The sequence below is a fragment of the Diadema setosum genome, chromosome 4, assembly GCF_964275005.1.
Source record: "Diadema setosum chromosome 4, eeDiaSeto1, whole genome shotgun sequence".
Classification (NCBI taxonomy): Eukaryota; Metazoa; Echinodermata; class Echinoidea; order Diadematoida; family Diadematidae; genus Diadema; species Diadema setosum.
Window position 1 is genome coordinate 36,712,462 of NC_092688.1, and position 144,179 is coordinate 36,856,640.

General features: G+C 39.4%; 3 protein-coding genes across 3 annotated transcripts; all 3 read right to left on the bottom strand.

Moving 5' to 3' along the window:
* Nucleotides 1–2,936: 2,936 nt before the first annotated feature.
* Nucleotides 2,937–23,401, bottom strand: LOC140227832 (uncharacterized). Its single transcript, XM_072308226.1, has 5 exons — nucleotides 23,190–23,401; nucleotides 15,115–15,220; nucleotides 14,060–14,170; nucleotides 12,201–12,263; nucleotides 2,937–3,506 (listed from the first exon to the last, which is right to left on the bottom strand). Exons 1-5 carry the CDS (start codon nucleotides 23,291–23,293, stop codon nucleotides 2,937–2,939), a joined length of 954 nt encoding a protein of 317 aa, XP_072164327.1. The 5' UTR covers nucleotides 23,294–23,401.
* Nucleotides 23,402–27,671: 4,270 nt separating this feature from the next.
* Nucleotides 27,672–51,175, bottom strand: LOC140227219 (tRNA (uracil-5-)-methyltransferase homolog A-like). The gene is made up of 16 exons (XM_072307648.1): nucleotides 50,803–51,175; nucleotides 50,416–50,504; nucleotides 49,703–49,778; nucleotides 48,468–48,610; nucleotides 47,158–47,307; nucleotides 45,921–45,969; nucleotides 44,724–44,787; nucleotides 43,687–43,722; nucleotides 40,365–40,582; nucleotides 38,601–38,698; nucleotides 37,846–37,955; nucleotides 36,745–36,866; nucleotides 32,277–32,352; nucleotides 29,578–29,697; nucleotides 28,873–28,969; nucleotides 27,672–28,206 (listed from the first exon to the last, which is right to left on the bottom strand). Exons 1-16 carry the CDS (start codon nucleotides 51,064–51,066, stop codon nucleotides 27,984–27,986), a joined length of 1,935 nt encoding a protein of 644 aa, XP_072163749.1. The 5' UTR covers nucleotides 51,067–51,175; the 3' UTR covers nucleotides 27,672–27,983.
* Nucleotides 51,176–66,002: 14,827 nt separating this feature from the next.
* On the bottom strand, nucleotides 66,003–72,032 carry LOC140227220 (nuclear hormone receptor E75-like). Its single transcript, XM_072307649.1, has 6 exons — nucleotides 71,919–72,032; nucleotides 70,867–71,011; nucleotides 69,936–70,117; nucleotides 68,574–68,813; nucleotides 67,952–68,204; nucleotides 66,003–66,250 (listed from the first exon to the last, which is right to left on the bottom strand). Exons 1-6 carry the CDS (start codon nucleotides 72,030–72,032, stop codon nucleotides 66,003–66,005), a joined length of 1,182 nt encoding a protein of 393 aa, XP_072163750.1.
* Nucleotides 72,033–144,179: the final 72,147 nt, after the last annotated feature.

Genomic DNA, 144,179 nt, shown 5'->3' on the forward strand with positions numbered 1-144,179 from the left:
CCTAGAATGTTGTAATTCTCCACATGGTAAATGTATGTCATACAGTCTCTGTGAGCGATGGGTTAATGGAATCAACACCCCTCCTTCAGCGCACCAACTCCACTTCCTAGGGACACTCCCAACAAGGTGACCATTTTTTTTTTTCCAGCATGCATTCCACGCTACATTCTGCCACATTAAAGGTCATTTATCCCTTTTGCTAATGTCGCAAAATTTTGCATGGTTGAAGAATAATTTCTCTCAATCTTCCGTACGAAATCTTACGGTAATACACCTCAAGAAAACAGAAATGGAAAACTAATCCTGTGTCTCTTGATAATGCACTTCCCTTTTTGTACCACGAATAACAGTCAGCATTTTTTTTCTTTTTTTTTGTCAAAATAAATTCACTGGAAATCTACAGCATTTTTTCCCCTTCAATCATGACAAATTTTCCAGTTTTATTGTTCTGAGGAAAGGTCTGAATTACCTATCTCTACAGAATACCAGTTTATGAAAGGAATCTAATTCGCAGAGTTGCAAAAGAGACATACACACTTTAAAGAACCCATCTTAATACTGAGCACCCTGCCCATACACCTGGGATACAGAAGGGGCTTTCAGGATAAAGTGACTCAACTTGCACATGGACAGAAGTGCCACTTATACGGGTGCCGGAAACCCTGAACCCTCCCATTGCGAGAGCAGGCAGTGAACAACACCACTACACCATGACATTGGCTAATATGCCTCCACCTGCCTCCCTTCACCAATTCTGTGCCAGGAATTTTGGACAGTGTGTACAATGCTATGTTGTTTTCTTTGACAATCAGCACTCAAAGCACAAAGGGTTAATATCAATGGCCTCATTTTCACCTGTTTGAATTGCCTAATTGCCCTTCCCCCTAGGTTTGACCCTTGACCTCACACAAATCAAGCTCCACACCCAACCGATGGAACATTCTTTCCTAGTACAAAATCTACATCAAACTGGTCTTGAGTTGTCCCACTGCTTAGAGTGAAATCTCAACTCAGACCACAACCTCTTAACGCACTGAGGACGAACTGATTTTGCTACGACACATATTTTTCCATAGATACCTGCTCAAGTACACTCGGGACTAGACTTCAACAGGTTAACTTTAAACTCTTGACTTTTGACCTATAGCACCGTCAATTTGCAAGGTTACTGTGTGATCATACATACATGTACTTTAACTCTTAACGTGCCATTGTCGCCGAACGGCGACCTTAGTCCTGACGTGCCATGGTCGCCGATCGGCGACTAAGAAGAGTGAGAAAAACATTGATCATTTAAGTTCTTGTGGTACCGTAATGTGTTACACCAAGAAACTGCCAATGATATGTACTGGTAGCTGATTAGCATAGTCATCGTTTCCACTAAATATATGAGCATGCTTACATTGGAAAATTTTGAGTAAATACATGATTTTTCAGCTAGATGTATTTCTTTCGCGTCGGGAAAATCCGCAGAGAGCGCACCCTCTGCAAGATGTGTATGGATCAAAATCTCATTGGTAAACCACGCGTGTGTGTGCTATTGAATCTGCGTGTATTGTCTGTGCGGTTCCACTCGCATTGTTCCGCTCGGATGCTGTCCTGCTTTGATTTTGTCCCTCAAAGAGGGTCAGCTTTCGTTCGTCAGTCAAGTCTTTCATCCTTTTGTTTTGGTGAACGTCACTAATCGTCCCCACGCCAGCATAGGAATTGCGTGTGGACAAAGGCCTGCCGATTTCAATAGAGTACCCCCCTCCCCCGTCCGCGGTCCTCTTAGACAAAATGAGGATTAGTAGGTTCTTCCTTCTCAAGTGGACAAAAGACACTCTTCCAGGGCCCGGGACAATTACTTGAGTTTCAAATACAGGATCTGGGACTAAAGGACTGAGATTTGGGAATGAATTACTGAGGCAGAAAGAGAAATTGATAAGACAAAATAATCTGCTAGTATCTTTGGAATCATACAATTCTTGAAGGCAATTTTGTTATCATTTGAAAGAAGAGATGTTGCTCTGAAACTTTCTCACAGAGTCAAGGGAGCGTTCTATTGAAGAAAAAACACGACTGACTCTTTTTTTTCCATACTACACAAAAATTTCTAATAATATTTTTGATGTTTCAATTATTTCTGCAATATATCAGGTTCAGATATATGTTATGGTAAACTGACTACATGACACAAAAGAACAAACATTTCTTGATATATGTTGTGTAGAACTCAATTCAAAAGAGTCAATAGTTTCAGAGATATGGCGGTTTTAAATTTCATTGTCAGTCCAGTTTCGAAACGTTCTGGCGTTAGGTAAAAACCTCTGGCACGTTAGGGGTTTTGGGCCTGGCACATTAAGAGTTAACTATGCATAGTACAATCACCTCATAGCAGGATACCTAGAATTTTTTCCTTTCGAAGAGAGGATCTCAAATTGCACAATAACAAGAACAACAGTAAGAAGTAGTGCATGGGGGTGGACAGATGAATACAGAGTGGACAGACAGCCAGGTTGTAATCATTAAGGGGCAGTTTGTGGTGGGGGCATAAAGATTGATAAATTGTAGGAAAGGTGAATAAATAATAAAAATAAGCTTAATGTTGAACTGTGTGGCAGTGGATTTACTCAAAACATGATACACAAAGTCTGGACCTTGCCCGATGCATACACCATTGGACAAGATGTTTTACCTATGAAGTTCCTCAATACCTAAGAGTGAATATGTGAACCTGTCAATGCAGGGGTTATAGCTCAGGGAAACCTGGCTACGAGATCGCTGGGACCACTGACTGAATCGCGTTATAACTGGCACCTTGTTGCAAATGTAATAGAGACAGAAATGGAAAACCCAGACTTCCAAATTACCATTGTTTAAAGCAGCACCTTATTGAAAGTGAGTTCGTTACAATGGGATTTTCCCATATAAGGACATGACAGAAAAACCAGAGTTCAAGCAATCACTGGCTCCGTGCTGTGCATCGGATCTGAGGAGTCTTTGTTATCTGTAGAAAGATCGGGGGGTGACTGAGTCCGGTCTTGTTGGATGTGGTTGTCATCTCCAGACACATGAACATCATCTGCAGAAGCATCTCTGTGAATGTCTTCACTCGAGATTACTTGGCCTTCGTCTTTTGCAGAATCAGATGCGAGAGATTCCGGTGGGATATTCTCTGAAGGCGAACTTGTTGGAAGAGGTGCATGGGAATCTGACCTGGAGGGCATGGTGGTGGGGTGGGAATCTGCAACCTTGAGGGTGGCATCCTGGTACCGCCCTGTTTCTGTGGCGACGGGGACGCCTCCGAAGCTGGCATCGGTGGGCTCCCCGTTGCCGCCCGACGAGGAGAGAGAACGACGGGAGCCCGGATGGGCGGATGCATCTGACGACAGAATGGGCGTGGCCTCGTTGGGTCTTTGTGAATTCTTGGGGACCAGGAGACAATCAGTCACCAGAGCACTGCGAAGTCTCTCAAGCCGCGTGGAGTTGAATTTGTTATCGTAGAATGGAATGAAGAAGAGGATCTGAAAGGAATAGAAATTGATGTAGAGCATGACTTGATGTTATATTTTCCTTTATCATACAAATATTGCACAGGTGAGAGTGAGTTAGTGAAGAAGTAGCATACTAGAAGGTTTGTATTCACAAAGGTACAGCCAGGTTGCATGGCATTTGAAATACCGAGAGTGCACTACATCTCCACTAACATCACAAGCTTAAATCTGTACATTATTTGTTTTATAAAATGGTCTATGAACTATGATATCAGAGAGTGAAACTTTGTATATATCAGAACTATGATATCAGCTGGTAAAACTTTGATTTCCATGCAGTGAGGCTGGTCTTTGATAGGCTGTGCATAAGCCATAAGTGGTTAGATATGTTCGTGCTGTGCACACATCAGCTATTTAGAAGTACTTGGCTGTACAGAACAAATGGTTAATTGCCACAGGATAACACACAGTGCAGATATTTTTTTTTTTTTTTGTTGCACACTTCTTGCACTGCCATGCATTATCAAAAATAAAGAAAGCACATGTGACTCATAAGCACTTCTGATTGGCTACATTCTTAAATCCAATTAATAGATAATTTACCATTCCTCTGGTATGTGTTCATTGGTGCAGATTTTGATTTGCCATGGGCAGTCTGGCATAATGAGAATACATGTGACTTATTTTGGTGCTTCTAATTGGCTATACAATTTATTCTTAAATCATATTCTATAAATCAATTCATCATTGTGTGTGCATTTGTGCATACTTTGATTTGCCATGGTCAATCTGGCAAAGTAAATTGAATTGCATACAAAACTACACCAAGATAGTGCTGCCTAAATATTTGTCTGATATCTTTGCAACGACGGAGATATCAAGGGCTGTACAGGAGAGCTAAGCTGGTCTGTTTTCATATCACTGTTGAAGGGATCGTATAGTTTTGGTTGAGACCTAATTTCATGTTTCTGACATTCTTGTGAGATAATGAGAAACCTCTTATGGAATATGAAAAGGCATGTAATTCCATGAGGAATTCAATGTTTATTAGATGAAAATTGGTTTTGAAATGGCTGAGATATCCAAAACAGAGCGATTCTAATAGAGTGTGGGACCCACCTTTTATTACGATTGCTTTGTTTTACTTTGTTTTTGGATGTTTCAGTCATTCCAAACCCGATTTTCATCAAATAAACTTTGAATTCCTCTTAAAATGGTATGCTCTGTACTATTTCATAAGTGTTTTCTTGGTATCTCGCAAAAAGTTGTAAGTCAAATTTTCACCTCCACCAATACTGTACCATCCCTTTAAACTATCAAAAGCTTTGTAGATCATGGTGTTGTACGATATTCAGTGGTGTAAGACTTAACACTAAACACATACTTAACCTCATGGGACAGTGCATGCATAGCCCCATCTGTGCATACATATTAAAGGTCCTGTTTGCCTTTGGGAACAGTGATTTAAAAATTTTCAAGATATGACATTTAATGCATATGTGTAGGTCTGTTGTACCACAAAACATCCTATCATATACAATTTTTGCGATAAAGCCTAAAATATAAGGAGATATCTGTATTTTTCTCAATAAACCGTAACTGTAGACAGTTTAGTCTGGAAACATTTTTATTACAGCTATTGTTCACATTAAGTCATGTATATCTAATAATACTTAACATCGATTTTACTGATTCAAATTTCTACAGTGGTTGTTTCTATCCCTAACTCACATTTAAGAACTATTTTACAGCACTAATGCTGGGTTTTCGTTTCATTTGCAAATGGTACTCAATAGATAGGTGAAATTTATTCGCAGTGAATGATTTCTCATCACATTTATAAATGAAAACATACGGCCATTTTTACAATCAGTGGTGTAAAACACGGTTTTGGCACTAATTGGTGTATAACTTTCTTATACACAGACAGATATGCATTATTTTTTCTCATAAACTTACCACCCACAGTGTCTACCTTGGGTACCTTAATGAACTTTCCTCTCTTTTTCTTTCAGATGTGGCATGCATTTACATGCTTGAAATCCAACACTTTTGGCGTATGCACTCTGACATGGTTTTTTTGTCAGACCTAGCATATTAAATTGTTTATTCCTTTTCATTATTTTTGTTGTTGTGGTGATAGACAGGTATCCAAACTTAAGAACTATTATGTTTACCAGGTTCTGCTTTGTCTTCTTTAAAGACTGAAATTGTCCAAACTTTATGTTTCGGAGGTGACATTTTCCGTTAACAGTTAACCCCTCTTTTGAGTTAGCTCTTGCTCACAATTATAAAATTCAACTTTGCTAATTTCCATCAAAACAGAATAGTAATCAGTCTGACTTCACTTCGATCCAAAGATTATTTGATTCAAATAGCTTATCATTTTTTGGTGAGTGTTTATAAATTTATGCAACTTTTCCGTTAACTTTTCTGTCACCTCCGAGACAACAGAGTTATGTATTTGATTTTTTTATTCTTGACATCAGTTATACATTACATTTACAAAAATGTAACATATCCCCTCACATTATCTCAGAAGGAAGGTAGTAGAAATATAGCCTGTTGTTTTCATTTCGGAGCAATTTACAATTTTCCGTTAACACTTGTCACCTCCGAAACAATCGTCACCTCCGAAACAACAAGCGTATTATATTTGATAATTTCTCGAAGACAAAGCAATTTTGTTTGATTCTGTCCAATTGACAGGAATCTCTTTTGGATGAAAATAGTAATATGGCAACAGGAAGTGAGAATTTTCTAGAGATTAATAAAAGATCTGATAAAAACTAAGAATTACTGTTTCGGAGGTGACAAAACACTGTTAACAAGAGTTTTTGCTCATTTCTATTGAAGAGAAACCATATCATGTACACCAATGGTTTCATTTATATTAGTAACATAAGTCTCAAAGTGGAGAAATCAACTAACACACTCTCACTCTTATTTTTATTACTATACTGTACGTTTTAGTGCAAATTTACATTTTTTCACTTTTTTAACAAAGAGAATGCACAAAATACACCCATCTGTTGTATATATATAATATTGTAATCAAGATCAGTTCTCCTGCTTTAGTTAAGTAAACATATAGATGCTTTCATCTTGGAAACTTGATTTCCAATTTAAGCAATTTAGTTGTGAAGATTTACCAATCACAGCTTTCCATGTAGGTTGCTTTTTCTTGTGTTTCGGAGGTGACATTGTTTGTTAACACCATATTGTTATGTGATAGTGAAAGGCAAGACTTCAGTTCCTTTTCACTATCTATTAACATTTTCAAATACATTTAATATCTACAAAATCATCACAGTAGAAGTGACTTTTGTATACCTAGCTCACCAGAATTCCCTTGATACCAAAGTGATACATGTGGCAGTTCATGCATGCCCTAGTCCACAATCTTAAAAAATCATAAAATAATCAAACTCCACAAAAAGGCCACATGCCTATAGCTGGTGCACAACTTGTTCTTGAATTCTTAGTTGTTGTTTTTCCATGTACAACGTGGTAATCATAAACAAAATTATGTGATTTTTTTTTTTTAAATATGACAATAATTATTACATTTTCCAAGTTGAACCAACTTTTTATGACATTGTATTCTTAAATATTATTGAAGCTATCTGACAACTAAAGTGAACAGAGGAACAAGTCCCCAGGACTGGAAAGGGAAAGATCCAAAAACAAGATTTGTAGTTCTATCTCAATATAATTTTGATGACGTGTTTACCTTGTTTTGTTATTATGTTTTATCTTTTAGAATTTGGCTTTAAGTACTGGAATTTCAAGGAAAAGAAAATGGTTTCTTAAAGGACAAGTCCACCTTCATATACATGTGGATTGAGTGAATGCAACAACATTAGTAGAACACATCATTGAAAGTTTGGGAAATTGGACAATCCATTCAAAAGTTATGGTCTTTTTTAAATATCGATGCAATCACTGCTGGATGAGACGACTACGACAATGTATGATGTCACATGCATACAACGATAAAAAGAAAATATAAGTGAATTTCACAAAACTTTACTTTTTGAAAAAAGTGCACATTTCTTCAACTTGCTACTGATGTATGTTAGGGCAATATTATTCACCCTGCCTTCCAAAAGAGAGAAGTCAAGTGTTCTTTTGTTATGCAAGAAAAGTGAAAATATGTTGAATTTTCTTGATACTTTCTCTATATCCTTGTACACGTGTGACATCACAAGCTATAGAAGTCTTCTCATTCAGCTTTGACTGAGCAGAAACTTCAAAAATTCATAACTCTGGAACGGATTGCCTTATTTTCCTCAAACTCTGACTGATGTGTTTTAGTAATATTGCTGTATTTACTCAACTCTCGTGTCTATTGAGGTGAACTTGTCCTTTTTCGGTCCCTTATAGGGTTATTTGAGACCAGTTTGTGTCCGGGACCTTCTGTGAAGTTGATGGGTAAAATTACAGAACTAAAAAAAAATTTCCCCATAAGTTCACACAAACGCATTATGCTGCTCTCTTCAGCTGGGAAACACAAACTGTTGTCTTAACCAAACTGTAAAAATTTGCTAAAGATTAGTATGAATTACAATCTAAAACAAAATATGAGCTGGTATCCACTATCATGAAAGAGAATAACTAAACAAAATAACAAGTAAGAAATGAAAGAAAGAGCTTATATTTGAAAATTAAAGCCATGAGGAAAGACATGAATGTTCACAATTGTATTAGCTAACACCTGAGAAGTTGGGTTGTCTCTGTGTTGTGTCACCTCCAAAACAATAAAATGATTTTTTCTTATCTTATACTTTTTACTCTCAAAAGTGACTAATATATATGATTTGCTGTTAATTTTCAAGCAGTTCAGAAAGATACATAAAATATATTTTAGTAATGTCAACAGTTTAAATGAATCTGGTATATAGAAAATTTATCCCAGATGAACCAAACACCTTTCACCAGTATTATAACATTTGTATGGTGGCTATCAAGAATGATGAAGAATTCATGAACATCCTTGAATTAATCAATTTATAATACTATGTGCAAACAAAAACATAATACAAGTCAAATAAGAATTTTTGCTTTTGGCATTCACGTTCCTATGTTGTATGTCCCCACCAAAAAATTACAATGGTACCCTCCGCAACGATAACATTAAAGATAGTGAATCAATCTAAAATACAATTTGAGGGATTGAAACTATACAGTGTAACTCATTGCCCACACCTTTAATACAGAAAACCCCATTCAATTTGCTTCAGAGGTCAAAGACAAATGAGGATTTTTGTAGAGCATGTCAGGAATCCCTTCCCTCCAAGTTCTGTATATTGTGTTTACACATTAATATGCAGTTCCAAGAGCATCCAAGTGCTAAACTTGGAAGAATCAGACTCTTGACATCCTTTATAACAATCCACATTTCTTTGAGACCACTTAACCAAATTGACTGGGGCTTTCTGCAAAATAGAGCTAAGATGTTATAATTTAAGACCCCAAAGTAGATTTTAGCTGATTTAATCATATTGGGTGCTATCAATGCAAAAGTCTAATTGTAATTTTCTTTTTTTTTTTTTCTTCTTTTTTTTTGGGGGGGGGAACATACTATATGAATACTTGAACACAATGTTAACATTGAATGTCACCTCCGAAACAAAGTTATTCTTCCCTGGTGTTGTGGAATAAAATGTTCTGAGAGCAAAGAAACATTACTAAAATGATCTTACACACTCATTTCAATTTAAGGTAGAAAATGGAATGCCATGTTTCTTCAGGTTACAATATCTAGCTTTAAATATGTCCGTCATATTCTTACTGTAAATGAATATTTCAACACAATGTTAACATTGAATGTCACCTCCGAAACGAAGTGATTCTTCCCTGGTGTTGTGGAATAAAATGTTCTGAGAGCAAAGAAACATTACTAAAATGATCTCACACCCTCATCTCAATTTAAGGTAGAAAATGGAATGCCATGTTTCTTCACATTACAATATTTAGCTTACAACCTTCGTCCAAATGGAAGGCAAACTACCGGTGCCCATGCTAATTAATGAAGTGTAAAAAAACACTTGTTCTGTGTGGTTTATCTGCTTGAAACTGGAGTTAATTTCTTGTTCTCGAGTTATAATTATCAAAAACATTGATAAAAAGAAGAAGTTTTGTGTTATTGTCACTTATTCTCAAAAAAACTGAGTGTTAATATTAATGTCACCTCCGAAACATTCTATTATGTTAACTGTCACCTCCGAAACATCTGTGTGTGAAAAATCCAAGATTTAAAGAAATGATTGGAATTTCATTTAACCTACATAGGAAGGTAGCCCTTCTTAAAGACTTGTTATAGTGTAGAGTTTGACCTGGCTTGCCCTCCAATAAATAGTTAAAATCTTAAAAATTGCATGTCAATTGGTATTTTTACCAAAAATTTGTAAATCTCATGTATTTTTTTTTAAATTCACTTTATATTCAACCCCCAAATAGTTTTGATTCACAAACTATATATTGTTGTTAACCATATAAACTTTGCATGGTGAAGTTTGACTACAGAGTTTTGTCATTATGGTGCAATTCATGAAAACAAAATTTTGCTTAAATTTACTTTAGGTGCCAGGGTTTTCCTTAAATTACACCAATAACCATTCAGCTTTAAGGTCTGAAATGTTATTTTTTCAAAAATTTGAATACTTTCCAACAGGAATCAAACAGAATAATGAAAAAATATTTTGTTTGAAATTTTGACCATCTGAGTACAAAAGTTACACCACTGATCGTAAAAAAGGCCATATATCAAACTGGCAAACAATAACTTTGTCAGCTGAGAATGATAAGGGCGTTGAGTTGGCACTAAAGCTCTATTGTTCGAGGCACCTTAACACCCTTCTCATTCTCAGCCGACGTCTTAGTATCCATAATGTCTCAACTATAAAACTAAATAAACAAATATACATTGTAATGATTACTAAAGAAACAAAGAAATAAAAACATGGATAAATAGTCAAATAGACATAAGAGAACACTCAGGCTATGTATTCAACCATGACTATATTTGCACACTTGCTGAACAGAAGCAGAGGTTATTAACATCAACGAAAGGGGTGCAAGGATATTGGCTGCTGGATGAAAACTTAATAATATGCAGAAAGCGCGGAGTAGAAGAGGAGATTGTTTTTTTTTTAAAGTGGGCGATATGACAGAAGTTGCAAGCGGTACACACACATAACACAACTGATTATTCACCTCGTGCATAAAATGGTAAAGAATCTACTTTGACTTCTGCAATTCACAAGCACCGGCCATAGATTTCCGCAATCGCGACAGCCGCCTCGCATTTAGCCCAATGTCAAGAAAGGGAAAGAAAAACAGCAGCTGAAAAAAAAAAAGTTGAAGAGAGTGGAGTGGAGAAGAAAAAAAAAGAAGATATTTCACTTTTAATAAGTCATCGTCTCATTTCAGCCATAGAAAAGTAAGGTACATAGATTCCATTGTGATGGTATAATTTTGTGCATTATCATAAAAAATTCTCCCCATGGCTGCAGAGGTAATCACTGACACATGTCTGGGCAGATGACAGTTTGATCTAAATTCTTTTCTGCCTCTGGAGGTACGATTAGCATGTACACATCATGTACGAAGGCTAAGCGAGTTGAGATAATGAAAGCTTATAACAAATTGTGTAAAACATAGGAATTTCTGTGTAAAAATGTGAGTATCTACTATTTCATGCCTCTACCACGGAGTGTCACAGGAGGCATCATGTTTTCGGGCTGTTTTTATCTATTTTTCTGTATACACACCAGGGATCCTTGGATAGTCTCTGAGAGTGTGTAAAACCATATAAAACATTATTTTAAATGAATGTAACTTTTCTACCATCTTTTACCATACATTGGAAATCTGCTTCTTCCTCTGGTGGTCAAAAAAAAAAAAAAAATGTATTTTGTTGTATAACAGTGTCCCTAATTTGCATATTGCCTGGAGTGAATATGAATGTCCTATTGTAATAAACATATTTACATTGCAAACATTCACTTGCATTTAATCAGAGCACAAATATTAGTATATGCACTCTTGATAATACCAAGCATCGCTGGTGATGAAAACAAGAATAACATTTTTTTGGTTCTTTTGTTGGCAAATGCTTGTGTTTGTGTCATTTAGCATGTCTATGCCTCTCTGTTTGTTTTCAATAAACATGCTGCTCATACCAGAGCAGTATCAAAGTTCAAGACTCAGTATCCAAGTTCAACAGCACAATAGCTGGCACCAAATACCACGGCTGAACTTCCTCTTTGTCCCTGCATACCTAAATATGTCTGTCTGATGAGTGCCAACTTATATCTCATCTCGCGGACGTGAGTCAACAGGAGAGAGAATCATGAATGTTAAAGGTCATCCAGATATTTGTACATGCCATGGACCATGAATTACACACAGACACAGACACAGACACATACACATCCCCCACCCCCCCCCCCCCCACACACACACTATTGATAACAAAAAGGGGGAAAAATATATTTTTTGGTTGCTAGTAAAAACAACAAAATGTTGAGAAACAATGCTAATCTATAACTCCCCTCCCCCATTCAGAATTTCTAGGGATTTGATCCTCATCTCCATTAACCCCTCTCCCCCTTCACATCCCCATTGGTGGTCCTGGGCCCCAACAGGGCCCCATCAGCCCTGGGGACCCACTACATACAGCACTGCAAGAATTCATCCTTGTTTCGCTGTCATACTCACTACATTGAAGACGAAGCAGAGGGGCACCCAAGTTGGCAGGAACCCACTGGAGAATGAATGGCACTAAAAAGGGCAGAAATCAAAGAAAAAAGATGGAGAACGTACCATATCAAAGATAATCAATGTTTGTTATATCAAAATCAGACTGTATAATCAAACATGACAATAAGAAGAGCAAACTCACATACCATTTGTAGGTGAGGGAAGATGAATGAAATTCTAATGTGCTGCTAGCTAGCTGCTTTAGAATACATACAAGATGGCCTAGTGGCCCATGGCCACTAAATATTGATGTTGGACCACAAAATTTCCAAAATGGCTATCTTTTGGTGGCCCTATCAGGCCACTAAAATTTAAAACGGATTGTTCTGTTTCCTTCTATATCAGCCCTACATACTTTTTTTTTTTGGCCAACAAGATTTTAAATTTAAAGACTGTAGTGGCCTGAATGTGCCACCAAAGAAAAAAGGGAGTGTTGAACTCTGCCACATGAAGTAAAATTCCCAGAATACGTCAGCATATTGCGTGATTGTGTAATATCAGGGAGGTCTCACCTCCCTGGTAATATTGGCAAAGTGCTTCATAAACAGACATGCACATGTGGGACTATACTCTCATCATAGAGTATGGTACTTTCAATTTACAATCCACTTTCCCTCTTCAACATAAGAGGTTTAGTCCTGTGTGAACTGATGGAAAGTAAAGCATCAAGGAATCAAAAGGAAACAATTTTCCTATTTATTTTGTTGCAACAGTGAGTGAAGCATTTTCAAAGATCTACCTCACTAATACCACTAATACTTTTTAGCCGAAGGACACTTGTCCTATCATCTTTGAGTTACGTTAACCCAACGACACATAGCCTGGCTGTCAGCACTCGACTGCTTCAAGCACACTTGAAGTCACTCCGATTTTGGAAACATACATCGATCATTGTTGCTGGAGTGAAATAACAGTGTCTCTACTGAAGTGTTTTTGTCAACAAAGTCTGTTTTTAGCAACAAAAATGTCATATTACATATTTCCATACCATACATCCACAATCTCATCAATTTACTGCAAGCACTGTGCACTCTTGCACAATCCACTTGTGCCAGTGTTTTCTCACACATCTTACTTTCATGACAAAACAAGAAATTTGGAGTATTAGGCTAACATAAGACACTCACTAAATAGCGTTCCACAGCATAAGTAGCATTAGTAGAAATAGCTCCCAATGCCTGAAGGTCAGATTAACCCGTTGAGGATGAGACCCGAGTATACTCGGGCAACCGTCTATGGGAAATGCATGTTGTAGTAAAATCAAACAGTCCTCAACGGGTTAAGGGGAAAAGTAGCTTGTACTATGCTACCTTCTCCCTGCCCCCCCCCCCCCCACCTCCCCAACCCAACTGAATAGCATTTCATAATGCAGGCATTAGTAGAAAAGCTTCCAGTGTCTGAAGGTCAAATTGAGGAGAAAAGTGGCTTCGCCAAATAGACGGGGTCAGACTGGCAAAAGATCGAGAAGCTAAAGATCGCAAAGTCTTGGTGATCTTTTGTTGTGCGGTCACACTGGCAGCCAAACTTGGATCAAGAAGTTTGGGTCATTGGTACGCGCGTGCAAGAAAGAAGATGGCGAGTGATTGTGACGTACAATGCACACTGTATATGACAATGGCCTCGCACTTCGGAGACACCGCCCGCAAACGGATCAAGAAGTTTGTCGGGAGTGAGGGACATATCCCTAGTTGGAGTGGAAAGTTTTGCGAGAATTTTTGCGAGAAGTTTCGTGGGAAGTTTGCGGTCACACAGGCAAAATTTTGAGATCTTAAAGATCATGAACTTGATCTCCTCACTGGAACTCTTCTCTGACTGACCTTAGCTTCTACTCCTCCATTGGCCCCGTCTCTGAACTCAATCTCCACGACGTCCAGCCACTCAGCCCACGTCCAGTTGAAGATCTGGACTCTGTGCTTCTCTTTGTCGACCTGGTGTTGAGATGAATATCATCACATTGTGAAATATGAAAAAAGGACTTACCACAAAAAGAAACTCAGGTAAAAAACCTTTGAAAAGCAATCAATCAACAATCATTAACCCGTTGAGGACAAGTCCCGAGTATACTCGGGCAAGCTTCTATGGGAAATGCGTGTTGTAGTAAAATCAAACCGTCCTCAACAGGTTAATGTCAAAATCGAGACAGCTATAAAAATAAGTAGTAACTAACCCTCTGATTTCAGCCACTTTTGTTGTATACTTGACTTACAGTGTACATGTCTTACATATTATATGATGTGTCCTATATGGGGTACCACATTTTTGTCCAACTTTTGAAAAGTTTGTCAAGTGCACACCTAATAGAAGCCTGGATGTTCTTTGACTTGCTAATACTCCAAAATATATGAAATTTCACTGACCTTTGATGACAAACACAAGTCAGGCATTTTTGTGAAAGATATCTCCCAAAAGTATTTTATGAGATCTGACACATGAGTTCAAATTATACATTACAAGGTGGTGAACTTGCAATTTGATAAAAACAAAACAAAGCAAAACAATTAAACAACCTAACAAACAAACAAACAAAAGATATCAAATAGTCCTACGCATATAACACACAATCATTCCAGGAAGAAAATTAAAGAGAGACTGGATAGCTAATAAGCATTGTATCATTTCAATTCAGATCAAGAAACTGAATAGTATAGGCAAAAAAGATAAATACAAATGAATGAATAATATAGGGACTGTAAAGGATCAAACATGGACTTGTCAAAATTGTCATTTGATGTTGGCCAGATGGAATGAAGTACTTTAACTAATACCATTTGTGACTAAACTTGATTGCTGTGATTGAGTGCTCAGAGATCGCCGACAGTTGGGTTTCAAGTTGCAGGGCCCCGGATAGGAATTTAAACATTAATTCATGTACCTTGGTAATTCTGTATGTTGTACGCGGGTCAGCTTCTGCCACCCTGTCTACGGCTTGGATGAGCTCCTCCGTCAGTTGGTCAGCTGTGGCACTCAGCGACACCCACCTACGGGATAAAATGCCATAAATCATTATTATTGGGAGGTGGGGGCTGTGCTTTTTTAAATGACATTCTGTATACACTCTAAGATACAGTACAGTAGTATCAAGTGTGCCTTCCCTTTTAATTACTACTTTGAGAAACTATGTCAAGACATCATACCTTATATATTTTGAAGTTTAACTAGGTCAAGACTTGTTTCAGGAAATACTGTAAAACGAGGAATGTTCGCGTGCATTTTAATTTCGTGAATTTCGCAAGCGCCAAGATTCGCGAAATTAAAATGCACGCAAATTTTCCTATCTACACTATATGCATTGAACGCAAGTGGCAATTCGCGAAAATTTCTTGCCACGAAAAAGGCTGTCGGCTCCAATTCGCGAAAATTTCGTGCCGCAAATATATCATGTTTTACAGTGGTTAGTGTCTTCCCACTACAGTGGCAGAGTAATGTAGGCCTACACTGTAATGTTGTATGGCTATACAGTACACCAAATATGTTGTTAAACTGTCCACAGCACAGCATACAAACAAATTAAATTGTCATAGTTATGGATGAGAAGACAGATTTCAGTCATTCAGTATCACTGGAATAATGCACCTGAAATTTACTCAAGCATTGCTTCTTCTTGTGCAAAATGATTTGCTAGTATCATGGAAAAGCCAGTTGCAAAACTAATAAACTGAACAAGCAGAATACCACTGGTCCACAGCTGCGATCAAGAATGATCAGAATATCAGTCATGACATCACATAATTCATAAGTCATGTGCATTTTGGAGATACCTGAATTAACCCTTTAGCAACTGAAGATTCCACACATAATGGCCTACTGTTCTCTGGAAGATACAGCAATATTACTCTCATTTACACAACTTTCTAAAAATTTAATATGCAAAAGAGATCACTGCATCTTTAGTTTTGTCTATCATAAGTTATGTTTATTTGAGACTTTACCAAGAGACTTGTGTGTCACAGAAATAATCTGATACTAGTTACTTTTGCTAAGCTTTGACCTCTTTCAAATTATATAATCTATATGAAAACAACAAAAATATTAAATCATAAAACTATAAAAACGGTGGACAGGCTGTTTTGGGTGGTTTAGGGAGTAATCTGACAGGCGGTTTTGGGCGGTTCAGTTACTAATGGGTTAAATACAGAGTACACTAAGCTTGAATAATAATATTATTATAATAACATTATTTCATACTACACTTTAATGCTACAATGAAGAAGTTATTTGTGAGCACTGATACAAATTCTGTTTTTACCAGAGTTAATTCTACAGCTAAAGGAGTTTTTAACCCGTTGAGGACGAGTCCCGAGTGTACTCAGGCAAGTGTCTATGGGATGTCAGATATCGCCCCTTAGTGTATGACGTCATCCGGACCTGACAATAAAAAATCGTACATGCAACGACACACGTGAGTTGTACTAAGTCTGATATGTGACATGGTGTCAGGAGTTTCGACCTAAACGCTCCGAAATGATACCAGAGTCCAAATTGTTTGTGTGATCGGTAACTTTACCATGAAAGCTACAGAATTTTAGCTGAAATCCCGCCAAGGATCTGTTCCAGAAGGGAATTTTGGATGCCGAGATTGTGACTGCCTCCACACATTGCGCAGTGAGTGCTAACATACAGCCCCACATGTAGACATTTGTGTGCGTTTGTGAAATGCCAACATGTCTTCAAGTGACAAACCGTCGATGAACTGGCAGGCTAAAGACTTGCATTATGAATGGAAGCGCTTCAAGCAGCACTGCGAATTTACCTTTGGAGGACCACTTGCTGGTAAGTCACAGAAGGAAAAGGTAAGCTACCTCATGACATACATAGGAGACAAAGGAAGAGAGATTTACCTCACTTTCGAGTGGAACACCATCACACAAGCTGATGGCACTGAAATATCAGAAAGGGACACATTGGCAGGTGTCTACCAAAAATATGAAACCTATGTCAAGCCAAAGAAAAACCAGATAATTTAAGAGCTACAGTAAATTTTCATCGCCGTAAGCAACAAGAGCGGGAACGGTTTCATGATTTTGTAACAGACCTGAAGTTGCTTGTCAAAGACTGTGGGTATCACGACAATGACCGCATGTTGAGAGACGCTATCGTGTTGAATGCACACAATGTCGAGGTTAGGAAAAAGTGCTTAAAAAAAGGCAATGAACTCACCCTTGATATGGCCATCAATATTGGACAGACATTTGAAACCGCTCGTGAAAGCATCCAAGCAATTGACAAAGAGGTTGATGAAGTACATGCTCTGCATGCCAGCCACAAACATGGGAAAGGGCACAGCAAGAAAAATGCACCCTTTGGCAACACACAGAGAGGAAAAGGCAGAGGCTAGAGTTCATATAGGTCCAACTTCAAACCCAAACCAAATCAAGCCCCAGAAAAATGCAAACAGTGTGGGTACGCAACAAGTCATCCTAAATGTCCGGCCCTGGGACAAACCTGCTCTGTGTGCAAGAAGCCCAATCATTTTGCAGCAGTGTGCAGGTCAAGGCGTACACAGGTTCATATGCTTGATCGAGAAGACGCTGATTCAGCTACATATGAAGGTCATTACCATGATGGAGCATCTGATGACAATAGTGACCAGGAATATGCACACATGTACGCAGTCAGTGACGATGTGCACACAGCAAGCGACTGGTATGAAACAGTCACAATAGATGGACAGCAACATAAGGTGCAGATTGACACGGGAAGTTCCTGCTCAATTATGCCAATGCACATCTTCAGAAACCTGAAGATGCAGCCTAGTCTGCAACCTGTCAAGAAGAGGTTTGTTTCATACTCAAACCATACTCTCCAATTGGAAGGCAGTGTAAAGCTAGCTACAAAATACAAAGACCGCTCAGTAGAGGTGCAGTTTCATGTAGTCAGAGCAGATGAGAAGCCAATACTCCTCTCAGGCTCAGATAGTGCCAGACTCGATCTGATTCAGCGGCTACACAACATCGAGGACTATCCTGAGCTGAAACTAAACACAGGAACACTGCCAGGAACATACTCTCTGAAAATTGACCCAACGATACAGCCTGTTGTTCATGCTCCAAGACGGCAACCACAAGCCATAGCATAAAAAATCAAAGACAAGCTGAAAGAAATGGAGGAAAATGGGCACATAACTAAAGTCAACGAACCAACAGACTGGGTCAACTCAATGGTCACAGTCGTAAAGAATGGCAAAGTCCGCATCTGCATCGATCCCAAAGACCTCAACAAGGCAATCCGCCGCGAACATTACCCCATACCCACAGTGGAGGAAGTGATTGCATCCATGCCAGATGCAAAAATATTCTCGGTGATTGATGCCAAGAGTGGATTCCTGCAGATCAAACTGGACTATGAATCGAGTCTGCTGACAACATTTAACACACCACAAGGGAGATACCGATGGCTGAGACTCCCCTTCGGCATCAAGAGTGCCCCGGAAATATTCCAGCGAGTCATGGATGAAATGCTGGAAGGAATACCAGGGGCCCGTGCAGTCATGGACGATATTCTGATTGCAGGGAAAGACATGAAGCACCATGATGAGATCTTGAACAAAGTTGCACAGAAAGCAAAAGAGTACAATCTGAAGCTGAACTCGGAGAAGTGCAAAATCAGGCAACCAGAGGTCAAGTACGTTGGACATCTTATCTCCTCAGCAGGGTTGAAACCCGATCCCGAGAAGGTCCGAGCTGTAAGAGAGATGCCAGCACCCGCATCTAAGCAGGCTGTCCAGCAGTTTCTTGGACTTGTACAATACCTGTCCAAGTTCATTCCAGACCTGAGCACCATAGATCAGCCACTCAGAGCTTTGACCACCAAAGATGCACAGTTCCAGTGGGGTCCAGCCCAGCAGAAGAGCTTCAACAAACTCAAGGACTTGTGCACAACAGCACCAGTACTAGCCTTCTACGATGACAAGAAAGATGTGGTTATACAGTGTGACGCAAGCAGATATGCTCTAGGAGGTGTACTACTACAAGAAGGACGCCCAGTAGCCTTCACATCACGGGCTCTTACAGAGACTGAAATGCGCTACGCACAAATCGAGAAAGAGATGTTGGCCATTGTACACTCCTGCCGAAAATTCCACCACTGTGTCTTTGGAAGGACGGTGCACGTAGAATCCGACCACAAGCCGCTCCAGGCAATCTTCCGCAAATCATTGCTGTCGGCCCCCATGCGTCTGCAGAGTATGCTTCTCAGACTCCAACCGTATGACCTGAATGTGATGTACAAACCCGGCAAGGAAATACCCATTGGGGATGCCCTCAGCAGAGCCAACCTACCTGACAGCGATCCTGACATGGAGCCGGTGGTTGTAATTATGCTTGACCACATTGCAGTGTCCCAGGAGAGATACGTGCAATTCCAGACACGCACCGCCATGGAGCTCAATGAGCTGCAGAGCATGATCAAAAGCGGGTGGCCAGACACAAAACAAGAAGTGCCACACTCCATACGCGAGTATTGGACAATACGTGATGAACTTTCAGTGCTAGATGGCGTGGTCTACAAGGGTATGCGCATTGTCGTACCCCCATCCATGAGACGAGAACTACTGGAGACCATACATGCCTCACATCTCAGCATTGTCAAGTCGAAACAAAGGGCCAGAGAAGCATTATACTGGCCAACGATGAAATCAACACATCAAAGAGATGATAGGAGACTGCTCAGACTGCAACACTCATCAGAAAGCACAACACACTGAACCGATGTACCCAACTCCTCACCCTGACTTACCCTGGCAAGAAGTGGCATCGGATCTGTTTGAGTGGGAAAGATCGCACTATGTGCTTACTATCGACTACTACTCAAAGTATATCGAGTTGAACAAACTCGCTACAACAACAAGTAATGCAGTCATCCAAGCACTCAAAGAGCAGTTCAGTCGACACGGCATTATACCACAAATCCTTCGAACGGATAATGGACCACAATATGTCTCCGCAGAATTTGAGGCATTCTGCAAAGAGTGGGGAATAACACATCGGACCTCCTCCCCACATCACCCCCCAGTCGAATGGTGAGGCTGAGCGAGGTGTGCAGACAGTCAAGCTACTGTGGAAGAAGTGCAAGGACAAGAATCTGGCATCGCTGGATTATCGCACGACACCCATGGCAAGCTGCAACCTCTCACCTGCCCAGCTGTCCATGGGGCGAAGGCCCCGGAACAAACTTCCAGCAACAAGGCAACTGCTGAGTCCCAAGCTCTACCAGCCTGAGGAAGTCAAACAACGACTCAATGCAGAAAAGTCAAGGCAGGCCTACTATCACAACAAAAAGGCAGGCCAAAACCTCCCTGCATTGAAGCCTGGTGATGCAGTCCGGATGGCACCGCTCCCAGGAACCAAGAGATGGATACCAGCCACCATCGAAGAACACCATCGCTCCCCTCGCTCCTATGTGCTGAATCATCGTGGTCGCAAATACAGGAGGAATCGCAAGCACATAAGGCCAGCCACCCAAGAGGCTAATCGCGGAGGGACCCGTGAGTCGCTCGTCATCTCTGAGTCATGGTCCCAAATGAAACACCAGGGTCCAGAACCAGCAGCTGTCACTCCGCCAGCTCCTAATCCAGGAAGAGGGAGACCACCAGCTACCTCTACAGCTTCAAGTGTGCCGAGCAGTCCGAGGCCCCCTGAGGGAGTATGCAGATCAGCGGAATCAACTAGGTCACCGGCACCGCAGTACACGACCAGGAGTGGCCGAACCATTAAGAAACCAGACCGTTTAAACTTATAACATAAACCAGGACACACACAAAAAAAAAGAAAAGAAAGAAATTTAACTAAAAAATTGAAACGAAAAAGACAACGGAAAAGGATAACTGAACTTTTGTTTTTGAACACTTTATTATAAAGCTCACCCTTTTGGTCGATTCAGAATTGTTTTTTCTGTCATGTATTATTTTAACACAGGACTTTTGGAAGATTTTTCAATTATTCCTTTTTTATATAATACTAAGAGAGCTGTCATTTTTACAACCCATGTGATCCCCTTGGACATGGAATGAACTGTTTGGATTACATGAGCAACGTCTTACGGACTGAAACAATCAATATTTGAATTTGAAAGAACTGAGATTTCCATAATTTGGATTCCACATGTCAATTTTTTTTTTGTTTCCGGTACAGTGATTAATTCATGTTTTGTTTTGTTTGTTACCTCATATGATGATATATTTTTTTTTGCATACAACCTTTTTTTTTGGTTATAAAGTATTTATCAAAAAAAAAAGAACAAAACATTTAGAGACTGCTAAAATTTGACATAGTCCCTTTTGCCTTTTGAATACGTGTATTTGTCTACCTGTTGCATTATTGTGATGGCAACATGTTATTTCCTTTTTGAATTTGTGATAAATCATAAACTATCACAATTCACAACCAGTGATTGTGTTTAAAAAAAACAAAAAAAAACAAAAAAAACAAAGACGAAAACAAAAACGAAAAACGAATGGATAATTTTCACACACGGAAAGTTTAGTGTGAATTTTTCCTTTTGTTTCTAGAACAACAAACATTCATATTTTGAAATAAACAGTATGAGTGTTGTATTTTGCAAAACAACAAAATTTTTCCCTTCAATTTGAGAAATTAACGTTTGGAAAGTTTTGAAGATTTCATTTCTTTATTTTGTTTTGAAAAAAAAAAAGGAAAAAGGGAGATGTAAGATATCGCCCCTTAGTGTATGACGTCATCCGGACCTGACAATAAAAAATCATACATGCAACGACACACGTGAGTTGTACTAAGTCTGATATGTGACAGGGAAATGTGTGTTGTAACAAAATCATACCGTCCTAAACTAGTTAAGCAACATCGCTACTGCTTTAAATAGGATGAAATTAAAAATTCACAGCAGCTGCTTGAACATTGTCATATGACATACACACTGTCATGAGTTTGCATGCCAGAGCTGCGAATATCATTGATATACTCCCACATCAAAATCGGGGAGATGCCAGGAAGCTTTCACATCAGGGAGATGCCTAACCGCACTGCCCACTGGTGACCCAAACACCTTCTGGTTACAGTGTCCTGGGGTTACGCGTGCCGCGGCAACACCAACAGGGCAACACATTGCTGTTTTAGTGTTACTGGTTACAGCGTCCCAGCCGGTTAGGAGATACCTGACTGTAAGTGTAACATGCATCTCAAATGGTAAAACTCAGGCCATCAGGGTCAGGGCAGGGAGGCTTTTGAGTCTTAATATTATTTTTTGTCAAGATGTAGGGTTAGTCTAAACTAGTAGAGATGCTTAATTTTTCAGGGCAACTCCTGCAGAATCAGGGAGATTTTGAAGGTTTGCATAATCATACATTGTAATTTAGACGCCATTTGTGCCCGCATGTACGTAATGATCATGGCTGAGGCTAACTGCGACCAGCAGCCCCAACGTACAACGTACAGTGTTGGGCTGAGGCTAGCCCGACCAGACGCTGTTAATACGCTACGTATTATGTACAGCGGCAACTGGGCTGTGTATAGTTAGGCCAGGGAGGTGGAACCACCTCCCTGGTTAGGCCATGGACCTACTAGGTCCATGGTTAGGCTGAGGCCTGAGCTGCATGTGGCGGGGCCGTACACGTACCCCAGATTCCTTTTTTTTTTTTTTTTTTTTTTTTTTTTGAATAATAGCTACCCTGGCTGGATTGATATCGTAACCCAACGATGACTGTTAGTGTTTGGCGTTGGCGTTGGCTTTTGGCGTTGGCATGGTTGGCGTTGGCATGGTTGGCGTTGGCGTTGTGCTTCAATATTCAAACACTGTGACTAACCTCCTTTTACCATGTTTACTAACGTTAGTTCCATTAATGATCATGAAAGGCCATCATTGATGAGGACTGCATGTAAATTAGATCTAGTGTAAATGCACGATCAGATTCTTCAAGCATTTTAGGTTATATTACGGCAGTTTGTGGAGGGGTTATTTTGCAGTGACTTAACTTACTGTTCTCTGTGACTATGCAGTCTGTTCAGACCGGGTATCCATACTGCCGGTCTCAGGAAGGCTTGGATTGGGCTCTGGATGGCACTCAAGAAACAGGGCGCCATTTCGCTTCTTTTTCACCTCTGATACTCTCTCTGAAAAGATTTTAAATTTCTAGTACCTTGTTGCTCCGCACTTGGTTCATTCAGCCAGGCACAACCGACATGGTTTTGTGAGCTTTTACGTAACTCGGCAATCTTGCATTTCATTCTACATGCGAACTCTACGGACGCTGCGTGTACCCACCCGCCCGCGCGCTGGCTTGGTGCATCGCGCACATGCTTCTGTACACGTAGAAATCAAGACAACTATCAGGTGACCAGAAGCTGTCAGGTGACAGAACTTTCCTAAGTGCTTGGAAACTGCCACGCCCACCTATTTATTTCTTTCCTTCGTTTTGTTTTGTTTTTGTTCCTTTTTTTTTTCAAAACATGTATTCACTGTTCATACTGTATTCGTTCTTCATCCGTTATTATCAGCTTGATTGTCATGAAAACTATTTCAACTGTTGTTTTCTCCATAATAGTATAATTATCTACAATCTGCACAGCTATATAGTGTTTTCACCTGAACCTCAGAATTGAACCCACCTGTCTCAAAATATCAGTGACTATCACGGACTTTACAACATAGAAATGCAAAAATTGTAGAAGTGAAGACTTTTCCTCCAATCTGATTGTGCCATCTTCCTATCAAAGTTGTTTTACAAAAATACAAACTGTAAAATATTGACTCGATGGGAAAATATGACTCGGAACTCCCAAGGGGATTGTCAAAAGTGTTACATAAAATGATACAGACAAGGTAATATCGTCTTCCCAATTTGTCATACAGTTATCATTATATAATCTATATGAACACACATAATTTAATTCTGGCCCCATCACCTAGCAGGTTGTCAAAATCTGAAATCATAATACCTGATGTGATGTCACTGCATGCTTGTGGTATAATAATTTTGATCCTCGTTTGATGATAGTCATATGATTGCATTCTAACTAAACACAAAAGAGTACCTTTGTAGACCATTAAATACACAGACCATTGCAATTTGATTTGTTTGCTACTATGAAAAGCTTGAAAACAGGTAAATATTGGAATATATTGTAGAGATGAAACTTATGGTGTTTTGTTTGTTTGATTGAGACCTACTTGTTCAAGAAGAGTGCACGTACCATCGAATTTCACTGTAAGGACTGCAACCTATGTTTTTGAAACCTCTGAAAAGTCCACTATTTTTAGCTGCTTGGAACTAATACAAACATGAAGATTTTCTACAGCAACTTAACCTGTTGAGGACGGGCTTATTTTGCTACAACACACATTTCCCATAGACACTTGCCCGAGCATACTCGGGACTCATCTTCAACAGGTTAAGAGCACCACCTGCAATACAAACATATGCATACACTACATACCCTAACACACACATACACACACTCATCAGCAAAGACAAGACTCCACATCAAAATCTGGTGTGGAGCATCATTGTAGATAGTGAACCTCTTTCATGCCAAAATAATTAGGTAGTTAGATCCAGCAAAGGGAACATCATTTGGGCAAAACACTATTAATCTTCATTTGTACATATTGATGCATCATGCACATTATACATGCATACATATAAATAAATAGACAGACAGACATACAAATAGATAGATGGATAGATAGATAGATAGATGGATGGATGGATGGACAGGATGGATGGATGGATAGATAGATAGGTAGATAAACAGATAGATAGAATACAAGCAGCAACAAGTACATGTAATGAAGATTCATTAATCACGAACAGAAGTTTTTTAATGCAAGGATGGATTTTTAAGAAAATTTTTATTTTCAAAAGACACATACATATACAATTCAAATGCTATTTCTCGTGCCTTTGATACACAAATAAAATCACTATGTCTTTTTCTTCTGTTTGACAGAAATAGATGTGCAAGCATTTTTCCCTCAACTCAAGATGAATTGTTTTAACAGATTTAAAATATGCATTACAGAAGAGAATTCTCAATAAATGATATTCTATTTCAAATGGCCATTCTATGTATGAGTTACAGTTGGACCAAAACCTTGCCAGGATTACCTACAACAGTGCATCATTTCTTTTTAACAAAGCCTAAACTGACATCACCTCAGAGAAATTCTGATGGTATCAAGGTTGTTCATTTGTGTGAAAAAACAATCAGCAAAAAGACTTTATGTTGAATGTATCTGAAGTACTCAAATACTGTAGTATCAATTTAATCTTTGGCAGAGACAAGAAAAAATGCATCATTCCATCAAAATTCAAATTTGCAATATTTACCCATTAAAAAAATAAGGACTATTTCGCAAGCACGGCCATGTGATCAATAATCATTCCTACTAATGGGTATCGGTGAAAGCTGTGAAAGGTGGCCTTTGATACAAGACAACTTCCTGACATTTACATGGTCATGAATTTTACATCGTTCATCCCCTTATCGCTCAAGCACTCACTGATGCAATGTATTCTGTGTCACTTCATCCAACTATCAAGAGATTACATCGTCAGCTGAGAACAAGAACGGCACTATCCTGTTCTAAGATTTGTGGATAAATGAAAGCAAAATGATCAATTTACATGAAATAAAAAGCTCACTAAATCAAAAGTGGGTAGATTTATAAAGCATTGTTCCAAATATTGGGTAAAATAGTGCCCCTGTGGTTTTAATTGTTAACATTTTACTGAAAATGAAAATAATTTAAAATTGACACCATAACATAGAGGAGATTGAGCTCTACAACATGGTACCAATAACTCAATTACCCCCAACCCCCCGGAAAAAAAATAGTGAAAACATCTGTCTGGTTCTCAGCTAAAAATATCTGACTCGTTAACAGCTACAGACAGTTTCATGACAAATGTGATAGAAAATCAACAGATCGGGTACAAATAGAGGTAACATATGATATGCATGGCAAAAGTTACAACCATTTGCAAAAATTCTGATTGAGAATTGAGCACATACAGCAATCACTGCCCTACCAGGCCTGCCAAGGTATGTTAGTATATGTGCATACTGACATACATTGTTTAAATATGATTTTTTAAATATGATTTACATTTTTTTTCTTTGTCACTGGAACCTAACTGACAAATTTTCTGCTGTTCACATGAATTTTTGGTCTATATTCATTCAGTTTCATGACAGATTCGAAAAAAAAAATCAACAGATCTGGTACAAATTGAGGTAAAAGATGGCGTGCGTTGCAAAAGTTATGACCATCTGCACAAATTCTGATCGAGAATTGGGGACACAGCAATTACGTCCTACTACGCCTGTCAAGGTTTGCTGGTATACGCATATTGACATAGACATGATTTTTAAATATGTTTTTTTTTTTTCTTTGTCACTGGAACCCAACTTACAAATTTTCTGCCATCCGGAAGGATTTTCGGTCAAGATTCAGAGGAGGAAATTTTGAAAAGCTGGAACGAGTCTTCCCCTTTGTGAGATCATGTTCCCTTAAGTCCTTCCTCGAGGGGTCATAGTCTCTATTCATGCAATTCAAGAGATTGATGATGAATAAACTAATCAGCTGCCAGCAGGTGTCAACACACATTTTACAATCAAAAGGCTGTTTTTCGTTGGCTGACGCACCACAAGTAGGAGTGGATTGCATCAGTGTCGTGTCACTGGTTGTGATGCCCATTTCTGGCATCACACTGGCCGGGCATTTGCTTGCTGGCTCAGTTGTGCTCATCGCACTTAGTCGTGCGAGTGTCAATTTTCGAGAAAGAGTAGCAGCATTTTTCTATTCTGGTGCAAGAAGTGAGTCACTCTGTGTGACATATGCTAGATCGAAGATTTTTGCGTGATCTGTGAGTCTGAACTTGTCTATTGGACATATAGATATTTTTCCACTGTTCGGATAGCATCATGTGTTGCAAACTGTAACCACAAAACAGCTCACATCCATGGATATTTGATAAAATTTCTTTTCCTTTTCTTGTTTTTCACAACAGAACCCCACGGAGCGATAGACAAATAATTTTGTAGACTACTTTCTGCCAAATGTAGTAAAGAATAAGTTGTATGCAAGAACATGAAAGCGAACACTGCGAAGTATGTGTGAACCCATTCCAGAAAGGTGTACCCATCACTACTGTGAATTTTCAGTGTAGCCATCTTTGACGATCTTACATGTATTGCAATTCCTTGATTTTATACAACTTTGCCCTCAAAAATTTACATTGTGGTCTAAAGTCTGCATTTGGATGAAATCAACATTTGCTCTACATGGTCACCAACAAAGCAACCGCTGCTGTCAGGGAACCAAAACCAGCTGCGAACCTTGGGATTGACAGGTCATGGGTTTATCCACTGAGCCATAATACTGTAAAACCAGACATTTTTGTGTGCATGAAACTTTTGCAAATTTTGCGTAGAGCTAAATTCACAAAAATAACAAGCCCGCAAAATTGTGAAATGCACTGAATGCCAGATCAATGCTGTAAACCATCCTTGGTCGGGCAAGTTATGAAAGTTTCATACTGCAAAAGAGGCCAGGGACTCCAATTTGCAAAGTTTCATGCCGTGAATGTTTGTGGTATTAGAGTAGCTTCTCGTCTGTGAATTCAAGAAAGCATACATTTGTAAAAGCATAAGACGCGACAGCTGCTGGATAGTGGCAAATTATAAAAGGTGAGATAGCAACTAATGTATTTGATCATTGCTGGGTGCTACATGGAAGAATCTCAGTGGATGCACTTCATCGTCATGACAATCATGTCGTCTCTGATGATGCGGAGGATGACGACGGCGGTGGTGAAGCAGCTGGAGGTGGCTCCGACTGTGTGCCGCTGCGGCCCTGCCCGTCGCCGCGGAGATTCCGCTCAAAGAGGAGGACGAGTTCGCAGTGGCTGGCGTGGGGGAAGAGGTCGACGGGAATGGCCTTGACCAGCTTGAAGGGCATCCCTTTCATCTTCTTGGAGACAGGTCGACAGAGGCTGGGAGGAGTGATGCGGGAGGAGAGAGATGACACAAAGAGACACAAACATGTCAATAAGAGAAAGTGACAATGATAATAAAATCCAGTTCTTAAAAATGCCAAATGTACCATAAGATAATCTCTATACAATGAAATATATGTGTATACATGAAAACAAATATCATATGAACATTTTAAGATTGGTGAGGTAAGGAGACATTATCACTTCATCTAAATATAGGGTTGCGAGCAATATCCCTGCTTCTTAAACACATGCAACTCTATGCTTTCATAATAAAAGGTCTCGAAAGTCTCCCAAATTAGACTGCTGCATATTGTTATGTTGTTTTAATTAGTTTCTTTGACGACACGGGAGAAAATCTACAGCAATGCTCAAAAATGAAATTTCTACCACAGTCGTGAGCGCCGTGACATTACCTTTTGTTGCTCTCTCTCTTTAGACTGATCGAACCTGGTGGTGAATCCGTCATTACTGCGGTGTCCAAAGTGTGCATGCATGATATGCTAAATGCATTTGCGGCAGGAGCCAGCCGGTGACAACATGATAATCATGCAATTGCATATGTGTGCGTGCATGGGACACCGCAGGAATGGTGGATTTTGCTGGCAGGTTGGATAGTCTTAAACCAGTTTCTATCAAAGCCACCTGAAAATTTGATCTTACTTGATAAAGTTCTGGAGAGCCTGCCCTGCGTCACATGACACGTACACCAATCTGTTGAGATGGGGACAGCGCCGCACAGCTTGCAGCACTCGTGGATCTGAAAAGAAAGAAGAAAAAAAGATAGTCAGGTAGAGGTAGAGTGCTGAATCTTCTTAACCAAACAACTCCTGGGGGAACTTTGGGCACATTGGAGTGCGCCCGCAAAACGTACAATACCATACTGTACCTGTGCCAGAGGAGCACTAAAACACTCCCAAAGTATACCGTTCTGTACCCTACTGTGCCAAAAGTGGACCACTTCCCGATGTGCTGCAAAAGTGTACCATACTGTACCATACTGTGCCAGAGAGTGCTCAGAAACAAACTGGTCTAAAAGCACACCTTACAAGAAGTTGACACGAGAAGAGTGCACGTAACACACACTAAGTCATAATACAAAGAGCTGATTCTCTTTTGAAAATTACAGATGTAAACGTGCGAGGTGGATGATCCTGTTGCCACAAAATCCCCTGTAGCCCCTCTAACTCAAGTCTAAAAGCAACTTGCGAGGCATGTTTGTCCACACATCTCTCCACAATCCTGAAGGATAGGTGGATTTTACGCACAATGGTTTTGCAATTTTGCAAGAAGCACTTGACAGCAGCCATTGGCTACTTCTTGAACATTAATGTCCTATGGTAGGAAAAGTTAATCTGTGGAACTCACGCAGGCCTGCTCTGGGCGGGTCGACGATGCCCACGACGTCCAGGCACCGATGCAGCTGGGTGGTGATGTCTGGAAGCAGATCCTCTGCTTTGCCGCAATAAAACGTCACATTACTGACCCCTTGTGAATAAAGACAGTAAACAATCTTGTGAATAATGATTTGCATTGTACAACAAAACCAGCAGGATTTGTTTTCCTTGCAAAAAAAAAAAAGAAAAGAAAGAAGCTTTTAAGGATTATTCCACCATATTGTTAAGGATCACAAATGTGAGAATGAAAAAAGATGAAATCAAAAAATAAAACATGACGCTCCAAGCCCAATGAGATGGAATATTAAGTTGAGGGATATATATCTCAGTCGGATGTAAAGAGAAACTTTCAACATGAAATGCATCAAACATCACAGCCTGTATCAGTCACATAGCAACATCAAGCAGTCTCTGGATATATGAGCTTCAACATGCCCCCCCCCAAAAAAAAAAAAATTACAATCAGATTTTTGCATTGATAACTTTCAATATTACTAGACTGTCGGAGTGCTATCTCTGGGTCTTAAAATATAACATCTTAGCTATACTTTGCAGAAAACCCATTTACTTTTAGTGGTCACAGAGAAATGTGGATTGTAGTACAGCAGGTCATGGGTCTGATTCTTCCATGCTTAGCACTTGGATGCTCCTGGAACTGCATATCAATGTGTAAACACAATGGACAGAACTTAGAGGAAAGGGATTCCTGACATGCTCTACAAAACTTCTCATGTCTCTTTGACCACCAAAGCAAATCGGATGGGTTTTTCTGTAAGATGTGGGTAATAAGTTATAGAATCATACCCTGAAACTGTATTTGGATTGATTCACTATATGTAAAGGTATCATTGTGGAGGGTCCCATTGTAATCTATTCATTTATTTATTTTATAATTTTTTACTATCATTATTATTAGCATTATTTTTTTTCATTATTATTATTATTATTTGTTTGTTTGTTTGTTTTTTTTTTTTTTTGGGGGGGGGGGCATATGGACGCTTCTTACTCTTATGTACCACTCATTATTACATCACAAAAGAAAGACATCATGTAAATCAAGCCCCATTTACATTCCTCAGCTTGTTTGATTGATTCAGTCAGTCATTCACTTCGCAAAAACAAAATATTCATTTACACATTAACACACACTGTACATTACTGTAAACACCATAAATATATAGGCCCGAATTCACGAAGGTGGTACAAATGAAACCATGGTTTAAACCATGGACAAAAACTATGGAGCGCCAAGTGTCGCATGGAATATTTCGTTACGAAATCAGTCATTTCGTCGATGAAATGATTATTTTGTAATGAAATGACAACATTTTGTCACTAAATGAACATTTCGTCCACGAAATGATAATTTCGTTAACGAAACGATCATTTTGTCGACGAAATGACCAATTTCGTAAAGAAATATTCTGTGCGACACTTGGCGCTCCATGGTTTTTGTCCATGGTTTAAACCATGGTTTCATTTGTACCACCTTGAATTCGTGAATTCGGGCCATAGAGTCTAATTCTTTTGTGAATTGGAACTTTCGACAATTTTGTGACAGGTTAAAATTCCAAATTGTGGAATACATCACTGAACTGTGACATGTGCATGCATGTGTGCATGTCACATTCATGTCGGGATCAGGCTTAAAACGTCCGCCTTATGCCAAAAGAGCCTTAACACGTAGGATTTGTACAGTGTTAAGGGCCTTTTGGCATACGATCGACGAAAATTTAACCCTATTCTAACTGGGGGGGGGGGGGGGTCAAATTGACCCCCCCTCGACGTTTCGCGCCACGATTCCGCAACGCGCAAAGATTTTGCCGCGTCGTTTCACGACTTTTTTCATTGAAGTCTTCCGCATGTTTTGAGACCAAATTTGCGACGTCCGGGTACACCATTCTGAAGTTACATAATGTTATGCATATGCATGTTAACCCGAAAACAGCTCAAATTCATGATATCGTGTGCAAATTGAATGCAAATTGTGTTTTTTTGTTAAATTGATATAAATTAGATTATTTCAACTTTTAACCATTGAAATTAATCAATTCTAGTGTAGATAAGCCTGAAAAAGTGCCTACAACAAATTTTGGCAAAAAAACAATAGAAAACAAAAGGTCAAAAAAACAACAAAATACATAAGAAATTAACAAAACAATAAAAAAAAAAGAAATTGAAACTGATTGTGCCATTTTTTTACATGAAAATTGTTTGATATGTCTTGAGGAATTCTGACACAAAAATTTAGTAATACTTCAGTATTTTTCATGGAGTTATAGGTGAAAATATTATTTCATGCACAAATTTGCATAATTAATTTATTAAAAATAGAAAGGCAATATTTTTCTATTGTATAACTATGTAATCTTGTAGTTGACATCCAGCTCTATCTTCAGGCAAAATTTCGCGGCGATCGCGCGATCGGTGGCCGAGATCTGAAGGGGGGGTCAAATTGACCCCCCCCCCCCCCAGTAAAAACTTGGTCTCAAATAGCCCAGTTAGAATAGGGTTAAGTGTGTTTTTTAAATTCAAGAATAGCATCTGACTTGCAAAATTTGTGAAAATAAAAACCTCATAAAATATTTGGCATATATAGCATTCGTCATTCAAATCTATGTGGTTACGCAAACTCTTGCACATTCTGATCGAGTGATATTTTCTACCTACCGTTGATAGCTGCATTCTCCTTTGCATCGTCGACTGCTTGCTGGTTCATCTCCACACCAATCACTTTTTCCACTTTCTGAAATAAACAAGAATAAGGACAAAGGGAAACGTTCTGACTTGACGTGTTCAGACTTGAAATAGGCAAGTGAAATGTAAAAGTGTCAAAAATAATACTGCAGAACTTCTTCACTCCTTTATGTAGGAGCCATATTTGTGGTTCAGGGGATAAGACTGTGGTCTACAAAGCATGACATCCTTGGCTTGAGTCTACTGGCGGCAGTGATTGCAGCCTGATGGTGGCATCATGCTGTCCCAAAAGTGATGCAAGATGGCTATACAAATATTGTCCCTTGGGTGACAAGACCTTGTATCTCAAATTTTGGTGAAAATGCCTTTTTTTTTTAATCTACAGTCAAATAATCGGTCAAGTGATGTCCTGTCCAAGTCCTAGCTAACTGTCTTACCCCCAAATGAAGCCCCCACAGCATGTCAAAAGGAATGTCTATCCCATTCACTTATAGTGCTTTGGCTGCCATGTTTTTTGGCTCTCCTGAACATTTGACATTTTGTAGATATGAGGTCTTGTCACCCCAGCGACGATATGTAACTTCAATTTCGCATGAAGTTGGCCCCGAACTTGGTTAAAAGCCAATCACGAGCCAAAGTGAATACGATGCCCACATGATATCACATGATGACTGACAACCGAACCACACTGGAAGGCGACACAAAGATGTGAATCTCTATCAGAAAATGAACCTTTGCAAGATGTACTGTATATGTCATAAATATATGACGCATACCGTGTATTGGATTCCCGCAAGGAATGGGTTAATTCTAAGTTCATATTTTCAAGTTTAACATGGCTGTGTTCAATAAAGATGATATTAAAAAGATGGTATAAAAAAAATAAAGATGGTATCAAAATATAAAATCCAAAATCCTCCAAGACCTATGAAAATGCTGCCTTTGTACTACGTAGTTATGAAATGGCATGCTTCTAACCCCCCCCCCCCCACAACTGAGGATTTTATGCAACAACAATATACAGGACAATACATTTTACATGAATACATACAATGAATATCTTACATATCTAATGCAAGGGTAAATTATCTAACTGTGGTCTTCACTGAACACAATGTCAAACAACAGAAGATTCACATTATACTGCACGTACGTTCTTTTATAATTGAACTACTTTGCTCAAATTTCTCTGATTTGACCTTTTGATTTAAAGGGGCATAGTCCCGGTAGTGTAGATGGCGCTGTTGATGATACTGCCGATCATCGTTAGCATTGATACGAAGATTACCGCAGTTGAGCTGTCATCAAGAGTAAAGTGCGTAGGTGTTGCTAAGTAACGTTGCCTTTGTTGTCTTCTTTGCGCATCGCGCAGTCTGTAGTAATGCCAGGGTGCGTGCATATGTGCCTGTTATTGTGACATCACAAAAGAAGTTTGCTAAAGCTGTCATCCCCCTCAGCCGATTCATGAGCCGAACTGTGATCGGACCACTGACTACACTGAATCGGACTTCTTCGGACTCGGGGAAAGTGGGCCAAAGCGTAAGCGCCAAAGAGAAGTCGATAGCGTAGGTCTCTATATGAAATTTGCGCCGTGCGCCCGCGTACGCATTTGACTAAAACACCGGGACCATGCACCTTTAACAGATTTCATTTAAACCATCCTGCTTTTTTGTGATAGTAGTCCCTCTATTTTAGGATGCATACCTGTGCATTCTCAAGGAAAACATGTTCTTTCAGGGAAAATAGGAACATCCCCAAACAGAAAATGCATTCACAGCAACCTTTCATATGTGAATCACTTTCTAAAAACGCTACACATTTCACCTCTCATGTTTTTATAGTTCGTAGTGTATACGTGACACATTTTGCGACATTTCTATTTTCCCAAAATCCACAAAAATATTGCCACCTATAGCACAGTGTAATGTACAATGGATTTAATGGTGGAAAATCACTACATTTTCGCTTGAGAGGGAAAAAACAAATATTTCTTAATCCGCCATCACTGTGGTTCTCGATTAGGGAATTCAGCCACTTGTGAAATTGTCTCTAAAGTCTCAACTTGTGAACTATCAAAATTGCGAGAAACTCTGCGAAGAGGGGCATAAAAATGATTCCACCAGAGCACAAGCACACAGTCTCAAGGAAGACAAAAAAAATAGATGCTGGAAAAAAAGGTTTGCCGATCCTAAGGATGAGGACAATTGTCAGCATTTTAGCGAGACGCGAAGGCCCGAATTCACAAAGGTGGTACAATTGAAACCATGGTTTAAACCATGGACAATTTGTATGGAGCACCAAGTGTTGCATGGTCTATTTCGTTATGAAATCGGTCACTTTGTCGTAGGGAAATGAATATGATGAAATGACTGATTTCATAACGAAATAAAACATAAAACCTTTGTGAATTCAGGCCAAAAATGGTCTTTGCCTGCTGTTTCAGATATGGCTGCTTCCTCAAATACAATGGTATACAGGGATTCTCACGGTCTGTGACTAAATTTGCTGTTCAAAACAATTCCATGGCTTCTTTTGCGATACATAAAATACTTATCGGTGCTTCATTCGCAATGGCGAAGCTACCACACAAGTTTTAATTCAATGCGATAGATGCAAATCTTCAAATAGAGATTGATGAAGGTAAAGGCTTAAAGGTCGTATATCCCTTTTGCAAACATCATTAAATTTTGCATGGTTGAAAAACAATACCTCCCACTATCATGTATCAAATCTTACAGTAATACATCTCAGAGTTTATAAAAAAAAAAGAAATAAAAAAACCAACTCCATGTCACTCAAGAATATCCCCTGTTATTACCAAGAATGATTAATGGTTAGACTTTTTTTGGGGTTCGAATCAATTCATTGGATATCCATAGTATGTAATCGATCCCCATCATTAAGAAGTTTCCACTTTTATAATTCTAAGGAATGGTCTGAATTATAAACATCCCTTATAAAACACCAGCTCAAAAAATAGATCTGATTTTCAGGGTAGTAAAGGGGACACACACAAAAGACATTCATGTGCACCAGAAAAAATTGCAATAAAAATCAAGTGATACTTGTTTATACACGTAAGTAAACACAAAACCCAACAACATATTACAGACATATCAGTGTGGAACAGTGTATCTTCATATGCTAATAATTCAGGCAACATTTGAAAATGTGGGGTGTACACAGTCCCATACCACCCCATATATCACTGAAGGTGATCAATACCCCTGCCCCTAGTGTTGCTTTATAGCATGTGATGTCATGAGGGCAATGATGTTAATACCAAGTTTGTGCACTTATCAAATTGGAAACAGAATAATTTTAGTTTACTGTACAATTACAGAGTTGACACTGAGTTCCACAAGGTTTGGGTAAAAAGTGTGGTTACCATCGATGGCAATCCATTTCTGATACAAACACAAGGGACATTTTGCATACGTAACTACACTTAAAGACCATCATACACACCAAATTTGACCTTCATAGCTTGAATGGTTTATTTTGATACAAAAATGAGTAGTTACCATGGCAACACATTTTCTACAAACTAACACATTGGTGTCTTGCAAAACTACACTTCTAGATCATGATACATACTAATTTTTTTTTTTTTGACATACGGTACTGTATACGCTGCTATTTTTGCGTACAGATATTTTCGCGAATGAGGAGGTCACGGACGTTTTCGCGAGATATTGTTTTCGCGAATTGACACTGAGGCCTTCAAAAGTGCAATATTACCTTTAATGGTGTATGGTGACATTTTCGCGTGTTGTTAGATTTGTGGTCCTAACTGTGATTCACGAAATTCGCAAAAATTAAATCCTGGTGAAAATGACAGCTTATACAGTACTCAAACTGATGACATCATGTAACATCGTCAGAGTCTGCGGAAAGGAGACAGACCTAGCATGTAGGCTGGTGATGCACTCACAAATGCAAGAATTACATGAATACATGTGGACATGACTTGGGCAGCATTGCAGCAGTTCCACGAATGTGCAAGTCAGTTTTTTTTTTACATCGCGTGGGCTGCCTTAAGAATCAGAGGGACGTTTTTGAGTGCCAATTTGAGTCAACAATGAAAATAAAACTACGAACGTTGCTGGAGGAGTGGAAAAGAGCACCCTACATCATCTTAATTCCTTGCATTCTCCACAGCGTACATTCTTGAAGTCAATTTTTTGGCCAGAGAAAGTCCATAACATACTCCATCACGACATGGAGATATTTGGATGGACATCGGTTATAAAATGAACGGCAAGGGAAGGAGGTGAGTAATGCTCAGAATAGAACCAACTTGACCAAATGTGTGTGTTACATGCAAATGATTCCGGGCTGATGGCTGAAGGTCAACATCCTCATAAAATTAGTAAGTTTGTTTTTGTTTTTTGTTTTTTACAAAAAACATATTTTGTTTGTTGTTTGTCTGTTTTGTCACCTTTGCAAGAGAGATTCCGATTGTCCCTGTGCCACAGCAGATGTCAAGCAGAGTGGTGTTCCCGTCCACTTGGGCCCAGTCTGCGATAAGTGTGTAGAGGATCTCTGCTCCAAGGGTGTTCACTTCAAAAAAGAAAGCAGGGCAAGATAGTCAAATGCACCCAAAGGACAAGGGAAACCTTTGAAACAAACCTTTGAAAACTGCTCACAGTTTCTGCATGGATTTCAAAACAACTTTCATAACCTCAATGGTGAAAAATTACAAAAGAGTAGACTTGATGAATTCAAAGAGGTCATAAGTCCTGATATGAAGTCCACATTGAGACTGATAACCTCCATGATATACAATAAGTAGCATTTCAAACCCCAAATTGGAACATTTTGTACAATTTTGAAGGCAAGTCACCATCTGTTTTATCATAAGGGCTTATCAACCGACTTTGAGCATAATGCAAACGTTCAACTTCCATTTTCCTTGGTAGCAATTTTTTGCAGTAGCACGAAACAAGCACCTGCAGCTAGCTATGCACAATCATACACCAAGCTTCAGTGTCTTTTAACCTGTTCCATACGGGAACCTGGTGGCCTATGTATTACATCTATGGGAAATTCAGAATTCAGTATGGAACAGGTTAATACACTTCGATCATGCTTGCCTACACATATTAAAGTCCACTGTATGTCCTTACTCTGCTCCATACACTACTTTCATCATTTGTCTTTTGCTTTCCCCAAAATGTCCACATAGCTGGCAATATCTCATTGATCTGCCCAGTCCAATAAAATATTATCAAACAATATGAAATAGTTCAGAGAGCTTGGTTTTGCAACCTGTGTATGCTAGAAAGCATGTGTCCATACGATATGAGAAAAGAGACAAATAATTATGCAGCATTGGGTGGATGCCGCAAAGGCCACACATCACAAACAACAAATTAAGATGTTTGTGTGTTTTCATTCTACCCTCGCCTCTGTAACTTTCCTTTTTCCCCCTCTCTTGGCTAAAAGAAGTATCAAAGATTTGCAAGGATTATTCCATGGTGACATTCACTCTAAAAAAAAAAAAAAAAAAAACATCACAAATATTTTTGCATCCACCTACCTTGGAAGAAAGCCTGAGGTGATATCCGGAACTTGAGGCCGAGGAGATCTTCTGTGATGTGTTTCTCGCCCGAGATGTTTTCAAAGTGAATCGCATTCTTGTCACCCTGCCTGCATAAGAAGCAAGAGAGAAAGCGTCAAAAGGAGCAAGAGAGTGCAGCAACAATTTCAGCCAAAAAGGGGGAGGGGAGGGGCAATTCATCACACCATGCAAGTTACACATGTAAGAGGAATAAAATCGTGACTGAAACTTTCACTGCACTGTGGAATTTTGGCAATCTTTTCCATCAGTTTGGGTGAATTCATGCGTTTTAGCAAAATATGTGAACTTGGCATGCCGTTGACTGAGTCGGGCGTACAAATTTTGCACATAAAGACCCAAATTCACAAAGGTGGTACAATTGAAACCATGGTTTAAGCCATGGACAAAGACCGTAGTTTTGTGTGGGGGGCCAAGTGTCACATGGCCTAGTCATTTCGTTTATTTCGTCAACGAAATGTTAACATTACGTCCACGAAATCATTATTGACAAAATGACTGATTTCTTAATGAAAAAGGCCATGCAACACTTGGCGCCCCATAAAAAAACTATGGTCTTTGTCCATGGTTTAAACCATGGTTTCAATTGTACCACCTTTGTGAATTCGGGCCAAAGAGTTAACATTCTGGACTTTTTTTTGTTCTTATCTTTTTCTAAAGTACTAACGCCCTTTATGCTCTGAGCTGAAGATTGTGAAAATTGCAGAGATCTTTACCACTGGACATGGATGTGCAGCGATGTAACACCACAGGCTCTGCCGTCGCCATCACGGAAGAAGGCCGCAAGTCCTCCTTTCTCCTTCTCCACCTCCTCCTGTCAAAGACACAATGTAGTCTCTTATTGGGCACCATACTGTTCTTCACTTCATTTGGTCACTACTGCTGCAAGGCCACTCAATGATCTGCCATACAGCATCATATTGTATTTGGCATGCATTTTAATAGGGAGTCTAATCTTTGCGAATCGGGATTTCCCAACAACTCGTGAGAGGTTAATTTTGCGATCGTTGAGTACAGTAATGAATGGAGAACTGTGCGCATGCGCGTCACATTCATGTCGAGATCAGAGTTAATCAATTTGTGTGTTACTAAATTCGCAAATTGCACTGACTTGCAAATTTTTGGAGTATACAGTAACCCACTGGCAGCAAGAACCTAGTGAGTCCAACGCAAATTCCACAGGGGTTTCAGAATCTTATCAGGAACTAGAAATGTCGCTACGGCGACTGGTGTATGCCTCCGCCATAATACATGGTTCTCCTAATAGGTCTATAGTACAATGTCTTGACAATGTGTGATGACAGTTTCACACAATTGGCAAAATATTAAAATGACAGGTTTGCCACAAATGTGCTGAATGTTCACTTTCCTAGAACTAGGTTCAATTGGATGAATGATTAAAACGTCAGAGTGCAGGTATTTGGGGGAACTGATGATTTTCACTTGACTTTTGACCCTTTTACAAGTTTATGCATTGAGTAATTTTCAAGGTATTGAGAAAAAGTATAATTTCAGTATCAAATGGTAAAATAGTATCATCGAAACCTGGCCTTTGACCTTTGACCCCACAGTTCCAAAGAGAATTACTGTTAGGTAGAACATGCATAAATATGTAAGTTTCATGACAATATCTTGAGTTATTTTTGAGATATGGAAGAAAAAGTGCAATTTAGCACTTTCACTTGACCTTTGACCTTTTGACCTTTGACCTTTTGGCAAGAAACTTCCCACAGAATATATATTGGGTTATACATGCATACATCAAGTTTAAAAAAATCCTTCAGGCACTGCATAAATATAAGGAAAGTAGTTATATTTTGAGGAGTTGACCTTGACCTTTGACCCCTGACCTTTGACCCATGACCCCCAACTTCCCTAGATAATCACTGCCCATCGGTACAAGCATATATGCTAAGTTCCATGAAGGTACCTTGAACCATTTGCGAGATATGGAGAAAAACATGAAATTTCAATTTTTTTTTTTCACAAAATAACCTGTGACCTTTGACCTTTGACCCTGTGACCCTAAAATCCACATAAAGTATCATCCCCCAAGGATATACCCTCATACCAAGTTTGATGCAAAACCACCACACGGTTCTTGAGATATCGACAAAAACAAAACGGGACGGACGGACGTACGGACGTACAGACGTACGGACGTACGTACGGACGTACGGACGTACGGACGTACGGACGGACGGACGGACGGACGACCCGAAAACATAATGCCTCCGGCCACTTCGTTGGCGGAGGCATAATAAGTTAATGTAAATACACACCTGGAGACCAACACATTGAGAATGAAACTACAACCTCAAAATTCCCTACAGTTTTGGGAAATCATAACAGCAAATGGTAAAACATTGTGCCCATGTTTGCTTCTTTTCCTATTACCACGTAATTTCACGTCTTCATGATGATAAGGATATATTGATGAGTAGTAGCAGACGAGAGAAGGGCATAATTTTCACTATTACCTCTGAGAGAGTCTGCCTGTGAAATGTCACCATGACCATGAGGCCCGCCCCCTGGGTCGTCCTCACGGTCAGCATGCGCCAGTGACCCTTGTGGGTCACGGGGTCATAGGCCGCCAGGTTGGAATGCCGTATGTAGGACTGGAAGGCCTGAACGACGGCCTTTGACCTCTCAGGGACGTTGAGGCAAGATGACGGGTTGACCACAGAGATTTGACCCCCTGGAAGAATGTGTGAAATTTGAGGCATTATTGTGAGAAAAACTAGCCAATGTAGCAAAGAGGAAGTCATCAATGATATGCGAATTGACGACACATTACTCTTGTGGAGGATGAAATGTAAACCAACTCCTTGCAACTGATTGACAAACTGCCCTTCATTTGCATAAATAAGCACTTACTATTCAGTGTTTTAAAAGAAACCATGATAAAAAACAAAAAGCAAAAAAAAATCAAGGGCAAACACACTCAGGTTGGATTTATACCAATGATCTCCTGATCACCAGACAGGCATCATATCCACTCGATCAACGAGCTTCCACTCATAGCATGCAGTGGGTACTGTTTATCAATTCAAACTAGAAAAGCACTTGCAGAACGCAGACCACCACCAAACAGCTCATTTCCACCCATACACGCATGCTATAAATCGCCCAATTTCCCGATGAAGAAACCTTGTCTTACATCAGCTTCCTGCTGCGTAGCACCTCAAGCAACAGAGCATGTGCTTAAGTGCGCATATACGTATGTAAACCTTAAATCACACAGCTTGAACTGCAAAGTTCATTGACCCTATTTCCCTCCCCCCCCCCCCCCCGAAAAAAATATCCTCTAAAGACCACAAAAATTCCCAAATCACTACCAAAATGTAATCATCTGTTTCTTGTGTCATTATGAACTTTTCCTGCATGTTCCATCCAAATCTGTGCACAACTTTTTGAGATATTTTGTAAAAGCCAAACAATCTTACGTATACCAACAAAGACATAACCTCCTTGGTAAGTAACCGCTACATGCCATATGTGACCGTGCACCTCAAAACGAACATAAAGTCGCACACACTGATTTTGCCTGAGGACTGAAAATAAGTGAAATGGGTCAACCCAGCCGAACTTGACTTTTTCATATTTTCTGAAAGAGCGGGTCTTCTTTTACATTAGGCTAAAATTTGGTATCATAAAACGGGCAGGAAAGTGTGTTTTTTTTAGCAGTTTATCTCGAACATTTTTGGGAGAATAGTGTGATTAGGTGTGTCTTTAGAATCCCTTTTTCATTTCTGAAAAACCTTGTCCACACTCTTCACTTTCAACTCTAATAACTTTTGAAAGAATTGTGCTACTGCTTTGAAAGTTGGCATTAATTACGGACAGAATGTGTTAATGAGGCATGTTTAATTTCAGTTTAATCTGATAATCCATTCATTGTTGTTACTCTGGTGGTTTACTTCCTGTTTTTTGTCCCATTCATCGCACAGCCAGCACAGTTTGGTAAAGATTAAGCGCTTGAGTAGACACTGTACTTCAGAGCCTCTTTTCTCAGTTCACACTTTTCCTGAGTTGGTGCTTTCTTTCCAATATTTAGATAGGTTAGGAGAGTCCATTTGATTTGAGTTATACATCATTTTAAAGCTTAAAGTCTGCTCTTTCAGAATATGGTCTTAACTAAAAATTTATGTCTGGCGACTTTTTGTTTGTTTTGAGGTGCAGGGTCACATATGGATTAAAACCAGCGTCAGTTCGAATCCAGTCCAATTTATGCTCATCATCTTTAGTCAAGGCTTCTACTTATACACTGAATAATCAGTGCTTATTTACGTCAATGAAGGACAACTTGTCAATCAGTTGCAATAAAAACACCTCAGTGCAAAAAAAAATTTACTCATTTGAAGAAAACAATTCTGTTAACATTTGGACAAGTAACACAAAAGGTTGTGGCCATTTGGATTTCAGTGCGCATAAACAAGTTCAATGCCACTTGGAAGTCATACACTGGCTGCCACTGTTGAATAAAATATTCTTCACATGTAAAGACTTCAATAAAACAATGCTCTTCTTGCACACACTATTTCTGTCTTGTAAGACAAGCAAAGCCATCATATCCTTGACAGATGTTTTCAGAGAACTACACATGGTTTCTGGGGTGGGCTGTTTTGGAGAAGAAGAAGGTCATATATATATTGTGGTGTTACATATCCACTCATTGCACTTGTTTGTTAATTCACAGTAACTTGCTGAGACCTGGTTAGCCTGTATTCAAGACTCTCCCTTGTTTCTGAATCCATTGATTGTTCATTAATTTGCTGGCCCGAGTTTATACTCCAGAGATGAAGTTGGTGAAACTACTGTATAGTGTTATGACTGTACATACGTATCATGTCACTCATAAATATGCATCCCCCCCCCCCCCAGGTGCATTTGGGGGGGGGGGGGGGAGTTGCTTTATGATATGCCTTGCCCTGAGCCTGCCAACATGAGCAGGAATATGATTGCACTCACAGCTATCTTTACCAGAAAGCTGCTGGGTATATGCAATATGGGGAAGACAAGCTGATGATGAAGGGGGGAATCTTCTGATGATGCTCTAATCTACTTTATTTTTGCTCCTTGTAATCTTATACTTCTGCCACTTATCAAGAACGTGTCACCCTCCTTGCCAGCGTACAAATCTTCATGGTACAATACATAACACATCACACATAATAAAAATCCCAAATTGTCATAAGCACAAGACAAGCAAGTGAACAACCACTCAGATTATTTTTTTTTTTTTTTTTTTTTTTTTTTTGGGTGCAAGAGGCAATGCGAGACTTTATTCCTAAATCACATCCAAAAAACATCCAAAACAGAGGATAACCTGCGTCGGAATCAAATCACTCAAAAAATTTATGTACATATCACAACACAATATTGTGCCCTTGCTGAAATATATTACTTGAGGTTTTGCTGTACACAGCTACATGTTTTTTTACTGGAGTCGTACAAACCTAAAAGTCCTATGATGATGGTGTTACAATGAATGATTATTCAAATCAAAAGAGTACAGAGGGATCACTCTAGAGAAACATCTGGACAAAGACTAGGAATAATATGAACAGGCCTTGTCTCTCATCAGGATTTTTGTATTTTTTTCCCACTATCATTGCTGATTTAAACCACTCAGATTATTGATTCAAACTCTGTTGATATCATGCATAGCACTTTGCACACTGTTCTCACCTCACAAAGTAGTTGAAAATGACATTTTCCACTATACTCCCATCTTTTGCCTCTCTGTTTCTCACAGTACGTGGGGAAAGACTTTTCTTTTTTCATTTAGCACTGGCTTACCTTTATAGAGACCAAGTCGAAACCCAACTGTTTTTTCTGAAAAGAATAGAGCAAAGAGAGTAAGCCTATGACCATCTTCATTACAGTTACATATTAGTTTCATGAATTCTCATCTTCAATTTTTTTCCACGTGAAAAGAGGGGTTGGTTCAAAATGATTAGTGATTTTGGAGCTAATGATATGCAGCCATATTTGTTTCAATACTATTGATGCCGTTTCCACATTTATGACACTTTTAAGGTTGAATACATGCACTAACAATCAAAAACAGAACATGGGGAAAAAAGACTCCCCAAATGTTTTGTTGTTGTTGTTGTTGTTTCTCTTTGTTTTGTAAAAGAGTTGCCACATGAGAAGAGAAGCTATTCAACTTTGAATAATTTTTAAAAAATATATATAAGGCATCAAAAGAACTGATATTACCTTGGTTGACAAATCATGTGCCACATTTGCAAATCCAAATTAGCTGACAGCCTACCAACTTCACAAACTTTGCTTACATGCACAAACCAATTAATAAATCACAAAATGTGATTGAAAGTGTCATGGCAATAGTTTCGGCATTAAATTTACATCACAGCACAGATTGCAATTTTTCCTACTACTTTCGTGGAATGCATCTTTTGCACAAAGACTTTGCATTTCTATAAAAAGTTACAAGGCTTTGAAAAAGCAGTATCAGAATAATGTGCACACAGGGGGTTTACATTGTGCCACACACAAAGTTAAAGGCATAATTTACCATTTGCAGATGAAACAAAAACCCAACATTAGTGCTTTAAAATAGATCTAAAATGTGAGTTAGGGATAGAAACAACCACTGTAAAAATTTGAATCCGTATAATCGATGTTAAGCATTGTTAAGTACACAAAATGTGAACAATAGTTATAATATGCATCAAATGTGATATCTTGAACATTTTTGAAATCACTGCTCCCAAAGGTAAACTGGACCTTTAACCTTTTTTTTTTAAAGCAACAACAAAACAAAATAGGTGATACGCTGATAGCGAATCCCCTAACAAGGTAATGCTTACCTTCCCCTCCTGGACTGGTTCCTATGGAAAACTCACACTTGTTACGATACCCAGTTGTTACGGGCTGTATGTAAGAATTAAAGATTAAAAAATACCTTCAAGTGGAGCAAAATCAATCAAATGGGAAAGTTTTCATCAAAATCCGACCTACGTATTTTGTGTACCTCTGTAAGTAAGTTTTCTGACTATAGTTTCACATATTTACAACGATTGATATTAATTGCTACCATAATAGGTGTAAAATGGGTGATAATGTCATCCCTTCACAAGTTCCCTTCTGATTTGCAAGTTTGTTTCTTTTTCAAAACTGAAATATAAAATCATATAGAAAAGTACATGTACATAGTAAAAAAATATATGTGACCCGCTACAACAAAAGGATCCTAAAGTCGCCGACGGCTGAGCCGAGAAAATCAAGTTTGAAGTCACATCATCAAAATTGGTCAAAACAATCATATTTCTGCTTTTGGCATAATTTTGTAGTCTAATGTTTTGTCTATCATCTGTTGAAATTTCGAAGCTAAATGATCAAAGGAACAGCAAGAAATCAGCGTTTTTCTGGGCCACGATTTTCCAAGTTTCAACATAACAGAATCGTGTCCGAAGGTTTGGATAGCGCCGCAGCTAGACTCTGCCCTAGCAACGAGGGAGTGATCTTATTGGTCAGTGCGTGGCATCCTCATTACTGATTGGTCGTGCGTAGACTGCTAGCGCTAAGCTTGAATGAACATCGCGGAGGTTGCTAGGAGCATACCTTCTATTGTCAAGCGGTGAAAACTGTCTCGCCTCCCCTTGATCATGATAGTGTCGGAAAGAAAACTTTGAAGGCGTTTTTCTCGAAACTCTGATTTCCACCACTTGACATGCACTAATAAAATCATCGATATCTCCGCAACCGAGTACTTTTATGAGTTGTGTTATGTATGAAATTAAAGTAGAACAGTAAGGGAAGAATGTCGTGCCATTTTCAGAAAATTGTCCTCCCCCGACTTTCGGATCCTTTTGTTGTAGCGGGTCACGTATAAACATAACTTCAGGTGCGAGTTTCTTCACTTTGTCTCCCTCTACAAACCTGACCCTTCACCCCTCTAAATAATTATCTTTCTTTCATATATACATAACTTGTCAACAATCAGAGCAGAAAAAATATATGTATATATACGGTGTGTATACATTTTTTTTTTCCAATTTACATACCGATGGACGCACTTTCTCCAATAAGCAGCATAAACCTTCGTTCTTCTTTCTGGTGGAAACAAAGGGAGAAAGAGCAAAGAATGGTGAATAGTCTTTCAATCAGTAGTAGTGGTCATATAATGATGCTACCACACAGGTTGGCTATGGCCATGAAATCATACTGTATTGATCAGCAATGGCAAGATCATGATATAGTAATTGATTCAGTTGGCAATGATCATGAAGTAATGCTACTTCACTGCTGTAAGTAGAGGTCACACACTGTTTTGAGTTTGTAAATATTTCAAATTCATTGATATTTTTTTTCCTGAGGACCTACAATTGTAGCAGTAAGCTTGTCATTAAACCTGTTCAAAGTGCTGACATAATCTTCTCAATAATAAGGATGTAAGCTTGCACCCATTAGTTCTTACTATGTCAGGAAATAACTGGGCTAAAATTTGGTGGCTGTCAGGGCATACATTTTGTTTCATAACTGGTATGCACAAAACTTGAAGAACAGATTAGCACATCAATTCAATGGCTTACATCAATAACATATCAGGGTAACATATATGCATAGAGTTTTGATATAGTGTATCAATGAAACAGTGCTATTGCTTACCTTCATTTTGAAGGTTGGTGTAAACTTTAAATATTTCAATGAATAGGTGTTATGGCTTACAATGCGTTAAAAAAAGAAACCAACAACTAGCATACAGAAATAAATAAATCTCATGGCTAAAAGGGATGGTATTGGTCGAGGTGAGGATTTAGCTGTTAACTTTTTGCGAGATACTTAGATACACTTTATGAAATGTTAAATAACATACAAATCTCAGAGGAATTTAAAGTTTAATTTATGAAAATTGATTTTGAAACCGGTCCCGAAATGGCTGAGATAACTAAAAGAAAGTAAAACAAGGCGATCCCAATTAAAGGTGGGGCCCACCTTTTATTAGGATCGCTTTGATTTGGATATCTCAGTCATTTCAAAAGCAATTTTCATCAAATAAACTTTGAATTCCTCTTAGAATTATTACGTTCTTTCAAAATGCAAGATGTTTCTCATTACCCCCCCCCCCCAAAAAAAAAAAAAAAAAAAAGTTTGAAACCCAAAGACCCATCTCAACTAAAACTGTACCATCCCTTTAAACCAAAACCTCTGTCCGAAGAGCACTGGTACAAATGAAATCAAAACACGAGAGGGAAGTGGTCTACTGGCACATGGCCTGTACAGAGAGGGACTCTGCCTCACTTTTGCTCCTTGATCCAGTCCCTCTGATCGGGAATGGAATGTTCCAGTGAGTCGGTGAATTTGCGCAGGAGCTCCCTCTTTTTTTTCTGCTTCAGTTCCAGCTGCTCGTCGTACGCCATCTTCCAGAGAGGCGTCACGGCAAAGTTCAGCCTGGATGTGGCAAAAGATTGAAGCAACGATGACAGCAGCTCTCATGATTTTATTTAAAAGATTTTGTAAAGTGGGGTTGGGGGTCTGGATTATCCTACCTTTGTAGTCTGACTACAAGATAGAAGGGTGTCACATCTTATCTCAATTTATTATTTCAGCTTTGTTAATTTGCCCTCGTTAACATTAGGTACCAAAATCCACGTCATTAAATTATCCTCATCTTGACTGCCACTGTCCCCTTCACCACCACCATTATCACCATTGTACATGATGTACCTGTGGTACTACCATGTTAGCACACTTATCAAAATCATCATCGCCATCATCATGACAGTCGTCGTAAATGTTGTCATAATCACCATCATCTTCACTGTAATTGTTACCAGTACATGTATCATGATCTTCTCAAACATTTCTTTTTTTTTTTCAAAGACCCGGTAGTGTGGGAACACAATGAAATGAAGATTGGCCTAGATGGGATATATACACTGTATTCAAGAATCCTTGTAATTAATGGTCTGCAGCTTTATCACCGATCTCTGCGTAAGTATACACACAGCCAAAGAGTCTCGACTGGGTTTGACCATTACTGATATGAGCATATGCTTCAGTACACATATTCGCCGACATGCAACTGACAGGCGCTATTTGTGGTTTTGGAATGTGCCTCGGTGGGTAGCGACTGAAGATCGATTCAATCAGTCCACCCATGTTTCCCCATGCTATCAGGTCTTTAACCCATTGAGGACGGGCTAATTTTGCTACAAGACACATTTCCCATAGAGACTTGCCCCCGAGTATACTTGGGACTCGTCCTCAACGGGTTAATCACTGCAACACGATATTTGCTCTTGCAACATTTCCTCCAAGGACGTAGGGTTAGGGTAAGGGTTGTGATGGGGCTTTAGGTTTAGTTTGATGTGAGGATTAGGATTACGGTTAGGGTTGTGTTTGTGAAAAGAATTTATGTTTGGCTCAGCACGCAGATATTGCACAGGAGCAATTGTCGCAGGAGCACATGTCATGGAACCTAATCACTTTTGTCACAATCATTACCACCACCCTCAACATCACTACTAACATTGTTATCATCATCATCATCATCATCATCATCATCATAATCATCATCACAATCACCGTTACCCTCATCACCGACTCACCTCTCCTCCACAGTCAGGTCTGCATCCTCCGCTGGTTGCACATCCTCCCGTCTCGCCTTCTTGCCACGCCCGTCCCCGTCCCCGTCCCCGTCTCCCCGTTTTCTCTTGGAGGCCAGCATGGGATCCTCTAGCGGCCTGGCATTCTGTCATTTAATCACACATACCCCCAACATAAGATCTTCAGCAACCGTGAGCAAATCGGTTACAGGTGCAGTTCTTCCCAGAAGATAATGCTCAAGGGGAAACTTTCATATCACTAATATATTTTGTTTGTCAAATTTAAAAAGAACTGTTATTGTTTATAATTCTAAACGAGAGTATTTTCATATGGAATTCAATTCATGCACAATTTTTCACTTGTCAATATCTCTCTGATCATTCACTTCAGTTTGACATTTGGGAAAGTTTCCACGTAAAAAAAAAAAAAAAAAACTCCCATGTTTACAGTGCCACATCATCTCGAATTGGTTGCTAACAAATTGTCATGGTACTGTATAGTATTAAACAGAACACCCACAACTCCATTTATCTACACACATCTCAAGGAATAGCAGATCAGGAGAGCTCACTTCCAACTTCTCTTTTTTTAGTCATGTTGCTAATATGGATAGCTGTAATGACATCTGCTGTTCATACATTTAATCCATAAACTCGAATGACATGACCTATATGCATCTTTTATTCTACCAATGAACTAGACCACAATGTGTGCACGCCACTGAGGGGAATTTCAAACATAGATACCAGTATGATATGAGAGGCAGCAAGGGTCATGACACCTCCAGAATTATTCTGCTGTTGGTGTTCTTATTGTTTTTCGAAAAACATCATGGCTCATCAAGTTAATCCTGATGCTTTTCTTTCACCCCATTGAAGACGAGTCCCGAGAATACTCAGGCAGGTGTCTATGGGAAATGCATGTTATAGCAAAATCAGTCTGTCCTCATGGGTTAACCTTAACTTTTCCAATAGAGTTACATGTATATTACAATGTTGATACATGCATGTTATGTTATCCACACGTCAATAAATCAGGGATGATATTGAGGTTTGTTGAAAAAAATCAGAAATCAAAATTTTCAGGTCACTTTGATAGGTATGGAAAAAGCAAAATGTGTATAGACTTGAGAAAAAAAAAAGGGCTGAAATTAATCTACAGAATATGATGCCTGATAAATGTCTGTCTGGTGGCTTACATTTGCATGGGCCTCTGGAAAAAGCTATATAAATTATACCTTTGCCATGAGATTTCTTCCTTTCCATTTGTGGCCATTTAGCAGCTGCAGAGCTTTCTGTCTGTCATCCTCGCAGCTGAAATAAAAGGGAGAGCACATTACAACACACACACACACACTTAAATGAAAATGTCAATGGAATTACAATTGTACACTTAAACATTTGGATTTGACTCAAGTAATATCAGGTTAAATCAAATGAACATAGTGAAGGTAATTTCATCAGAATAGGACAAAAACTATCAAATATCAAGGAAACTCACAGCTTGGCAAAGTTTAGAAATTAGTGAAATCAATTACAACCATATACAGTATATGCAAATATAGTGATTGAGGTGATGGAATCATGCCTATAAACCAGAGGTTTTCTTCGTACTTACACAGAAATCTTCACCAATGTATCTATCTTTTTCAAATATTATTCAAGAAGAAAAAAAAACCCTTCACACCTGATTTTCCTACAGTTATCATGACATTGCAGTATATATTACTTTACCTGTGGCAATCACACCTCATTGTCAGGTGAGTATAAGAAAAACAGTTCACAGAGAAATATTTCTAGAAACAGCCCCCCCTTGGAGATGTGGAAATGATTTTTCTTTTGATGCATCGATTTCTTTTTCTTCTAGTTCGGTCTTGACTGATCTGACAGGGTTATAAACATTTACTCTCTTTTTCAAGAGTTCTCTTGACTTTACAAATATCTGACTTACGTGAATGTTATGAAGGCATAATTTGATCTTCCACCACTCTTGATCTTCTTCGGCTTCAGATCCAATCCTTCTAGCATTTTACGGAGTTGCTGGAAAACAAACAAAACAAACAAAGTACTGCTCTGCCCTTTATACCATGTTAGTAATAAAAAATATACTTGGCATGTTGTCAATGCAATGGCTTTGCGGCCATTTATTGCTAAAATCTGCTACCTACATGTACATGTACAATGAAGGGATCAGTACACATTTCAACAACAGAAGAAAATCACCCCAAAAGCCAACATTTCATGAGACAAAAAGCAATAAAAAAATGTCTTAACAAACTAATTACACTGACCAGCAAATCATCAACAAAAACACTGAATTGACTAACTGTCACCTAACCTTATACCCAAAGCACGAAGGCAGATTTTTCAGCACAATCTTGAAAATTTCGGACGTGAACTCATCGCCTCTGGTGTAATGGAAGAGGTCCATTTTTTCTCCACTGGCACTGTTCTGCTTCTCATCTCCTCCTGCAGCATCTTCCATTTCTGCATCCCGTGAATCCTGCTGGCCATCGCCATGGCAACGCATACTCTCCGAGGCACCTCCCGCATCTTTCGAGTCCTGTGCAGATGGAGCTGAGTCACTCTCACAGAGACCCATCTTCTTGTCTCTGGTGTCGGTGTTGTCGTCTAGCGTGTCATCCTTGACCTTAAGGTCATCCTCTGTTCTCTGCTGACCAACGACATCATCGGATTGGTCACTTGGTATCTTGCTCTCCGTCTCGTCTGCATTGGAGGACGCCATTTGCATGTGGTCGTTGGCGGCAGCATTGGGCTGAGGATTTGCGTCTGGTCCCGCTGGTGTTTCCATCATGAGGTCTGAAATATTCTTGGGAAGGGAGATCCAGCTTCCCACAGCCAAAGAAAGCCCTGTAAGGATACAAGCATAGATGCAAGAAAATAGTTGAAATAAGACTGCATGGAGAATAAAAGTCTTGTGCAAGAAGAAAAGATCTGCATATTAGATGGGTGCGTGTGAATATTATACTCAAAGCCTCATTATCACTGACCATAACAAATCACCACCTCTTAGGGAAGATCACTGTTACTGAACCCTCACTCCTTAGTGTTTCCGAGGTCGTTTTTCTTCTAAGTTCAGGGCAAATAGATCTCAGTGTGTGTATGAATGAAAACAGGAATAAGATGACAGGGAAATATACCAGTTGTTGTCTGATTGACGCATCCTAAAGCCAGGCAGCTTAAAACAAAATCTGACCCCAGACTGGACGGAGACTTCGTGTGCATCTTTGACCCCTCAAGAGGAAGTGAGTTTGACCACGACCTCCACTCCGCTGTCATGACCGAGCCATATAAAAACCCTGAAAACTCGGAAATAGCAGGACATTGAAATTGCCATTGAACGCTGATTATGCTGCCCTAGATCAGCTCGTCTAACTGATCTTTCTCCACAACTTCACGACATTTGCCCGAAAACTTTGAGAGGACTTCGTTTCCCAAGGCAGTCCTTTTTCTCCACAACTTTTGCCTGAAAACTTTGAGAGGACTTTGTTTCACCTGACAGTCCTTGCTTTTCTGCCCATGCCTCGACAGCCTGGAAATAAGCATTTTTCCTGGGAGGAGAACAGCACCGCAGCCCAAAATCAGTTTATTACAACCGGCAATTAGAAACTGATGACTCTACATCCACGTGTATAAGAGGATAATGTCTGCTCAATCTCTTCCGATGACTACCACAATGCGGCATCTACATCTGCTCAGGCAAATCTGACTCTTTGCTCCTTGCCTCATTCATGCTGAGCATGCGGTCGACTGTCATCCCGTTCCCGTTTCATCTCGCTCTGGACCCGTCGTGTTTGAGTTTTTTGCCCCGATCTCGTCCTTCGCGCTCATCTTCAACGACACTGCTGTCCTCGCGAAGTGACGCACGCCATTCAGTGGACTTTCGCAGAACATTCCGGAATTAACATAAACTGGAGATTTCTGGCCCTGGTACATCTTGTTAAGATTATTGGTGGTGAATGTTTATATCAAATTTTGGAATCCCTTAATTCGGATAATATCTGTGGATCCACATTATTGAGCTTGATGTTGAACAAGAGGGGTAATGTACATCTGTTCAATTTATAGCCAACGTTGTTGTAAGCATTATTCTGAATGCCAGAATAATATAAGATTTTTGTCTGTCACTACAACAGTATAAATGACAGAGTGTCGATACAGGTATGATCCTGATCGATTGTTAGATTGAGAAGGCCATTTCAAATGAAAACTGAACTGTCTGACATGTGTTTGCTTTAACCTTGTTGTCTTGTAAATAATAGTAATAAAAAAAAATAGGGCCAGGGGAATTGGTTATTGACCCTTGTGCGTGCATTGTGCATGCAACTTCAAGCAAAACAATAACAATTTAAAGCACTCACACAATTACAATACCAATTCTTTGATTCCTAAATCAACATAAGACCCTTGACTAAGCCCTTTGTGTAGCAGAAAAAAACTAGAATAAGATACATGCTCAACCTTTCGCACTGATGATGCAATACCATCGACAGACAGCTCCGTACAATATCACTGACGTAGTTGACACTGCCACTGGGAATTAAACTTTACAATGACAGTTTGCACAGCTGTTTTGCTCAGTTTGTCCTACACTGTACATTATATTATCAAATGAAACTAAAATCCTTTGCTTTGAATATAATACATAGGGGAATCTACTGCCCGATGTACACCTAAACTGAATATGATTCAAAAGAAAAGTACCGGTAAATCAGTTTTCAAGGGTCTGATCGTATAAACCACGAAAACCCAAGTTCCAACTTGCCGCATCCCACACAAAAACAAATATGTGGGTATGCGCTACATCATCGCCGAGCCAACAATAAAATTGTTTTCACAATTGTTGCAGCAATTCGCCAGAGGAAAATACTTCATGTTTCCACAGAACCAGGATTTATAAACCCCATTCATCAAACCACTCATTTAGGGCCTATATCACTTTACTCAAAACTTTCGACAGTCTCACCTTCCACGACGTGTCACTGACTGCAATTCCAATGAATTTCACGTGTTCAGCTGGCTACTGCACTGGGAACGAGCGCAGCAGCCAGAGCGCAGCACAGCTGCATGCACTCGTACTCTTTAAGATCTTGATAGCAGCCGCGGTGGCGGAGTGGTGGCTCAGCTCAGTTGTGTCAAAAGCTGCAAGAAAATAATAATACACGTATCACATGGTTTACTTGTATGCAGGCGCCAGGGAGGGGTGGTTTAGGTTTTACTGGTGGATTGAATCTACCTTTTCCCACAGATTTTCATCTAGTCAAAATACAAGGAATTTAGAGGACTGTATCTGACTGGAAAAATGTAAATATTTAAATTACAGATGTACGTACATATCTACATCTCTATTTTACTATCTATCTGTCTATCTATCTATCCATCTATCTTTCTGTGCTTCTACGTCTTTATCTGTCTATCTAGCTATCTATCTTTCTATCTATCTATCTATCTATCTATCTATCTATCTATCTATCTATCTATCTATCTATCTATCTTTCTATCTATCTATCTATCTATCTATCTATCTATCTATCTATATCATTGTATCTATCAATATCTATCTATCTGTCTGTCTATCTATCTATCTTTCTATCTATCTATCTATCTATCTATCTATCTGTCTGTCTATCTATCTATCTATCTATCTATCTATCTATCTATCTAAACCTTGGTCATCAATCTATCTCAATATATCTATCAATATTTATCTATCTGTCTATCTATCTGTCTATCTATCTATCTATCTATCTATCTATCTATCTATTTATCTATCTATCTATCTATCTATCTATCTATCTATCTATCTATCTATCTATCTATCTATCTATCTATCTATCTATCTACTGTTTCAATCTTTGTATCTATCTATCTTAGTTCATCTGTTCTTACTCTCTTGATGCCCATTCTACACATCTCAAGGGATATAGAGACCGGACATTTTCCTCTAGTCGCTCTTCGCCTATGGAACTCCCTCCCATTATGTCTCAGTGAAACCGACAAAATAATTGGAGCACTTCAAAGCCTCACACAAGACTCACATTTTTCCAATTGCTAACTCTCTTGGAGGAGTCTACACCTTTGAATGTTTTTAAAACAGACATTTATGGTGATATACAAATGCTGCAAATCAAATGTAGATATACAATAGGCCTACATAATATGTTTCTTTCCCAATTATATAATTTGCTTGCTGTACCGTCTAACCTTTATGTCATGTAGTTATGAGTGATTTTGTTTTCTCTATCTCTCTTTTACGATGAATACAGTGTATCATCTTTTTTCTCTTCTTCTTCTTTTTAATAAAATTATGGAGCTCTCTGCCGGGTGGGCAATTTGCTCCAAAATGTATATCTATCTAAATAATTACTTAAAGGGCCCCTGAAATCCAAATGCATGTTGATTTGTGTTGATTTATGACACCCTCAACATCACTTTTGCGGTGAAGAGAATATCTAGAAACATTCCATGTATTTTTAACGATTTTTTCTTCTATTTTTCTTCAGATTACTTGGGAACGCCCACAAACAATCCTTCCAAACCAATATTCCTCAGATGACCTCATCTGTCAATCATTGCTAAAGTACTGAAATGTTTAATAAAAGACATTGGAGTGCACCTTCCCCTCGACTCAGCATAACTTGCATGTTCCCTCGCCATGTCGTTTGTTAGTCACATTACTATCACAGAAACATGCAAGTTTAACTTAACTACAACTAAACTTAACTTTACTACGCTACTATATATTTATGATTAATTTTACAAATCAGATAACCACAGGAAAGAAAGGGGATGGGGTTTATGGAAAAACAGATGTCCCCTGCTTACTCCTGGACCTGCACCGAAGTGCAGGGTTACGCTATTCCCGTGTATCACATACAGTGTATCACTCTATCAATAGCTCAGTTTTATTTGGGTCCCTTGTTATCATATCTACAAGCGCTGTTTCTCATGGGGTTCCCACCATCAAGTTCAACTCTTCTTTCTTGGTTCTCACGGCTTTGTATAAAATCATACACAACTCTGTGTCTTTATGTGGTACTCCTGAAATAATGGTGAATGAATTAAACTGAATTTAATTAAGATTGAATTAAAGATAATTTTTTGTCAGTTCCGCATTTCTTTGCCATTCAAATTTGCGAAAAAGGAATTTTTTTCAAATGTACTTTAGATTTGAGATTGGAGCGCTATCATGTGATAGCTTGATGTCATTCTAAGCATGCTGTGTCTTTCTCAACTACAGTACTTCCAAATCAAGCTTCTGATTGATCGAAATGGTAGACCATTTCGTGCTCTATTGCATGGCGGATCAAAATATAAACTGATAAAGGTAGACATTTTAATTCTTTTGTAAAGATGATCTTTAAAGTATGTTCTGTGACTACTGATGTTACCTGAATTTTGCAAGTGGAATTTCAAAGGGGTGAACGTGTGCCAATTTTGTAAATTGGAGTTTGATGGGCCTACCTAGTTGTTGCAATGTATGATGATCGATAACAGATTGTTATAAACATTGATTGTTCATGGTGATGCGGGTTGTAGGCCCCATTACACCGGGCAGACAGACCAACGCATCCGAGTTCACAGACATTTTTAATCCAGATACCTAGATCGACTGATGAGCTGGCAGTCTCACCTACTTCCTGTTAATCCTACACCAGTGCCTGTGGAATTAACTCCGCATTTGGAAGCTGGACTAGCAACTACTAGCGAAAGTGAAGGAGGGCTAACTGCCTTCATCAATTTCAGTAACCAAGGAAATAAAGATGACCGGTTTGTTTAAACTGCGTGAAACAGCAACGCGAGGTTGTTCAATGGCATGTAGATTGCCAAATCTATATTTGAATTCATATACTAAAATCGAAGAAAGGAGAATGGGCGATGGTGATTAATTTCGAAAAAAAAAAATAAATGAAAGAGTGATGACATGAAATGTAGAAGTTTCACAATCGTTTGCAGTAAACGCCGATACTTGTCACATTCATTTACTTGAAAGAGCTGATGATGTCAGAATTAAACATAATATGGTTCGCAGACAAAATAAAAGGGATAAAAATCAATTACTGCGCATAGAATCATTTTGATATCTTTTTTTTTTGTACGCGCACTGATTGTGAAATTGGAAAATCACTGAAAAAAATTGTTTTTTTTCCCCTATCATTTTCAAACTTGACCATTGGGTAGAGTTTGTCCTTTCTTTATTTCCGTGTTTAGATATAATACTTCCTAGAGCTCTTCTCGTATAGTATTACATTGTAGAGTTAATCACTCTCTTTGTTGGTAAAATATTGTTTATTCTTTTTTTTTTTTGGTTAATTGGTCGGTCTGATCACTTCAATGCGGTATGATTACAAAACAAAACAAAACTATACTTTCATTTTGATTTCTTTGACGATATTTCCATAAATCTTACACTAACCCAAACAGACCAGACCCTATACCAAAAAACAAAAAACAAAAAACAAAACAAAAAAAAAAAACAGTATCGAATCGGCGTCTTGAATAGAGCTGGGAAGCGGCACAACTCAAATTATGTTAATTCATAGTCTCTTTTTTTTTTGCCTTTTTTTTTTTCAAACAGAAACTGATCCACTCTCATTACCTGCATAATCGAGAGGTGTGACTTGTCAATAGTTATACTCAGGGCCGGCGGAACGTTTTCCAAATTGGGGAGGGGGGGGGGGGCACTTCCGGGTTTCCATGAGCGAACCCAAAAAAAAAAAATGTCTTCAGCGCAACTTCTGGTACCACTTCCGGGTTTTTCTTCAGCTGACAAGCAAAAAAAAAAAGTTCTTCAGCGCAAAAAAAAAAACAAAAAAAAAACAACAACAACAAAAAAAAAAACCTTACTGCGCTCACACTTCAAGCTTTCAATCTACTTATTATTGCTTTCTAGTGCCACTTACGCACTTCCGGGGTAAAAAAAAAAGTGTGTGTGTGTGTGGGGGGGGGGGGGGGTAAAGTGGTGACACCTTATGTATTCCTTTGTATGGCGCAAAAAAAGTGATGTCCCAAGCCATGATACTTAGTTTTTATGATCCTCGAACAGAATATTGTACATTGTTGTAGGAACTATATGATATAGTGTACATTACAAACGCATGTCAGATATAACAAAACACTAAGAAATAATTTCTTGAATGAAGTTCCTTTCAATTTTCAGAACTGATAATGACAAGATGAATATTTTGACGACCATTCAGTTACAGCCGTTTTCTTGTATAGCTTAGTAAGTTTTGATGTACACGAATTTTGATTAACGCCTGATGTGTGTATGTGTGAAGTGCGTGTGTGCTTTTTCTTTTCAATTTGCAATTAAACTATAGATCTTTTTTTTTCATCAATTTTGTTTTCCCGAACAATTATGTATGGGAGGAACACTTTCTTTTACACTGAAGTCGTTTAGTTGCTATTATGATTTCCATGTTTAATCATAAAGTTTCTTTCACGGATGAACCATGCATAACAAATCGTCAATGTATAAGTTGTGCGGGGATGACGTCATAAAAAGTCTGCGTTTTAGAGTGTTATAACCCGTTCTCGTTAATTTGAGATAGAGATTAAACCCAGCACCAAAAAGCAAGAAATGGCGCTTAACCCGTTTGCGATCAAACTATGTTTTGGTGATTCGTACCCCTGTTTCATGAAGCGTTGAGAAACTTTACAGGTCTCTCACACTTTTGAGATATTTGGTCGATGCTTAAGTGCAAGACAACACTGTTCAAATTGAAAATAAAAAGTATAATCAACCACACAAAATAGTATAGAAGAAGCATATGAGAAGATTTACAAAGGAACTGATGTATGGCTTCCCAGAATCCTTTAGATAAAGCTAAAACTGTTCACAACCAAATCAGAGAATCAAACCAGGCCAGGATTTAATACTCTCAGAAGTCTTCTTTCGCTGTCAACATATCTAGCAAAATCATACATTCTTTGACTTTAAAGGTTTTCCATTGTAGTAGAACGTTTAAAGTATGGTGAACGAGAAAAAAAGGACGATATTCATAAACAAGGTGATTTATACATTTCTGGAAAGCTCAAGTCTCTAGGAATATGAATAATTAACTTTCAGAAGGTAAAAACGTCTCTAGAACGATGGAGAGATGGTGTTTTGAGACCCTTTTTAGACCACCTGAACCCGATCTGACGGCGAAATTTTGGTGACCAAAATTATGACGTCACGAAATGAACGAATTAGCCCTGCGCTGATTATGCACTAGCTGTACGCACTCCATCCACACAATGGAGCGAAAATCGGTGAAGTAAATCAGTCAGTTTTAACTCCCGATTTCTCAGTAGCGCGAATATCTTTTAATAAGTCACGTTAAAAATCTGTTTTAGGAGACACTTCCCTCCGCTTTGACACATTCTTTTATATGATTTTCTTGATTTTAATGTCTCGTTCACCATACTTTAATGGAGAGTGGTGTCACGGTACATTATGTGTTCTTTCTTAGACGTGAGTGTGGTCTTGGAAAGGCCTTCTTAAACTCAGCGTTTCGGTATGTCGTGTTCTTCTGAGGACGGTAAGAGCATGCATCCTCACCGAAAGGTCCTCTTAGGGACCACACTCACATCTAAGAAAGAGTAGCAAAATCATGTCGATAACATAAAAAAATCAGAATCCATCAACTGTCAAAGTTATCCCTGCTAAGCTACAACAGTTCAACGATAATGTTGTTTATGTGACGGATAGAACTTATTCATACATATTTCACCTCAAATTAGGAAACCGAGTGAAGATCATGTTATTTACAGATTAATGAGTGGTTCGGGAGGTGACGGATATTGTAATCTGAACAAACTTGCATATAAATCAACATGAAGTTGCGAAGTTGAAGTCTTTTCGCTAAAATAGAATAGTTATGAAACTTCGAAATTCCACAACTTAATGAAGATCTAATGTAACTCTGAGAAATTCATGCTGATTTGGTTTACTCATGGGGAAATGAACTTGAATGTGATGTGGCCTTGTATTTCTTCAATCAGATATTTGCCGGATATTCTGTTGGATTTAACTGTTTATTGAAGTCTACAACAATGTTTCCCTTTAAACCTCCACCTTGAAAAGCTTTCTACAATCATCGCAATTATTTGACAACTAATTTGTTCGCCAGTCACTGCCATGTCAATTTTACGTCTCCCACCCTTTCTATCTCTCTCTCCCTCCCTCTCTCCCTCTCTCTCTCTGCATGACTATCTTTCTTCATCTTCTTCTCTCTCCCTTTGTTCATCCCCTCTTTTTTTCTAGGATATTTTGTCATTTCACATCTCTCTCTCTCCCTCTCTTCCTCTCTCTCTCTTGCTTTCTATCTGTTTTTCCTTTACATCCACATCATTCGTCATCGGCCACTGACGGATTTCAGACAGCACAAGCTTTATGGTTACATCGCACTTCATTCCTTGAAAAAAAAAATACAATGAACAGGTTTCATACATTTCCATGTAAAGCGTGTAGGCTTTATTTCCATATTTTTGTCCTGTACACCCAGAATATAATAATGACAAACAGTTAAGGCAAAGGCGATACAATGTTAACGCAATACGATTTCACGCGACAAAATTTTCAAACTTGATGTAGGCAACGTCAACTTTTTTTTTTACATCGATACGGATGTATGCATCATATACGTAACAATATATTCTGTAGATATCAATTTGGTATTTTTTCGAACAAAGTAAAAAATACAGTAAAACACACATTTCTCTTTCCTTGGGAATTCACCGTCTTGGCAAATGACCCGCATAAATCTTCCTTGAATCACGCACAGTAAAATTCATTATCTATCGCCCTCAACGATGCACATTAAGAACATGGTCTTACAGACATTTGACAGACCAGGAAACTGGACCCTAGACAACAATCATTCAGGTAAAATTTGGCAAGTAAACAATTTTAAGGTCAGTTTGGATGAACATTAAACTAACAGACACGTCAACGCAGAAATGAAAATAAAACATTTATAATCATCATATTTGTATGAATTTCACTCTGAATAAGATACACTTGTTCTTCTGCGATCCTGTATTTATGAAGGCCGCCAATAATAGTCTCATGTGCATTCTTCAGACTACAATCAAAATATAAGGCGCTCTTTCTGAGAATATAGGTCACATCATTAAAATCCTACTCAGACCTCATTAAAACCACGGAAGTATGAGCGTAGCAAAAAAAAAAAAAAATCACCCTTTTCATTGCTATTGAATTTAATACAGCAACACTGGCGAAACACTACTTAACCTCACACGAGTGCTGTTGAAGAGTTCGACCATTCGCCCGTGACGTCACTTACGTGCAACCCACTCACGATATTTCTCCTTACATTTAAGATTACAAAAATTGAAACAAAAAATGCCACGCATGGAATTTACTTGAGAATTCATTTTCGACGGGAAGTGAATATTTCAAATTCTTCAGGGATAGAAATTACAGATTGGGGCAACATGAATTTTGACACCGTTGTATATTGAATAAACTACATACCGAAGCTTTACGCCGAAAATTGACTGTCTGGTTTTGAGGCCATGCACTGCGCACGCGTAGGTGAAATTCTGAGGAATGTTTGCCTAATTTGTAGTTCAGTGGGTTTATACTCCGACACGGTCTGCAACTCTGGTGTAACTGTAACAGCCGTATTATATCACAGTTCTATAAGTATAAGCACTGTTTATTGCCAGCAAAAACGAGTAATCTTTGCCCAAAATGTTTAATTATCGTTCTTATGTCAAGACTTCCTGGCGAATCTCTGACAAGTTCTTTAACATGGAATCCCGTTCAACACGACACAATGTACATTATATCTTTCAAATCCATCTAAAAGGCTTGTATGCAGGAAATTAAACACACACACACACACACACTAAAAGGAAAATCATTGTTACACACATTGTGGAAACAGCAATAACAACGACTTGATACACTTCAGGAAATGCGTTACGTTAACATGAACATGTCAAGGCCAAATATACCGAGTCACAGATCACACAGCTAATGATAGACTGCGCACAAATCATCTGTTAAAGACAAGCATTCAAACGAAGAGGCCACGATAGCTCGGTGGTAAATATCCCACGACGAAATGATACTTCTTGAATTAATGCGTGAACACAAGTTCAATCAACTATCAATGCCTATATACCACGTTAGTGGGAAATATTATGTCTCGTTATTAACAAAGTTGTACAAAAAGCACTGGCGCGAATAGAATCACAACTGACGCAAACGTAAACGGGAATGAAAATAATGCAAGATTTTCAAGTCTCTCCTTGAGATTTCTTTCACTCAAACATCAGATGTCCGTGAAATCGAGAAGAAACCACATCGTTGTCCGTCTCGGACTACCTGCTCAGCATTGATGACGTCTTATGTAATAAAGTTGCCCAAGACGACGAAGAAGTATAAAGGGGAAATAAGATTTATGATTGTGTAAATCGATTCGGACAAAAAACCCAAACAAACAGTGCCATGAAAAAAAAATACGGCTGTTCGTCCGGATGTTCTTAAAACAGTCTTTTTCTCCTTATCATAATGTTTCCTCGGAGGAAATTAAAACTAAATGACATTGTTCCATCATGCTTGGTCAATTCCCTTTCCTCATCAGAGGAAGAAACCACGTTTTTGTTTCGAAAACCTTCTGCTTATACTATCTCATATACGCATTTGATGTTGCCTTATCAAATAGGTCCTTTCAAAAGTTTAATGATGTCTATATTACGGACCCAAAGAGGTCGTTAGTAGTTGTATATCAATGTAAGGGTAGCAGACTTACTTTTTTCTTTCTTTTCAAACCATGTTGAAGGTCGGAATGAGGTAAAATGAAACATTGAAGCCTGATGAAAGTCTACGTAAACTGGAGGCTGCACATATTCAACGCTGGTTTTGATCATTTGAACAAACAACATAATATTGCGAGTTATACAGAGTCACTCTTCAAAAACCTCGATTTCACACTTATACCACAGAGATATTCAAAGATGTTTACACAGAACGTTCTGCTGACCACGCAGCTAGACATCAAGTGAAAGCAATCACTTTTGACATTTGATTTTCCTTTGAAGGAAAACATAGATGCCTCAAGCATCGTGATAAAAAATATCTACCAAATGGTCTAGACCCTCTGGGCATTGTAACACATTGTATACTACTTTGGAATGACAATGTTTGTTGTGTAAAAACATTTTATTTTTTCTAACGTCAAAAAAACAAAACGACAGCTGATGTACAAAAAATGCCATCTCGCCCAGCGAGAGGATTTTTTTTTTTGTCAATTTGTTTTGTTTCCAGTGATTGTTCTGGAAATCTTATATCAACCGTATGATTAATAAAGTCATGAACAATAACGATATCAACAAAAAACACTGCATAACATTATTCAAATGGCATGGATACGGATGCAAAAGGCCGTTCACAGAAAGACACTAAGGCATTTCGATCTACGAAATCCCAGTTCCCTCTGGGCTCGCACACAGTGCGAGAATTGTTATTCGCCTTCTTTATACCATGAGAATCAGTCAAACTAAACTGAGAAAAAAAGAAAGAAAGATAGACAGAAAAAACCCACTTATTGGGAGAAGGAAGTATAAAATCAACTGCAAATAATGATGATAAAAAGCGGAGAAAAAAATATGTGGGGAAACGACAAGCGGTTTCTTGTCGAAACACTGCATCTCATATGAAACTAGCGAAAAAAAAAAAGAAACGAACATACAAACAAAACCCATACATAAATACAAATTGTAATGGGCTACAGCTATAAGGATGAGAAGGTTAACGAGCATGTATGTTCCTGACGGTCCTTTCCTTTGAAACCGGGGAGACAGATGCCGTATTGTATAGGTAGAAAAGAAGAAAACGCCGAGAAGACAGCGGTTTTCTATGTCGTTCTACACGGACCGAACGCATCGGAAGTGCTCTCTACAAGGAAAGAAAATCGATCTTAAGGAGTCTATACTACAAGGTACGAAATACGTCTTCTGTACATTCACCTTTTGGGCCGCTCCACCAAGATGGTCGAGATAGTCTGCGAAACAGACGCTCTCTTATCACTGAAGTATAGGCTCTATGTAAGGTCCTATTCAAGAAGAGACAGGTTTCTTCATTCATAAGAGCATCCAATTCGTTCGAATGCATTCTTCTTTTTTTTTTTCTCGACGTCAATCCGGTGCATGTCGCACATTATCAGAATAGACACACGAACTGGCACCTGAGTCGTCGATTTCCATGCAGATATCTGACATCATAATCCGTTACTGACAATCATGATTGTTTTCCATCTTAATTAGTGAATAACAAATCAACTGTGGTTAATTACCCAGAATGACGTTCTTAACATCGTGCAGGCAACCATGGGACAAATGTATCAACAACATCCATTCATAATTTGTAACTTTGTGCTTTGGACAATTTTCTCCTAGAAGAAAAAAAAAAATGAGTATGGGTGAAGTGTACATCCCCACTTTTCTAAATGAATGTTACTATTGCCATTTGATTGGCTGCGATCAGGCACCAAACAAGTGAAGAAATACAGGCCTCCGAGTGAGAAAACACATCAGTATAGATTGAGTACTAGGGGTTATTTTGAATCTGGCACTAACTTAGATCTCGCTCCAACTTGCAGATTTTTTAGCTCCGTATCATTCTTTTAAAAATACATGTAGTACAGAAATGGACACAATAACCTTGTCAACGATCGTGTGCAACAAAAGGTGTTTACTGGTTTAGGGAGCATTGATATTATTATAATTGTCATAAGAGAAAAAATCAGAAAAGCGGATACTTCGATTTTGTTCTAAAAGCATATTCTTTATCTAAACCTATCTTTCATACATCTTTTTTTTCTGAATTATTCTACTATTTTCTCTGGTGTTTTCTCTGGTGAAACTAAACTCCCGCTTTCTACCTTCGTTATAGTGAATTCAGACCAATTATTGATCTCCTCGACGCAGTAACCAACCCGAAGATGCTGAACAGAAACGATCTCAGTCATTCGATATATTCAAGGTATCATCAGATAGAATAAAATATCTCTTATTTACACTTAATACCACAGATCATATTATAATATATCTGTCATTTCTTCCAATATGTACACAGCGCTGAAGTATATTACACCGTCACCCGGGACATTGTCTTTCTTTGGTATATGTACACATATCCCTGTCATCTACAATCCTTTGAATACTAACGTTACATAATTATACTCAAATAGTATATATATCACGACCCCTTCCACACCGCACCCATTCGTCTATATAATAAAAAAAAATGATTAAAAAAAAAAACGTAAAAGGGCTGGCCTGTCTACCTAATGAGTTGACTCATAATTATTATACATGAGCATTTGATACGTATGTTTTGGAGGGTTTTTTTTACGAGATTGAGAACAACCTTGTTACATAAGAGATCATTCTGATCCAATAATATTCACTGGTTTAATAGGCAGTCCCTCATGTAACCACTCGACTAACTGAAAACTGGCAAGAACCATAAAACTAATCTCGTCATATATGCATCGCAACAATAATCTGTCTCCTGGTGTCCATTTTCTGTTTAAAAAAAAAAAGACAAGTTCAGAGGCACGTAGAAAATGAGAGCTAGACGCTTAGAAGTTTTATACAAACAAACAAACAAACAAACAAACAAACAAACAAACAAACATAAACAAACTAATCATGTAACTTTTTGTGAACATGCCTTTCACATAGATTTTTGAGGACAGGAATTGGCAGGATCAATGCAGGCGCATTCGAACTGACTTCTTTTTGTGTTTGTCAACAACAACAAAAAAGCCCGATAGAGAGTGAGCGAACATATTCCACAGCTGGCCACAAAGCTAGCAATGAATACACTCAAAGAACAGAATTTTCATTTAGGAAAAAAAAAAGAATACTATGATGACAGTCTCTACAAAGACAACACGAAATCGCATTGATCGCAAAAAACATCCATTAATGATAACTTTTCTTCTTTTTTTTCACTTTGGAGCGCGACTGACAAAGTGACAGTTAAAATACAAGACATTCACGAAACTATATAGGTAGTTTGGTTGCCTTGACGACTGTGTATAACTTGGAAGGAACAACACCAGACCACACTGCAGCACCTAAACGCCACGGATCTTTTCGAAGACGATTCTGTTCAAGTTTATACACAAGCAGGGCGACGCGGAAAAAATGTGGAACACTCACGTGCACGACACAATTTTTAGTCACAACGAGTTTATAGGTAGTGTGCAATTCACTACGTGAAGCGGACGTCCTTCTGGAAACACGACAGTAGCTAGAGATAGGGGAAGGGAGAAAGGTGGGGGGGGGGACGGGGTGGGGAGGGAGTGGGGGTCGGGAGGAGAAATGCAACACAGAAGTCGCTCAACGAGACGCCACTATACAATCACCGCTGTTTAATTTGTTCGAAATGTATTTCGCCACGTGATGAGGTTTTCCCGGTTGTTCCAACTGTTCGTTAACTTCAACCGCGGCAGCGGCGGCGGACGGGCGGCGGCGGCGGCTTCGGGCACATCAGCACTCGTAGTTGAGGATCTCCTGAAGCAAGGCCGGCACCTCCATGTAAGGCCAGCTATGCCGGAACTCGGCCGTGCTCTTGAAGAAGATGGCGGACACGGCGCGGAGGTTGGTCGCCTGCATGAGGAGACGCGCAAACAGCTGTCTATTCTTCCAGTCTCGTCGCGTGACTTCTCGCTTCAAGCACTCAAGATAGCGGTCCTGCAACACTTCCACCTTGCTGGGTTCCACAAGACCATGGCGATCTGAAAGACAGAAGGACGTAGAGAAGAAGAGAAACAGAAAGAAAGACAGAGAGATAGAAGAAGAGAGAGTGAAAGAAGGGGGAGAGAGAGACACGATTAAACACATGTCTGAAAAAAAATTCTGTAGAGAGCATTTCTGCAAAGTTGTATGAATTACAGATACAACGATGTTTATCTTCACAGAATGCACATGCCCAAACAGAAATACCACAGAAAAACAACAACAACAACAACAACAAACAAGCACTCATTACGTCACATGTTGTCTGACGATGAAAAATGCATTTTTTCGGTGACCGAGATATCTCCTAACCTCGACATCGGTGTAATCCTATTCCTAACAACAACGTCTTAGGATACACACGTTCCGACAGTAAGCTTGCTCATTCCATGAGTAAAGCATATACAACGGCTGATTTAATTTTTCGTCCTTTTTTTTTATTTAAGGAAAGTGAGGGGGGGGGGGGGCAGGGAGGGAAAGAGGAGAAGAGGAAGAGTGCGTATGTTTCACTTTCAACTGAAATTCTAACTTTCCAAACACACACACACATACACACACACATACACACACACACACAGTTCAGCTTCACACTTTATCGCAAGCGATTGCTCAAGACGATGTAAACAGAGGGATCAGCAGATGCAAACAGTCACAATGAGTTGGAGAACATGCGCGCGTGAGGACAGAAATATCAGAACAGCCTTCCTTACCACAAAACCTTTGAAGACATTGCGTAACAATGACTCAAATTTGAAATGAACGAAAACATGAATAGAAGCTGCGTGGTCTTCAATCTTTTATAGAAGAGTTTCTGATTTGGTGTAATGCTGAAGTGTTTCTTCATTAAACCAAACATAACCATCATACCGCTCAGTCGGCAAAAGTTTGATAACAATTCTTAGAACTGTGCCGCCAAGACTCTGAACGGTGTCTTTAAAAGTTGGAACCGTCTTTAGATGGCACACGTAGAATATTATCTGGTGCACAGCGAAACAGGTGCACCTGCCGGACGGCTGTTTAAGTGTTTGAGAGAGGCGAGACCAGAATACGATCACACGAGATCCTCTCTCCAATGTACGTACAGCACGGCTCGTGTTTATCATGGGCATGAGTCACGGGGACAGGCTGTTGCGAGTGAAAACTTTGCGCAAAGAGCATTTTGAAGCACTCGTCCGGCCAGCGATGGCAACAACGCCCAGAGTTCTAGCCGGGAATGCCCCTGAACATATCTCATAAATAAGAAAGGTTTTGAAAAGAGTCGCCTAATGCTTTGAGACCCATTTTGAATGCCACGCAAGTTAGCAACTATACCTTTTTCGAATCAAGCAAGTCAAATCACCCTTTGATTATCACTTTGAGAGATATTAATATAATAGCAATGAAATACAATGTACACTGTATCACATTTTCACGAAAAATTATGACTCTTTGTCATAGTTTGTCACTGTTTAAAGGATAGACATTGTATGCATATAACAAATAATGCACAGTTCAGAATGACGTCACATTCACGTGACATAATTATGAAACTATTCCAAGATTGAATAGAAATTTTTACATATCAATCATAGATAATCAAAGGGTATCCTTCTTTTCTCCCTCTTTTATCATCACCAAAGAGGTTATAAGGTTATTTCTTTAATCACCATAAACTCGAGCTCGCGCGCGCGCTGGCGCCACCATACGGAGGGCACACTCACCAGGGCTGAAGAGCACTACGGCGGTGAACAGGGCCACTTCCTCCTTGATGAGCTGCAGGTTGGTGAAGCTGCGCGAGAAGTCGAAGAGCTCCTCCCAGAAGCGGTGGTCGCACCCGAGCATGCTCAGGTGCGCCATCTTGTAGGCCTGCTCGGTGCCGAAGGACACGGAGTCCGAGGTGAAGGCGATCTCGGCGCAGGTGCGTAGAAGCCAAATCTCAAAGAAACCAGCTTTAAGAAGAGTCATCTGGTCTTCCTAGTAAGTGAAATGCGATGGGAACAAACAAAAAAAGACATTAGGATACATTGCTATTATACATAATCATACACATTCATACATACACGCATACGAACATAACATAACTACTTGTATGAGAACACGTGCATAATCCTTCATCTACATACACAATATTCCTTGTACTACTACATTATATACAATGAGCAAGCAGTGTCCCATCCCATTTGCCTCCAACAATTTTAAAATCATATTACCACAAAGAGAAGCTACTATGTCATTACAATTCTTAATGGAGGCAACACGATTAATAGTTTTATTCATTGAAATTATAATTATGTTACACAATGGATTCGGCTAAAACAGTAGTCCATGGCGATAATGATATACCTGTAGGAGATCGCAAAAGCCCGGCAGGTTCTTGCTGAACTGCACGACGTTGACGACGGACGGTGTGAGCACGTCGGTGAGGTAGGACTTGACCGTGCAGATCCGGGAGTAGAGGTCGCCGAGGTCGCACGGCTCGTCGAGGAAGCTGGACCACGCGTTGGCCCCAGGCAGGGACAGCGCCGACAGGTCGACGGGCAGTCTGTCCGGGTTGCTCTGATGCGAGTCCTGCTTCAGTTTGATCTGTGCATCGAGGAACGACAAGAGAATGAACGATAATTTTAGGACCACACTACGATTCTCTGAATATCTTCCTGCGATCATTGTGTCAAGAGCAGTATGGACCCGTTTTTTTTTTTTGCTTATCCCCGTTGAAGACTAGTCCCAAGTATACTCGGGCAGGTGTCTATGGGAAACGTGTACTACAGCAAAATCAGCTCGTCCCCAACGGGTTTAAAGGGACATTCCACACGATTTTCATAATTTCACATCATGTAGTACATAAATCGACAACTCCATGTGTAGATTTGTGGAATTTATTGTGGTTTTTGAGCAGAGAAACAATACTTTGAAAAACCTTAAACAAATTACACTGAACAAGGATGAGGACATAGGAGGTTCACATATTTCAGAAATGTAGCAGTGTAATTCCATTACAATACCGCTTGCTTGCGAGTTCACCTGTGTATAATCTATGCATGCCTTCTTCTTTTGTTCTGCTTCCTTGAGCCCCAACTCATGCATTCTTATGGTGACTCTGCCATGTCATCATCCTTGTTCAGTGCAATTTGTTCTAAATTTTGAAAATATTCTTATTCTTCATCCCAATTATCACAAATTCTGAAACTCTGTCCTCAGCATAAATAATTTATAGTTGTTCAAATGTAAAAATCTGAAAATCATCCGGAGGTTTCCTTTAAAGAATAACTGTTGACAATTTCATCAAGGACCAGTTTGCTCTCTTGATTTGACCCGATTTCTAATTTTGTCAAGACTTGTTAAGAATGACGTCAGGACTCGATTTACTCCTATCTGAAGTTTACGGCTATGTGCTGGGGATAAACAACATGCTAGTATTTAGCCACATACATTTCCTTTCAAGTTTGCTGAGACTTAACGAGAAATGGGACAAAAGAGGATCTATTAGTTGAGACTTTTACGGACATCGTACCATTAAGATTTTAATACTTTAGGTAACAGAAAGCCAAGCAGAAGAGAGAGAGAGAGAAAAAAAAAACATTTTGACTTGGCATATTATGGCTTGTCCTATTTCTGACTACTACAAATTATGGAGTCGATACGGAAATACTCATTCTCGTCCATGTCATTAATGAAAGGACGATAAACAAGGGGAGGGGAACGTACATGTGCCGTCGTCGTCATCTTCGAGCTGGTGACGTCGTGTGCGCTGACGACCTTCTGTATGAGGGCGTAGATCTCGCGGTCCTTTCGCTCGCGCTCCACGATCTGCTCCGGCGTAGCGAGGCTCTGGATCTCAGCTAGGTTCTTCATCTTCTGCTTCTTGGAGTACCGACCGACTCGCACGGCTGTTGAAGGTGGGGGTGGGGGGGGGGGTGGGGGGAGAAGAGAAGATATATAGATGAAATATGTTTCATCATGAATTTGGCAAAGGGGAGCGAAAATCGAAACTCAAAAGTGTGTGTACGTTGTAGACTAGCTCACAGCGTAGCGCCTATGTATTCAAATTTATTGCACACATTTTTTCGTTGGTTGTTTTTGGTTCATGTTCAGAGATTGTTCTGGACACAATTCTGACAACTTGCCCGAGGACAGATCGGTATAACGGCATCAACCAAGACAATCATATGCAAACCGTACTCCCAGAATGGGATCAATGTATTCAAACGGAGCAGGTGAACTGGGTAATACTGGTTGCTATGTGATCAGAGGGAGATCTCTATGAAGTTCAACTTATCAATGACTTTGTCTGTTTACCAGAATATATTACAAGAGAGCAGACGACTTGTTGTCACCATCATGTACGTGTAACCCGCGCAACCCTTGATGTACCAATGAGTAAAAATGTGAACAAATTTCGCACGCAAATGTGCAAGTAATATGATTATGACACGCAGAACTTCTGATCACGTCCGACCTAAACCAGAATGTAGGGAAACTGTGTAGTTGAAAAATGGAATGTGTGAAGATGAAATCAGCACGAATCCTTGAAGGAGACAGGCATACACCTTATTAATGGAGTGTTCCATGGGTGGAAACCTCTGGACATAGATAGATCCTTCTACGAACTTGTTAGTCACTGAGTGCTGTTACTCACAGTGAACGGACATGCCGACTGCTAGACACTTCTGATAGCGACAGTGCGCGCACCTCCCCCGCGTGTTCTTGCCGATGTCGCAGTGGCCGTCCTTCTGGCACTGCACGATCAGAGTCTTGTTGCCGATGCACCGACGGAAGAAGCCCTGTAGTAAGCACAAGTCAGGGACAAAAGGGCGCATGTACGGCGTCATTATAACAAACAAAAATAAAGCGTGGCCAAAGGGAGAACAATACGTCCAAACTACGGTATTAGTATTCATTTCATCCCACAACATTAGACTTCATGCCGAGATAATGTCTCAAGATTTCAGGAGCACAACATGGATCTTAATAATGTTCTCTGATTATTTTGTGGTGTGACATTTATAGAATACAGCTTTAGCTTCTTTAACGGTCGATTGGTGGTCAGTTTTCTCCAGTCACTCAATCGTCATTACCTTACAAAAGGACGAAAACTTGAGGGCAAATGGTTTTACTTCATAATACTTCTATGTACAGTCCCGCTACAGTTCCACCCCCTTACAAACAACACTCCACCTCGCCAACAACCTCACTTTTAATTATTTATTGACTTCCAGTCACATCAAAACTCTGACTTCAGCGTTTATTAAAGTTACAAGATTCCAAACACATCACAAAGTTTACACAAACGATATAGCTGTAAAGGAGGGATCCCTTCAAATAGATATCCACGGCAGCTCAACTACACTTTGCCATTGATCTGGCCAACTTTAAAGTCACAAATTCCTTTCCCGCATGCTGGGAAGACCAATTTAGTATGCTCATTAAAATGGCAATTCTTACGCCCTCATTGACGAAAAATGAGGGAGTAAATTAACAGAGAAAATGAATTCCATCTCTTCAGACAGTCATGAAACACATCACCTGATTGGCGTCAGACTGTCAATGATCACTGTCACGCGACTGTGGTTCTCTCATTGAAAATGAGATAAAGTGGTCTTTATATAAGACGTAACCGTGAGCCATGTATTATTATTTTTAATGGCACATTCATGACAATGTATATAGACACTATTAATACCGGCTTACCTTGCACCCTTCGCACGACGTGACTCCGTAGTGTATACCGGAAGCTTCGTCACCACACACGCGGCATGATGGGAGAACGGGCTTGGCGGGAACTTTCTTATTGATGGGCGCCATCTTTGGTGGGTCGAACGAAAATGAAGTCGTGATGATGATGATGATGGTGGAGGTTGCTATAGGTGAAGACCAGTAACGTTCCGATTTTCTTTCCTTTTTCTTTTTGAGCGTTGGTTTGATGCTGTGGTGTGGTGAACGGGATTTATCTTGTTGTAGAGGTGCGTCTTGCAGACTAAGTGACCAGCACGTAAATGAAATATCTGTAAATGACAAAAGAGAAAGCGAGAAGAAACGTCTTTATTAGCTTCAAAAGTCAGTTGATGATAGCCAATCCTACAGGAAACAACATTTCACAATTAGAATCAATTCTTCTTTTGCCAGGCCTGAGATCCGTCTGACAGTACGGCTGTATATAAGCGACAACGTTGTGATGTAAAACTGCGCCCTTGTTTTCGACATTTAAAATAGCAAACACACATTCGTAAAATATATATGTATATATTTCAGGCGAGAAATCACTGATTTCAAATGAAACGATAGAAGAGGAATCATAACAGTAATAAAAAAAAACAATAATAATAAAAATAATGATAATGATAATAATAATAATAATAATAATAATAATAATAATAATAATAATAATAATAATAATAATGATAATAATAATAATAATAATGATAATAATAATAAGACGAAGAAGAAGAATTACTGTCATCATTATCATCACCATACAATTAATGATGATGAAAAGCAACATCATTACTAACAAGGATAGTATTAGTGGTAAAAACAATAATAATGATAATATTGACACAATGTAATATCAGGATAAAAATGATGATGACAATAATACCAGCAAGGGGACGAGGATGAAAACGAGGAACATAGAAAGAGAGAAGAGGAGATGGGAGGAGGAAGAGGATGCCGAGGAGGAGGAGGAGGAAGAGGAGGAGGAGGAGGAGGAGGAGAACGAAAATGATGGAAACAAAATAAGGACCGGTTAGTTTCAGCTATCAATGGCTTGCACGCACGGTGTAAAACTTTGTCCTCCAAAAGACATCATCCGCATGGTATGTGTAATACTTTCCTCGGAAATTTCGGGTGACGTAATAGCCTGTGACCTCCCGAGTATATAGAAGGAGGCAATATTATGATACACACACGTATGCATGCCCGAAATGAAAACACAACACTCACCCTCCTATGAAATATATGCTATGCAATCGGCGGGAAGGAAAAAAAAATATTCATCGGTCGTTACAGCACACAACACTGGCCTTTACGTGCGAATGTGTGATTTGATCCACGCATCAGGCTGCCATTACGATGCATCTCAGACGATACGAAATTTCGATCTTGCATTTTATTATCAAGCTGACTCTCCTTTGCAGTGGGGGTAAAAAAACAACTATTTCAGCTGCGGTGAACTTGAAAATATTTGATGTAATATTCCCTATAAACACTTGCCAAAACAAAGTCACCGCTTCTCCCACCGACTCGGCTTCTTCTACTAGTCGGAGTGTAAGAGTTTCACTATCTTATACACCCTCACGTCTTTACATTTCATTCATATTATCATCAACAAGTTGCTACGCAATAATCGTCGTTAGTCAAAAAAAGACCGTTTCTTATCATGACGTCACTTCTTCAAACGCTGCCGATCAACTTGGATTCCTCGTTCCAAGCGCGCTTCTCAATACCAAAGACTGACAAGAACCAGTTTGTAATGCATTGTATGCTAATCATATTTCTAGAGTGCATACGCCACACGACGTACGCATCGAAGTGGGGGTAGGTTATCATTGACAACCAGATGTAGTGACGTGCATACGTAGCTCGCATCCATCGTTGCAAATAGGTGAGAAAATTGGCGGTGGACGCACAACGGATTACTCCGCTGTAGCTGTGATGACGACAGTGCTTTTGAAGAAATATCCCCCAAATTGGAGAGAAAGGAGTAACTGCGATTAGTTCCCTTTTTATCTTGATGATCTTTAATACCCGTGATATATTCACATCAAATGTAGAACTATTCTAAGCTACATCGATCTCACAACGGTTATCCGTTTGTGACATCTGCGCTATGTGGGCGGGCACAACATTACGGACAACAAGTCGAAGCGTGTTGATTTCTTCATCAGTTTTAAAGAGAATTACACGCCTTGTCTTTTCTGGCTCTTTGAATTCAGCGCATATTCTTCCATAATCTCAAATGAACTGACGTTAGAAACCAACCGTACGACACAATCTCACGGTCTCTACACCAAAATAAAAATACTGTGGTAATTCAACGCGCGATCCATGCTAAAATCACACATTCCTAGACTACTCAACTGAACACTAATTACTATCTGTACACCCACGGGCAAGTCACAGACGCCACAATAAGCATTTGCTTGATGAAATACATGTATTATGAGAATTCATCACCATCGAGTGGCAAAAATATTTAAAACAACAACAACAACAACAAACTCGTGGTCAATCTGCTGTTTGCTGTTACATTTCCAGACTTCCGTCCGAGAACTACAAAAATAGATACAGCTATAAACCTCTCTCACATTCTTTGGATTCAAACTCATTAAATGGGGAGGGAGATAGAGAAAGAAGAAGAAGAAGATAACTCTACTCAATGACAGGACATCATATCCATAAATCGTGCGGATGGAAGGCCACTTGTGCCAACCTTGGGCCATCCGCCTTTCTCGACTTTATGTGCCGCTGCCAAGACACGACCAAGTGCTCATCAAATTACCGCGTCGTCTGGCACAGAGACCAGCCATACATTGCGTAATCACGCCCTTACATTGTAGTCTTTATTTCTAGACACTTCTTGGATTCTGACCCAGATATGATGAACTTTCGGCGGCAACCAAAGGAAAGAACGGCGGGCAGCATGCCGACTCCAACCGTCGCTCTCTGCTGGTATGCTCGAATAACATTCTCGTGATCAGATGCATGACGAGCTTCCATAACCCCAAAACAAAATTTGGAAAAGGTGAATCAAAATGTGAAGATGGAAAAGGGTGTCGGGGAGGTTGGAAAAAAAAGCCTTTACCTGGATCCATTATGTCATGTACCCTGGTGCCAGCATTCACGGTATATAAAGACAGACAACCACGTGCACCTGCTAGCTTCCAGTAAAGAAGCAAACTGACCCACTTCATTTCTCGTCCGATACCACGTCGGCAACAGTGTGTCACTCCACCCCCCCCCCCCCCATGAGCCGACGAAACCAGGGGCTACCCCCAAACGGTCTGACTCATCGCCACGCCCACACAGAGGAAAGGGAAAGAAGGGGGTTCCTCTACCTTCCCTAGAGCCAGGGCTTCTTCTTCCAGGGGTTTCCGAGGGGCTCCCGCGGGAATCTTCCGCTGGGACACGTTGAAAAGCACGGCTGGTCCAAACGGGGGCCCGATTACGTAAGTGCAGAAAGAGGTCCCCGTACACACTAATCACTGTTTAAAAAAAAAAACAAAACAAAAAAAAAAAAACTAAGGGGTCTTTCCCTAGCTCGAAATCTGACACTAAAACAAGCGCATTGCCGTCGTATCTGGTGAATAAAATGTCGGAGTGCAAGAAATCGCATCCCAGATCGCCGTTTCCTCCAGCTTTGAAGTTTTCCTACCAAGGTTCACGACGCCAAAACCATACTTCAAGATTTCATCGTTTCGCAACAACTACACGTAGGACTATGGAGATACCAGGCGGAGTCGCCTGGAATACACCTCCTTGGTCGGACCAGGGGGGGGGGGGGTGAGAAGAGTCCCTCCTCTCTGGTATGGACCAGTTGAAGAACGAGACCCAATGAAACTAATGGTATCCCTACCTCTCCTTGGTAAACGTTGAACCTCTCTTGTTTCCTGTGACGCCACGATTTACCACTTACAAAATGAATACAACATTTTAACGTTTTTGTTACCACGACAGTATGGTCGTACTTACAGCTAATCCCTATCTGCGGGCATTGGGGTGTCGAGTGGTCGAAAAAAATCACACCATACTCACGCTGGCTTTATACAAACGGAGTAAAATTTACCAATCAGATTGACAGTGCGCGGCGTCATCAAAATTTGACCTAGATATACTTGAGGCAGTTATGGAATAATCAAGTTTTTATTTGACCTCCCTTTTCAAATAATTACAAACGGGATTTTGACATGCAAGCACACGTTATAATCACGGCAAAATCATGCAACAGTAAATTTTGTATTATCCAACGACAGAAAGCAGCTGCAAATTCCGTTCTCATTACATAAGAGTACATCTCCATGGTAACGAGAGTCAATCCGGGCAGGGAGGTGTGTCATGTAATCAAAATTCGGTTAACGACGAGGCTAAGGGATCCTCCTCGCTTTTTCGTTTCCAGGGAAAAAAAAAAGAAGAAAAGAAACCAAACTGTTAGATGAAGGGTCATCAGCAGATGAGTGTGTGGGTGATTATTGCATGCCAACCATGATGCAAACACATTCTTCGTTAGAGACCAAGGAGGTATCAGACAAACGTATGATTAAACAATGGAGCTGTCATACTGTAGCATCGGACTGGTCTGCAGAGTTAGTCTGTTCTCAATTCGTTCTGTCTTTTTCACTGAATGATGCAATAAGGTCGTCAAGGCTACATTGCAATGTCTCGCGCATTTTGTATGGGAAACATAATAGATACAATGCATGAAGCTGCGGAATGATCCAGCTCCCACATAGCCAATCTGTTTTTTCCCCTGTAGAATTAGATGAGGGAGCCCTTTCCATAATAATAACTATGGTCAATGACGTGATCAAAGTACGTTCCGAGAAGGCCTGCTGGGAATGGTCGTTACAGTTGCTTTTTGCGATGCTACATAGTTCAAAAAGCAGGAATCTCGGAGACGATTAGATAATTATTCACTTGGAAAATATCTGCCATATGCAAAACATTGTTAATGATCTTGACAATGATCTGTTGAAGCCAAATTTCTCACGAATTTCATCCCTTCTTCAGAAAAAAATTGATCACTGGAGAAAACGCATGATTGATCAAGAAAAATCCCACTTCATTCATGTAAATGCACTACTCCCATCATCGTACGCAAAACACCCATGTATGCTAATCTGCGAACACACAAACAAAACACTTGTCTAACATAAATCGCCCGACGGTATATACCCCATCATGGTCAGGAGGATCCCATGGTCAAAAGCACATTGTTGGTGTTTTTGAGTAAAAAAAAAATATGTAAGAGCCTAGATTTCGCTGGAGAGTTCTTAACAAGTGGATGACCCGTCACTTTGGGGGATGGGGGGGGGGAGCTCGCAGGACGCTGTTTGGGAAGCGCGGGTAAAATGATTTCATATGAAATTCCTTTTGTCATCATACATGCAGCCTGCAGTCACAACTCCCCCCCTCCCCTTTCCCACGTTGATGTTTGGTTGTATACTTTTATGATTTCAATTCTTTCTCTTTCTCTCATTCTATCTCTCTTTGCGCGTGTCTCTCTTTCCTCCTCCCCCCCCCCCCCACATCTAGTCCTCACAGACTGTCTTTGGTGCTTTAAGAGCATGTTTGTTGAGGTTGAGCACAAAAGGTAACACAGATTGTAAAATCGGTGAGATGCTGAGGTGACAAGACGACGGACGACAAACAAAATAAGATAATATTACTTCGCGTCTCACCGCTGAGTTGCGTTCTCTCTCTCTCTCTCTCTCTCTCTCTCACACATACACAAACAAACAAACAAACAAACAAACAAACAAACAAACAAACAAACAAACAAACAAACAAACAAGCACACAAGAATTCCTCTTGATGACTTCCGTGGGTGAATTAAATTTTACAATCATAAACACTGTTGTAGACACTTCGGGTGTACTGTTCAAAACAACACTTGACAACGCGATAGAAGTATGATTCGACGAGCTGTTTTACGCGCTTGAAGTGGACAACCGACCAATGAGAGGCGCTAGACTCGCGGATGGCGAGGGGGGCAAAAGTATCGGGAAGTGTTGCGTCGAGTGTCAAAAGGAGCAAATTGGCAACTTAGTCTGGGGTTACAGACCAAGACACCTCCCTAAGGATCTATTAAGATTCATGGGCTGTTGGATGTATACTCACTGCCTTAAGTGACCGAATGCTTTGTATTGTCCTTTATACGATTTAGAGTAAATCCTATTAGAAAAAAACAAATCTGGAACCCTAATCCTATGATTTCTGTTTAAAAGGGAAATCCACGACATGATCAAAATCATAGACTTATAAGAAAGAGTACAATCTTACAAACTTGACAGGGAAAATTTGATCATTAAGTCGGATAACATTAACGAAGTTATACAATTTTGAATTTTCGCTAATTTTCACGAAACAGTTCATGAACAGTCACTATGAATAATAATGCAAATAATGAACTGATGATGTCATCCCCTCGCAATTTGACATACGCTATGTCCATAAAATCATGAAATTTCCATATTATTATTTTTTTCAATCAAATGCAATTTTTTTTCCCAGCCTCAAATGCTGATATAGCTGACTGATCATTATTTTGAAGGCAGTCAGCCAGGGAATAACAAGTTTTGCACGATCAGTGGAAAAATGTGAGGTGATGACATCATCAGATAATTCATTTGCATATTCACATCAACAGTGCGTGAACTGTTTTGCCGAAAACAGCAAAACTTGTTTATTCATTCATTTATTTATTCCGTTTTATTTTCACAGGGTAGCCCTTTCAGTTAAAAACTGATTTACAAGGGGGCCCCGCATAAACTTCACAATTTTCATCCGATTTGACCAAATTTTCACTGTTGTGCTTGTAAGATTTTAACTTATAACTATAGCCTGGAGTTCAAAAGAGTATAGTACCGATGGGAAGCGGCTTGGAATTCCAGCAAGGATAATGTATCGATCTATTCATTTATTTATTTATCTATCTATCTATCTATCTATCTATCTATCTATCTATCTATCTATCTATCTATCTATCTATCTATCTATCAATATATCTATTTATCTATCTATCCTATCTATTTATCCATCTAACTATACCTACCTACCTACCTACATACCTACCTACCTACCTACCTACCTACCTACCTACTTACCTACCTACCTACCTACCTACCTATACCTACCTACGTATCTACCTACCTATCTTCTTATCCCTACCTACTCGGGTATAAAATAGAATTCCTCGGGATAACAATAAATCTGTACAGGATCAGGGCAAAATCGGTTGTCGTGGTGACAGCGAGATTTTCCATTTAAGATAATAGAATTAGACGATATACAACTCATGAAGCCTTTTCCAGGAAAATCTACGCAGAAGTTGTACTTTCAGCTTTTCCACTGAAGAAAAAAAAATGTCGAAGAACAAGAAGAAGAAAAAGTAGAAGATAAGATGTAGGAACGATATGCCTGAATGAGTCCCCTTTTTCAGAGGAGATATATTATAGTATATAATTTCATTATTTATGTTTAACAGTATACTACTCATTAACTTAGTTTAATGATTTTCATTTGATGTACTTTTTAAGATTTTTGTTTTTAAGATCTTTAAGATTATAATTCGCGATGTCGACCAACAAGGGTAGTTCGCCTGAAATATTTTTGTAATTTTCATCAGTTTTACGTATAATTTGCATTCTGCCCGCGTGAAAGAGACATATTCAATTTAATTCAAAAGACTGCGAGGATGTATGCGAGGGTTTTTCTTCTTTAACCCAATATACAGTAGGACATATATGTATTTATCTCAAAACAGCATTTATACGGAGCATTCTTACCTTTGATTGAGTAATATTGAGTTTAACAAACACTATCGGGTATTAGGATTTCCTCTGTATATAACCATGAGACACAGTCATGTCGAAGTATTTCTTGTCAGCAATGCAGAGAGTGCGTAAATCTGTTTCGATTGCATTTATAGAGGGGCAGTCCCGAAGCCATTTTCTGGGGGGGGGGGGGGGGTGAGATCTGTAAGCACTACACTATGCATGAAATTTCCGTTCAGTCTATTCGCTCGAATCGCAGCAAGAGCATATTGTATGAATAAATTCTGCAATTTATATTTTTCCCCGGTTCCGTTGAACACTCAGGCAATCTGCAGTTTCCTTCTCAGTGGTGCAGAGACAGGGGAAATCAAACAAAATAATTCATGTTGCCTTCTCGCGTTGGAATGAATGTCGTGATTGTTCGTCACACTAGTTGCACACTGAAGTGAGTCTACTGCTGCTAAACATCCAATGCCTTTATGCAAACTGGCGGTATCTCCCTCATAGCTCTTTACCATGTTAAAAATGGACTACGACCCAAACACACACACACACACACACACACACACACACACACACACACACACACACACACACACACACACACACACACACACACACACACACACACACACACACACACACACACACACACACACACACACACAAATTAGGTGTGTGTATCGATGATACATTATTAGGATAAAAAGCTGCGCTGACACTGGCGTGCAGAGAATGCACGCTGATCGCGTTATGACGAAAACATCGAAAGAAGTCTTGAAAATGTTTAGAAACTTACTGCCGTCAGGCTGAGACGCCCTGCCGTGCGCAGTACAGATAAATGCTGATCACAGACCGCATCATACACAGTCATGAATGTGGATAAGCATCTGTTAGAAGCACAAATCTTCCCGCCTCCCTGATGTAACGACGAAACCACGGAAACTCATATAACTGTGTGAGCGAGCGGCGTGTTCATCGTCGACAAGAATTCTCAGTAGCAACATTGCCTACCAGTTGCAAACTCGCACAACGTCTTCTGCCGAATACGGAGCGTGGAAGGGGTGCGGGACCAGGTCATTTTACGATACAACTCGCGTGCAGTTTGATCCGTATAGATTTATCATCTAGCATGAGTTTGCAAAGTGCAGTCAGCATGGTGAACGCTATGGCATCCCAAAGACCATGCAACATCATCAGCAAGGGTCATAACAAAACAAATCGGATCCAAAACACAAAAACAAACACGCGGAAAACTGCCTCCACCCTATACTTCGGGTGACTCATGCGGATTTGGGAGAAGAAGTTTGGGAAAGTGGTGGAGGAAGTGCGTCCGCACGCGAACGCTGATTGGTTGAAAGTGTGGGCGAGGCTCTTCCACGTGCAGGGTGGAGTGCGAAGGCGCCACAAGAATTGGTGGCCTTTTGGGGCGTGTTGCCCCCGTTTTTGACCCATTCCAAAGCCCCCTTTTAAAAGAGTTTAGGAACAGGTGAAAACAGCGACTCCACAAACAAAAAGAAAATTTGTAATCGAAGAGCAAGAGCAGAAAACATCGCTGAACGATGCACCAGTTCACGAAGCGTATACGTGAAGAACTATAGTTCCACTAGACGGATAGCTATAACGATAATTTTTAATTTTTTTCTACGATAAATTGTCACATAATTTGCCACTTCTGTTACATGTATTGCCATCACGTTAAAAATACCTGAGCAAATCGATACAGACATCGATCATTCAGTTTGCACCTACTTGCGTCTTTTATTATTGATTTCTTCTCTACGCTGAATCCCGAATTCAGTGTTGCTGCTCGAGTCCGTTGTAAAGTCAACTAATCCCGGAATTAGCCACCGTGATGCTGCGTTTACAAATTTTGTCACGTCCTCTTCCAAATCAATATCACAGACATTTCACTTCGCCATCGAGTCAATCATGACCAAGTACTGTAGCCAGCCCCAGAGGCATATACACAGTACAATGTACACGTACAGCGTGACGGGGATTTAGTCACACCAGGGAGGGGCACCTCCCTGGTCACACGGTGTTCATTGTTCTGCTGCTTCCCGGGAACATGTACACCTTGGCACATCCCAGCACGCACCGAGCTTTTATACACCCCGGTGCACAAGCATTGTATTATCCAATCACACGGTGTACCACCCATTTCGTAGTCACTGGTAATTGATCGCTTGTGCTTTACTCATAGTGGTCCTGCTTACACCTCCCTGTTACAAGATAACCCAACCCAGCAAGTTTTTATCTCATGCGACAGAATAACCTCCTAATATCCTATATGACAAAAAGTTACATTTCTTTTTATTATCAAACTTCGCCTTGAATCCCAAATATTGTGACTAAAATAATGGAGCACATGCACTCTTGAAAGTAATTCACGGACCATGAAGTTCAGAACGAGGAAAAGTTATCTTGCACTGATAATTATGTATTTGCTGCTGCAAGAGTCATTCCGCCCAAATTTCTTCCAAAATTCCCTTCATAGTCACTCTTGCCTCATTCTTTGTCGTCAACATGTTTTTGTTTTTGTTTTTGTTTTTGTTTTTGTTTGTTTTTTTTTTACACACAAGTCATTAATTTGCTTCACTATACCCTGTCTGTTGATAATGATAACATGACTTTTCCCCCTTTATGTTGATGAACAAAGATAGGATGAAGCTTCGTTATTATTTTTTTTTTGACATTATCTACAAATCGTAGTATCACTGGGCTTAGCTAAGTTTTGTTCGTCACTAACACATCGACACATGGTCACTGCATATGCTCCTTTTCATTAGATGACATGGGCAGAACTATATCAGACAGTGATTAACTGTAACTGCAAGAGGCAATGTTGACATTAGAAGAAAATAGAGAGTATTTTACAGAAACAGTGTGCAATCATTAATTTTTGTTTGATTGTTAGCTTTTTACTAATAGCGACCTCTGACACAGACTCAAAGCTACCAGTGCCGAAAGAGTGCAATTCACAGAACTCGAAAATAGGAAGTTCTGTGGTGCAATTAAGTTTGATATGAACCGGGGAAAGACAGTATACTGATAAAAGAAGTTGTGCATGAATGCTCTAATGAACCTATTTCACATCTTCAGACGGCAAAAATAGATTTATGACTAAAGCGTTAAGACCTACGACTGTCACTGCCATCGAGGTATGTCCACGCGACATCATGAAGTTCAACGCCGCTCTGTGTTTTTGTCTTCCTTCGGCTGCTTGCGCGCGATGCGACAGATAGCATCTATATAACAGCAATATATCGTGATTAAAGCAAAGACTTTCTTTCTCCCCGCGAGATGCGAAAGTGATAACACAGCGACGAAAAAATGACAATAGAGAAAAGGTATCTGGCGACATATAATATCGTACCTCCAATTCGCAAAAAAAAAAAAATAATAATAATAAAAGAGCCCAGGGGAGATCCAACAGTGATAAATTTGGTAGCCGTTAATGGAGCAAAGGGTCACTTATTTGGGTCGCAGCTAAATTTGCCAAAAATTCGCAGACGGAGACAAACAAATGTCGGTATTTACGTAATCACGTGACTCAGTCGCTTTGGGGGATAAAAGATGAAATAAATTGATCCTGAGCGATTGTTTCAATGCCTGGGAAAAAGTTTTGGTTAAAATTAAGAACATTTTGGAGTAAAGTGTCAAAACATTTGGATCGCACGAACTGAGACAAATAAGGTCAGAAGTTTAGATTCAGTAACGAAAAAAAAAAACACAAAAAACTTCCAAACAATATTCTTCATGAAATAAACCATTGTAAGTGCGTATCTGGGGTCACAGCGACAGAAATAACTGTTTTTCAAGGATGACATGCTATGAAGACTTCATTAATAGAAGAAAACTTGGCTTCCTTACCCCTACCCCCCCCCCCCTCATTCAAATTTCAACGTGAGTGCCAGCATTGTGTTCACCTTGTTGAGGTACAAAGAAACCATGCCTTTTAAACGAAGGGGAAACCTAATGCCTGAGAAACTTATACTGAGTCGTGAATTAAAAACTAAAAAAAAAAAAGATTTTCGCTTGATGACAATTTATATGATATTATATTCGACAATATCAGACTCTGATTCAGGTTAGGTGGTTGGAGGCAGCTATACAATACAGCAAGTATACGTGCTCTTGGCCAATGGCAAGGCTCTCGTATGGATTGGGTGGGCGGGGTGGGGGTGCGGCATGCCACAAACACAGATGTGGAAATATGCTTTTACCGGTCTTTTAGGTGTGCAGACAATGTAAAAGGACAGTACCATAAATCTGAACGATTTGAATCTGGTGCAGTGCACTCCGCACAGTTTGACAACCCCCCCCCCCCCACCAAAAAAGAAAAAATAATAATAATAAAAGTCTGCTCGTCGGCAGACTTTCTATGTATTTTGCTAACGAAGGTGAGTTTACAATCGGTTATCCTGATAATTCTTTGTGTCTCTATTTTGAAGGTAAAGGCAAGAGAAACTAACATGAATAATACAGGCATCCCAGGCCAAGAGCCGAAGATAATATGCAGTGTATCAGGCATAACAGCTCGTAGGGATTTCCGTCCAGATCATCATAAAATGATCTGACTGCTTGTAATATAGAAAAACACAAACAAACAAAAAACAAACAAACAAACAAACGTGAAACATGCATGACAGGATGATAATGGAATACGAGCTCTGAATAAATATTATTCCGACACTCGCTGTATATATACTCATTCTGGTCGTATTAGCTATACCTGTTCGTTATGAATAATTATTTTCAACGTGCTGCTGCGATTACAATCTACATACAATCCGCCGTGTGGATGTCGCGCTCCTCGCAATCAAATCCGACAAACGCCGCCAAAAGCCCATAACGCGTGTGTGATCGCGTGCAACCAAGTATAGGCCTATAAGCCTATATAGAATCAGTCCACGGACGGTTTTCGCCTCATTTTCTTAATTTTGATAGTTGAAGCCGAGGAGTTTTGACTTTGTACTCATTGTTAAAGACTGGTACAATGGAATTAACAGTAAACGCTGGAGCGGTTCGAGTTCCAAGCATGGAGTTTTGAAGTTTTCCATGTTTTTACAAAACATTGATTCTGATTCGAGACCAAAAGTTGAATATGCAAATTAAACAAAGATGATAAGGCCATCATCGGTTGTCAGCTCCGTGCTGTTGATTTGTATTTTATAGGTAGATCTATCATTTATGTCAATGCCGTATACGCTCACTTCCCCTGGAGAATGTGTGAAGCCAAGTCATCATCGCTTCATCTTTAATTTGCGTCCTACTGTTTGCTCTACTGCGCCTCGGTATCATCAAACTCAAGTCAAGAGTGAATAATATGGAGCATGGCAGTGTCTGTTTACATTCTAAATCTGTGCGCGCTTGAGTAAAGACTATACCCCTCAAGAACATTGAAAGGTATAGGCGTAAATATTCACAACTGAATTACACGCGCCTTAAAAATCAAAATAACAACAACAACAACATTGACACACACTGAGTACCTTTATATTATCATTGGATGTATATTCATAGCATGTGAACGGAAGATACTCTCCACCCGAGCTATAATGTAGGCCTATAAATATTATGCAAATGACACGAAATGGGTCAGTCACGGGGTGAACAAAACAGGCCAGAGCTTTGAAGCGAGGCCAGTGAAGAGCTATACGAAGCACTGATCGCGAGGACACTGCACCTCCGCATACCGAAGTATCTAAGCAACCAACTAGTCGTGTAAGTGCCCGATACGGCCATGAAAACAGACGAAAAACATACGGAGAAGAAAATCCCATCAAAATACAATAAACACCGGAAACTCGTGAATCTCATGACTTTAGTACTAAAAAAAAAAAAAAACACACACACACACAAAAACAACAAAAACAAAACAAAACACGGTAAGACATTCGCGCACCGTTATGCCATTATCATAACTTCACTTGTGCATGTGATAGGAGACTGATAAACAATATATGCAGTAGCAGACACGAGAGATAACACTTGTATATTATTCTTGATGTTAGCGCTCGCGCGGAGCCTTGAGTTTGAAGATCCGCTGCGATTACTCATTATCTATGGCGGCGATTGCAAAGTGCGTATAATGCACGTTGCTCGTTATAAATGCAGTCGAGCTCTCCTTTCTAGCCTATGTTTGTTCAGACCCACTTCAACATCCAAAAGCATACTTGCTGATTTACAATGCTTGGCAGTGCCAAATGACTCCCACTGTCAGTGGAGGACAAGTACTAAGAGCGATTAATTTTTCTCGCATCACCGATGATTATTATCTAAGATAGATAGATAGATAGACACAGATGGATAGATAGATAGATAGATAGGTAGATAGATAGATAGATAGATAGATAGATAGATAGATAGACAGGTAGGTAGGTAGATGATTTTCTAGATCATCATACATCCATTCGTCTACAGCAAAAAGGTCTGGAAGAAAGACCAGATTCCCTCTGAACGCACTCTTGAAGATATAATAATGTTTATAATCAACACCATTACCACTAATAAAAACTTAAATCACTAAACGGTCGTGTTAATTGCATATATTCATGCAGATATTGAAGCAACGTTACAACTATACAGGACCGATGAATTCGATTTTGACCTGAAATTCGTGTATTAAACTACGCCATTTTGTCTCGCGATTACAGCATAATGTCGATAATACGTATGTCCGTCTGTGCGGGTGGTATGTAGACCTATATGTGAGTTTGTGTTCACATGCTCCCGTGTACAGAAGTGTATATTTCTACTCCATTTTCAAAATCGACTGAACAAGTCCATTCAACGCCACACAAACATTCTTTTTTTTTTTCCGGTCCTCAATCGGCATACGAACGTTGCGAAACCTCAAATGGCGTAACAGTATTGTTTGGTCATTGCGCAATATAACGCACTGGTCTTTTCTTAATTAACTAAAGAAACCATACACCGTGCAAGGGGCGCAGACAAAAGAAGAAAAGAACATGAAGAGTTAACATGGTTGGTCAGAATAATATACCAACCGAGGGAGATAAAAGAAGAGTGTGTGTGTGTTTGTTGTAGATTCATTGTGTGTGTAAGTTGTGCGTGCGTGTGTGTGTGTGTGTGTGGGGGGGGGGATTGTTGAATGGTTTGGTATAGGAAAAACTTGATGACATAACAGCCAAAAATCAATTAGCAGGCACATACTGATGAAACAACTACAAGAAGGATCAACAGCCGACTTTTAGTGCAACAGTACTGTCGCGTCACTCCAATCGTCTCAAGGATAGAGCCCTGTTATTTGTGGCTTCTTGGCTTGCTTCTTTTTGTCTTTTACGTCTTGGTTTTGCTATCAAATAATGAAGCAATAATTGGTCCTACTTGCCAACAGTCGCTACATGAGCCGTCTGATCTTTCTATATATAAAGATAAAACACGCTGGAGATAGACAGCCCGCTAATTTTCACGAGACAGTGGATAATATAGAGAGGGAAGTAATTGGGTCAATTAGCGACAGAGGAAGAAGTGGTTGGATTGAAAACGAAGCAAACCATGACGAGTTTCATGAAAATTTGGATCTCAAATTCCGAGTCATTCGCAGATATTGTTCATAAGAATATGATTATACTGCACAGTATTATTTCCAGGCGGAGATGTTCACAAAACTAATGATTGACCTTGTATCATGTGTGTGCACTTTTCGGGAACGGGGAGGATGCATGTTGTTCTGGTCTTGCTAAGTAAGGAGCCGTTTTATAGGTCATCTGAGATAGTGGACTCATCATATTCACTGGGATGACATCAATTAAACGAAAACAACAACAACGACGACGACAAGAACAACAACAACAACCTAAGGTGACAGCTGTTGTAATTTGCGAGAACGGTCACAATCAAGACATCTCGTAACCTACAACTTGTGTGTGTGTGCGCGCGCGTGTGTGTGTATACATTATACATAGACATACATAATTATATATACAATACTGTTTCTTGATGGACCACAGGTGAAACAAGTGCTTTTATAATGGCGTGCCTTTTCGATGATCAGTTAGACACGGCAGAAATTGAGATTGTGATCTTGAACTTTGATAATTCCTCCCCCTTTTATGCACGGATCCAACGGAGAAGCCGCCGAACTTTGTGATGCCAGGAATGATACCAATCAAAACACATTGGAGGGAGACTATCAATACACACACACACACACACACACACACACACACACACACACACACACACACACACACACACACACACACACACACACACACACACACACACACACACACACACCCACACTCACACACACACACACACACACACACACAATGAAAATGATTGTCCACCTGTGAGCGCATGTGCAAACATGCGGGCTGTCTACTGAAGATCACGTGTTCGTCGCTTGGCGTGTTAACTCACGCGGTCCGCACGCCGCCACAGGCAAGTACTAGTAATGTACTGTCAGGAAATTCAAATGTAGGCCTATGTCCAGTAAATGACGTTGCAATGCGTTGAATGCGTTGATACGTTGGCGCCATACAATACATGAAGTTTTTAACTATGAAGATTATCTAGATTTGCACCGTATGTCAATCATGGTAACGTGTGGAACCAACGAAGAACCGCAGTTTGCACTTTGCCCCCCCCCCCCCCCCCCCATCCCCGGTCGATTGTTGCCTCCGAAATTTTGTAATTCAAAACAGGATTAAAATCTTTCATTATAGTACATCCGGTCCAAGCGAAGGATGTTATGTTCAAAGAGAGCAAAGTATAGGCCATGAGTAGGCCTACAGAGCGCACACACTTGCATATCAAACTATAGGTAAACGTACTCATGTCCACCTATGACAAAATATCTTTCATTCTTTCTACAAGTCTCTCAGAATTCTCTCCAAGATTGTTTGGTCGATAACTTCGCTCACTTTGGAGAATGCTACCTAGCTGCTATACTATGAGGTTAAGAGATTGGATTGCAGCTTCTTGACAAGTAGAAGTGATGATAAACGGGATGCAATATCATTATCTGTCCGTGTTTTAAGAGTCCGTAGAATGATTGGGTTTATTTAAGTAAAAAAAAAACCAAATGTTCCAACTTCTTGCTCGCAATAAGACGGCACTTCGTAGCCACTAGGTATGCAATTCATTTTTGTTGTTGTTTTAGGTTTTGTTTATTACTTTTTTTTTGTCTTTAATAATTTCTTGTATACGGTTTAGACGTTATACAGTGCACTGTTCAAAGGCCCGAACACTGAACGACGCGTTTGCTGGGACTGAAAAGTCAACTCATATAGAGATTCAGACGTCGCCTTCAGCATGTTTAAAGAAAAGAGAGAGAGAAAAAGATTTTGCGAAATACTAAATAATAAATATGGAAATAAAGATACATCCAGTGGATGTGCCCATCTGATTGAATATGTGGCATGCTCTCTAGCTCGAAAACATTTTGGAGGCACTGGTGTGATGAGAAGCATATCACACGAGTTATCAGTCTTTTATTGCTCAAAATATGCTGAGCTCTATGTTTGCTCGTACTATATTATGCATTATAGTTTCGCTCCGCCATTCTAGACGTGATTATTTGCACAACAACGCGTAGGCATATCGCCGTCGTGTTGTTGTGCACTTGAAATATACTGGTTATAGGACCGACGTAATGAGATCGTGAGTGGTGATTAGGTTTGCGTAGTCCATTATCAGTGCACCATCGCAGCGTGTTACAGATACTTCCACCGACATGTTTTTTCCTTTTCTACGTTTGCCTATTATTATGTTTGACATTAAGAAGCTTCTCATGTATAAATGCAATGTTTTCGCAGCTGAATGTTTCGCGTGCATGTTTTCGGTTAAAGCAAGTATGACGGCAGTGGAATGCGAATACCACTCCATATATCATATCAATGCAACTTTTACACTACCCATAACCAATGCCTAATCCTGGAATGTAATCAACAGGTTATATTATGCTCAAAACAGTTTTCTCACACAACCACCTCATATCCACGACTTGCCCTTGTTGCAGTTTCCGTGACTACAGCAGGCAAGCAACCAATCAGTTTTTTTTTTTGGAATATTTTAGTTGTTGCCGTGGCAACTGTTTGAGGGATAAGTCTCCGCCGATCGCATAAAATATAATGCTTATATACCGCCGCGACGGTGACTAACAGGGGGTGGATTGTTCAGAAAAAACCCCAAAACAAACAAAATCAAGGGAGCATAGACCAAAGTTATAAAAAAAGTCCCTCTGGATATATATATCGAAGATTTCATATACCCAGGGAGGTGGCTCACCTCCCTGGTATACCAGAGCCAAAAACGCGACAGTACTTATCGGAACCATGCAGTAAACAAGCGCCCAGTTTGTACTTTCTGAACTCGTCATAAAATTATCTGGCTGCGGTTTTCAGCCGAGTTTATCTGAACCGATCTGTGGTGTGACGGTACATGGTTATGATAATTATGTACACTTGTACCAAAGTACTTCACAAGCCATCAAAGTCCATACACAGTCCGAATACCTCCGCAAATTGATTAAGACCCGTCTCCATCAGTATCACAAGAGTAATGATTTGCATATAGCGGTAAAAGCTTATCTATACTGTTTTTTCCCCTCCACTTTGCTGTTTATTATAACGGCTAATACTCAGTTATAGGACCCACCTGCGCTTCTAGTTCATTCATTCTTCATTCACAAACCCTCAACTCAAAGCAGCATTAGCGTTTGTACGGTCATGGACTGATTTATACTTGATTGATTTCATTCGCGTTCTAGAAAGACAGGAGATGAAAAAATTTTTAAGTTTTGTTCAGCGGGGGCCCGGTGGCCCGGTGGCCCGGTGGCCCGGGGCCAGTAAAAGTTGATGAAGGGCCACCAGATTTTTTAAAAAAAAAAGGCTTTTGTCTACATGTCTTGGTGGCCAGTTCGGGCAGATGAAACTCAATGTGAAACTTTAGGGCCTACATGTATATCTAATGTTATTTCGGGCAACTAAATTAATTTTATTTTCTTTTGGGGGGCAACAAAATTTCAATTGAAACATTTTAGTCGTCGGAACGGACCACTAGAGTAAAAGTAGGCCTCTACATGTGTATATGTGAATATATAGGCCTAATTTACATATCACATACGCTAATAAACACACGCAGAAGCAAAAACACTGTGAAGTCAATTTGACACAAGTGAACAAAATCCTCGACACTTGAAATGGCCATGGAGCTACTAACCTAGCTCCATGAAATAGCCATGGAGCTACAAGCTCCATGAAATAGCCAAGGACCTGTTCATTTACGTGGAGGCATGCCAGCACAAGAGTACCAGCAAACAGTGGTAGCACGATGACATAAGATTATGTAATCTGGATTATCCTTCGTTCGTACGATTGTACTGGTAGACAGATCCAGTCCCATGCATGCCATGTATCGCAAGAGAAGGCCCCGAACAAAGGTCACATTGTAAACGCGAGGCACGTAAAAGCGCGACGTGACTTCTAGGTCAGATTTTATGCAAATTTGTTTTTCAGTTCGCTATCGCAGTCTCTCTTACCCCCTCTCTCTTTTTTATGTCTTAATTCGGTTCCTGCGATAGGCTCTCTAGCGAAACGCACTCAAATAGCACGGACCCGCGTGCTATGCAACGAGGAATCGACCTTGATTATCTTTTGTGTGCATAGTGGCTGCTCGCCTGCACGTTTCTACCACGCTGCATCCTGCCCACAGAGTTCAATACGCAACAGCACAACATCAAAATGGCGATGTGTCGACATCGCGCGCGCGTGCGGAGCGAACGTCGCCTTGATGTTCATCATTTAAAAAGCACGATCTTGCTATCGTCACTGACGTCGTGCCGTACAGACAGGCCAGCCGCGCAGTCGAAAAGTATCCTTCCCCAGAACTCCCCTCCCCCTCCCACACACACACATACCGCATACAGCACAGCTTTGGTGGCAAGCCAGAATTCGAAAATATTGGATTTGGACCACTCTTTGCACTTTACACGTCTGATCATAATATCAAACCCTCTGTTTACATTTTACACGGGTGCCGATCGCTTAAATAATATCACGATGACTCTACAATCACATGAGTGTATTGTTTGCTCAAACTGCCGAAAAGCTACGTTTACACGCCATAAGTATTCTATCGATTTTCTTCGTAGTCATTTACCTTGAATATATATGTGTTTAATACTTGCATTCTATTTTTGAACCTTTGAACCTTCGAACCCGAGCAATGCAAACACGCCATAAAAAAGAATAGGTAGTTTTTTTTCCTCTCTCTCTCTCTCTCTCTCCAATGACTATAATAGCTGTTTTCTCAAACACCAAAACATTTCGTATGAAATTGAAAGTACGTGATTTTCCTCCAGCGACCGGAGCAGTCGTTCAAGTAAAAAAAAAAAAAAAAAATAGACTAATTCAAAAAGCGATAATGTTTTCCGCTGAGAATGAGACTATAATTTATATAACACCGTACATCGCAAGTTACCATGCTTCGTAATGATTCAAGGCAAAGTTGCAACCTGTTGCGCGTCTTTAACATGGCTTGCGTTCTTCTTTCAATTTGCTAGGTTCCTATTAACACATCCGATTCATATCTTGTCTTCGTATTCTAGTATAGTTGTTCTACAAGATACTACCTCGACGTTAAAACTATATTGGCAGACGACCAATCTACTCAAGCGCGCGAATTTGGATAATTATTTTCCCCGGATTAAATGCGTCATTATTAACACTGCACATAAACACTGAAAGTGACGAATACGCATCCACGGATTTCTCGTACCTGACTCCGGAACTCCTAGGTGTACCTGGTGTACCTGCAGGATTCCCCCTGCGTCAAGTCTTCTAACCTTGAGAGACTTGCCGAACATGGCACTATTCCCCAGGTATTCATATAGGCTAATATTTTAGTTCAAATGCACCGCGCAGCACAAGGGGTGACATTTTGGGCCTGTACGGCACAACCTTGTCACAATCACGAGAGAGAGATTAGTATTCTGTGAATAAAGCAGTGTTCATGACATCGATGTTAACTATATCTAGACCAAATTAATGCAAGACATAACAATATTTGACTGCTGTTGTCGTCACTCCTTTCTTCTTTCACTATTAAAAGGTAGAGTTCAGAGAAACAGGGGGTAAAACACGGACGGATTTACAAGTAATTGCTGGTAACCAGTGGGATGACGAGGATAATGGCAGCTGATGCAGCTAGGAGGGAGGATATCTTTTATGCCGTAGAAGAAAAAGAGGATGAAGTTGCCAAGAAGAGAAAAATAAGACAGGGGCAGGAAGGTGAAAACATGACGGGGTGATGGTGGAATTCAGTTTGTTGGGAGAAGACGGATAGTACCGAGCTCTCTATACGGAGGAGACAAGATTATGGAAGACGACGTTGTTACAGAGAGAAAACTGAGATGCCGAGTGGGAAACGGTAATGATTTAGTAACCGATACCATACCAACTGTCAAATTTGTTACAATTTAATTACGATAACTTGTTCCTTTCAAAGTCCTGACTGCTTCTGTGAACATACCTTGGAAGTCGAGAATTGTGCCGCAGCAAACTTTGTCTCCGCCGAAGAGAGATGCGATGCTGAACTTCTTGAAGATTTTGTTTCTCTTATTAATCTTACCGCGAAATAAAGATTTCCACCGAGTCTAGTTTTACTGTCCCAGACATTGGGAAAATCAGTCGAAGAGCCTGCGGCATATTTCTCCGTGCTCGGTTATCACAAAATATTCGGAAAATTCACTCTCATATGGACTGGCAACGAGATTTAGATGCACTTTCTTCCCGATCTGAACATTCCCGAAGCAAGCAACAATATGTGGCAGGGAACGTATTCGTTGAGAGCGACTTTTCCCGATAGTGCACCCGCGCTCGTGAACCAGAGGTTGTCTCAATCGACGCTGTTGACGGCTTTGACCCAATAACGGTGACCGCAAGATATGAAATGCGATGCACGGCGAAAGGTAATGTGCGTGCGCGCTGCGTTGAGTGTGTGCACACAGCGTGAATGAAAATCTCCCTGGCGCACACCAGTTGTCTCTCGGGCACAGAACATTTCTGTGCTCTCGGGCGGGGAAGCGCACTGGGTACGGCCTTCCCACATACACACACACACACACACTCACAGCCAGCCGAGAGTTATAAAGTCCACACAGCTTAGCTGCAGCAGGGAGGTGGAAGCCACCTCCCTGGCTGCAGCGATGGTCAAGCATCACGCTCAAAGGGATGCCATTACAGGATCAGTTGGGTGGCTACGAACAGCCACTAATCGACTGTAATAATTCATGTCTGCATAATAAAAAGTCTGTGTCCCACGGCACATGCATGACATAGGGATCGTATAGGTGGCGTAACGACTTAAAGTAAGGCTATAAAGTTTTTGCTGTCAATCAAGCGATTTCCTTCTTTCAATGTCAATATCTTTTACGAAATTCTCATCGCAAGAATGATTTCATTGTTTTCCACAAACCTACACAATCATCTCTACTTTATGTACACATAAGTATACTGAATTCAATGTAAACCAGATTGGAAACCAAAAGGCAAACAAACAACAGAAAGAAAGAGTTACGATCTCACACTGCACACTTTCCCCTTTCGCTCTCTCTCTCTCCCACTCAACCATCGTAATGTTTTCTGTCTGGACGCAAGGCCACATGGATCCAAACCAGCTGAAAAAAAAAAGAAAAAGAAAAGAATAACCGCGGATACATGCCAAGGTGGCCAAGGCATCAATCACTCGGTAAGGAGTTGCCGATTTTGAACAGACTCAACGACTCAACGCAACGCTCCGTTGAATAGGATAAGATCATGTGATCGAATCCGTGGCAAATGTCCTTCATGTAGTCTGACGACCAGTCGTTTAGTTTCCCCCATCACAGGCCATAAACGGATGTCCCTTGACCATTCTAGAGGCGGGTAGGCCTAAACATCAAACTGAACAGCGCAGGCAAGTATGTTTCTCGTCACCGTTTGTCTTTCATCCCGAAAACTCTACAAAAGAGGCCTAAAAAACAGACTACTATCATCAAAAGAATGTTAGTCATGCTTCGTTCCCATGGCTGGCTGGACAGAGTCTCAACAAGGATTCGATATGGAGATTATGCGATAATCGTATTACATATAGTTTTCGATTCTCTGTTGCCATGAATCATCATTATTTTTTTTTTATCTTGTTGAAGTGCTCTCTGAGGTTTTTCATCCCGCTTTATAAGCATAATGTTAGCTCTTGCTGTTTGTTGTTTACTGGCGATCAAAATTCTGAGGGCATGTGTTTCATCATGCATGAAACAGTTCTGTACCAGCATCTAGTCACTTTTGAAACATGTTTTTTTGTTCCTACTTCTTTGAAACAGAATAGGCAAAAACAATCCGCAAAAGCCACTCTCTCCCTCTCTTGAGTTACGAAGCCAGCAACGCGCTAGTGATTACGCAACAAAAGTTTGCGTAAACTGGGTCAGCGGTTACGTCCATTATTAGACAGGGGTAGACAGGAGAAGGCCGAGGGAGGGAAAGGACTATCAGTGCATAGTGAAGAGAAGAGGCTATTAATAAGAATTGCGCTCGTTCACCTTGTTTGCGCGAAATCGATTCCGGGGTAGTACGTGTATGTCGATGTCCTTTGTTACATTGTTACGAGCATTTGCTGCGCCGTAACGGGTGTAATTATCCCGGTACTCCATTAGATATCTCTCCTGAACTTTTATAACTCCGGGAGAACTCTCATCTATCGAAGAAAAACATACAATTTCTCACAAATCATGTTACACCATAAGAGTCCCCTTGATAAGAAGCTTCAGGCAATGCACATCTTAAAAGTCAAGTGTGTAGAGTAGGTCCTTTAATATGTTTCAGCCTAGAATAAAAAAAAAAAAATGTCATTAAGATACCTGACCTAAAGGACAGTGGCTATCATTGTAACGTTGTCAAGACAACAGTTTGTCGACCGGCGATGCGTGGTCTGCCACAAATAGAAAGCTTCGCGCTACCGCCAATACGGCGCACGGCCAGTTAAGAAGAAATCCGTCAAAAAAAAAATAACTTCAATGTAAGAAAGAGATGAATGTTCCCTACAGAGAGTCAGAAACGGCAAAAATCGGATAAGAAATAAGGAAGATATGACATTCCAAAATTTCACAATTTTTCGGAAGACTCTTCTTGACCAATCATGACAAAAATCATAATTCAGTAGTATCCTGTAAATATAAAACTTGCCTTAAAAAACACCCAAATTTAGAAAGAACAAAATGTTAACTGCGATACATCATAGTATGGGAGCACGCTTTAACTTGTACTAGCTAAAGATAAACATGATGTTCGAATTTCTTACATAACAAATATAAAAAAAAAAATGTGAGGGTCATCAACTCGCTCATTTGAATATTCACAGGGACTGGTCAAGAAATGTTTTCCGAAGAAATATGACATTTCAAAATGTCATAATTATCTTCCTTTTTTTTATCAAATTTTGTTATTTTTGTATCATTCTGTAGGGAATAATTTTCTCTTTCGTTTGAAGGTTATCATTTTTTTTTTTTTTTTGGGTGGATTTCCTCTTTAAACGCCACTACCATACCTACGTTGAACTACAACGGAATTTGCCCCGTGAACATAACTGTGCGTTGTCGGGTGCCCTTTGTACCCACCGAGCAGTACTGATCTGGGTACTGTAGTACTCTATATAGCGCCCTCACTTGTTGAAAATTGACATAATGTACTCTCCTCAATTTCTCCCTGGTCAGTAGTGTATGATGGTGCATTTTTCTTTGCATAGTACTGATATCCGCAACATAGAAGGATAGATAGATAACACACAATCGTATCTTCAAGTGTAGCTTAAACGTGACAAAATTATTAGGACATTCATTTTGGCAACAAACACGGAAACCAAACATATTATTATCATTGTAAAGTAATGAACGCACCGGTACATCAGCAAATTTTGACTGCGTCCGTTTTCTACACTGAACGGTCTTATTTCCCCCCGTAATCGGTAAATTATGGCGCCCCACACAGATATTTTCATACCCATAAAAACATTTTGTTTATATTTGTCGACAATTTTTTCCCCCTCGGGTTTATGTGCATTGATATTTCTTCCCTGCATGCATGGCGTATCAATTTTACACAAGTTACACGTATTTTTTTCCCCCATCAGCAGAACTAGCTGACAACAACCGTTGAGGTCGCTATTCCACTACTGGCTATTGTCAGATTGAGATATGTTTCCTTGTCAATGTTACACTCGTCTATCCGTAGTAACAACTACTATGCATTAAAAAATTAATGATCTGCATGTAACAAGGAATCGCGCGAACTGTTTTTTGATTTTTTTCATGAACACTCTTCTCTTTCTGACGTTACTATTAATTCTATATTTCGAAAGTTGCTCTAAGAGGGAAATCTTACTTAATCGTCTCTGTTGCTGTGCATGTGTGTGTGTGTGTGTGTGTGTATGTGCTTAAGATTATATAATACATAGTTTCAAATTAAAATTAAAATTCAAAAGTTATTTTTCACTTTTTCTCAACAGAATGTACAAAGAAATACGATAAATCTGATATGCGTGTCGTTGAGAATATACATAGCCAGCCAGGGAAAAGAGTTTGAACGGCTCACGAGCGTCATATTTCGTCTATCACTTCCAGAAATCCCTTGTGTGTGTGTGTGTGTGTGCGTGTGTGTGTGTGTGTGTGTGTGTGTGTGTGTGTGTGTGTGTGTGTGTGTGTGTGTGTGTGTGCAGGGAGGTGTCACCTCCCTGGTGTGTGTGTCTGTGTGTGTTTGTGTCTGTGTTTTGACACGTTACAACCAGACGACAATGGTCCATCTCATTAACTTCGAATTCATCATTATTTCGGATTAGCGTTTCGAAAAAAAAAATGAGAGCAAAAGTATTAGTTTAAGATAAAATATCATTCACTCCTGGACTCGTAAAAGAGAACAGCTATAACAAACAATCAAACTCAAGAAGTATCTGAATATTTGTTACAACTCATACTTGCGTTGAAAGAAGAAAAAAAAATGATCTTTTTTTTTCATGTGATTACAAAATAAGTGCATATCATGTAAGATTGTCATGCCGTCACATAATAAATGTTTACGACGAAATTTGACAACAGATCCAACTCGGCATAAAAAACTGTTGTCGTTATCGTTTATCTTATTTCACGCATGATGACTGTGAAGGTGTGCGCATTCCCCGTCAAAGTTTGCAAAATTCGAAAGGTGAGGAGAGACAAAGGAAAAAGGGTGGGGTGGAGATGATTTCTCATTGTACAAGGATGAATTTGGGACTATACATTCACAAGCATTGTTCCTGTGCTATTTCGTATATGAATGCCTCATTCTTGTTTTTATCTATGAAAGCGTTTCGAAGAAGGAGAAAAGAAAAAAAAACAAAACAAACTGCAAGGAATGAAGCATGTTTACTGCTTTCTGATCGATGCATCAACTAGACTTTGTGTGACCAGCGATGTAACTCGAACAATCGCAATCATGGATTGTTTGTTGTTGTTAGCGCGAAGAAGCATGCGACACTTCTCATGAAAAAAAGATACATAATATAACCGTAAAAATGAGTGTTGGATTACCGCGAAATTACTGATAGTCAATGGCTTGCCTTTGGCGTTGCGTATCATCCTTCAACACTGCCCGTAAGAAGCAGAAGAAGAAATAGAGGGAGAGGAAAAAGAGATAACGCGATCTCATTTGAATTGAGTTTATTTGGCATAGAATTCGCAACGAAGCTCTGGTGCGTCCGCGCCGTTGTAATTTTGTAAATGGATCCCGTGTTTGTTTCTCGCTTGTTTGGTAGTTGGACGAATTGCTCGAATCAAGCGACGGGCAGAATTTACTTCTTTCCCTCGTTTTTTTTTTCTTCTCCTTCTTTCTCTCCCCTGCTTTATCCATCTCCCGTGTCCCTTTCTACTCGCCTATTTTACATAATCAAACAGTCTTTCTATCCTGTCTATTTCTCTTCTGTCTGTCTGTCTGTCTGTCTGCATGCTGTCTATCATTCATTCTATAATTCTTTCAAATTGCTATCCTTTTCGTTTACCTGTTGTCTTTTTGGTCCTTTATATTATTTTGTACTTCTTCCTCTCTACCTGAGATCTGCGTGATGCTTGCATTTTGTAAACATACCACACGTGATGAGAACCTGATTTCATTTCAATATTTAAGCTTATTCACAAATAATGACAAAGACATTTTTGTTGTTGTTTGTTGTTGTTGGTCTCATTGTTTATCTGGTTGTTTGTTTTCCTCCTGGAAAGTTTGATGGTCCAAATTCGTTCACCTCTGCGTGACAACGGGATGGAATGTTGGGAACGAAAACGATGCATTTGGGACAACAGCTCGATTATTCTGTCTCTTCAACGCTCTAGGTTGCAGAATATTCTGTTTTTGTACTGTAGATTTCCCTGTTCCCCGCCTCATCCCAAAATTCGTAGCATCTGGCATGATAGGAATATTCACGTATAGTTGCAATGTTGTGAAGGTAGTCGCAAGTTGAATGAAACATAGGAATATGCAGGAACAGCGCATGGGAACTCGAGCGCCTTGTGCAAATGTAACTCAAACTTGTGCTTATAACAATCTTTATATGGCGGAAGCACCATATAAAGATTTATCTAATAGATTTCATCTTTCTTAATGACGTCGATTCGAATGGACGTGTTGCATTTACTGCATGCAATGATCCCTTACCGACTCGCTACAATCAAAGTGCTCGTGTGGATGAGTTGATCAGATGAGTATCGTATATGTACATGTGGTGCTTCCTCGAACAGCACAGAAGCTGTCACACACCACCGTTATAGCACAGAAGTGATCATGTCACATTCATTGTATTTGGCGAAATGAATAAGATGTGAAAGTAGAGGCGACAGACCGATTTTGGTAGGTCGATAAAAATTAATGAGCAGATACATACGCGAAGAGATAAATCAGCAAATGAATGACGTTGAACCATCTCGATTTTGTCGAATAGAGATGATACGAGGTTTTGCGAATCAAGGCTTTACCAGCAATGCGAGCAGTGCATTGTTTTTAGCAAGTGATTTTGCCTTTTTACGGCGGTCTTGGATGCTGTCTAGCACCATTCATCGATTGCTTCTGCACAACAAATCGATCAACACGTCACAATCCCAAATTTCGATCTTTCTTACATTTATACCGCGGTCCTATATCTACTGTAGTGCTTGCAGATAGGCTTTGTCATTGCCTTTACTTCACTATATGCATATAGTTATGAGTACTCTGTATATCTTCAATTCAATCAATTCAATCTCTCAAGAAAGGAAGAGAGAGAATAAAAGTTGTCAGAGATTGCGAATGACGTCGGATGATTACGTAACTTATGACGTTTCAAGTGCCAAGAGCATAATTCACCTTTCTATTCTCCCTCTCTGATATCTATCATGTGCCATTCTTTGCTGGTTTCCTCTCGAACTGAATCGTGATAATAAGATATCACAGTCGTGATTATAGGCCTACCTAAACAGAAACATGGACACTACAATGCTCAAGGTCTGGCATTATTACAAGATATCACAGATAGATAGATAGATAGATAGATAGATAGATAGATAGATAGATAGATAGATAGATAGATGGGTAGGAAGGTGGATAGATAGATAGATAGATAGAAAGGTAGATAGATAGATAGATAGATAGATAGATAGGTAGATAGATAGATAGGTAGGTAGATAGATAGATAGATAGATAGATAGATAGGGAATAGAGAGAAAAAAGAGAGAGGCAAAAAGATAGAGAGAGAGGGGAGAGGCAGATACAGGAGAGATTTTTTTTTTTTTAGTATCTTTATTTTGAACAGTGTGGGCGATTTTTTCGGGGAGATACCGCTTTCTATCACCTTTATGCTTATTTCAAATGGAAGGTGGATGTGTGGGGCGGGGGGGGGGGGGGGTGGGGAAGGAGAGAAAAACGATGTTAGACTAGACAGAAGAGTGGCGATTCGTTATTCCGAAGATTTGTTAACTTATGACGTTTCAAGTGCCAAGAGCATAATTCACCTTTCTATTCTCCCTCTCTGATATCTATCATGTGCCATTCTTTGCTGGTTTCCTCTCGAACTGAATCGTGATAATAAGATATCACAGTCGTGATTATAGGCCTACCTAAACAGAAACATGGACACTACAATGCTCAAGGTCTGGCATTATTACAAGATATCACAGATAGATAGATAGATAGATAGATAGATAGATAGATAGATAGATAGATAGATAGATAGATGGGTAGGAAGGTGGATAGATAGATAGATAGATAGAAAGGTAGATAGATAGATAGATAGATAGAAAGGTAGATAAATAGATAGATAGATAGAAAGGTAGATAGATAGATAGATAGATAGATAGATAGATAGGGAATAGAGAGAAAAAAGAGAGAGGCAAAAAGATAGAGAGAGAGGGGAGAGGCAGATACAGGAGAGATTTTTTTTTTTAGTATCTTTATTTTGAACAGTGTGGGCGATTTTTTCGGGGAGATACCGCTTTCTATCACCTTTATGCTTATTTCAAATGGAAGGTGGATGTGTGGGGCGGGGGGGGGGGGGGTGGGGAAGGAGAGAAAAACGATGTTAGACTAGACAGAAGAGTGGCGATTCGTTATTCCGAAGATTTGTTATTCCGAAATACATTGTACTCTGTATACCAAGATGTTCATGGATATAAAAAAAAAAAACAACAACAACTAAGGTTTGTCAATTCAAAGGTTTGTTAATCCCAAAAAGTGAAAAGGTACCTATCATATACCAACAATCCTTTGGAATAACGAACCTTATTTCATTTCCGGATTAACGCGCAATCGGAGAAACGAACCATGATTATTTCGTTTTAGGATTAACAAACCTTCAAAATAACGAATCTTCGAAATAACGTCACATATGTTCAAACCTTACTTCACTTTTCGATTAACGAACATCTATAGCCATAGGGAATTTGAGCGTTTCGGAATAACGAACCCTCGGGATATCGAACCCTGATTTTCATTTTCGGAATAATGAACCTGAGGTATAACGAACCTGACCTGTGCGGGCAGTTGACCAGCTCAAATTGAATGATGGGGAAAAAAAAGAGGAGATGAAGAAAACAAACAAACAAACCAAACCAAACATAGCAAAATAGATATACAGTGTATGTTCTTCTTATCAATCAACAGAGGGCGCTCTGCCTTGCGGCTCTGAAATCTTCATATTAATCAAAATGTGCACAGGGATAAAGCCATTATACATTCAAACGCGCATGCACTCACACGCACAATAACGATGCCAGCGTTGGCAAGTGTGAGTAATGATCTACGCGCTTGAACATTATTTCATTACCTGCGGTTTCATCGTGCATCCTATAACTTCGATAGTTAGTTCCTTGTGGTTGCTGAGTAATAGGATATTTTTTGTATTATGTTGTATTGATAGTTTAGTTGGATAGTTGGTTCCTTCGGGATGGGGTGGTGTGTGGTTGCTGAGTAATACTTTGTATGTACTGGTGGGATGTCGCTGGCAATCGATAAGAATATGCAGTGGCAACACAAGAGTCCCTCTGCTCGCACCTTAATTGTGTAAATTCTCTTTCCTAGAAAACGGGACTGTCCAGCTCCGTTCGAGAAGAAACGAGAGGGATAGAAGATCGTATAATTTTGTTTCCAAACCAAGAGTTTTGATCAGCGCACTTCAGAAATTGGAGTGGACCGGTGTGACGGGAGGGATTTTTGTGTATTGAAATCGTCTATAATTCCAACACCCAGCGGGAAGAACCAAATATAACATCTCACAGGAAGAATCTAGGCAGTCGTTAGCGAATCAGAGGCAAATATTAAGACGGTGAAAGCATTTCTGAAGAAGAACGCGCGAGTTCCTCTGAGCGAGGGACGATCAGTGGATTATGTTACGTTACTGTCATGCTGTTGCTGTTGCTATTACTTTGTTGATGTTTTGTTGTCATTTTGATAAAAGCCTAGATTGAATAGCGTTTGATAACAACTGTCGTGTGCCAAATAGACTTGGATGATACTTGCCATAATTTGCTGCGATCGCAAAGTCAACATTTCGCGATGATTTTGTTTCGTCAACATAAAGGGGATGATCCTTTTTTCTGTAATTTTCGTGTAACATGCTCTCTATAACGTAATCGACAACCATGATGTATTGACCGGACTGCACTGGTGTGCAGTGGGCCTTCTTGGCAAGAAAAAACAAACAAACAAACAAACAACAACAATAGTAGCAGCAGCAGATACAATCATAAAAAATCCCACAAAAGCAACAAAAACTACCCCCCCCCCTGCAGTCGCACATAATAACCATTCGTAGACGTTGGGGGCGGTATTAAACTTTGCATCATGTTCTGTGAGAATATAATGTCTTGCTTCATATCAGGGTCGTGTCGGGGCGGTTTTGTCTGACGGTTTCTCAAGATTATGTGAACATGTTCTGGCTTCAAGAACTGTGGGTTTGACATTTAACGTTATTTACGCAGCTCCTGTAGTATGCTTTTAGGTGCAAAGAAGGAAGAAGTTGGGCAGAAATACACTGTGGTGTTCATAGAATTCCACTGGCACATCAAAGTATAGGGCCTAATTCTACGTTAATTTCAATTAATAGATTCAAACGTAACAGAATGGTGAAAGTCTCATTAAACTATACACACACACACACACACACACACACACACACACACACACACACACACACACACACACACACACACACACACACACACACACACACACACACACACACACACACACACACACACACACACACACACACACACAATATACGCACACGTGCCATAAAGAAGTTATACTGGATTTCAAAGCTGTAAGCGTTTTTAGCGAAAGTAAAAGTATAGCGACTTGAGTCGCAACGATTTAAACAACATAGATGAGGTAAAATCATTCCCCAATAGGTCCTTCCACATGACCTACTTTAAAATCTTCACTAAAATTCACATTGTCTCTTTTTTCTTCTTTCCGTTTTTCTTTTTGTTTCTGTTTTTTTCATCCACTCTTTTTCCTTTTCCTTTTCTTTTTCCGTTGATTCGAAGTGCTGCTGTGGCTTGGTGGATAATAGCGCGCGAACTCTCTGAACTTGAGGTTCGAGTTTCGTGCCAACAGCGGTGACGTGCGCTTGTTCATCCTCGACGGAGTGTTTTTGCCCGCTATCTCGACATAATCATCTTCAGGCGTGAATTTGAGCCGTCAGCCCTGCGGCGAGTTGCATACCAGCATTCGAGTGCGCCCTCATGCGGTCACCACGTGCAATGATGGACCGACATCTCCAAACCATTATGATAATTATCATCCTTTACAATAATTCAGAGTGATGATAATAACAGTGAAATGATTAATCGCAGGGTAATCAGCTGCACCATACTTGATACGCTAATGTTCTCATCATCATAATCATTATCATACTTAAATAGATATCAGATTAAGTTCTTGAATCAGTGACAACTCTATACAAATTTATATGCATTATTTCTGTCACTGAACAAAGATATAATTATTTCTGTTTATATAATCATTATTTTACTCTGGAAAAACGAAACAGATTTAAAATTGAACTTGAACTGACTGAACAACACTGAAAATGAGCTATTTGACATTGTGATTTGCGGTTAACCTGAATTTTTCGACTATGTTTTTGAATGAACGAATGCACGTTCTGCATCATTTCTCAATGGTCATCAGGGTAGAGGTATGCATGTAAAAATATCCTTACTTCACACACCATGGTTGGTGCCCCACTCCAGCTTTGGCGAACAAGATAATAATATGCGTGATACTGAATATATCACAATTCTTTGTAAAGGGTTCTCGTGGTCAAAACACCGTATCACGAACAGACGATGATACTTTCAAACAACTGCCCATTCAGAATGTCCTCACAATTCGTGGAGCAATATAGCGGTAAGTCCGCTAATCTCAAAACTTGACGGTCTGCTCGGAGTCTCTTTAGCAATTTGAAGTTTTTAGTGAAGTGCCACTCACTGAAACACACAACCACAACATAGTGTGTGTGAGCGTGTATAGTGATAACAACAATAATGTGTGTGTTTGTTGGCCATACATTGTCATTTCAAGAGAGGTACAAAAAGACGCCTATTCGAAATTGGGAGCCCTTTTTGCAGCCTCCATAATGAAAAGCCAGTCATTTCCTCTAGAAATGTTCTGTTATATAACAAAACAAAATTTTTATTAAAAAATACAGAAATATTGAAATAACTGTTTATTCAACATTTTGTTATGACTGCTTTCGGTTGTTCACTCCAAAATCTTCTTCCGGAGTCGCGCTACATTTTTACGTCGCCGCAGGGGGTAAGACATTTGCGTCCATTTCGCAGTAGCGCTCATTTCGTTTTCTCGCCCCCCCCCCCCGTCTCCTTTACCCAATGTGTTTTTCTCTAAAAAAATCCCCGAACACTGCTTGCGACAATCAGTCAAATTGAGCGGAAATGGCTAGTATCAGTTTCACCCTGATGCTGAAAACGAAGAAATACGTTCCACTATATAATACACACGCAGGCGATATACATCACAGAGACGTCATCATTCGCACAGATCTAGACTATGAAACCAATGCGCATAACAACAACAACAACATCTCCACCAGACACCAGTTATGGATGCGTTTCCGCTCGCTTGGGATACCCAAGACTTATCTGGGGCATCTTTGAGGTGGCCTTGAACTCTTCCTCAATCCCTGAAAGTGGTGCGGGGGATTCGATGAGGTAATCCTTCTCTTCACATATCTAAACATAATATATCCATCTCAAATATTCTATGGTTGTCGAATGATCGAAAAAATATTAATATACTCACACGCTTGTATCGTCTTCTTTGTTTTCTTTTTTTTTAATGGGGATAGAGTGGAAGAGATGGGGGCGCTCGCTCTTAATGAATTTGTTTTCTTCGTGCTGTTAGTACTCAGTAACTATTTTCACCTTTTAAACTTAGGTATCAGCATAGACATAATTCTTCTTACCTATAAAATGGGGCCCTATATAATATTTGATTATTGTACAGAGGGACATTTCACTCAATGCTCAAGTTGGATTTGACATCAGGAGTGACGTCAAAGAAGCATAGCAGTGTATAATATGGACCACTATGATTGTGTGTGTGTGTGTGTGTGTGTGTGTGTGTGTGTGTGTGTGTGTGTGTGCGTATGTGTGTATGTGTGTGTGTGTGTGTGCGTGCGTGTGTGTGTGGAGAGAGAGAGAGGGGGGGGGGAGGGGGAGATGAAACGAGCGCGAAAAGGCCACTGGCTTTCAAAATGTGACTTCTTCAAATTGCGATCTGGGCTCACGATTTACGTTGCCCAGATACACCGTCTGTTCTTCTGACGTATACCATGATGCTTAAGCTGCAATCGGCGTTAAGAAGGTATATACACTATCAAAGTAAATGCATTCGCGGGAGAGGTGCCATCTTCAATAAACAAACCGAGATTTGCTGGCTCCAAAACATCCGTAAACCCACAGCTTTCCTTTTGTACCGAGTACACTCATTACGGTAGATCCAGAAAAAAAGGGGGAAGGGGGTGGGTATACTAGGAGGATATATAAAATGGAGGTAAAAGCAGTCGCCATCACGTTGACGCAAATCGTACTTGACGAGCGAAAGTGAGAAAAAAAAAAACCCAACACGCCACGTCTGAAAGATGAACGTCACGTTGTAATTAACATTGGCCACTTTGGAGTGGACGTGCTGCTTTGATTTGGTTTACTTGGGTCTCGTCTTCTTTTACAGCGCATGATGTGTCAGGTTAGGTTTACTCGTCGGGATGATAAGATGGGCGGGAAAGGGAAAAACGAGAAGCGGGAAACGGGAAGTGGAAAGGGGGAGGGAGGGGGTGGGTAATTTTCCCGGAGGTACATAAAAACTGATGTGTTGGTGCTGATGGGGTTTAATCTCGGTCAGTAACTTATGATGACGAGTGGAGTGGGAGAAAATTAAAAGGATGATCCCCCAGAAGGATTCGAATAGACGGAGGGTTATTTAAGTCTGGACAATGAAGACCAATGGGACTTACGAGTAACCGGAGATTGAGAGAACGTCACAAAATGCTACGCGATCACGTGATTATGTTAATCCTGATGGTATCGTTTTGGTTGAGACGGGGATTCAGCTTTTTAACTACTATAATAGCGAGATAATTGGAATCCCTGTTTTACGAAATATTGAAGAGCATGTTCTCAGAGGAATTCAAAGTTTATTTGGTGAAAATCGACATTGAAATGGCCGAGATATCCAAAGACAAAGAGTTCCTAATGAAAAGTGGGACCCAACTTTTATGAGGACTACTTTGTTTTCTTTTTCTTTTGATATAGTGTTTGATATCTCAGTCATTTCAGTACCCATTATTATCACATAAACTTTGAACTCCTCTTAGAATAGTATGCTCTTTGATGTTTCATAAAACGGGGTTTCTAATTATTTCCCAAAAAGGTTAAAACCTAGCTGAATCCCCAGCTCAACCAAAACTTTACCATTCCTTTATCACAGGGAGAACTGGTGATTAAAGCCAGCGCAGGTGTGCCAACTGTGCGTCTCAGCATGGCCCCTGATGGTCTCAGCAAGCCGTGCATCACGGCCGCAGTCGTTAGGACGCGACGCCAAAATCACCATCCCACTAGCTGCGCCAGACAAGAATGCCAACACTCTATATGCAAAGGATTTGGGTCAAGTACAGATAACACAACAACAACAGCAACAACAAAAACAAAAATGTCAAATAATAAACCAACAAATAATGTAAGCCGTTTTAATACACGGGGCTGCTTTTCTCGACTTTCCCCATTTCTCAGAGTACAATCGATTGCGTTTGGATTTCGAAGCGCCCCGCATAATACCTGCCGTGAACAGAGAGATCTGTTCCGACGTTATAATTCAGCGTTCCCAACGCTAATTTCTCAGAAATGACATAGATGTCTTATATTCTTTACATGATAAAGCGGCCTCCGGCCATTTTTTTTTTTAATATGATATTCATTTCTTGGTCTTACTCGTTTTCTTTTTCTAAAATCTTTTGTTGTTAAAGTCCGCGCTACACTGCGACGTGGTGGTTCGATGCGATCAGCACTAATTCTTTCTTTTTTGTAGCCTTCAGCGCAAATTACAAATCTTCATTAGATTTTCTGCTCATTGTTGGATTAGCTTATGTGTTCTCTCTCTCTGTTTCACTCTTCAATTCTTCAGTCCATTTTTCTCTTCCCTGGCTTTTCTTATTTTTTCTTCTTCCTCTTCTTCTCCTCTTTCCCGACGCTGACATTCTTTACCGGGAGCGTTGTTCCGTCAATGCGAGGTAAATTGTATTGCAGCGCACTATACACTCTACCTATAATTTTGCTTGTGCACACACACACACACGCACAAACACACACACACATATACACACGCAACCAGATACAATATGAAAAAAGAGATAAAACCGCAACAGCAGCAAAACAATTCGTCACAATGATATTACGATTTCTCATGTGTCTAACCAACGCTTTGTCTGCGGAGCGCCTCGAACAATAGGCACAAATTTGCGCAGATAGGTCGGTAAAGGTCAAAATATTGCGAATTAGACGCCGCAATGCCAGAGGAGGTAAAAGTATCAGTTGATATAAAACGCGGAGAAGTCTTTCCTGTATCGCCTCTGTCTGCACGAGCAAAATCAATGCATTATCGTCAATAACTCCTATACGATTTCAAGGTATGGTTTTGTGGTGGAAAAATTACGGTGTCGAAGCACAAGTTGTTGTTTTTTCTTATATCATATCTTTTTAACGCATTTGTGTGGTGAAAAAAAAAGAAAAAAAAAGACCGAGTTCATTGTGAGCATACCTGTATATGTAAGAACGAACAGGGTAAAGCCTATAATACATATACACGGGAAGCAAGTCCAACAGCTGCGAGGAATTTAGAATACAACCTATTTAGTTATAAACTCACGGATATTTGCGTTAATTTCATTGTTTGTTTTTTTAGCGGATTTGCGACTAGATGAACAATCTTCTAACGAGACAGCAGTAACAGATCCAACAGAGCATTTTCAAACCATCATCTGCCTCAGAGCTGCGATTAATTGCCACTGCACAAATTGTAAACTGGGTTTTTGTGCTAAAAAATGTTAGTAACCACCCCTGAAAAACTTTAGAAAAACAAAACAAAACAACCCCCCCCCCCAAAAAAAAAAAAAAAAAAAAACCGATGCACAGGGGATTATGACTCTGCCATATGAAAGAGGACCGCGTTCTTCTTATTTATGTATAGTTGTAAATATCTTTTAAAAGGATACTTTTTGTGTAAACACACAGTAGACCCATAGGCTTTAACCAGTCAGATGAACCTGTCGTGTGTGTTAAGAAACAAATATACAAGCACAAAAAAGACCAGAAAATGGACCTTCAATTCATTGTCCCTTGTCCACATGGGAGTGATATTTATTATGATATTTAACCCAAGTAGGCTATATACCGATATATATTACCCAAGTCAAGCCATCAGTATCAATTAGATTTTAAACCGAAGATCCCCATGTGGGCATGTATCATTCGAAATTTGTTGCTGTTGCTGTGTGCGTGTGCGTTTGTGTTTGTGTGTATGTTTTGTAGAAAACAGAGCTGAGCGCCGCTGTATAAGCACACACACACGCACAAACACGCACACGAACAAGTCAGAACTGAAACAGAACATTGCAGTTTGATACATGTGCATTGTTTCATTTATCCATGTTTATTTGCTCATAGCTTCCATGTCATCGCGCATATTATGTGTGTGTTTCTGTGTTATTATGGGTTTTCGTTCACATGAGCTCTAACCCTCCACTATAAATAACGTGGTTACACGCCTCGAGGTTAGAGACATTCATAGGTAAATTTTCTACCGTTCTGCGCCCCACCGTGGTTCCCTCTTTAGAACCATGCCATCATATACCATTTTGGGACGATGATCGCAATGGATGGGTAAATATTGACAAAAACCTCACGACGTCAAACATCAGAACAACAATTACGTACGCTCTATTGTGCGTCGACCGGTACTCCGAATTTTCTTCTCAGGCCCCGCCCAATCCGACCCTCCCCCCCCCCCCTTCGCTAACACACTCAATAAAGTTAAGACTGCATGCGGCAGACTTTTTTTTTTTTGTGAACATGTTGTTTGTTTTTTTCCTTAGAAATGAGTAAGGGGAAAACCATGGTATAATGTAGATGGTACAGGAAACATATACACAGCTCACGATCGTATGAACAGTATAAGGCTTCGGAATGTGTTTTACACCTGAAAGGTCATTTAACATCTAACCACATGTTTTATCAATTGGCGTGGCGTCCCGAACGTAAAGTTGCGAGTCCCGATACTCATAGATCTACTATTAACCCGTTTAGGACGTGTCCCGAGTATACTCGGGCTGACGTTTTCCAGGCTGTGGACTGGTCCCGAGTATACTCGGGCTGAGAGAGTGAAATGAACACGCATTTTTAAACTTAGAATTTCACCAACAATACGATGCCTATGTTGAAAATGATTTATATTTTGTGGGACTACATACATCAAAGTTGCCATCTGTGAACATTTTGTGATGATTGGTCATATCTTATGTCTATAAACAAGCAAAATATTGACAAACATGAGTGCAATTTTCACGACATTCAGACCTTCGCAACGGTCGGGAAACTGACCAATGACGAGCGACCAGCCGCACGCTCTGGCGATCTCATTTGCATCGGTATGCAAATTGTCACACTCAAGTGAAAAGCGTGCGTGCGGCGGTCAAGACCGTTGCGTGCACGCACCTACCTTATTAGCACACATTTACATGATAAAGTATTGTAGCATACTACTTCGTGTTATATCAGGAATGCAATGTCGTACATGTACTTATGGATCTTCTATGAAAGCCACCTCGGCATGATAACCTGCTTACCATTATTGACATGAAATGTTGGCCTTCTTCTTCCGCTGCCGAGTCCTTGGATTTGCCAAAACTCGGCGAATTGAATAAATTCAAAAGTAAATCTTTTTCGTGTCCCTGCATGCATGTGATGTGTGTGAATGTTTTTGTGTCTGGTTGTTATCATGACAGCGATGTTACTTGTAGTTGTTTGAAGAGTTTTACCGTCATGAATAATATTCTGATTATGTTATAAAATCGTAAAAAAAAAAAAAAACACACACTTGGCCAAGAACAAACCGAGTAGGGGATGTACTGCATACAAACAACGCAGTCGATTGTGCTACTTCATCGAAGTCGTAAATTCATATAAATTGAATAGACCAGGTGGCCAGAGTATCAGGTTACATTGTACCTCCTTGAATAGACAGGATGTTGATACAAAAACATTCCTAAGACGCACTCGTAGACTCCATGTGAAAAGTCAGGGATTATGAGCATAATAGAGAAGTTCAAAGGCCGATTACAGACAGTCTCTTTTTTTCTGCACCGGTCCATAGAATGCATTATAGTGATGTGCTTCGTATGTATTACGTAACCACTTTTACGGACCCCAATGATTTTATGGTTGTTGGGAAGCGAATGTGCAAGTTCTCATGTGGTTGTAACCAACATATATGTATAGAATTTAAACTTCGACAACGAAATACGCTGCAATAAAGCGAGTAAACAAGACATATGGCATTTTTTTTCTCTCATACGCTTAGCATTCGTCAAGAAATTGTAGATATAATTATGATGTTCGGTATTTGATGTTTGCAGCATTTCAAAGAAGTAGTCAAAATAAAATAATATCCCAAATTATTTCGATGATACCGACGATGGTGATGTCGACTGTTTAGTCTTTTTTGTTCTAGTTCTGTATGAATTCCTCATAATATGCTAATATTCGGCTACAGTCGCTCTGTCAATTACTTATACATTTAGAAGTCTGAGGTGTTTTCAGTCCACTTCTTTCGTAAGTTCACGAGTCCTTTTTTTTTTTCGATCATTGAGTTCAATCCATTTATAATCAGTCAAATATGACAACTTATACCGAAAAAAAACCGACTTTTCTTTTTTTTTTTCTTTGTAGAAAGCGCTCCAAATTTGCGAAGTGGTGATTCAATTTTGCGAGAGACGGAGATGTGATAACCACATCGCTTCAATTGAAAACTTTGTATAGGAGCAAGGTATTTCGGGCAATAAAAACATGAAATTAATGTTCTTATCTTATCTCATGTTTATCGATGTAATCAAATTTTTTGAATGTTGCTATTGAAGTAATTTATGCACTTATCGTGCCTGTGTATTTTTTATGTCTACGTATATCTCTTCATTTAGGTATGCCTACATTCATTCATTCCATTAGACTTCGTGAAATCGCATTGAAGCATTTACATATTCATAAACGATTACAGCAAATGCTCGTTTCCTTTATACATTATGCTTATTGAATGAGATTGTTAGTACTTCATTTTTGTTTTTGTCTTTTATCGGGGGATGACTGGTAGACACAATAAAAAAATAATATTGATTTACACTCATGACATAAGAGAAGATCATTTCAGCAAAATTAGCCGTCTGTTATGAGATATCAAAGAATGCCGGGAGAAATGTTGTTTATTTCAGCAAAAATATCGTCTTTTCCTTATTTTCTGAAGTGATGTAATAATTGTAGGTCTTCAAGCCTGTGTGGCTTGTACTTGCCATACTTCCATGATTATGTCGGCTTCTTCTACAGCTGCCGGATGGCCAACCTTTTTTGTTGCTAAATTGAATGAATTTCTCCGTCGAACTCGGGAATGCTCACCTGCGACCCTGTTAGAAAAGACGCTCTCTCATATTGAGACGAATTTGAATTCTCAATGGACATTCTAATTTGAATTGTGTTAAGGCTACGTAATTTGAAGTGATAGGATATAGTGAAAGGAAACTGAGATTGAATGAACATCTTCATTGCGCGATCTTTTTTTTTTTTTAGGCGATTTTGAATTACCTAACTGTGAAATTAGAAGACAAACGTACACACACACACACACACACACACACACACACACACACAAATGACTGCAAAATCTTTGCATAATGTTGAACCATTTTATACACTCGAATATGCCGTTTTGCTCTTCCTTCGTAATAGTTACATTTGCCTCGACTAGTGCTGCTTCGATTTATCTCATTGCATCTCATTACTTTCCTTTCCAGCTATCCACTTCTTCATTCCCATCATCTACAATTAATCGTTTAGATTGAATATCCCCATTGATGGTGGCGATCACCTTTCCAAGATACTTTGCCCGTATTATTATATATAATCTCATAAGATATCACCATAACACAGATTATAGGCAAACCTAGGCGTGTGTATTATTTCATTTCGTTTGCAAAAGTGTGTTCAGATTACCGTCCATGGAACTAAATTTAGAAGACCAGCCTATTTTTTATCTCTTTATCTCTCAATCTTTCTTCTTATCGCATAGACTCCGATGTTTCGTTTGCAGACCGGAAGAGCTCATAAATGCTCCATCAACTGACTTGAATACATTGTAGGTGTTATAATACATTGTAGGTGTTATATATATATATATATATATATATATATATATATATATATATATATATACAATAATCTATCCCGTTTGCTGATGATTATCATATCACTGTGTGACATTTAATTTCAAGTGATGTGCAGTAAACAATACCTTCCCGCCATTACGGTAGAGTTGTAAGGGAATCATGATTGCACATAAAATTTGCAACATACAACCCGACAGTAAACTTACAAATGCGCTCGTTGATCTCCTTTATTCATCTCATGGAAACCTAAGTCATATAATTATGGTCGAAATCTGGAGGCAGTCATGATGGATAATTTCACGAAGCAAACGTCTTTATACAAAAATGCATGGAGTTCGCAGGTTTAGTCACCATTAGCTGTCAAAGATTGCAAGAAAGATGCAACGATTTATCTGAATATTGAACATCCCATCAGGCTCTTGTCAACATTATGAAAATTGTTGAAACAAAACCAAGAAACAAACTCAAATGGAAGATTGGTTTGAGAAACTCAACTTCGATGTTGCTTGAAGCATTTTTTTTTTTTTCTCTCTCTCATACTTATGAATGACAGCGTGATTATGTTATAAGATTGTTCAAAAAATCTACTCGGCCAACGAACCAAATAGAGGATATACTGTATAATAGTCATCATTTTCATACAATGCAAGAGCCGATATTGCCACTATGGGGTCTTACAATTATATTCATCATGGTGAAACACAGCGTAACATGTGCGCGTGTTATAGGCAAGAACACTTTGAATAGACCAGGTGGCCAGAGTATCAGGTTACATTGTACCTCCTTGAATAGACAGGATGTTGATACAAAAACATTCCTAAGACGCACTCGTAGACGCCATCTGAAAAGTCGGGGATTATGAGCATAATAGAGAAGTTCAAAGGCCGATTACAGACAGTCTCTTTTTTCTGCACCGGTCCATAGAATGCATTATAGTGATGTGCTTCGTATGTATTACGTAACCACTTTTACGGACCCCAATGATTTTATGGTTGTTGGGAAGAGAATGTGCAAGTTCTCGTGTGGTTGTAACCAACATATATGTGTAGAATTCTTCATAATATGCTAATTTTCGGCTATAGTCGCTCTGTCAATTATTTATACGTTTAGAAGTCTGGGTTTTTCAGTCCATCTCTTTCGGAAGTTCACAAGTCAAATGATTTCGCGATCATTGAGTTATAATGGTTTTAGCAACACACTACCGTTTTGTAGCTCAATCGATTTATAATCAGTAGAATATGGTAACTCATGCCTAAAAAAAAAAAAAATAAACTTTTTAATGTAAATTTGTAGAAAGCACTCCAAATTTGCGAAGTGATGATTCAGTTTTGCGAGAGACGGAGATGTGATAACCCGTCGCTTCAATTGAACACTCTACTTTGTTTAGGAGCAAGGAATTTCGAGCAATAAAAGCATGATGTTCTTGTCGATCTCATATATTGATGTGATCAAATGTTTTCATGCTGCTATTGAAGTGGTTTATGCACTTATCGTGGCTGTGTATTTTTTTATAATAATTGCATTATACATCTCTGTATTTACGTAGACCTACTTGCATTCATTCCTTTAGACTTCGTGAAATCGCATTGAAGCATTTTCATATTCATAAACGATTGCAGCAAATGCTCGTTTCCTTTATACATTATGCTTATTGAATGAGAATAGTACTTCATTTTCTGTCTTTTACCGGACGATGACTGGTATACACAATAAAACAAAATAATATTGATTTACACTCATGACATAAGAGAAGATCATTTCAGCAAAATTATGAGAGATCGAAGAATGTCGGGAGAAATGTCGTTTATTTCAACAAACATATCATCTTTTCGTTATTTTCTGAAGTGATGTAATGATTTTAGACCTTCAAGCTTGTGTGACATGTGCTCGCCGTTCTCCCATGGTCATGTCGTCTTCTTCTATCAGCTGGCGGGTGGTCAACCTTTTTGTTTCTAATATGAATGAACTTCTCCGACGAACTCGGAAATGCTCACCTGCGACCCTGTCTGAAAAGATACTCTCTCACATTGATGCGAATCTGAATTCTCGATGGGCATTCTAATTTGAATTGTGCTAATGCTACATTTTTTGAAGTGATAGGACATAGTGAAAGGCAAACGAGGTTGAATGAACATCTTCATGGCGCTATCTTTTTTTTTTTGTTGGCTATTTTGAATTACGTAACTACGAAATTGGAAGGCAAACGTACACAAAAAAATGACTGCAAAATCTTTGCATAATGTTGTACCCTTTTGCCCTTTTTTGCCTTTTTGCTCTTCCTTTGTAATACATTTGTCTCAATTAGTGTTCCTTCATTTTATCTCATTACATCTCATCACTTTCCTTTCCAGCTATCCCCTTCTTCATTCCCATATATACAAACGTGTAGATTGAATATTATCATTGATGGTGATGATCGCTTCTCCAAGATACTCTGCCCATAAAATTTATATATGTATATATTATATATGTATTATATAAAACGTAGAAAGATATTACCAAAACAGGTTGTAGGCAAACCTCATCTTGTATAATTTTACATTACGTTTGAAAAATCTTTTCAGATTATCTACCGTCAATCAAACAAAATTTAGATGACCAGCCTATTTTTCTCTCCTTTTTCTCTTCTCATCGTATAGACTCCCCTGTTTCATCTGAAGAGCTCATACATGTTCTGTCAACTGGCTTAAACAGGACCGGTGTTTTATTCTTAGTTTTTTTTTTTCTCTGTAAGAAATAACGATACTCATTTAGGTTGGTGATTACTTTTTATAATAATTAAATATATGTCTTGTATCACTGTGTGAAATCTCATTTCATTTGATACATAGTGAATAATCATTATCTTCCCGACATTACGTCGAAGTTGTAAAGGAATTGTAAGATCGCACAGAAAAATAGCAGCATCAAACCCCGATAATAAACTCACAAATCCACTCGGTGATATCTTGTATGCATCCAATGAAAACCTATTATAAGTCGCATGATCGAAATTTGTAGGTAGTCACGATTGATAATTTCAGGAAGCAAACTTCTTTATACAGACTTCTTCAGGGGATGGCAGGTATCGCGCAAGCGTGGATTATGCATTTTTATTCGTCTCAAAGAAAGTTAGAAAGATGCAAAGATTTGTTTGAATATTGAACATATTCCAGGCTCTTGTCAATTTTATGGAAATTACTGAAAGAGAACCAAGAAATAAACTCAAGTGGACGTTATTCTATTACGAAATTCGACTTTGATAAATCAGTATCACCAATTCTACTTGTAATATTACATCGTTGATGGTTCGCCTAGTGTTGAAATAAAGCCACGTGCTTCTGTTACAGACACGCGAGCTTTGTATTTGGATACAAGTAGCGGGGACAAACAAGGTGTAACAGATTTTCAAATGTTGTATACAATGAATAAACTTCCTTCTGTTTCCAAAATTCATTGACTAGCTATGGTAAGGAATTTTGTGAACAACAGGAAGTCAAGAGTGGGTTCGTGTGCCTTTGATATCGCCATAATACGAGATTTACTTGGCGTGTCTTACAGTCGTGTAAATGGAAATACGCAAGCCTGTACACAATCCTCCGATCGATCGCTTTTCATTGAAAGACTTTGAAGGCTTGTGATCAACGGATTACAGTTTCCATAAAAGATTGCCTCCATGAATCAGTAAATTCAAGACAATTATGTAGTTAAAATTTGCGACACCCTCGACATAGCCTGGTGCCCAATAATAAAAGACGCTATTCATTTGAGTTGACGAGGGAACGTAAATTGACGATCGTACAGTACGTGAAGTTCAAACCGCGCGCGCGAACCCAGATAGCGAAAGGAAGCGACATTATTATTCATGAGCGGTCGTTATTCATCCAATCAGAAAGCGGATTCCTACACCGCATACACGGCAATTTGATGATTGGGTAAAGCGGGACCGTAAGTCACACCCCCTTAGTAACCCTCGGTTCGGGCTCGATTTTGGAAAACCTGTCCGTCTGTGGGGGTGTTCGCTCGCCAAAGCAAACCGTCCTAAACGGGTTAATACACACGATGCAGAACTGTCGGCCATTGATCAAGGGTGACGACAAATCACACACGATAGGCTGGATATACATGTATAGTTGAAATGATTATAATGAGATCATTATGATCTTTGATCACTGCGGAAATGTCAGTGATTCTTGCTAGGTAGCTTTATCGAGAAAAAAGTAATAATATGAATCCCCTTTTTTGACAAATTAGTCTGGGCAAACCAAGTCCTTAAAGGGGAAGGCTAGTAACTGATCAGTGGGAATCAGTGGAAATGCTGGGAGATGATTGTTCCAATCCTTATGGGATTCATTCAAGAGTTCATTGTATATCTATTGTTGTGTGAAAATGATTTGCTTCAGAACGGTCTCATATTCAAGTAATGTGCAGATTAATGCTCCGTCACTGACCAGGGACGCTAACCTGGAAGCATTAAACTGCACATTACTTGAATACGAGACCATTCTGAAGCAAATCATTTTCACACAACAATAGATATACAATGAACTCTTGAATGAATCCCATAAGGAGTGGAACAATCATCTCCCAGCATTTCCACTGATTCCCACTGATCAGTTACTAGCCTTCCCCTTTAATAACGGTCAATCTAAATAGTGACATCTCGTATCAGAGAGTAAAGACATGTTTCACAACAGCAAGGGAATGAGAGTAACGCAATGCACCTGTTATACGTATTCTGGTAGGTTACAGGGGGAAATAATCGAACACACGTGCGCAGGTGAATCACTCAGGGGAAAAATGCACATCAGCGATCGTGAAGTGCTGCCAATGTAAATTGATAATCATGGATCGCAATGCAATTTGTCAGACACATTCGTTTGTATCTTAGTGATCGAATGAAAGAAAAAAAAATGGCTAATAATCGTTGCTTTTTTGGTTGGGTCTCCTATATGACGTTTGGTTTTCAACTGGTGCACGAAAATGATTCTTGCTGCGTTATCTGGAAAACTTATACATTTCACAATGATTCTGCCTATATTTACAGCGGCTGGAGTTCACCGTGCTCAGTGTGAAAGTAAAGGGGTACATCAGGGTGGTTTTTCCTCCGACCAGCTCGACGCACAAAAAAAAAGAGGAGAATTCAAATGAGCCACAAATATAGACATTGAGCACCGACGCACCGTCAAGTTCTTAACCATTCATCGCCAAGCACTCGGTCATGATGGATACTCAAGTAGTCTGCCACAAGGGGGAAGGGATAACGCGCACACTTTATGCACACATCGCAACACACAACAGACACATGCTTGGTACAAACACACGCAATAAGAACCTGTCACCAAAAGCACACATATGAAGAACGACAAGAGACACGAAAGATAATATACAGACAAGGAAAGACAAGATGACGAAAGAGGGGGTAGAATCATATTAACAGCATAACTCTTCTCCAGAGAACTATCCATGTAAAATCTCGGATTTAAGCCTACTGCAGCTAGCCTGCGGGCAATATCTCTCCGAAGATGAATCACAAATGAGAAAGAATCAGCATATATTAGAGGCTAGGGGGTAACAGAGCATTGTACGTACATCCCGAGATACAAGGCAAACTTGAATCCACTAAGATTGAAGTGGGTTAAGGAAACGTTGTCTTAAAAAGAAAACGACTTTAAAGCAACTACTTGAAAGTGGGAAAAGAGGAAGGAATGTTTAAAGGAAGATAACAAGAGGATAAAAGGGGTGTGAAGTTAGGGAGCTCACCTGTTGAGGGACCAGCCCGTTGTATAGATGACAGAGAGTAGCTTATAAGTTTCTTCTAGAGTTGACTAGGACGTACAAAAATATGAACTTCTATCTTTCTTCTTCTGTAACCCCGCGACGAAACCAGCGCCCGGGCCTATAAATGAGGGGGGTAGAACCGGCTACCGCGTCAGCTTGAGGATTTGGATGTCGTGTACGAGGACCAGCCCCGCACGCCTCAGAGAGATACGTCTGTACGACACTGCGCTTCAAAGCTCAATTGAACGTCATTGATGCCGCCACTCCGTTAGATCATGGTTAAATGATGTACCCACGTCCACCACCAGCGCACAGAGCATGGGTCCGCGCACACCGTACTTGCATAGATATACATAATGTGTATACACACACGCACCAGCACGTACGTACAACATTATTGGTACACAGTCTCTTTGGCACGAGCAAGGAGGTGCCAGGCGAGGTATATTGTACCTCCTTGGTACTACAACACGTGTATTCATCCAAGCATACAGTTGACGCACACAGGCGTATTGACTTTCGAAGGATTCGATGCATGACGAAGAACGGGTTTCGTGAAGACACCATGCATTTTCATGGTTTTGGTGTGTGTGTATGTGTATGTTTGTGTGTGTGTCTGTGTGTGTGAGCACCTCAAACTATCGTATCCCAATTTGAAGCCTCTTACAAGAATGTGTGTCAGTGTGTATGTGTGTATGTACGAGGAGGCGCCTCTATCGCTCGTATCTATCTGTGACGTTATTGCAAAAAGCTGTGGCTAGGCTCCGGATAGTGGCCCGTCCCTAAGCAGGTGTTGAGAGAGGAAAAAAGAGAGAGGGGAGAGAGAGGGAGGCGGTTTTGATCGCACTACGAAGTGAAATTCGTCCCTCAGTTTGGGAGATGCAAGTGCTCCTCGCTCAAATAATGTTTTCAACCGTTATGTTCACTGCTTTGCTTTTCTCCCTCCACCAGTTGTCATGAACAGCCATAGATGGAACTCAACGTATTTTTTTTATTTTTTTTTTATATGGCAACAGAGGGCCATTGAGATGCACAACGACGTAACATCATTATGGGATGTCGTTCTAAGCCACGAGTATTTTAGTGTTAGTTGTGGTAAATCTAATCGAAGATCCCAAAGTTTAAAGGTGAGATTACTTAGACCAGGAAACCAAGAACAATTCGTGATACATTAAAATGCCAATGGTGATTTCGTCACCTGCTTGAAAACGTTTGGACATGCATCTAAAGAGAGTAAGGGAGTGAGAAGTAAAGAGGAGGGGGGGGGGGCAGAGAATATTATGCTCCTTTGGCCTCAGCTTAGAAATGCCAAGGTAAAATGAAGGTTATTTGCTATTCAACTGCAGCTATCAAAAGACACAGTGCAAGGATCTCTGCGCCGAATGAACAAAGAAATCACGCGCAATTGAAACTGTTGACATTAAGTGAGTCTGCAGACTATTAATATATGACGTGGTCGTATTTGATCTACAAAAAGCGACAACGATGTAAAGCACCATCAGCTAACTCCTCTATTAGGTTTAATGGGCCTGGGTCTCTTTCCTTGCTGTCATCTGATTGTTCTTTCTATCAGATTTTCTTTCCTTCTTTCTTTCTGTCTTTCAAGCCTTTATACGGTTGCTGGATGGAATGGATGTCACTGATTTTTTCATATTTTACAATTCATTATTTTGTATATTTGACTCGTGAGCATATGACTGAATGTTACCTAAACTCTGAAAGTAAGGCTAATTATGATGATGATCGTGATGATGATGATGATGACGACGATGTTGTTGTTGCTGCTGCTGACGGTTATATTGCTAATGATGATAATGATAATGATAGCTTTGATATATTTCTATAATATCTAACATTAAACATTCTAATATATTTAATTCATCTTATATGATGGTATGTGCTTACATGATTTTAGAGCATTATGCAATAAGGATTGCGATTGAAATCAGCCATTGGTAATAAATTTGGTTCCTTGTCACTGGACATGAAATCTATACGTTGCTGGAATTTGATTTCATTCAGGCTACCGAAGCACAAGTAAACGGTAGTGATTCCAACAGCCAGTGCAAACACAATTTTCGCCACAAATGGGAATTCCGGGCTTTCTATTCTGTGTGCATAGTTCAAAGGATTTTTTGTGCATTGGTATGTCTGTGTGTGTACGTAATGAAAAACTGTATAGGTCCACAGCAAACGCAGTAACATCAACAACAATGAACACTAAAAATACAACGGCTGAGAGAGAGAGAGAGAGCTTTTTGTATAAATTATGCTACGATGTGCATATACGTCAGAACTTGAGGGTTCAAGTGCTGTGCATGCATTGTTTTTTTTTTTTTTTTTTTTTTCCGTCGGGCGCTGTGGGATCTCCGATAGCTTCTGCGAACTTTGACTCCCCCGCGGTACATACTTGCGGCAACTTCTGGGAAGTCAAATTGTATGCACGATGTATTTTTTTATTTTTAATTTTTTTGCTGCACCCAAGGAATGAAATTCATAATTTGGACATTTTATTTTATCGAGGCTTCTTGAGGATGGCTTTGCGTTTTCTGCTTTAATAAGCGTGTGCTGAGGATTATCTAATGAAGGCCTTATAATACTTGATTAACGGCATCGGGAAATTATCAGAGATTAGAATGAGATGTATGAACGCTTCACTCACACATACACACACACACACACACATACACACACACTACACAAACAAACAAACAAACAAACAAACAAATACATACAGGTATAAATAAACATACAAACACACTCATGCACACATAGACAAACACAAAATCCCGATTAAATTGTGCTTCTAGCGTCAAGTTAAAATTCCTCGACTTTTTTTTTCTCTGTTGTCTTTTTTAAATCATTTATCTTTTATTTGCTCATAATATTTTGCTGTGTTTCTAATTTTGCTGCACGGAAAGAATTATGTAAGAATATTCCTGCAGTTGAAACTTAAAATAACGAAGCTACGACGCCGGAATCCAACAGATTCGGTATGGCCATAAAGTGTTTCCTAATCCTCGTTCCCGAAATGTTCATTTCTTCTTTTTTTGCTTTGTTTTTGCTTATTCACAACCAAACAAGCACAGCGCAGTCTCTAAAGATAATCCTCAAGTAATACTTCGTTCACATAAACACATGTTCGATAGTGGCAATAGCTATTTGTTCGCTATTACTGCCAATCCATGTATTGCTTCTGCAATTAACATCCCATTCTCAACAAACTCAAAGTTAATTACAAATAAAGCTGAACGTTAAGCAAAACTGAGAGAACCAAAAAAAAAAAAAAGAAGAAGAAGCGTGATCTGTTCATTTTCAAAGTAAATAGAGGGTTAGACAGTGATTTGCGAAACAGCACGTCTCAAGCGAGTACAGGATAATTGCACTATTACCGTAGAATTTAGGAATTCAGAGAGTATCGCCGAATGTGCATGCTTAAATGGCGACATTTTTCTAAATGGGGAAAATCAATTTTGTCAACGGGGCCTTATCCCGGAAATAGGGTGGGTGGGGGGGGGGGGGGGGGTAAGACGGGAAAAAGCCGGGGTATGTGGTAAAAGTAAAGAAAAGTTATGAATTTTTGAGACAGTGGTAATTCCGAGTGGGTGTCAAGTACACCATCACTTCGAACCACGATATCAATAATAGACGAAAGTTCATTCAAGTTCAAAAAAAATCGTTCAATTGCTTCTCGTCCATACGCTACAAAGAGAAAATTTGTCCCTGAATTACAAGCAGTTGCAACTAAAGAGGAAGAGAATTAAATAGGGAAGGGGAGAGGGAAGTGAACACACTACAGCTCATTTATTTTCATACGGTAGGAGTGTAGTAAGTTGCAGTTATCTTGTACATGTAGTTGAATTAAACACTGTGGGTTATACAGGAAAAGAACATCAATTATTTCTGCAGTGCGCGTTGCCAATATTATACTATAGGCCCTACACACACGATTTCTGTTTTTATTTTGTTGTGTGTGTGTGCGTGTGTGTGTGTGTGTGTGTGTATGATGCAAATCTCGTAAAGGCCGTCCTGTTGACCTATATATGAAGAGTTTGTTTGCAAAAACCGATAAGTCCATATTTGCCAAATGGAGATATTTGCGATTAAAAGTCAAGAAAAATAAAGAGAATAATGAAAAAAATTTGCTTCTTTTAACCATAACTTAAAAAATGTGCCTTTATATGTAGTGACCAATATATCATTTAAAAGGTGTTATTTAGTACTTTATGACAGACACCGTACTTTAAAATCTTCAAAAATGGACTTATCAGTTTTTGCGAACAAACTCTTCATATGAATATAAAATAAGTGTATTTTTTTTTTCTTCTCTTTGCCGTGAAAGACCGCGAGGAATACGTCAATTTTTCACTGTCAGATTATACGAGTGGCCGCGCAGCGGAATTTCAAGATCCCGCATAAGATGACACAAGGGAAAAGTGAATATAATAAGTAGCACTTAGCAGACGCCCAGCGATACGATACGGTGTGGTGGCATCTAATGCTTAGGGAGATATATAAGTGCCAATTTTCCAAATATCGTTTGTTCGAGTCCACCTTTTTTTTTTTTGGTAGTAGGAAGGGGAATGGTGTGGGAGAGAATATTTACTTGATTACTATAACAAAGCTTATTATTATTGTACTCAATCACTCGCAACTGCTCAATCCCTACAATATAGACAATTTTACTGTAGAAATTACAGTAAGTTATAAGCAACCCAGCTGCACAGTAGTTTACTGTAATTTCACCTTACATAAGTTACTGTGAGAAATTTCTTACAGTAAATTAAACTGCTAATTGAACAAATCTTTTTGTGAATTACAGTGAAACTTGAAGTAAATTACTGTATAACTTACAGTTAACTATTGTAAAACTTACAACATTTTACTGCAATGATATTGTATAGTAATTTACTCTAATATTTGTTCAATTAACATTAATATGCTGTAGAATTTGCTCACAATAACTTTCTGTCAAGTGATATTACAGTAAAGTACCTTTCAACTGGGTTGCAAGTAAGTTATTCTAATTTCTACAGTATTTTTTTTAATAATGATATAACTATTCTTCTTCCTGTATGACTTTCATGAAGACACAGTATTCGTATGCAAGGGAGAAAAATTCTGACACCCTATAGGGATCACTCAGGCATATCAGAGGTCGCTGTCCAAGTCAAGCGATTTGTTTATTGATATCGGTCTCCTCCGCATGTACACTTAAAGAGCTGTAATAAAATTTATGTATCAATTCACATGATTATAATTATACTTGTAATGTGAAATCTTGTTTATATTTTCATGACTTGTGAATAATAATTATGTTTGATATTGCTATACTTATTTTCTGTTATGTACAAGTGGAGAAATAAAACTTATTGAAACTGAAATTGAAAACTTCTTACGATGAGACAAAAGAAAGACTTAGAAAGATTTAAAAAAATAGGTGATACCCGCTTGAAAGTGGAACACTTATTTTGAAATTGCATGCAACGTAGCAGTAAGAAGAGTGCTAGAATGCGACGGAATTTCGACTACACAGATGTTTGTTTGTTTGTTTGTTTGTTTGTTTCTTCATTTGTGTGTTTTCACTGAGATGCTCTGTTCTCGGCTCTTACCGAAGGGTTATACGGGTGCGAACTTCGTCACCAGCGTGATAAAGTCACAGAAAAACATGCAGGGAACGTGAAGGCGGCCAAGGAAAGAAAACCCACTCGAGTTTTGCGCGGCAACTATAAATTCAAAGGGACAAAACTATAAGTAGGTCTCAGGGAACGGGAGAATGGTTAGAAGACAGGTGGTAAAGAATGGATGCTGATGAAGAATAAAGAAGAAGAAGAAGAAGAAGAAGAAGAAGAAGAAGAAGAAATGTATAGGAATAAATCTAGAGGCAGAAAGAAGGGAAGAAGGGTGAGATAAAACTAAAAAAAAAGTTTTCAGAACTTGAGGATAAAGTTCAAACGTGACCTGTGTAAAAGAGTGCCTCACGCTTATCAACCAGATAACCGAGTCTGACATTATCACGCAATAGGTTATGAATTTTAATAATCGTCCGCCTAATAGACCAAAGCTTATGAAGATTACCACATTTTAAAGTAGTTGAAGGTGAATCGTAAGTTGAGTTGTATTACGTCGTCTCTGTAGGGCTTACAAGATCAATTGTTAACACTCTTCCCTTGCTGTCCTAGAAACTGACATGCAGTCAGGGATGGCGGGAGGGGGGGGGGTGAGTTCTTGAGAAAGCGGTGGGAGAGAATATCAAGCATTTTACATGCAAATAGCCAGATTGCGATACTTTTAGGGAGTCTTGCGGCTAGAATCGCCCGCCAAATCTCCCTGAGGGTTCGCGCATGATAATGTGTCTTATGACCGCTCAGGGGCTGTTAAAATTCGCCTCAGCGGCAGGGCAGGGACTTAGCAGGGATTCACGAGCCACCTCTCAAAGCTGGACACCCGACGAGTTTAGAGCCGGGGCATCTCGAAGCGAAGAGGGGTGCAAAAAAAAAAAGCCAGCCATAAAGCGTCGCTACTTATCATACTCGACACTCGAGATGTACTCTATACGCTGATGGCGAGCCGAGTGTGTGGGGTTCCGCAAAATGTGTGTACTGGCGTCTGCGTCTGTGCCTGTTGTGTGAATGCTAGATGTACGGGAATGTGTTCACTTGGATACGTGTATGCATGACATATAAATGCATCTTGTGTGTGTGTGCGTGAGTGTGCGTGTGTGTGTGTGTTCGTGAGTGAATGTGTGTGTGTGTGTGTGTGTGTGTGTGTGTGTGTGTGTGTGTGTGATGCATCTTGGACGCAGAGGCGGTGCCCTTCGCTTGAACTCTACGGGGTAAAAATTTGAATATTTCTCCTCTGATCGTCTACACCCAGACTCGTTTCAGGACGCTGGCAGACGAGGCGGTGAGGAAGGTGAATATCATAAAAATCATGAGTGTCTCGATGTTTTAATATTTGCAGACCAATTGACATAATTCACATCACGTGAGAGACTCAGACAGATATAATAGAGAGAGTAAGAGGGCAGGGGGAGAGATGGACGGTGGTGATGTCATTCGGTCTAAAAAATGCATATATTCGTGACAAAATATAATTTTCAATGGTCACATTTCCATGATTCCATCCTAGTAAGTTGCCTAAATTACAACTAAAAAAAAATGTTGGATAATTAACAAATAGCAGTAGGATTACACATTGATAATATGTTACTGCAGCTATTGAAGGGCAGAAATGTATCCCTTTCTTCATTCTTTTTTTTTTCCTTTCGTTTGTCAGGGAGCCCTAAATGGCTTTCCAGTCATTTCGTTTTGAGATCTGCCTTCTTCTGTTATCTGTTATCTTCTTAAAAATAAACCCAATAGGAAATAATGAAATAAAGTTATTATTATTATTATTATTATTATTATTATTATTGTTATTACCATTATTATTATTACCATTATTATCATTGTTATTATTTTATTATTATTATCACCACCATTATCATTCTTGTTATTATTAATCCAACGAAGATTTTATCCCATATATTCAGATCACGAAACTAGTTCATTATGTTTATTTTTAGTAGTAGAGGAATGAGAAGAAAATAGACTAAGTAGTAGCAATATAGTATCGAGGTCGAGTAAAAGTCTTCAGCAATAGCTGCGGAAGTAATGGTATGGTTAACAACAATAGCAGAATTGGTTGATGTATTATATAAAGTGGTTGTTGCAATAACATTTTTTTTAAAACCAGTATATAAGTCGCTGTTGCTTAAGTAAGTAGTGGAGGTGCTTAAGAATATAAATATGTAGTGAATGTGAAGGTAAAAATGGCGATAAAAGTGTGCATTCTGCAGGCCTTTCCTATATTCAATCGTGGGTCTTGTTGCAATCCATCAAGATTTGAGTATACTTAAATTTACATAATATTCCTGTTCTCAATCCGATGTCGTTTCCAAAATGTTAATTGGATACATGAAATTCTGAATAGTATACACTAATTGCTTTTGGTATGTATGATTACGGTGGCGTGGTTCACAATTGGTCTTTGATATCGGGTAAGAAGTAGTATTAATATGTGGGTGATGTTCGTTATTCTCTGGAGGCTTGTAAAGTAAATGAAATAAGATACGTTGTTTCTAAGTGTCATCAATCCGAAAATTGAAAAAGATTCATTGTTCCGAAGTTTTACCATTCCAAAATACACGAATTCCCTATCACTAATACTTTTACGTGTTTATTAAACCGAAAATGAAATAGGGTTCGTTAGTCCGATAATTAGTGGCGTTATTCCGAAGGTTCATTTTTCCGAAAGTTTGTTCATCTCAAAACCAAAAAAATATGATTGGCTAGCATGCATCTTTTGTTTTGTTTTGTTTTTGTTTTTGTTTTTGAGCAAATGAACCTTATTTCATTTTCGAATTTGCGACACTTCCGAATAACGAAAGTTATTTCATATTCGGATAAACGAACATTCGGAATAACGAACCTTCGGAAAAATGCCACAAAATGTTCGGCTAAAGAAACTCTATATCATTTTCGGATTAACTTACATCTATAGGTGTAGGTAATTCGTGTGTTTCGGAACCTTATATCATTTTCGGATTATCGAACCATCGGAAAAATCAATTAACTGATGTAAAGATGGTGCGTACCACAACGACTTTCGGAATTGCAAAGCATATTTCGTTTTCAGATTGATGAACCTTCGGAATGACCTACTTGTTTTCATTTTCGGTTAAGGAGTCTTCCGAATAAAAATCTTATTTCATTTTTGGAATAACGAACTATATTCAAGAAGCAGATTTTGTTAGCAGCAGCAATGTTGAAACATTCCCTTCTCCTCGTCATTTAATGATAAACACGATAGTTTTTCCCACGACCAATTAAAGTATCACTTTCAATCTCTGTAATAATGATTTGCAAGTTTGGATTATTTGGGGTTGAAATTTACGTCATCTCTCGAAATATATTCCATCAATTTGATTTTAAACACTTTTCATCAGTATATTCTTCGCATTTTGTTTCCTATACGAGAAGATGAAAAGAAAATGAGGTAAATTTCGAGACAGAAAAAAAGGTGAAGAGCTATTATGTAAGGTTTGTTTATTTTGTTTTGTTTTGGTTTTCCTTAGACGGACTTGGACATAAGCGCTGGTGGATTGAAGAGGGAGGGCTATTGTGGTCACCACTGTCAGCAGATGACCTAGATGTCGTCGAAGTAAAAAACAGACAGCACCGTAGCGATGTATACAAAGAACATTACATCCCTATATCGACAACACTTCATCCACGTCGGAAGAAAAAACCTTCCGAGTGGTGCATTCACGCGTACGAACACGGGACGGAATAATGAAACAACGCACCAGATGCGATAATCGATATCATAATGATATCGGCGGGAGAGAAGTGGCTAATTGTTGGTATCTGTGTGTGTGTGTGTGTGTGTGTGTGTGTGTGTGTGTGTGTGTGTGTGTGAATATGCGCTTGTGAGTGTACTGAAGTATGTGTGTATGTGTTCGATTTCCAGGGACCTTTAAAATGCAGCTCGCTTGTAGTTTTGTACCCCGATCCATTGCTCAGCATAGGTAGAAAGATATTTCATTTCTTTCTTCTTTTTTCTCCCTCACTCTCTCCTCGAGGTCATTAGAAGTGAGAAGCTAAGCACATAAGAGTGAATTACACCCTCGGAAATCCTGCGTGTTTCAACAAAGCTCAACAGTTTGTATTCCGTCGGTGGTATATTATCTATTTCACTTACGAATTCGCTGAATCCTTGCATTTTCATTCTTCTATAACATTCATCATGTTTTAGTCGATAATAGCGTTATGATGCCTGTTGTCCTCATGAAGTATACTATGTCTAGACATTCTTGCAAGTTTGGTATGTTAAAGACAAAACTTGTGTTGTAAGTTTTGTACATAAATTTATTTTAGTGATGAAGCGTAAGTGAGGGGACGGCATTATACGAGCGCGCTTTTAGCAGCTCCCCAATTTTCATTTCATGTCTTTAATGAAATTAGGCACATTCCAGGGGCGCATTTCTATGTGATATTATGTTAGATGTGAAGCATATATTATTGCACAGTTATAATATTCATGTAGATTGTTTAGAAATGAAGCTAAAAAAGCAATGAACTGAAATGAAAAAAAAAGAAGAAGAGTGAATAAAGTATTCCACACATTCCGTTTAACACGCGTCTTGAATGTTGTGCTGTACATGTTCTATTTTATTCTACGTATGCAGTTCTTTTTTTCAACTCGTAATTTATTCTCTATATACCACACTCCTTTTCCGACTCTACTGTCATAATCAGATAACAATAAATGCCCAATTCCTCGAATGTCACCGTCCGTTGTAAGCCACTGAAGTAGCACATCACGTTGCTTACTGCTCCTTGCTTTACATACTTTATATCTACTCATCTTGCCCACACGTACATTGTATATTCAAAGTATGCAGTTTCAGAATTCAGAATTCAGTTTTTGATTTTTGTTTTACATTCGTTATCATTTTCGCACGACCTTTCCGTTGACACTATCTCTTTTTCTTCTTGGCAACTTGTACATGCTTCTTTTCTTCTTTCATTTTGAATTGCTCCACAAACCTAGGAACAGGCTTCTGATTTATTCAGTGAGACGGCAATCCACTAGAATCGGTCATTCATCCCGCCGCACTTATCTCCCTTTGCTGCTCTTTAGCTCTATAAACACTTAATCTCACCATTTCATTCTCTTTGTCAATTACGCCCATCTTTTTTTTTTCTATCCCTTTATTTTTAACACATAATCCTGTCCCCAAATATGATTTCGCACTTTCAGGAACGTTTCTAATTGACCAATCAGCCGCTGATCAGTCAGACCGCAACGCTGGCGTTTAATGAGGCAGAAACGCAGGGATCGACACACAGCACTTTTTGCAGGAGCAATTGAGATATCTCATGTGAGACTTGAGACTTTGCATACTAATGAGATGAGACACTGCGTTTTCTTTTTTTTTCTTTTTATTTTGTTTGAATTCGATGATTCATGATCACAATGGTATATGTTAAAAATATGAGCATAGCAGCGGATAGGAGACACTTTAAACTTTATAACTCTGAAGGTTTTCTTTTCGAAAAGATGATAAAAGACATGAAAATCGTTAACATGATTAATGCTCTTTTTTTTGTTTATCAAGCTCGAATGTCGCATAAAATTCTCATTTCATTCTCCTTTATCTTACATTCTTGTAAAGAACAAAGTTTTTGTTAGTACTGTCATGTCGATTGCAATTGATTTATTGTTAGTGCTTTAAATGGGTCAGGAAGTAGCAAAATATGAGGGTAGATGAATGTTGTTCACGGAATTCTACATCCCAGGTCTGTGATTGGCTGACTCAAAACTGAAAACTTTAAACAAAGGTCACTCGTTATGGTGACCTCGATGTGCACCTGTTGCAAGTCATACGGCCCACGATCTCGACATTGAATAACGGTCCATGAGTCATACTGACAACCCACAAGTCATACAGCCCATGAGTTCGTCACTAGGCAAACAAGGCCAATGAGCTAGACAGTAGCAAAAAATATAAAAGAAAAAAAAAGAAAACGAAAAAAAAAGGCCCAAAAGTCACGGGGTTTAATGTGGTCGGTCTCGTGGGCCTTATTTGCTAGCGACGAACAAAAAAAAAAAAAAATCGACACAAAGCAAGAAAATCCAAAACTTTTGAAGGAAGACTCCGCCCGAAATTGATATTTCAGTCGGGGGGGGGGGGGGGGATCATTGACCCTTGACCCAACCGATCACGAGCACTACCCCCCCCCCCCCCTACACACACACACACACACACTCACACACACGCACAAAAACGTTCCGCCGCCCCTGTGTGTCCCAATATGATCGCATTCGGCTATGGTTATCATTTAAGTTCGCAGTATGTGTCTTAGTGGCATTAGTAGTAATAATGTATGGTGCCATCATTACGTGTACTGTCCTTCTTGAGAGGTCCTGATTATCACAACGGCTTCTCTAGCAGTGGCAACTGCAGTGAGTGTTGGTAACTTATTACAGCTGTGAATACAGAAGTGAAATAACATTAGTATCATGAACATTAATCATCATCATCATCATCATCATCATCATCATCATCATCATCATCATCATCATCATAATCAACTCTTTCTACTGATATCAATAGGGAGCATAGAGATTTGTGACGCGGATCGATGTCTTGCCGACGATTGCGTTGGCCGGGGTCTCCTTTCTCCCTGCGTCGTGTTGCAACGTAGCTTCAGATTACGCGAGGACGTGGCCTCACTACAAAGTAAAATGGCGCCCCCATATGATCATTGCATGAAGTAGCTCTCTGCGCTGTGAATTGAGCGAACGCAAAAATGGCCCAGAACCGACCGTGCAAACTCAGACGAGGTCGATTTTAATACACAATTGTGCGCATTCGCAAACATTTTATTTTCTAAATATCTAAAGCTGCCTATACTCGCAGACAATACTTTCGAGTTGTCAAACATTTCTATCCCTAATCGATTTTCAAAAAGCGCGCCAACTGATAGGTTTAAAAGATGATCTTTTTTGTTCAAACAAGCAAACAAGGTTTCTACGGTTGCTTCAAAGTGCCAGATTCCCCGAGGTTCCCATGTTGGCGAAAGCAAGTTCACCACTCAATGACACATAAACACCGCACGCTCAACTCTGAATAGATTTTCATTCGTTGACTTCGCGAGTAGACTTTGTGCCCCGTCGTGCCCCTGCAGCAGAAACCTGTATGCGACCCTGATTTGCATGAAATCCGCGGCGGTGCCCATATAAGGGGAGACATATCATGGCTCAATACGTACGCCTTTTTATAACGGAATGCCGTGCCGCCACACTTGAGTGAGTGCACCGCGTCCAAAGGGTAAACCTATACTCGTAGTTGGAAGAGTGGAGAGAGAGAGAGAGAGAGAGAGAGAGAGAGAGATTTATAAATTTACAAACCGAAAGCCAGAGAGAAGAAAAGAAAAAAAGAAAGAATGGAAAAAAAAGCAAACACCTTCAAACACAATGAATAAGTTAGTGATCTGATGACGTCATAACTCATGAGTCAGATGATATATCTGGATCTCTGTTTATTTCCGCTCTCGTTCGGAAGATCGTCGGAGAGGTGTGGGGATGGGAAGGGGGAAATTAATCTGTTGTATGTGTTTGTTTGTTCAATTCATTTCCCCCTAGTGGTGAGCACTTTAATGTCAAAAAATAAAATCATAAATACAATGCTGATTGCTGGCCGATTTTTTTTTTTTTTTCTTAAAGGGGATGGCTAGTTTACTGATCAGTGGGAATCAGTGGGAATGCTTGGGGATGATTGTTCCAAATCTTGTGGGATTCATTTAAGAGTACATTATATATCTATTGTTGTGTGAAAAATCATTTGCTTCAGAATGGTCTCATATTCAAGTTATGTGCAGTTTAATGTTTCCAGGTTTGCATGCCTGTACAGTGACGGGGCATTAAACTGCACACTACTTGAATATGAGACCATTCTGAAGCAAATAATTTTCACACAACAATAGATATATAATGTACTCTTAAATAAATCCCACAAGAATTGGAACGATCATCCCCTGCCAGCATTCCCACTGATCCCCACTGATCAGTTACTAGCCATCCCCTTTAATACATCAGCTTGTTGCACATCGAAAATCAATTCAGGAGTTCCGACTAACGATGATACGACATGTACATGGGGAGCTATAATACTGCGATACTTTACTCTGTGTATGTGCGTGCTGGTGTGTGTGCTGAGTTAAGTTAATCAAGTTGGTTAATTCTTTGATCATTTTGCTGAACGATATCATTCTAGAAGTACAGGTATTTTACCGTATTTCAACATGATTTAGATGAGATTAAGGGGAAGTATTGAAGAGGAAAAGAAGTTGGCAATTAAAAGAGGAAAATTAGTTTTTGCATTCTAATGAAGTGGGAATATATTAATTAATTGATATTTAGATAGATTAGTTTTATAAGATTCAATCTTCTGTATTTTCTTTTCTCTGGGGCTTGCTGTCAAGGCCTATTATTCTTTTTTTTCTGTCTTTCGGCTACTTTCTCTTACGGCTAAAGCCTGTGATTTGAGATGCCATATACTATAACAGGAAATGAATGTATTGTGGAATTAGTATGATTAGAAATACTTCATTGAAGCGCAGGGATTGGGATGTGAGCGAGGACCCTAGTACTGGGGGGGGGGGGTGACGGGTAAGAGGGCAAGTAGATAGGGAGGGTATTTTGGGGGTCTAGGGCAATTACCCCCTGGGCGAGTAACCCCCAGACCCTTCCCCTGACCTTAACCCTAATCCTAATCCTGAACCTATTCCTATTCCTTACCCTAACCCTAACCTCTAACCCAAACTCTAACCCTAAACCCAAAACTAACCCTCATTTTTACTCTAACCTTATCACTAGCCAGTATTTAGCCGGGGGGTAATTGTCCTGGGGGGATATTGCCATGCACGTGTGCCATGATACGTATTTTTTGAGTAGGTACGTGAAAGTTTATTATGTGTTTAATGTAAGCTGTACGTATTTCGAATTACACACCGATTTTTTTTAATTAATCAAACATTGCTGGTTGTGTGTAAACATTCAAGATGAATGTTTTTGTAATGTGAAATCATAGAAATCAAATAAAGACAATTGAAAAAAAATGTGTGTGTGTGTGTGTGTGTGTGTGTGTGTTTGTGTGTGCGTTTTGCATCAGTGCGGGCTATGTCGATACATTTTTTTTTTTTCGCTCGACTAGAAATCCAACTGCATAAATCTGCAAATTTATTTCAAGTAATCTTGAACGTTTGTTCGTCTTAAACTATCTGGGGAAAAACTTCTACAATGCATTCGAAAAAAAAAAACCAAATTCAAACCGACAAGCATTTACTTATTTCTTGACAGTCAGTATTGTGTAAATGACATTTACTGGATGATAAGCTGCTGAGGCCATACGACTTACTTCCACGCCATGATCTATATTGCGCTTTTGTTCAATAACTCCTTGGTTTTCTTTTCAAGTCAGATTTTGCTGAAACCGCTTTGTTCATCTGACATTACTCTATTCCTCCAAGCCAACTCAAACGTGCATGATGTGGAATAGCACTTCTAGGAGTTGATGCTACTCTTCTCTCATTCTTTATGTCTGCCTGTCTTTCTCCCACCCCTCCCAACCCCCCCCCCCCCCCTCTCTCTCCCCCTCCCTCTCTCAAGAAATATCACTAATTCGTTTACCCTTTTTCTCGCAACAAACATTTTTCTCCGGGCTTGCCTCAAAGGACCACGAGCAAGCGAAGGAAAGTTGACCAATATTTTTTTTTTTGTCAACTCTTTATTCTCTACCTCTCTCTTTCAAGCAAACCACATGGAGCACAATTTTCTCTTCTATGTTTCTTTATAAACCACTATACTTCGAGCGGATCGCTGCTATCGAGGTCCCTAGTTTTCTGAAACATAAAAAAGATGACCGGACACTCAACTGCTTCGGAATTTCTTGATGTCCTCATCTCCTCTCCCCTTGCTCTCTCTCTCCCTTCCATATCTCCCTCTTTTCTTTCTTTCTTTCTTTCTTTCTTTCTTTCTTTCTTTCTTTCTTTCTTTCTTCCTTTCTTTCTTTCTTTCTTTCTTTTTCTTTCTTTCTTTCTTTCTTTCTTTCTTTCTTCCTTTCTTTCTTTCTTTCTTTCTTTCTTTCTTTCTTCCTTTCTTTCTTTCTTTCTTTCTTTCTTTCTTTCTTTCTTTCTTTCTTTCTTTCTATCCTTCCGTCTCTCTTGCCTCTTGCCTCTCGGAAGAGTCTGTCCACCTGATCATTGGCAATTCTCGTCGTCTGGATCTGGAGTTCTATCAATGCAACAAACTAGTACGTAGCAGTACCCCCAGTTTTGCTCCATATACTTTATTGACAAATGCTTCAAAAACTTCTCCCTCTCTCTCTTTCTCCTCTTTATGAAAAAAAAAATATACATATATCATTTTATGATGCACAAAAAAGCAGGATAGTTTCTCTCAATCTGCATTTTTTTTTTAAATCGCTGATCTACTCTCATTAGCATTTTTGTTTTTTAAATCACTGACCTCAAACAGCAATTCCCAAACCCTGCACCCCAGAAACACTTAGAAGGGGGTGGTGGTGATGTGGTGGGGTGGGGGTTGACAAAGTGATCAATGTACAGTAAGGTGATTTTGATTATCGGTTGCAGTAACTGTTCAAATCCGCCTACCGAGAAGATGTGAATCCTCAAACTTGTCAACGGTTAATGACGACTCCAAATCAGTGAAGGTATGGCTTATCAGGGTATAATAGCAGGCAACGGATATACATTATTGTACTGTACATGTACTACATACCGTACCATTGTCAGTTTGTCTACAATGTCGTGTTCCTACCATGCTGGCAGCTAATGTCACTTGTTTGTAATCTGGACTGTTTGTTTGTTTATTTGTTTGTTTGTTTCATTTTCCATCAGACAGGATGGCTGCGGATGGACAGCTCATGATCATTCAGTTGCACTTATAGCTGGTCTTCCCTGGGGTCCAATAATTGGATGTGAGGCGGGACCACTTCACCGGGCTATGCACCCTGGTCAATACGACGGATGAATGAAGCGGGATCTTTTGCGTGCATGAGTTGTGCAACTCTCTCTCAGACATGGGGCGTATGCGAATGACAGAGAGTGTTTTGCCTCTTACTTGAGGGGACAGTATGATTACACACAACATTTCTGAGTTAGACGAGGGAATCGAACCCGGGTCCTGTGGATCTGGAGGCATACTAGTAGATATCTCTTTTTTTTATTTCACGTTCAGCAACATTACCGCATTAGCACAGGTTCATTGTATACCCCAATCAGCTCTGTAGATCATTGTCTGAGGCTGCCCGGTCTAGCGACGTAAGTGTGTTTGAACAACACAATGATATGAAATGGACCAGATTTGTGATTTTCCGTTCACGAATGTGATGTGAACGTCTAATGAATCCATCCGTACGATATTCACGACTCTGTATTGTAAAAAAACCAAATGCATCGCAAATGAGGGCGCTCTAGACATAATATGAAATCGCGAACACAGCCTATTGTTGGCGCTCTCTTCCTCGAGGGCCTAAGATAGAAGAGAGGAAAAGATAGTGGGAAATTCCCTGTACTCGCTTTGAATGGTGGATTGTACCAATCACATGAGTGTTTTGGCCATGCAACCTACTTCCTTGCGCAACATACTTGTATCAGAAATACTGTCTGACGTCTTCTGACAATCACGGTTTGCATACCCATTCTACTCGTGCGAAACAATGTCTACATCTGTTTAACTAGTCAGCCAGGAGTATGTCATCTATCCATGTGTGTATGTAGGTTATGTGTCTGCCTATTCATTTGCGTAGTCATCTATCTATCTGTCCATCGCGCTGTTGGTCTGTCTGTCCGTCTGTCTACGTATGTAGGTTTTGAGTTCACTGTCTCTGTTACAAAAAAAAAAAAAAAATATTATGAAGAGTTGGTTTGACAATCGAGCTCGGATAGTGGTGGACAAGACGCGTGCCCAGCAGTCGCTCTTCATACAATGGCGCTATGGGGTTTGAACTCTAACGGTACCCCGGGGGAATAATCGACATTCATATGTCGTGTCGTATTGATTATTGGCTCACATTGAGGCAGGTACCTGGCAAAACTTCGTTGTTTAAGCTCCACTGCGACACTGTCTTTTTCATTCGCATATTGTATTCAAGCGCTGCGGGCAGATTTGCAAGGACTGCATTTTTTCCTTTCTTCTTCTTCTTCTTCTTCTTCTTCTTTTTTAATACAGAGCGAAAGAGATCAAGTGAAAGAGAACGATATGCTCTACGTTACAATTTCAGGAGGAGAACAATGGTAAAAAGAAATAATGACAAAAATAAGATTTAAAACCATGACGATTCATGGTAGTTGGGTGCAATGTACGCCAAGAAGGGAAACTTTGTCTCACAGTCCATAAAAAAAAAATCCTCACAAGTAATATTCCCATAAAACTCGTTCACATTAACCCTTTCTGGACCAACCAGTCAAACGTGCTCAAATTTCACACACATACCTGTGTGGATAGGAAATACACATGGCACGCAGGCGGTTAAGAGAGTTGACGAAGGCGGGAGTGGTGGGACGCATGGTGTTTGATTAATGTTAATCAAAGCAACTGTATGTTGGCGTTCTTACCGGGTATCCCATTACGACTGTGTGTGATTTGAAAATAGTGCTGTGAACTCTTTTCAGTACTATTGGCAACTAGTTCGCATACAGTTATAGCATTTGATATGATAGGCCTGAGAGGCTTAAGGTGACTAAAGAAAGAAAGAAAAACGTTACCACGGGGAACCACGATATTGGGGGGGGGGGGGGGCTGGGGGCTGAAGTTATGTGTTGAGATATTACTAGGCGGTAAAAAGGTCTGAAGTACGTATGTTACATTTTGTTAACACGTCACAGAATATATGAAATTGAATCATAATTGTTACACAAATCCGAGCTGTTACTGTCCTATCATTCAGTTGTATGTGTGCACATTGATTTTGATTCATCGATTGATTCAATACAATCTACCCATGATGTGAACTTAATCACGCAGAGATGCCTGCTTTTAGAGTTTCGGTTCTGTTGAGAATGTATTTTTTTTTCTCTCCATAAGCTGCTATCTTAAAGGTAGGGAATCCCATTTGCATGCCTTAAATGAAGAGTTGTATAAATACAGTGGTATGTTGAAGAGAGTATCATTTTAGAAACTCCCATAAAGTATTGAAAGTGGAAAGTAACATTTAGTACATTTTTATTGACCGTTAGATTTTGAATTGAATTTTTTTCGGGGCTCACCGTAAATTCCAGTACATTACTAGGCTACCTTTGCAGACCCATGCACTGCATGTGTGTCCATCATGTATATTTTGTGAAGAAAGTTCATCAAAACTTGCAAACATTTCTATAATATACATTCTTGCCACACACTCTATATGTTATTACATCAGCTCTTATACTTTTAGATTTGTGTTTATAGATAAAAAATACAGAAGACTGCAACAAAAAGGCTCAAGTGTGGCTGACACACAGAACTACTGAGTAGTTGAGTTTTGTGCATTATTCAAATTGTAGATAACTGTTGACTTCCAAATTTCTCAGCAGTGGCCTAAACAAGTCCCCTGAGGTTCATATTTAATGTTTTGCTGCATTTTGGGAGGTCTGTAAAAGGTATCCCCTACCTTTAAATGTTGTTGATGTTCCTGTTTTTAGATGAGGCACAACGTGACATTATGCAGAAAGAAATTTGATATATAACTTTTTCATATGCCTGCAGAACTGTCGATATTTGCTCTGAAATGGAAATAATTATGCATAAGAAAATAATGTGTGAAACAGCACTCGTGTCAATTGAGCACTTACGAAAATGCGAAATATTAGCCAAAAAGGTTAGCCGGAAGTATTGCAATCTCAGAACATATTCGATCCTGGTTGTCACGTAGTTAATAAATCGACAATCGATAATGGACAAATCGAGCCATAACGGTATCCATCGATCTCTCGAGCTAAAGTGAATCGCATGCAGCATGTCTGGAAACGATTGCTAGGACACGATTTATTGTCAGGTAGCGTTCTATACCTACCCACTACTGAACGTGGAGGGCTCTTCCGGAATTTAAATCGTATACATTCGATTGAAATTATCGAACTCAAAATACTCGACAACAATATTCATTGTCCAGGCAAATTGTGTCGGCCGGAATAGTTTAGTGGTAGACCCCTCGATATAGGCTATATAATAATATGGCCAGGAAATTCCAAATGGTGGAAGATAAATTTGGAGTCCTATACAGAGAACTATGTTTCGGCTTTAAAGCGGTGACGATAACGGTGAATGATCTTTATTGCTGCGACCCTCACTGCTTTCATATCACTTGAGACAACAAATTAAAGCAACGAGAACATCTTCAACGACACTAGCAGCACACACACAAAAAAAAAGAGAGAGAGAAAAAAAATCTTCTCACTGTCTTCTTAGAAACCGCCCTCAACCGTCGTCACATTTCGAATGCATCACAAATCAGAACGATTCATCACTCGTTGTCAGTCAGACAGTCGGAACTATTTCTAACCCAGCCCACGTTTCATTTACCGCGTCCCGCAATCGTGCCGAATTCTCAAGTAATATAGCGTTCGTAACATTTCGTATGTCTGAGAAACATCCCACGCGAAAACCTCCTCCTCCCTACCCCCCCCCCTTTATTCAAGATTAAAACTTTTTTCTTTCTTTTTTTCGGATTGGCTCCGACACACGAAATTCATGATGTACACACATCCTTTGTGACCAGTTCGTCATATTATATACACCACGATACTACACTTTGACGTCCTTATATCGTATAATGATGGAAATTTATTCCGTATTTTAGTCATTATCATAAAGACCTACGTCAGAAACCGCGGGGGGGGGGGGGGGGTGTTATCAGCTTTATAACAACGTGACAATATCTTTCATTCATACATGTCATACACAGTTATTATGATAAATATTCTATACCTCATGGAGAGTATAGGTCAAGTTCCTTTCTCCATAATGCATTACAATATCAAGCAATGTTCTTCTTGCGTTGATTGATCGATGAAACTGATTAGTTTTCTGTTCAGTCACGGACTTGATCAATGTTGTCATTTTGCTCTTTGCGAATCGGCCTGTTTTGTGGCTGAACAGTTACGCTATATATTACAAACAGCGAGGCAAGGCATAAGAGGAATATTCTTTGGGTATATAGATTGGGACAAATACCACAAATTATACAAATCGAGCGTAAGATATTACTGAGGAGAATAACATGTAAAAGAAAAAGAAAAGAGAACATTTCTGTAAAACTCAAAGCGTTAATTCATTTTAAATTTCAATGTGTTTTGGTGAAGCAGTGTCATTGGTATACAACCTCAAATATACTGGCTCCTTTTGACTTGCTCACAACTTTTAATAGTTAGAACTCTGTTAGAGTTTTTTTGAATGTGTACTAAACACAGGAGTAACGAGAAACATCAACTTCCCCGCCTCCTACACTGGTCAAAACTTTGGAATGAATTGATTTGAAGAACATGAGTGAGATTTAATGTCCAACAGAAGCTTACATAAGGCTACTTCTTCTGACTTTCACTGTGTATTTAATTTCATTATGATATTGTTTGTTGATTTGTCCATGATTTGACATTCACACAGCGATGATGAACAGGAAAACAATAATGCATTTGTTGTAAGTAAGTAACAATTCCCCTTGCCGAATTTTCGGGGGCCTCTCCTTTCTTTAAGGAAGTTGATTACAATTTCAAAGAGAAATGTTAACTATGTTAGAAAACACCCCGAAAATTAAAAAGAAGAAGGTGAGTAGATCAATGTATATTGCTAGTTTCAGGCTTACTGATAAATCAGCACACACTTTTTGTTTTGTTTTTTTCTTGATTGAGGATCACTTTCATGAACCTTTCAAATAACTCAATCTGAATGCTCATTTCATAATGTTTCTCTCTCTCTCTGTGAATGCAGTGGTCATGAATTAATCCTGAAATGTATTCTAAATATTTTATAGGGAAACATGCAATAAATCGAAACCGATCTTGACGTGTGATGCTATGGGTAGAAACGATTCTATTGCACGCAGGTTGTCCGTGGAAAAAAAGAATTAGAATCGCCCCTCGTTGTGTAATTCTTATCCTACTGCTCAGTGTAACCGTCCTCCATGAATTATAGAAGTGACAGACTACATCTGCAACGAGACACCGGAGCGGTCTCGAATGGCCTTGCATCATTGACAGTCATGATAATTGTCATCAAAGTTACCATGGTGATAGTACACTCGACAGTTAATTCGCTATCTCGATGAGACGCGAAACACTTCATTTTCTATTAATATCTACTTAAGCAGGACACCCACGTCAAAGATATCAAGGGGAAATGGGGATAGTATAAAACATTCCATTCTTTTACAGAATGTGCCGATAACAGGTGATGATATCTACAAGTAATGGTTAATACTCTTCATGCAGTACTTAGTATGTGATGAATGTCTGATTTAAGTCAGATACGAAATTTTACTAAATACGTCATTTGTTTCGTGTATTCCTTGCAATAGTTGTTCTTACATGCAACAACCAAACGTCCTCGTTACATATAATCATTGTGATGATGAAGATTTTTACTCGTACAGCTGCATCGTTGGTTAGACTAATTACCGTAACCATGGCAACAACTGTAAATCTCTGGCCTCATTAGGCATGGTATAGCCTCTACTCTCCTCTATGGAATTGATGTACATGTATGTTACCGTTGCTTTGCAACACACATCTCATTTTACAGTCGCAGCAAAATGACAATGCTATGAAGTATTTCCTGTGATGTATCTCTCTGTTCCGTCTATATCACGTTATAGACCAGAAATAAAACTTCCGCTGGAAAGTGTTCTATTTGATATGAGAGTAATTTGATTATGACAAATCAAACGACAAAATGTATATAATATGAATTTTGCATTTGTTTGTAAAACAAAAATTGTGTGTCAAACATTTTTTTGTCTTATTTGTGTGGCTTCTTTACGCTAAACGTTTGCGCTTTTAAGTTTTCAATTTTGCCCGTTTTCCGACCTTGATAAACGCGATTGAGGAAGAGGCGGGGGGGGGGGGGGGGGGACGTTGGTGGGCTCGAAGTTGTAGGTGGCGCTATTTTAGTCGCCACAAGGGTCCCAAAGAGTTTGTTGCGCATTGATAGTTCGGCAATCAGTGCGATCATCCTGATATCACGCAATCTAGAATTAATCCTCTGTGATCGTCACGGGACATACCTGTTTGTGGCTATCATCTGCTTTTTCTGCTTTCTCTCTCTCTCTCTCTCTCTCTCTCTCTCTTTTTTTTTTTGGGGGGGGGGGGGGGGAGGACTGGGAGACGAAAAATCCCTGGAATAGAGGGTTCCGACAAATTGCTACACCATCCCGTGCACTACCCTACGGAGATATCACTGCGAACCAGTCCCGCAAGATTCACGCCTTAGAGCAATCTCAGAAGAAACGGATGCTCTTAAACAAAAAACAAAGTATATTCCTCCAGCCAGCGAGGATGCGATTTGAAAGCCGCCGGTTATCCAATCAAAAACTTTTCCCCATTCTACCCACGGGAAGGATGCAGTATTTGTGGGAAGAAAATAAGGAAGGAATAAAATGGGCGTTTGTGGCGGATTAAAGTGTGACCAAATGGAGGAAAATGAGAGCCTCTAAAGCTTTCTTGTTGTTATAAGTAGCGACAAAACAGGCCAATGTCGCATGCTATTTTTGAATCATGCTTTGATTGTAAAACTTATCCGAGTCATTGATAAATAGAAAATAACATCAATGTCCCCTCTGTTCCTCATCTTGGAGCGTCGCCTTCGATTTCGAGTGGCCCCTACTGAGGAAGAAGCATAGATTCTAGTAACTTCATCCCGGATGGCTGAAAGGCGTTTTTGCTTTTGAGGACTTTATAGCACAGCGGTGGTTGCTCAATCCCGAATTTCTTCTCCAAGTGTGATGAACTCGCGACATGCTTTTCTTTTGAGTGTGCTTCGATAAAACCTGAAAACAACAACCTTTTATAATTGAAGAGTTTTCTCGCAAAACTAGCTAAATCCACTCTTGTTACGTTGAGATACTTGTGATTAAAGCTGCTATAAAACAAAGGAAATAATACCAAAAAACATTACAGGATTCTTTAACCATAACAAGTATCATCTGGAAAAGTCATTGTTATGTTACAAGTGAGGTATTACTGGAAAGTTTCAATATCTGATGATGGACTTACTTTGAAATGTCTGAAAATGTCGGTTAGCTCATTTTGCAATAAAACTCTTCAATTATATCTAATACATATTGCATATTCCTATGACATTGGTACACAGAATCGAATTTGTTGTTGTTGTTGTTATGATTTCAAGAATTTGATGGCAAAATGGGCTAAGCGCCATTTTTAACCATTTTAAAGTAAGTCTGTAATCAGAAAGAGCAAACCATGACCTTTCCCAGTGACACCACCCCACTTGAAACATAACAATTGAATATTCTTGAAGGACTGGTAGGATTAAAACCAATGGCAACAATCTCAAACTTAACGAGAATGGAGTTCTAAAGCTCTTTATGTTGTTTTTGGATTGGGCTGTTTTCTCTACACAGGCTTATTAGTCCTCTTCTTCGTTTTCGGCTTTCTGCTTTAATTTCCTCATTCACTTCTTCTTTCTTCCTCATATTATGTTATATTTTGATATATTATGTAGAATATACATTTACTCTTTTGCATGATATGTTTTGTACACTTATATTCCTTATTGAAAATGAAAATGAAAAATAATGAAATGAATTGAAATTCTTCTCCTCCTCAGCCGTATATCTTCCTTGGATTGATTAAAAGGGAAAATAGAAGCAAGATACAGGGAGAGAAGAGGAGAAGAGATGAGAGATAGATAGATAGATAGATAGATAGATAGACAGATGGATGGATAGATAGATAGATGGATAAATTTAGATAGATAGATAGATAGATAGATAAATAGATAGGGAGATAGATAGATAGATAGATGGATAAATAGATAGATAGATAGATAGATAGATAGATAGATAGATAGGGAGATAGATAGATAGATAGATGGATAAATAGATAGATAGATAGATAGATAGATAGATAGATAGGGAGATAGATAGATAGATAGATGGATGGATAGATAGGGAGAGCTGGAGAGAGAGGGAAAGAGAAAGAGAGAGGGCTGGGTGGGGTGGGAGAGAGAGAGAATACTATCAGTCTTGAAATTTAGTCAGCTATACTGTCGCCAACTGATGGCGCTGTTGAAGCGAACTAGACCCGAACCGTTCATCTGATCGAAGGTAGAGCAGCTTGCTGCAAAGGTTAAGCGTGCAATCTATTCTCGTGCTCGTGCGTGGTTCAGGGAATTGATGAAGATAAACACGTGATTAACGTAAATATTGCCCACGGTCGTAGTCACCTTAATCCGGCCGGAAGTAAATGACACGTAGTGACGACCCCCCCCCCCCCCCAAAAAAAAAAAAAAAAAAAAAAAATCCTGTCGACTAACTGAAGAAAGCATTTGTACACCTATATCAAAGAACCAATCAATCCGAAATTCATTATCATTGTACGTCTATTTGTTTTACATATTAGACGAATAA

What these genes read in the sequence shown, in the direction of transcription:
- LOC140227832 (XM_072308226.1), bottom strand. Translation starts at nt 23,293, where the DNA reads ATGGCGCCCTGTTTCTTGAGTGCCATCCAGAGCCCAATCCAAGCCTTC. An exon ending in CAACATACAGAATTACCAAG is followed by an intron (nt 14,171 to 15,114) that starts GTACATGAATTA and finishes TCTCAACACCAG; the next exon opens with GTCGACAAAGAGAAGCACAG. An exon ending in ATGGAGGAGTAGAAGCTAAG is followed by an intron (nt 12,264 to 14,059) that starts GTCAGTCAGAGA and finishes TGCCCTTTTTAG; the next exon opens with TGCCATTCATTCTCCAGTGG.
- LOC140227219 (XM_072307648.1), bottom strand. Translation starts at nt 51,066, where the DNA reads ATGGGTCTCTGTGAGAGTGACTCAGCTCCATCTGCACAGGACTCGAAA. An exon ending in TGGAGAAAGTGCGTCCATCG is followed by an intron (nt 44,788 to 45,920) that starts GTATGTAAATTG and finishes TCTTACATACAG; the next exon opens with CCCGTAACAACTGGGTATCG. An exon ending in GGAGAATGCAGCTATCAACG is followed by an intron (nt 29,698 to 32,276) that starts GTAGGTAGAAAA and finishes TTTATTCACAAG; the next exon opens with GGGTCAGTAATGTGACGTTT.
- LOC140227220 (XM_072307649.1), bottom strand. Translation starts at nt 72,032, where the DNA reads ATGGCGCCCATCAATAAGAAAGTTCCCGCCAAGCCCGTTCTCCCATCA. An exon ending in AGTCGGCATGTCCGTTCACT is followed by an intron (nt 70,118 to 70,866) that starts GTGAGTAACAGC and finishes CACCTTCAACAG; the next exon opens with CCGTGCGAGTCGGTCGGTAC. An exon ending in CGTAGTGCTCTTCAGCCCTG is followed by an intron (nt 66,251 to 67,951) that starts GTGAGTGTGCCC and finishes TCTGTCTTTCAG; the next exon opens with ATCGCCATGGTCTTGTGGAA.